At 42.0% G+C, this 121,896-nt stretch overlaps 1 protein-coding gene across 1 annotated transcript; it reads left to right on the forward strand.

Annotated features, from left to right (window-relative positions):
- The first annotated feature begins 37,778 nt into the window (after positions 1 to 37,778).
- Positions 37,779 to 104,217, forward strand: HCRTR2 (hypocretin receptor 2). Its single transcript, XM_006262422.4, has 8 exons — positions 37,779 to 38,077; positions 68,130 to 68,308; positions 71,339 to 71,582; positions 82,027 to 82,142; positions 90,452 to 90,672; positions 95,707 to 95,828; positions 98,843 to 99,043; positions 102,410 to 104,217. Exons 1-8 carry the CDS (start codon positions 37,849 to 37,851, stop codon positions 102,601 to 102,603), a joined length of 1,506 nt encoding a protein of 501 aa, XP_006262484.2. The 5' UTR covers positions 37,779 to 37,848; the 3' UTR covers positions 102,604 to 104,217.
- Positions 104,218 to 121,896: the final 17,679 nt, after the last annotated feature.

The following is a 121,896-nucleotide window of genomic DNA, read 5'->3' on the forward strand; positions in this document are numbered from 1 at the left end:
CAGATAAAGGAGGAGCCATAGTCATCCTAAACCATGAGGATTACATAAAGGAAGCCAACAGACAGCTCTCTGACACCACCTACTACAAAGAACTACAAGAAGATCCTACTCCCCTTTTCACCAAAAAACTCAACAATACCATCAAATCATTTCCACCGAGATTACAAGAAAAACTACAGACCTTGATCCCCCCGCTACCTAACCCAGGGACTTTTTACATGCTCCCTAAAATCCACAAACAAGGGAACCCTGGCAGACCTATCATATCCAACCATGGGACCCTAACTGAAGAAATATCAGGTTTTGTTGAATCCATCCTAAAACCGCTTGTCACCCACAGAGCAAGTTTTGTCCAAGACACCACAGACTTGTTACAGAAACTTAAAAACATAGACCACCTTCCCAGCAACACACTCCTAGCCACCATGGACGTTACCAGCCTATACACCAACATCCCACACCAGGATGGCATCCATGCCTGCCTTACATATCCACAGGAACAAGATTACAACCCAGAATACAGACCCAAAGATATCACTGAGCTTATACACTTCACCCTCACACACAACAATTTCACTTTTAATAATCAACACTTGCTCCAGACGATGGGAACAGCTATGGGCACTAAAATGGCCCCACAGTATGCCAACCTTTTTATGAGCCACCTGAAAGAAGAGTTCCTCAAGAACTGCACCATCAAACCCTTGCTGTACTTACGATATATCGATGACATCTTCATCATTTGGAGTGAGAACCAGGAATCTCTAATTGAGTTCCACCAGAAATTCAACAGTCACCATCCCTCCACCCGACTTTCTTTAGAATACTCCAGCACCAACATCCCCTTTTTAGACACAATGATCAGTATCCAGAAGGGTAAAATACAGACCACAGTATACAAGAAACCCACGGACCAACACACATATCTGCACAAAACCAGCAACCACCCGAAACACACCAAAAAAGCTGATATACAGCCAAGCCCTCAGATACCACCGCATCTGTACTGAACAGAACACCCGGGATTGCCACCTCACCAATCTTAAAAAGGCTTTCACCCAGCAAGGACACTCCTCCAGAGAGGTAGATTGCACGTTTGAAAGAGCCACCTGGATACCACGTGAAGAACTGCTGCAGTACAGAAGAAAAACACCCACAAATCGCACACCGCTGGTTATGACCTATCACCCATCCCTTGAACCTGTAAGGAAATTCCTCAAAAAATTGCAACCCATATTAGAAAAAGACCCTATTCTTAAAAAAATCTTCCCAGAGCCACCCATCCTAGCCTTCAGACAAGCACCGAACCTCGCCAACCTCATCACAAGAAGCAAACTTCCTCAGCCCCAGAACACACCAAAAGGATCCAGACCGTGCCATGACAAGAAATGCAAAACCTGCCCCAACATCTCCACCACCCCCACTATTACTACACCCCACAACAGAGCCATCAGCATCCCAGGATCTTACAGCTGCACCTCCAGGAATGTAGTATACCTCATCCAATGCACCAAATGCCCTGATGGAAGATATGTAGGAGAGACCAGACAACAACTGCGCACCAGAATGAACGCACACCGGAAATCCATCAAAGACAGAAACACCCAATTACCGGTGGGGGCACATTTCTCACAGGAGGGCCACTCTCTCTCCAATCTCTCTGTCCTGATCCTCAAGGGAAATTTACACAACACATCCCAGAGATGAGCCTATGAGCTCCATTTCATCAACCTGCTGAATACTAGAGATCAGGGACTAAACACAGACATTGGATTTTTGATACATTACAATCTGCCTGGCAACTGACTCCCCAGCCCAGCCCAGCCCAGCCCCTGGCTTGTTTACTTTTCATTCCATCCAGGAAGAGCACGCAGCAACTGCTGCAGCATCCTTAGCCTGACGAAGGATTTTTGAACCCGAAAGCTTGCTTAATAACTATTCTCCAACCATTTGCGTTGGTCTAATAAAAGATATCAAATTCACCCAAGGAACCTTGTCTGTCTATTATATTTATATACTTCTTACATTAAAAATTGTATATTATCTAATGCATAAGCACTTTTTTGTTAATTAAGTAGTGTTCAACCCCATAAGCCAGATGAGTGGGCATTGGGCTGCTCTGAGAGCCAGCAGCCTGGTACTGACCCATGTGAGCTGGAATTCAGCCCCAAAGCCCTTGTGCTACTCTCTCCTGCTGACCACATGCTGGAATTGGGTCATGGGGGTGTTAGCAGTATACCCTACTACCCTCCATTAGCCAGTATTGGGTCCCAGGGGCCCCGTGCTGCCTCCTCTCATCCCTTATGCATCAATATTGGGCTATGGGGCCTGGTGCTACCCCCTCTCTCTCCCCATACATTGGGATTGGACTCTGGGGTCTGGTGCTGCCCCCTTCTGCCCCACATGTGTCAGGATTGGGTCCTAGGGCCTGGCATCACCCACACTGAGTACTTGATCCAGTATGCAGGGCCCAGGGCTCTCCATGGGTTTGGAAGTTTGGTCATAGCAGCGCAGTACTTCCACTCCCCTGCCACCAAATTTCTGGCCCCATAGATTGTCCTGCAGGCTGGCATCTTGGCATCTTACAGCCTGCAGGCAGGCTCCACCCCCCCCTCCCAGCCATTGTTGTGAGCTGGAATTGGCCCTTGGCTGGAAGGTTGATATATTAGTATTAGTTGGTTCAATTATATGTTATTTTATCAACAAAAATGTGACTGAGCCATATTTTAAAATATTTATTAAAACAAAGCTGGCCTTAACTTACTAGATGCATGGATTATGTTGTGACATGCCTCTTGATGATAACAACCCACAGGAAATTGTTTCTTTCCCCTTCTATCCCCATGCAAAAGTGGAAATAGAAGCTGGACTACTAGATGGAGAATTAATAGGAAAGCAAGGATCCTGAAAATACATCCCATGTTATCACTTACTTTAGATTTAAAGGTCAGTGAAGTCCTCTAATCAATATGCAGATGCAATCTAAAAAGCAAATGAGATGGGATGACTTATATGCAAAAAGAAAATATAGTTTCATTTTATAAAGCAATGATGTTGCCTAATCTGAAAAATTGTTTGCAGTACTAGTGACCCCATATCAAAAATAACATTGCAGAATTACAAGATCTTGAGAGAAGGTTGATAAGAATGATTAAGGACAATGCAAAACGGTCATCTGAAGAGAGATTGAAAGGATGAGGATTGTTTACCTTAGAAAAGAGACAAGTAAGAGGGAACATGATAAAAGGCATAAATTACTGAATGGCAAAGAAGAGGCAGATTGCATATTTCTGTTGTCCCAGATTTGTAATACAAGGGGAAAAAATTAAAAAGAGTACATTCTCTGATATTGAACATCATAAATTCAAAACAGATCCAATAGAATACTTTTCTCCACAACTGAAAATTAAACTATGGGACTCAATGGAGCCAAGAATTTAATAAAATTAAAACAAAAAAATAATGTTCATTCATATTCAGAGTTGACACTGTTGACATGCACCAGATCAACACTCAGTATCTCAATATTGCTCTGTTAGACAGGAGAGCATGATAAAAAATTATATACACATGCACAAACTACACAAACACCATTATGAGTTCACACACACATGTACACTTACACAAACACACACTTTCATGGCTGTGTGTTAACACTAGGAGGCATTGAGGTTACTTAAGGTCAAGTGGCCCTGGGGTTACTCAAGGTCACTGGGGCTTGGGGTTACTCAAGGCCAAGTGGCCCCTAGGGTTACTTGGGGTCAATATACCCTTGGGTTACTCAGGGTCACTTAGGGTTGGGGTTACTTAAGGTTACTGTGGCCCTTGGGGTTACTTAAGGTTACTAGGGCTTGAGGTTACTTAAGGTAAATTAGTGTTAATTTATCAAAGGAAAAAGTTGAGAGCCCGCAGAGCAGAGGAGCAATGCCAGGGAGAAACTGGCAGAGAGGCTGTGGCCAGAGCTGGAGCCAGAGTAGAGAGACCGCCGGGGAGCCAAAATGTATGGGGAGAGGGAAACTGGGACTGTGGGGAGCCAGAGAACTGGAGAGGGGCTTCAGGGAAACCAAGGGAGGCTGTGGGGAGCCAGGAGCTGAGGTGGGGAGCAGCAGGGGAACCTTGGGTGCTGTGGGTGTCAGGGAAAAGCTGTTGGGGTGCTGGGAGAGACTGCAGGTGCTGAAGAGGGGCTGCAGGGGAGCCAGAGAGGAGCTCTGGGTGCTGGGAGCTGGATCAGGAGTCCAGATGCTGGGGAAAGGCTGTGGGTGCCAGAGAGGGGCTGAGGGGGAGTGGCTCTGGGTGCTGGGAACCAGATCAGGACTTTGGGTACTGGGGAAAGGCTGTGGGTGCTGGGAGCTGGAGAACAGAGAGGGGCTGTGGGAGAGAGGCTGCGGGGGAGCTAGAGAGGGGCTCCGGGTGCCAGGGAAAGGCTGCAGGGAAGCAGCTGTGGGTGCTGGGAGCTGGAGAGGGGCTCCAGGTACCAGAGAAAGGCTGTGGAGGAGTGGCTGTGGGTGCCAGGAGCCAGATCAGGACTCCAGGTACCAGGGAAAGGCCGTGGGGGAGTGGCTGCAGGTGCCAGGAGCCAGATCAGGGCTCTGAGTGCCAGGGAAAGGCTGTGGGGGAGTGGTTGAGGGTACCAGGAGCTGAAGAATGGGGCGAGGCTGCAGGGAAGAGTCTGTGGATCCCAGGAAAAGCCAGATCAGGGAGCTGGGGAAGGCCAGAGCTGGATAAGAGGGGAGCAGGAGAGGCTCCAGGTGCTGGGAGCCGGAGAAAGGAGAGGGGCTGTGGGTCCCAGGAAAAGCCAGATCTGGGAGCTGGAGAAGGCTCTGGGTGCTGGAGCCAGATCAGGGGGGCAGTGGGAGAGGCTCCGGGTGCTGGAGCCAGATTGGGGAGCCACAGGAGCTGGGAAATGAAGCTAGGAGCTGCTGAAGGCGGCAGAGGCAAGCCAGGAGGTTGGGGGATGCTGTGGGAGGTACCAGGGAGTTTGGGGAGAAGGCAGAGGTGGCAAGGTACACCAGGGAAATGGAGAGAGGGAGATTAGAGGAAAGGTAAAGGCTGTGGGACACAAACAGAGAGGGACCAGGGTCCAGGGAGGATGCAGAGACCAAGAGAGACAGCGATTGGGGAGAAGACAGAGGTGGCGAGACACAAGTGGAATGGAGAGGGAGAGATCAGGGAGAAGGCAAAGGTGGTGGGACACAAGCAGGAACAGAGAGAGAGATCAGGGAGAAGGCAAAGGGGGCAGGACCCAAGTGGAGAGAAATTGGGGAGAGAAGGCAGAGAGAGAGACAGGGATTGGGAAGAAGGCAGAAGTGGAGGACAGAGTGGGGGTGAGAGCTGGGAAGCCAAAGAATGGTGCCAGGAGGTCAGCAGAGAGGGAGAGAAAGCTGGAGCCAGGGGAGATAGAGCTGGCAGAGAGGAATGAAGTCCAGAGGGAGGTCAGGGAGACCAGGATTTAGTTGGGAGCCTGCAGCAAGACAGAGACCAAATCAGGGTCAAAAATATCAGTTTTATTAGGCAGGCAATGTACTATACAGCTCACAAGGTTATTGGTTCCTATATACACACACATCCAAGCACTCACACACGCACCCATACAATGGTAGCAGGAGAGAAAAAGGCTTGGTGGAGAGATTGAAGTTAAAGTGTGTGAGGACAGAGTCCAGGTCCTTTGCTTGGGGAAGGAAGGTGGGTGATAGCTACCTATCCTGGGCTGTGAGTTGATCCTTGATGGCCAGTCAGAGTCTTCCCAAGCAAGGTGTTGTCCAAAGGGGGTTGCCAGCAAGGCATCTGGGTGGATAGGTGGCATGGTTCAGTGCTGGTCCAGATGGAGAGGGCGTCCCAAGGAGGTCACACTCCACCACCCCTTTTATAGGGGTGGGCTACCTGTATCTCCTATGAGAGGGACCTGTCCAGGCAAGGACAGTCCTGCTCAGATGCCTACATGCAGATCCAGGTGTCCCCATTGTCTGGTAGAATACAATGGTGGGGTTGCTGGTTTCTGTAGGGTCTTTGTCTTCCAAATGTTGGGTTCCTGTAGGTTCTTTGTCTTTCAAATGCTGGGTTTCTGTTCTGTTCCGGGATGAGGTCCATGGTTCTTGGGTGAGTTAATGCAAGGCAATGGTCTGGTCATTGAGCTGATGGTCCAGTTGTTGAGTTGATCATTCAGTAGAGGCCGGCTACTATTGTACCTCAAGCACCCTCATTCATTCTCATTCATTCAGGAACTAATTTACATGAGACTAGTTAGACATGAGTCACAGTTACAACATAGCTTACACCTGGGCAGAGGACACAAAATGGAGGCTTGATTTTCAAAATGGAAACTTGACATTACTTTACAGACATAGGCCTAAATGTAAATTCAATATAAAACAGTAAAAATCAATGCAAACATAATAGAACACTATTTACTATATAAAAAGGGGCTTATTACTATAAGGGAGTATAAGAACTTAGCTTACCTAATACTAGGTAAATGTCTTTCAAAATCATAGGCCTCTGGAGAAATCCCAGAGGGCTGGAAGAGGGCCAATGTTGTGCCCATCTTCAAGAAGGGGAAGCATGAAGACCCAGGAAACTACAGGCCAATTCACTTAACTTCTATTCCAGAGAAAATCCTAGAAACATTCATCAAAGAGGCTATATGTGACAAACTTGAAGAAGGCATGATACTGAATGACAGCCAGCATGGCTTCATCATGGGGAGGTCTTGTCTGACAAACCTCATTTCTTTCTATGATGAGGAGACTCATCACCTGGATGAAAGAAAAGCGATTGACATCACATACCTTGACTTCCAGAAAGCCTTTGACCTAGTATTCTACGAGGTACTGATTAGAAAACTGGAAGATATCGGCCTCAACTGTGTGACCATCAAGCGGGTGCAAAACTGGTTGCAGGGTAGGACACAGAGTCCAAATTAATGGTTCGGTGTTGTCCTGGTGAGATGTGGGCAGCAACATACCCCACTTGGCCCAGTGGTGTTCAATATCTTCATCAATGACCTGGATGAAGGAATGAAAAGCCCATTGGTCAAGTTCGTGGATGACACCAACATTTGAGGTTGTGCAGACACACCTGCAGATAGGAAGCAGATACAAGCAGACCTAGACAGGCTGGCATGTTGGGCAGAACAAAACCAGATGAGGTTCAACATAGAGAAATGCAAAATGCTGCATCTGGGAAGGAAGAACCCCTAGCACACCTACAGGGTGGGCATCACTAACCTGACCAGCACTACAGATGATCTGTAGGTAACAATAGACCCCAGCATGACTATGAGCTGCCAATGCAACACAGTAGCCTCTAGGTCCAGTAAAACACTGGCATGCATCAATCGATGCATCTCCAGTAAGTCCAAAAAAGTGATTCTCCTGCTTTACTCAACATTGGTGCAGCTGCAGCTCAAGTATTGAATACAGTTCTGGGCACCACTCTTCAACAAGGACATGCTAAAGCTTGAGAGGGTCCATATAACATGGTAGGGGACCTCCAGATCGGTAGCCATTTGGGAGACAGTGATCACCTAATAATAGAATTCAACATAAGACATCGAGTGGGTAAGGTAACTAGTAGGGTGAAAGTGCTAGACTTTAGGAAAGCTGATCTCAATGAACTCAGGCGATTAGGCAAAGAAGCACTGCAGAGTAGGAGTTTTGAAGGGATGGGAGCCCAAGAAGGGTGGCTGTGCCTAAAGGAAATGATCCTTCGGGCACAAAGCAAGACGATCCCCGAGCGAGGCAAAAAAGGGAAAGGGGCCAGGAGGCTTCCATGGCTGACCAGAGAAATCCAGGGCAGCCTAAGTGCCAAAAGGGGAGCACATAAAAAGTGGAAACAGGGTGAGATCACTAAAGATGAATATACCTCCTCTGCTCGTGCTTGTAGGGAGGCAGTTAGGCGGGCCAAAGCTACCATGGAGCTGAGGATGGCAACCCAAGTAAAAGACAACAAGAAATTGTTTTTTAGATATATTGGGAGTAAAAGGAAGGCCCAGGGAGGAATAGGACCACTGCTAAATGGGCAGAAACAATTGGTGACAGATAGGGGGGACAAGGCTGAACTCCTCAATGAGTTCTTTGCCTCAGTGTTCCTAAGTGAGGGGCACGACAAGTCTCTCACTGGGGTTGTAGAGAGGCAGCAGCAAGGCGCCAGACTTCCATACATAAATCCTGAGGTGGTGCAGAGTCATTTGGATGAACTGGATGCCTTTAAGTCGGCAGGCCCAGATGAGCTCCATCCAAGGGTGTTGAAGGCACTGGCCGACATCATTGCAGAGCCACTGGCGGGAATATTCGAACGCTCATGGCGCACGGGCCAAGTCCCGGAGGACTGGAAAAGGGCTAATGTGGTCCCCATTTTCAAACAGGGGAGGAAGGAGGACCCCCGCAACTATAGACCGGTCAGTCTCACCTCCATCCTTGGTAAAGTCTTTGAAAAAATTATCAAGGCTCACATTTGTGAGAGCCCGGCAGGGCAAATTATGCTGAGGGGAAACCAGCACGGGTTTGTGGCGGGCAGATCGTGCCTGACCAATCTAGTCTTTTTCTATGACCAGGTTACGAAACGCCTGGACACAGGAGGAGGGGTGGATGTCGTATACTTAGACTTCAGGAAGGCCTTCGATACGGTATCCCACCCCATACTGGTGAACAAGCTAAGAGGCTGTGATGTGGATGACTACACAGTCCGGTGGGTGGCGAATTGGCTAGAGGGTCGCACCCAAAGAGTCGTGGTAGATGGGTCGGTCTCGACCTGGAAGGGTGTGGGCAGTGGGGTCCCGCAGGGCTCGGTCCTTGGACCGATACTCTTTAATGTCTTCATCAGTGACTTGGACGAGGGAGTGAAATGTACTCTGTCCAAGTTTGCAGATGACACAAAGCTATGGGGAGAAGTGGACACACCGGAGGGCAGGGAACAGCTGCAGGCAGACCTGGATAGGTTGGACAAGTGGGCAGAAAACAACAGGATGCAGTTCAACAAGGAGAAATGCAAAGTGCTGCACTTAGGGAGGAAAAATGTCCAGCACACCTACAGCCTAGGGAGTGACCTGCTGGGTGGCACAGAGGTGGAAAGGGATCTTGGAGTCCTAGTGGACTCCAAGATGAACATGAGCCGGCAGTGTGACGAAGCCATCAGAAAAGCCAATGGCACTTTATCGTGCATCAGCAGATGCATGACGAATAGGTCCAGGGAGGTGATACTTCCCCTCTATCGGGCGCTGGTCAGACCGCAGTTGGAGTACTGCGTGCAATTCTGGGCGCCACACTTCAAGAAGGATGCGGATAACCTGGAGAGGGTCCAGAGAAGGGCAGCTCGTATGGTCAAGGGCCTGCAGACCAAGCCCTACGAGGAGAGACTAGAGAAACTGGATCTTTTCAGCCTCCACAAGAAAAGGTTGAGAGGCGACTTTGTGGCTTCCTATAAGTTCATCACGGGGGCACAGAAGGGAATTGGTGAGTATTTATTCACCAAGGCGCCCCCGGGGGTTACAAGAAATAATGGCCACAAGCTAGCAGAGAGCAGATTTAGATTGGACATTAGGAAGAACTTCTTCACAGTTCGAGTGGCCAAGGTCTGGAACGGGCTCCCAAGGGAGGTGGTGCTCTCCCCTACCCTGGGGGTCTTCAAGAGGAGGTTAGATGAGTATCTAGCTGGGGTCATCTAGACCCAGCACTCTTTCCTGCTTATGCAGGGGGTCGGACTCAATGATCTATTGAGGTCCCTTCCGACCCTAACATCTATGAATCTATGAATATAAGTGCCACCTGCATGATCAGGGACTTGCATGGCAAGCCATATAAGGAGAGGCTGAGGGATCTCAGACTCTTCAGCCTAAAGACAAGAAGGCTGAGAGAGGACCTATTTGCAGCTTATCTCTATATTAGAGGCATACATCAGGGGCTCGGCGAACAACTGTTCACCAGGGCACCCTGGGGGAAAATTAGAAACAACAGCCACAAACTCCTGGAAGATAGTTTCAGGCTGAACATTAGGCAAAACTTCTTTATAACTAGGGTGCCCAGACTATGCAACAAGCTCCCCACAGAGGTGATACAATCATCTAAGAGAATACTGGACTGGATGGTCACCTTGCTGTGGTTCTCTGATCCCCGATTCTCCTTAGAATCATAGGGCTGGAAGGGACCCCCATCATTCTACTTGTAATCACTTATAAGGGATAGAGAGGGCAGAGAGAAAGTCAGAATGGGTTGGGGAAGGGGAGGGACTGTATTTTTAAATAATTAAAAAAAAACTGAGGGTTTTGCTGCAACATAAATAAGATAAAAGTGTTGGAAGGAACATTACGTCTCAGATGTATCTTAAAAGTTTAACTTTAACTTCAGATCCTAAACCTCTGAGACATTGGGTGCATCTACATGAGATTCTTAAGTGCTCATTAACATAGTTTACTGTGAAGTAAGTATGTGCATCTACACATGCACATGCTTACCAGGCAGCAAACCTCCCTAATCCCAAGAAAAATTGCTACCTGAAAATGCAAGCAGCAAATATACTCAAAATAGTAACTGCACAGTAACGCTCATGTAGATGCTTGTTTTAGCTGTCCACCAGGGGGTGGGAGATATCTTACTGCCCTTGGGAGCTGCCTGCTACCAGGGTGGGTCCTGCTACAGGAGCCTGGGTAGGGACTGTGTCCCCCTGCCCTGTCAGCAAGGAGTTCCAAGCCCCTTGGTCTGAGATTGTGGTTGGGGAGTGGGGGCTGGGAGACCCTTATCTCTGGGAGATCCTTATCTCCCAGTGTGAGCTCCACAACCACAGGGCCAGTGCTGGGAGACCCTTATCTTCCAGTGCCAACTCTGTGACCATCCCTGCAATCACGGTGTCAGAGCTGGGAGATAAGGGTCTCTCAGCACTGGCCTCATGGTCACGGAGCTGCTGCTGGGAGCTCCCTGCTAGCAGGGAAAGGGGAGCCTGTTCCCTGACCAGCTCTGTGAGCATGGAGCTGGGGGAGGGGGGCAGGTTGGGGAACTTGTTCCCCACTCAGCTACACATTCATGGAGTTGGCCAGGGAACAAGCTCCCCAGCCTGTTCCTTCCCCAGCTATGCACTCACAGAGCTCGATGGGGAACAAGCCCCCCAGCCTGTTTCCCTGAAACTCCATGCTTGTGGAGCTGAGTGGAGAACAATCTGCCTGACGTACAGAGCAGGGGCTGGGAATTGTCTTGGTCAGGGTCAGGTCCCATCCCTCTACCCTGATCAGGTAATTGAGGCATGGGGCTTGGAAAGAGCTGCAGGGGTGGGGTAGGTCACAGCACCCTGGTCTGATCCACCAGTGGTCCACTGGTGGATCAGGGTAAGGGGCTGGGCCCCTCCTGTGCAGCTCTTTCCAAGTTCCCTGCCCCTGACAAGGGAGATAGGGCCATGAGCTCCCTGCTGCCCCAGCAGGGGTACATTGTCCCTACCCCAGCAGCAGGCAGCTCCCCAGGGCCAGGAAATAGTTGTTTCTTGGTCCAGTGCTCCCTGCCAGCCCCTGGGCTAGCACCCAAGGGGAGCCTAGAGCTCCCCCAGTAGTGGCAGGGGCCCATTGCTGCGGTACAGGAAACTTGGTGTAAAGAGCAGCAAATCTTCTCCCTAATCCCCACGTGTGTAGATACCTGCTCAAAAGCACTTACTCCAGGGTATTTTACACCAGAAAAAACTTAGGCTGGATAAATGCATGTGTAGATGCGCCCATTAAGATGCAAGTCAGTAATGGAAGCAAAATTCCCATAGGACTACTGGGAGATAGTGAGGTCCCCTGCTGTCTTAGATGTAATCATATCATATAACCTCTATCATAAATTTAACCAGCTCCATTTTATAATCAGATTTCTTGTCCCCATGACACTTACTGAAAAGGTGTTTCAATCTGTGTTTCAGTGATGGGTGTTTCTACCACGTTCCTAGGTTCTGAGCTCTATTCCTTGAAACCTGTGAACAACTGTATGGCCCCTTTTTGTGCTAGAAAAGCCCCTTTTCTCCTGGCACAAATATAATGCCTGTCCATTGCCAGTATGTACTTAGGTTAGAGATAGCAGGATGAAGTTGAATCAAGCATTTTCTCAAAAACTATTTAGATCACACTGGGCGTGTCTACACATGCACTTTATTGCACTTTAAACTAATCTAATGCACAGTAAAGCATCACAGTCTACAAATGCATGGCAATACTACATATTAGATTACTCTAATGTACCATTTGCTAGTACCAACAGAAGTACTAGAAAACAACTCATTAAACTAATTTGCCTAAGTGCATGTATAGCCAGTGATATCAGGTGTAGTTTGTGCCCAGTTAGCCTCCTGCTTGGTGCTGAGCCATGTGGCTGGCAGTTTCTGCAGCCACAAGGCAAGAGCAGCTCTTTGGCTGGCTTCTGGACCCCTGCCCTGACCCCCAGGGCCCCTGCCAGCAGCTATCTGTCCTGTGGGCTGTATGACTCACCAGTGTGGACATGTGCTGGGTGCTCCAGCCCTGTGGAACCCAACTCTGTGGCCTGGGACTCCAGCAGGGCAGACAGTTCAGTCCCTAGCATAGACCCCCTTAGAAAAGTCAAAACTAACCACCTGTACTTAAGAAAACATATGTGAAAGGATTAAAAGAAACTTAGGTAGACTTCACTGCTCAGTGCACAGAACTTGGGAGAATGCCATCTTTGAACATAGCAACAATTGCTCTTTGGTGACAGGTATCTCCTCTTCTAAGTATGGTACAAAGGTAATCTTGGTGTCTAGCCCAATGTTTTCAAGGTCAAACAATCCAATAAAGATGCTTCCAATTTCAGAGTGATAAAAGAAAGTAGGTTCTCAAGATCCATACCCATGTAATTGAAAAAAAATTGGTATCATATATTGCCCTACCAAAATAATTATTGAGTTTGTCATATCTGTGAGTTTGCTACTGTCTTTTTTTAATAAATAAATATAGAAATAAATAAATACAAGTTATTGAACTTCTCAGTTCATTGTGTACTCTTTTATTTGCTGTGTATTATTTTAATGACTGGTTACTGTTGCTGTATTAGCTGTAGCTTAATGTGTTTAATGTTTTTTGTTGAATCATCATGTTTGCAGCCAAAGTCACAAGTAACTGTTTTTGTTTTCTGTTTTTTCAGACTAAAGTCTGATTAAAATAAAGTGAGACCATGGCAGATTATGTGGAGAGAAGAATTGCAATTCCTGGGAAGTAATGAGAAGAACATCATGTTGATTTAAGCAAGTGCCTTATCTGTCAGTCTGAAAATAGTCAAAAACCTACTACTATTTTAAATGGAAGAAAATGAATCATGGAAGCAACAGATATTAGGAATGATCTTGTCATGAAAAGGTGGAGAGAAGTGTCAACTGATACTGAATTTGTGTACCATGTAAATAACCAGTGTTATAAGCAGCTATCCTGGTTTTCTCTGATTTAAAAAAATCCCCAATTTTCAGTTAAAAAAAGTAACGCCAAATTCACATTTTTCCATGATTAAAATGAAACATCACTATATCTATATATCTATATATAAGTGGTGTTTCATTTAAATCATGGAAAAAAATTGGATTTGGGGTTACTTTTTTTTAACCAAAAATTGGGGACTTTTTAAATCAGAGAAAACCAGGATCCCTGATTATAAGCAATGTACATTGAAAAAAAAGACTACAGAAGGCTACCTTGTGCTTGGGAGAAGAAGGTGACTGTCAACCTACCAGTAGCTGTTCTTCTGAAGAGGAGATGCAACAAAGAACCCATTCTTACCTGAAACCAAGAGCACCTCCATCCTCATATAAATCATCAACAAATCTTCCTTTGGTTATATGCTGCCAGGAAAGCCATAACAAAATAAAACATAAGTTCCATATCTGTGAAACACAAAGGGCTTCACATTTTTGGCAGATGCTCTTCATCTCTGGGATGATTTTTTCTCTTGAGTTGAAGACCTGGAATCAGAATCCCAAGTGTTTGAAGCAGATGTACTTTATCACAAAGTATGCCTGGAAACATACCTGAAGAAATATGAGAACACTCTTAAGCAGACTGTTACCCAGAAAACACCCTCTCTTAAGGATACAGCTTTGAAGAAAGCAAATGAAATTGTGGGGCCTATATTTAAAGATAGTTATAGTTTCACACTTTCTGAAATAAGAGATCTCGTAAATGATTTGGTGGGTGGTGACATAATAATGAATAATGAAGTGAAGATGCATTTACAAAAGTGCGATGAATATGGGAAATGTTTCTGTTATTTGGACTGAAAAAAATGAGCCTAAAATTGTGTTTTCTGCTGATCTAACACCAGATAAAATCTGGGAGTGATGAAAATGATGGGGAAGAGTGTGAGAAATGGACATCTAAAAAAACTTTCATATCAACACTAAATGCTAGAGTATTGTTTCAGATTCCATATTACTCATTTCATACTGGTTGGAAGAAAACCCTGCTTCATATCATGACTGGCCATGCAAAATAAGACAAGTGCAAAAGCAAAGAATCGATTACTGCTATGAACAAGTCATTAGTGTCTATAAGCTACAACGAAGCACAGCATTTCAGACGAAAACTGGCAGCATACACCGTTTACAACAGTGCTCACGGGGAAACTCCTTTACCTGCTCACTTCAGAAAAGAAAACTTTACACTCAGTGCTATAGATAATTTAGACAGCGAAAACCGTTCAACAATCAGGGGCATACACAGTTCCCATGACACAGTGAGTGTTCTGTTTCAGGTGAAGCTTGGCCCCAGTGAAGTTCCAGTAAAGCCAAAAAATTCTGAAACTGACATGACTAGAAGTGGAACCTATTTAATGAGTGAGCTGCAGTGCCAGAAAATTCGAGATTACAGATACACACCTACTAAACCTTGCCTACCTGCAGATTTCCGAGCTATGTAAGGTCATTCTCAGTTTGGCAGAAGTCATACAAAAACTGAAATGGGATGCCTTCTGGAAAATCATTCCTGCTGACAAGTATTCTGCAATACTTGAAAATGCACAAAAAATGAAGACATCTCTCACAGATAAGGATACAAAGACATCTCAGAACATCTATGAAAATCTTTTACTGCTGATTAATGATCTTTATGAAAATTACAAGGTTTTCAGCACTTCCCATCAGGTGAAATCTGAAATGTGCAAGTATGGAGATCGTTTAATTGAGCTAGCTCAGATGCTCAAACATCTGGTAGCCACTGATAGAGAAGGTGATTGGGAATCAAATCTTCAAGCTGTGCAGGACCTCCTCCCTATGTTTAGAGTATTTGACAGCATTAATTACTTGTGCTGTGCATTTTGGTACCTTGAAAACATAATAAATCTCCAGGCCAGACATGCAAATGTATGCCAACAATTTTTTGATGATCATTTTGTTGTCCGACAACAGAACAGGTCATTCTGTGCAGTTTATCCTGATATGAAGCTGGAACAAACCATTCAGACATCTTTAAAAAGTCCTGGTAGAAATATAATTGGACAGACTAGGCAACAAAAATCATTTTAATGAATGGGAACTTATTTATCATTAAATTCTTGCAATAAGCAATACGTCCTGAGATTTAACAGGATCTGACAGAACTAGATATTGTAAGCATCCACTCACCATAAGCTGCTTGGGAGTTCAGCCTCAAATATTGCATCATGTGTTTCCTGTGTGATCCAGTTCATGGAGGGTAGGGGGAAACCATATATCACATCCAGTCAGATGTAACTTCACAATTTTGTAAGTAGTGTATCCCAGGAGAGGCAGCTGAAAGACTACTTTCATTCAAAGGAGGCTTATATGCAGTTTGGAGATGAACGTTTCATTAAAAAAACAAAGAAGCTTTTGGATACCATAAGGTGGTAAAATGTTTGTTTCAGATGGAGATAAACAGAATGGATGGAGATAAACAGGATGAAAAAAAATCCTACTCTGAAGCTGAGAAAATCCTACACGTAGCAAAAGGTCAAGGAGAGTCTGTTAAGAACACACTGAAGTATGATCTACTGCCATCTAACATGTTATTTAATTAATGTGGCCTTCTTACTAAACCAACCAAGTCAGTTATTTTAGGGGAGCTTGAGAAGAAACTGCATCCATCTGGTTACAATTTCCATCAGAACAGCAACAAAAAAACTGTGGTAATTGTAGACTTTGTCTCAAGTACACCAAGTCTGAAGCAAAAAAAATGAAAACTTTTCAAGAACTTGTTGATACCATATGGAGGAAAGCTATCCAATTCCAACTGGTTCAGAGGGTAGATATCATGTTTGACAGTTACATGGAGAAGTCATTGAAAGAAGGTGAATGAGAGAGAAGAAAGACTATTACACCAATAGAGTTTGTAAAACTGGATCCTGACACTCCTTTACGCATGTCCACATGAGCACGCACGTGCCTCTTGCCCCCTCCCGGATATCCAGGGGTCTAAAAAAAGTGAAGTTCAGAAAAGCGGCACAGGGCATGGTCCCCGACCGTACCCTGAGGCAACCAGAGGCTGGGTTCTCCATAGGCTGCAAGAGCATCTCTATGGTTCCCCCTCACCCTGGTGCTGAAACATGCAGCCCGCCAAGCTGGGTGTTTCAGCACCAGGGCTCCGGTGCTGGTGAGTAAGGGGTCTGGGGGCTGAAGGAGGGGGGGGAAGGGACTGTGGGACATGACCCCCAATGGCCCCACCCACTCCCCCAGCTCTCCCAACCCCCTGAGCCCCCTGAGCCCCCCAAGCCCTGCCGGGGCTGGCCCCTCCCCTTGCCAGCCCCTCCGAGGCCCCTCTTGCTGGGGACAGCCCCTCCCCCCACAAGTCCCCCCCGGCCCTCTGACCCCTGCCCTTGTCGGCCCTAAACCCCCCCATCCCTGCTCCCCCACCCCATACTTTAAAAAAAAAAAAAAAGACCCAGCATTTACTGGCACATACCAGCTGCGGTGCGGCTGCCTGAGGCCCCGCCCGCACGGTGCAGGGCAGGGTGACAGCCCTAGTGGCCCCAGCCCAGGCCCTCCTGCTGCCTGAGGGGCTCTGCCAGGAGGCCCTGGAGCTCCCCCCCCCCTGCTTCTCAGGTAAGCAGAGGCTTTTTGGGGGAGGGGGGTTCTGTTCTTTTTCTGGGGTTTTTTTCAAGTGATGGTTCCTGGGGTTGTGGGGGTAGCCATGGGGGCTGGAGGTGCAAGTTGGGGGCATGAGGATGCGTGGGGCACCTATTGCGGGGTCTGGGAGAGTGGGGAGGTGGGACTGAGTGGGGAAGCCATTGGGGGGCTGCAGCAGCTGGTGGGGAATGGGGCCAGGTGGGGCAGCAATTGGGGGGCTGGGATGGGGCATGTGCGCTTTGCAGGGGGGGTGGTAGCTCCTGTGGGGGTCATTTGGCCCCCTTTGGGGGCCATACCCCTTGTGAGAGTGCCGAACCCTCTGTGTCTGAACTTCTTGTTGTATAGCCCTTGGGTGGGGGCTGAATCCTCTGTTGGGGGGCTGAACCCCTTGTTTAGGTGCTGAATCTCCTGTTAGAGACCGTAGCCTTTGTATGGGGGTCCAACCCCTTGGGTGGGGGCCATTGCCCTGTGGGAGGGCAGCAAAATATGTATTCATGAATTCATGAAACCTGTATTTAGAGTTCACTTTATTATTATGATAAGAGACTTGCTTTAACACTGTAGATATATCAATAAAACATTGTCCAACTGGTCGCTGTCTCCGTCTCTCTCTCTCTCTCTTTATAGTGGCCTTTTGTTTTACTTGTGGAAGACCATGGATGTGAAGGTATTTTAGAGAGTGAATTTGGGATTTTTTTTTATCAGGGAATTTTCAGTTTTCTAATAGGGAACACCAGAATTCCTGCTAGGGAGGCCAGGGGCAGGACCCTGCCTGCTCAGAGCTGGCACCTTGGACCCATCTGGCTGTGGCTGACCTCCTGGCCAAATGGGACCAGGAGGACATGCTTTGACAGTTTGAAGCAGGCCAGCATACCCAGAACATCTTCCAGGTGATAGCTGCCCAAATGGCCAGGCAGGGGGCACAAACGGCAGTAGTGCTGCACAAAGGCCAACCCTGCAACCGCAGTCCACTGGCAGCTGGCCCAAGGGACAGATGCCTCTACTGGCTGTGTAGTCCCCATCCAAGTCTGGCAGGTGCACAGCAGGTCACAGCCAGGCAGCAGCCCCCACTGCCAGACTGCTGCAGTGAGTAAAGGGTGCAGAAACTCTCAGGGCTGCTTCAGCACTCCAGCTGGCACAAGAGGTAGTGTCCAAAGGTACCAATTGGCTGGACCCCAGAAGATCCTGCGAGCTAGTAGCCCTGAGCTACTTGCTAGGGAGGCTTTTTATACTGCTGGAGCCAGGACAAAGCAGCTTTTTATACTGCTGGGGACAGCACAGGTGCTGGCGCTGGGCTCTAGCTCCCCCCTGGCTGAAGATCCGGGAGGAGCCAGGCAGAGTTATTTTGCCCCAAGTGGCACAATTTGCTTCACAACAAAGTGGATGTCCGAGCACGTGCACTGAGGCAAAAAGCCCCAGCTCAAATTTGCACCGCTTCTATTTGAGCTGCTGCAAGCACACATGCTTGCATGTGTGGACATGCCCTACCTGTTCAGATAGAACAGTTTTGGCCTTCTTCAGCAAACAAAGAGTTATTACAACTGTCAGTCAAACAATGCTTTTGTGAAAAAGGAATAGAGATTAGCATACATACTACAGTGTTAAGGAGAACTATGACTGGAGAAAGTGACAGAAGGGAGGCAGTAATGATCATAGATGATGGAATTCAGGTATACAGTAATCTGTCTGCTGCTCTAGAAAAAGCAGATACTCAGCTGGTTATCCATTTATTTGGTGCAGCTTCATCTGGTTTCACACATGTCATAGTATTATCTAATGATACAGATGTTTTTGTCCTTCATCTTCAATATCTGTTCCAACTGTTTGAAAAATAACTTTTGAAACTTTGGATTAAAGTAGGTTTGGGTGATAAAGTAAGATTTCTTCCTCTTCACACACTTGGACAAAAACTAGGACCAGTTTTGTGCAGTGTTTTTATAAAGGTTTACGTTGTCACAGGATGTGATATCACCAGCAAAGTGGGAAGAAAACTGTCAGTATTGAACATTAGGGCTGTGCAAAGCTTCGGCTTGCGATTCGGATTCTGAGATGATTCAGCAGATTTGGATACATAAACTACAAATCTGCATCAAATCGCTAGAAGCTTTAGTTTTTCTGAATCAATTCAGAGCTTCTGAATTGATTCAGAAAAAAATTGGCAATTTGGAGAGTCGGCCATAGGTTATAATGGGGAAATCAATGAAATATCTATAACTTTATTGTTTTTTGGCTTATTTAGTTTAAACTTGCAAGTTTGGTAGCCTCTATGCAGGGCATTAAGCCTGCCAAGTTTCAAGGTGATGGGTGTAGGGGTTTCTGGGAAACTTCACCTCAAATTCCTGAAAGCAATACTCATGTCACACGTGTGTGTGTTAACCCACAGTAGGGTAAAAACCGTAGGGATGGTAGCTCTTGCTGAGGCTACAAAGTTGCCAAGTTCCAAGGAGATAGGTGCAGGGGTTTCTGGGAAACTGCATCTCAAGCTGCTGACAAGCAAAACTCGTGTTAGACACCAAGATTACCTTTGTACTATACTTAGGAGATATCAGTCATCAAAGAGCGATTGTTACCATGTTCAAAAATGGCATCTTCCCACATTCCATGCACTGAATGGTGAAGTCTACCCAAGATTCTTTTTATCTTTTCACATGTGTTTTCTTAAGTATATATGGTTACCTTAGTCAGTTTTGACTTTTCTATGCGGGACTATGCCTGGGACAGGACTAAGAGCCTGCCTCTTAGGCACTGTGCCCCATGTCATCAGGCATGTGCCAGCAGCCCTTAAACACTGACCTGCTCCCCTGAGGCCCTGGGAAGCTTCTGAGATGTCAGGTTCTCCAACAACAGAGACATTGGCCCAGGGGCCAAATTAGACCAAAGAGGAGCCAGTGGACCTGAGACTGTTCAACCTGGGGAAGAGAAGACTGAGGGGGGACTTGGTGGCCATCTATAAGTATTTAAGGGGTGAATATCAGGAGCTGGGAGAAACACTGTTCACTAGGGCACCCCAGGGGAGAACAAGGAACAATGGCCATAAACTGTTAGAGGATGGTTTCAGATTGGATGTAAGGAAAAACATCTTTATGGTAAGGGTGACCAGAATCTGAAATAGACTTTCCAAGGAGATGGTGAAGTCTCTAATCTTGGAAGCCTTCAAGAGGAGACTGGACAGACACCTTAACAATTTGGATGTATGATATACTAGATAGTGATACCATTCTGAAGCAATGGAGCTTTTAATTGTTTAGCTATGCACTATTTACTCTACTGAATAATCATTAATTAAAATCAGAGAAGTATAGCTGAATAAGGAGGTTTTAGGTGTACAATGCCTGACTTGATCAATGCATTTAAAGCATATTAAAAAGTTCATGCCTGTTCATCAAAGAACTTAAGCATATGTTTAAGTACTGTTGAATACAATAGGATTTAAGCATGCATTTAATGTGCTTTACAGGAAAAGACAGCTGAGTCCCTGAAAGGGAAGAAGTTGCAAGCATAGGAGAAGAATGGAAGGAGGAAGGAAACCAGGACAGGCATTTTAATTATACAAATGCAATTCATGAGGCACTGAGTTTCATCCTGTGTGCACCATGCTTTCACCAGCCAATCTAGGAGTTTCAAGAAACCTGGCAGAGACTCAACTCCCCACTGATCTGTAGGGCAAGTGGGAAGCATGACTGCCTAAGGCTTCCTGGTGAATCTGGAAATACAAGGTGAGCATTAAGCAACCTGTCAACCTCTCTTGTGGATTCCAGCTGTGTATCTGTCAGAATATAGCACAGTTTGCAGTGTTTAATGTTTGAAAACTCTTTATTCTATTTACTCAGTGCAGATATATTTTTTTGTTAAGAAGACAAGTGTCTTTTATAATTTTCGGTGAAATTATTATTATACATTATACAGCTTGAGTTTTTAGTTAAATGAAATCAGACAGTGCGGGTAATAAATCACAGCAGTTCTAAATCAATAGAAGGCTAAGTACAGATGTTCAAAAAGCCCGAGGCAAAAGCACTCTTAGTATTGCACTTTACTTAAAACTCTTTAGGTTAGGTCGAGAGTGAACAGAGCAGACATTTGCCATTCAGTAGAGAGGAAGAGTCTCAGAGCCTGCCCACACTGGCTGAAGTCAGTAGGTAGGGGGCATTCTCACATACCTCCCAGAATGCACTGCAGGCTCCTTGGTCTGTCAAAGGCTCTCAAGCAGAGCCAAACAGCCTAGTCACCCATGGTTGGCTGCTGGGCATGGACTGTCACTCCCACAACCCTCTGCCACATCACTACAGACCCTCCGCACATCCAGTCCGAGGCTTCAAGAAGAGCCCCATGGTGAGTGCAAGTGCCTGGTATCATGACTTGCAAATTCCTCCATGCCCTGGCCTCCCCACAACCCCCCATGGCATCCCACCATCGGCATCCAAGCAAGGAGACCCAGGAGTTGTGGTGGGTCCTTCTGGTCACGCTGCATGACTGTCACAGAAAGCTGTGGGAAATCATGATTTCCCCACCTGGACCTTATGTGGCAGCAGCTCACCATGGCATGTACCCTCATACCCACAAGCCACCAGCTAGCTGTCCTGCACATGCCCATCCACTGCACCCCACCCCTTTCAAACTTCCTGGATAAGGCCACTGATTTTCATGTGGCCAATGAGTATGAGGACATCTAGGAAGCAATGGATGCTGGGGTGCTCTGGCACCACATCCAGACTTTGAGCACTGTTTTTGAGCCCATGCCCCCAGCGCTGACTGGTATGAGTGGATTGTCCTGGGCATCTGGGAGGATGCACCAGAAGGTTGGCATGAAGCCTCCCCTCACTCTGGAGAAGTGGGGGGCCATCACCATCATGAAGCTGGCTATGCCCAGCAGCAGACTTGGGACACTGGGAGTGTAGTGCCTATGATGCCCATGTCTTTTGCAACTCCTCACTCCCTGGGCTAATAAAGATCAGGTGTTACACTCCCAGAGTCCCTGATTTCATCATGGGCCCTCCTCCTCACTTGGGACTCAGCCTAGCCCCTCCTGCCCTGGCTGACGAAGCCCTATGGGGGACAGCTGGACTACTAGAAGGAGTACTTCACCTACTGCCTGAGCAGGTGCTGCATGACAGTGGAGTGCATCTTCAGTTGCCTCAAGGTGTGTGTAATCCAGATGTAACCTGAGCGGTACTCCAAAAGGTACCCCCTCTCCAATTGAAGGGATCAAAGCAGGTGCACAAGCACTGTGGGAGGTGTAGGGACTCTCCTCCCCCTATAGAGCAGAGCCAGACCACCAATGGGGACTTAACCATATACCTTTTAACATAGAACAGTACTGGGAACATAACCAGTATATACTGGGGTGTATAGGGGCTACTACGACGCCCCAAGGGGGCAGGATTCAACAAAGATTAGACACTTACAACCATAAACATATTCATCCAGTTGACAAAAGACGGGGTTAAAAAAATATAAAACACAAACAGCAGAACAAACAATACTGGTTGGTGAAATATAAAAGGCACAAAATACAAAATGTCAAATAACAAGGAATATTGGGGCTAGATACCTGGAGGGGGAGAAAACACAATGACCTCTTTCCACTGCAACAAGAGTTTCTCCCTGTTACTTCATTCATCTAAGTCACTTGAACTTGACTCTCCCACATGGTAGGCAGAAAGTCTACCACACAGCTACCAGCACTGGCACTATGCCAAGCTACTAGGGGTCTTGGCCTTCCAGTAGCCCCAGCCTCACATCAAGCTGCCTGGCCTCTTATTGGAGGAGCTGGAAACAGGGCTGGGAACCTCTCAGGTTGCTGCTCAGATCCTTGCTGGAGCTGGGGAGCCTCTTCTGCTGGCCACAGCCTCTTGTAGGGGATCCTGGAGCCCAGCAGGGAGCCTCTCCTGCTGGCCGCACACCGCGCTTCTGAAGGTCCAACTGCTGCCTGCAGGTCCCACTCCTTCAGGTGCTTCTGGGACAACTGCAACTGCTCCTGCCCCGCTAGCCCAGCTCTTGCCAGCTCTTTGAAGCTCCTTCCTTGTGGTCCCTCACTGGTCTCTCTTGAGTCAGCTGCGCTGCCCCTTTTATCCCCCTCCAGGTGACCCAAAGGGCCAATCAGGGGACATGGAGAGTAAATCTCTGGGACCTGATTGGTGAGGAAAGGGAATCCCAAGTCCTCCAATCATCTTTTATCCCTTCAAAGCCCCTGGGCCAAATCATTACCAGATTGGTGAGGAAAGGGAATCCCAAGTCCTCCAATCATCCTTTGCCCTTTCAAAACCCCTGGGCTAAGTCATGCCAGCTAGCCCGTCACATGTGTTTACAGAATCTCAGCCCATGCCTCAAATGCTTGTGCACTTACCTCTTTAGTAGAAGCATCCATGCTGCCCTCTGCCATCCCAGTGTGTATTCAACTTTCCCTCTTCCCTCCTGAGAGATTTTCTGTGATTTAGCTGGACTCCACTGCTTTGGCTGAGCATAGAACAAAACTTTCCCCATATCAGATTCAGTGCTTGGAAAGCTCAGCCCTTCTCCACAGACTTGTGCACCTGACAGCCCAGGGGATGTGTCCTCAATCTAGACCCAGTAGGAGAAACTGCCTACCAGCATCAGATCCCTGACCCCCATGGGCCTGGCCTAGCCTGTCTCCCCCACTCCTGAAGTCCTCCTCCCCTCCCCTCTGCCCCCCTAGACACAGACTTAGACCTTCTTAGACATAGACCCTATCTGAAAGGTAGGAAGCCATTAGCAGCACAGGCTATCTGCAGAGCACTCAGGTAGACCATGTAATGCTTGTACAGTGCTCTCTAGTAGGATTTCCAGCCACTCAAACTAAACTGCTAAACTTCATTTGAACTCTTGCTTGCACCATATAACAAACTAAATGACACATTGCAACTTCCTGGATGTTGTAAGAAAGGTAAATCTGAGCCACTAGGACATGCTCCATAATTCCTGATGCCAACTATATTTACTCATATTAAGGCTATTAAAATAGTTCTAATATGATTGATTTTTTTTCCAAAAAATAACCCAAGAAGTACTAAACAAGATGTGTACATAACTAGTTTGTTTAATAATATTTAATGAGATTATCTTTAATAGTAAGTGGTATTACCATTATGCCTATAATGCATAATCATGGTGGAGGACCCCATATTTCTAGCTTTATTGTTCTTCTACATATTATCCATTAGACCCATAAATTATGACTCCATAAATTATGGGCTAATTTATTAGACCATAAGTTTTCCAGGCAAGCTGTGACATTTTATTGATCTCTAAAGTACCACACACATCTATGGCGTTGTGAAAATAGCAATCAATAGCAATATGGTATTTTTAAAAATAGCAAATACTTTGAAAACTGAGATTTTATCTGGACAGCATTTTCTTCCTCTAAATTCCAAATTTAACATTTTCTTTTCGTATGGTTCAAGCTATCAACGCATAACAATGCACTTTGGAAGATGAAGTACTGTTTATACATAAGCCTTTAAGGTACCAACTGTGTTCCACTTTGTTAGCTTCAGAGGGTTGCAACTAAGGGAATGACTAATACCAACTGTCTGAAACTAAGACTTAGTTAGGAAAAAAAGAAGTAACATCTTACAATACGATATCACTTTAGACATGCCTGTATCGTATTCCATATTTAGTTAGATCTTTTCTCATGTCCTTGTTTTCATTATGAGCAACAGACAAAGCTGAACAATTTCAATCATAAATAAAAGCAAACAAACAAAAAAAAATTATTTCCTGAAAGTCTCTTCTAGTGATTCAGAATTGAACAAGTTCCATTTCTTTTTCATTTTATTTTAAACACTAATTCATTAATGAGTAATGTCAGAAGATCAGGCAAGATTTTCTTCTTGTGAAGAAAAAAAAAAAAATTGTACCTTCATTTTTTCTGCACAGATTCTCAGCAAGTAGTTCCCTATTTGTTCAGCTTATGTACCCAAGTAACATGATTTCTGTGGTGTATTTCTGATTCAGTGAATATTACACAATGAGGAAAAATGCTAAGTTTCACATAGGGATAATCAAAAGAAGAAATTTTACCATGTTTACATGGATACCATGTGCACCTTTTTCTCCTTCCCCCCAATCAGCCTTCTAAAATTGGTTTGGTTGGCTTAAATGGAGAAGGTGAATTTTCTTTGATGGACTAGAAATATGCAGATACTATGCTCTGATGGCTGCTAAAATGGCTGCCACTTCTCTGTGGCCCAGCTGGCAGAAGGGACAGAGTCCAATATTAACCCTCTCACAGCCACTAAGGAATTTGCACTAGCAATTGGCTGAATACTGTAGCTTATGCCTAAAGCAGCAGTTGTGTAGGCCCAGGGCAGGTGAACTGCTCCACACAGTCTGCATGAGGTTTGTGGTGTGGAAACAACACTTAATTATTTATAGCAACCGATATAAAGAACTACTTACAGTAAAAAAAAAAAAAGTCTTAGCTGCTTACTTTGCAGAGGTCCTGAGCCTAGCCTTATTGTTGTCCTGGCCCACGAGTAAGTTCCTGATGTTTCACCCAGACTGTATCCCAAGATGCCACACTTCCTGGACACTCTTTATTTCCAGAAGGACTTACTTTCAGTCTTATAGTCAGTCATTATTCTGGAAAAAAAAAATCTTTAGAGTCTGCCTTCCAAAACCAACATGCATGTCTTATTCAGCAGGGGAGTGGGGATAAGGGGGGAGTGTGCTATGCAAGAAATTACTGTAAAATGTGTCCTTTTCTCTGCTGGTGTCCCAAAATGCAATAACGGTATAGGAGAAGTATCTGTACATTTTTCTACATTCTTTGTAAGCATGAAGAAAAAAGCCAGATCCTGTTTTGAATAATCCCCAATTTTATCTGTCTGCAGTGGCATACCCTGACCTGATGCAGTGTCTTACTGATTTCATTGTGGTTCTTCATAGCACAGGTATCAGTTTATCAGTTTGTGCATATCTTGTTGCAGGATTGGTGGCTATGGTCCTGATTCATCACCAATGGTTTCAGTGGGATTAGAGCTTGTCCTGAAATACCTTTCTCCAGGCTAATAGAATTACATACAGCTGACAAGATTTGTCTTACAAGGTTCCTGGGAAACCTCTGATTATCATTTTGCATGCCATTTTATTTTAAAACATTGATACAAGGAGATTTTAAAAGTAGGCTGAAATTGAATTATCTAGGGCTCAAAGGCTCTCTAGTGAGAAAGCAGAAGAAAAATCTGTCCCTAATGATAAGGAATGGTATTTGGGCATGAAAATAGTAGCTAGATTTGACTTATAAAATGCAAGGTGACTTGAATGAGAGAGAGCAATATAGGTTTAATTCACTAAATTTAATTAAAGACTTGTCTGATATTGAAGTTAGGCTAATTTCTAAGCATAGTTTTGCTCAGTATTCAGACTCTTTATTTTTCTTCTCCTACATCTAGTTATTGTGTCTGTTTGTTTGCTTTTGTGATGGTTTCTTTTGTTTTCTCATACTTTCCTTTTTCTTTTTTTTTTTTTGAGCTTGTATTCTTGGATTATGCTGTTAGCAGAATAAATATCTGAGCCAGCAGATGTCTAATTGGGATCCAAAAATGAATAGCAATGACACCATTTTGTGATGCTCAACCAAGCAAGTTTAAGGATTATTGAGGTGTGTTAATAATAGTAACACAGGAATACAAAATACAATATTCAACATTTGTGAAGCTGGAAGAGATTTAAATGAACTCTAGATTTGGAGATTCTATGGCAGCATCCTCATTTTGGTCCTACCATCACCTTGCATTTTATAAGTCAAATCTAGCTGCTATTCTTAACCTCTAAACTTCCAACCAATTATATAACACCAGTTTTATCACCAGATATACCCTTTAGGGAACATCTAGATGCACAATGAACCTTCCAAGATTCTGCTCATGCAATTCACTGGAAGGCAAAGAAGTCAACGGAGTCTGTCCCCTTACATGCTCTTAGTTGTAGGAATAGAATCTAGGATATTAGGTCTGCAACCAAATGCTGCCAAAAGCACGTATCTCTGTTTTTCCTTGGGAATTACATATGAGTATGTCTTCAAATTGTAATTTATATCGCAGAACTCTCTTACATTACAAGGAGCATAAGAGCAATTATGCAAATTGTTTTCCTGTACATTACAGGAAAAAGTGGCATATAGAAATTTAAAAGCTCATCATCCATATTTCATGGAATGATGATATGACTTTTAATCTGTGAATAATATGCATTCAATGGTATATTAAAATCAGGAGGGAAGCAAGATCCGACATTCTTGTGCAACAACTGACAATTGTTTTTAAAGGGCAGGAAAAGATGTAAAAAAAATGAGGTATAAGCTATGTTGGCAATATGTTTCCAAGTGTCATCTGAAGAAGAATATGAAATCATATGTTACAAAGTAAAATAGTAGTGCATTAAATCATGGAGGCAGAAGACTGAGGTGCTCATTTTGGGTGCTACTTGACAAAATTACTTCATATATTATTTTCCTATAAAAAATGTTGTATTACCAAAAGTGGATATCTCAAATGGGCTACCAGCAAGAAAATGTATGTAGGAAGTATTAGGATATATAGCCTATTAACATTTCACTATAAAAACAGAAAAGTCTGTAACGTGTAGGAAAATCTAGTGGTTTTAGTCTGACCTTATGTCAGTAAGACTGACTGGAAAGGACACTGGACTGGAAATTCTGAGGTATGCAGTCTTGATCATGCCAATATGACCTTTTTATGACCTTGGGTATGTCGCCTCAGTTTTTCTGTTCCTGTGATTCTCTGTAAGGGTCTCTTGGCATTTCTGTAATATAGATAATTACTTTTAGAGTAGTAGACATTGTACAAACTTATCTTATAAGAAATGTATCCTTTTTAAACAACACAAAATTTTAACCAAAAAATTAAACACACCTTTTTACTAGTTATTCTTCAATGTAACTGCAGAGGTACTTTTGGGAAAAGAGCATTTAAATTTATTTCTTCTTCACTAACCTAAGGCTTGCCACCAAACAGGTTAGCAATTGTCTGGGGAATTGCAGAGGCAGAGAATTACAAGTGGAGTATCTATGGCTTCCTCCCAAACTAATTTTCTCATATGAGGGTAACAAAATGGAGGGTTTATGAAAAGGACTGGACACAGGGTTTTTCTGGTTTCCTCAAGCATTGGGTGTGGATGGGGGTTTTACCTGGAGTAAGGCATTGCTTCTGCTGGGAATAAAGCCTGGAAGTTCCTGGTTAGAGAGTCTTGCCCCTTCATTAGGGTCAGCACATTTTGGAACCAGGAACAAATTTTACTGCATAGTCAGGCTCATGCAAACTGTAAAAGGTTTTCCCGCCTTCTTTCATGATGGTTATGGTCCCTTTCCTTGGATGTCTTGGCCATGTCCCCACAAGCAGAAACATGCATTCTCCAGGGACAACTAGCAGTGGCACATATTTGTGCCACTGCTAGTTGTCCCTGGGGAACATCCCTGCACACACACCATGGTGTGCAGCAAGTGGAAGCTGCATGGTGAGCAGCAAGTGCATGGGGAAACTGAGGCCAGCACTGGGACTGGCCCCAGCAGCCTTATCTGGGGTCCTGGAGCCCTCCCAGGGTTCCAGCAGTGATAATCCAGGCATACAGAAATTGTTCAGCAGCCAGAGTGTGGCTCTGGCCAGCCAGGCTCCAGTTTTGGGTGGCACACACTATAGCCACATGTGCTGCCCCACTTCTTTCTGGTGTGGGGTTTTTTTATACTGGGATCTCCCTGTGTCAAAAAACAACAACCCCTCAGTGCAAATTAGCAGCACAGGGAACATCTGCATATGTGGCATGTGCAGTTTACAGTGCTATAGATGGGTCTGTGGAACCACAAATCACACGTGCATGCTCATTTGGATGTACCCCTTGAGTACATTTTAAGAACCGTTGCAGCAGCAAGACACTAACAGTCCTTGTTCCCCTTCTTTAGTTGTCTTTTATTGAGCAAATTAGGGTGATTTTAGTGTCTTCGAGTGATATGATTTGTAGTTGTACAATTGGACTGATTGTGTAGTATTAAAAATAATTTAGATAAGACTTGTATAGGATAGTTTAGATAGAGATGATCCTGCTCTGGCAGGGGGTTGGACTGGGTGACCTCTGGAGGTCCCTTCCAGCCTGACTTTTCTATGACTCTAAATATATTTGCCTTGATTTCTGTAACACAGTTACAGCCACATGACAATTATGCTGGTAATGCACCAGTGCTGGAGTGGTAAGAAGGTATATGCTATGGATATTATGGTAGATCTTTTTCCTCAGAACCAAAATTCTAACCTATCTTTTAGCTGATCTTGATTCACGTGGCATTAAAGTTTACTGTTAAAGAGCATAGTATTATAAAATAATTGTAATACAATACAATTGTAACTCCACTGATTTCAGTACAGTTACTCCTAATACACAGCAGCACATATGATAATGTAGTCAGATCCTTTAGTGTTAAGTTTGTTACGAATTATTTTACTATTAATAATGCTGATGATTTAATCAACTTGTGGTCTTTTCTCATGTGATCATTCCTGACATTTCAGTAGTTCATCATGGCTGTGCCTCTATTTGATAATGCATAGAACTATTGTTAGAGCATGGCTGAAATCCTTATTTGTGTAAAGGGATCTCGGTAAGTTCCTTAGCTTATGTAAAAGTCACTTTATTATTCAGAACATGATCCTGCTTTTTTGTACTCAAAAAGAAAAATGCCTTAGATTAGGTAGAAGGGGTTAACTGCTGATACTACTTATACCATCAGCAGCTCCAAAGTTCTGACAGCTTTTCAGAATAACTCCTATTATAAAACTGTTTTCATCTTAAAATCATGTGAATTAATGTTGGAGCAAATAAGAGGCTAAAGCAAATGAACACCTGTAGAATGCAATGCTTGAGAATGCATTATCCTTAGATCCATTTCAAGGTTTATAAGTTGTTTCATTTTTTTCACTAAAAATAAGTGTTTTGTCTTTTGTTGTAGTGCCCCAGACTCTAATATTACCATTATAACTCTATTTAATTTAACAGCATTAAACATTTTTTAGATCTGCCTCTTCTACTGGTCTGTCTCCCCTGCATTCCCTGTTTTCCTCCTCATTCATTTATCTTTGTCCCTTTCCACACTCCACCTCTTCAACAATACATTTTAATTGAGGGCATCCCAGCTGTTTCTCAGGAGTGGTTTAGTGCTACTGCCAAGGAAGCTGTGATATCTGTTTGAAATGCCACCATATGAGGAGTGTTACCAGGGTTGCTTCAAAGACAAAGGGTCCTTTTAGCTTGGTCATAGTATTGAACAGCATCTTCAGAGCAAAGCTTGGCTGTTTTTTAGTTGAGCTGTCCTGTAGTAAGACATAGAAAGGGGATAGGGACAAGGCTTGAAATTAGAACAGAGGAAGCAAAGTAAAGAGAAGAATGGCAGGTTTGTGACTGCTTTCACTCTGTTCCCAGTGAATCTCCTTCAGCAGCATGTGCTTTATCATTTTGCTGAGTATCAATGGAACTAAGCACATGATTAAGTAACTGTGACCACCTGAAACCTGAGACCCTGCTCCTGCCTTTGTTTCAAGGTAATTTGCATCATCACAGATCCTCACAGGAGATGAGAGGATTCATACCAGCTACTGACTTCTCTGTGAAATCCTATGAAATATGAACTTTCATTTCTACCCAGAAGAACTTTTACAATCTTTTCTCCAATGCCTGATGAAGGGGTTTTGTGCCCAAAAGCTTGCAATTAAAGCCTTTTTTTTGCAAAAATCTTGTTGGTCTAAAAAAAGATATAATCTTTACTATAAGTCCTGATTGCTTCTTGCTGAACTGCTATACTTGAGCCCCAATTGCCCTCTAGCAGCATTTTGTGGACTTCTGACAACCTTAAAAACTCTGTTTCTGTTGTTTAAACAAACAGGCTCCTAATTTAATATGCCATCAATTTAGCAAGGATCTAAATCTTTAAATTCTTTGTCAAAATGAATTGGCCAATCTGTAACATAAGGAAGAATATTGGTTATTTATGTGATTAAGTATATAGTGTTGAGGGGAAATGCATTTGAAAAAGCAATAAAATCTGGACTCTGTGTTTTTTCTCAGTGAATAATGGCAAACCCATCAAGGAGCAAACTACAAAATAGAAAATTGAGTTTGATTCATATTTGTATGGTATAATATCATATACTATATATGCAAGTTTGTAAATTGAAAACTGTAAGGCATCATATCTACTAGGAAGGACAGAGTAATTTCAATATCAGTGGAAATGTAAATTGACAGTTATGATCATAGGTTAGAAAGGAGGCTGATCTATGCAAATCATTCAGCTAAATGAAATACCAGACATTAACCTCCCAAAAGGAAAAGGTTAATTAATATAAACTGTTATTTAAGCTTCTTTTAAAGCCAAGCAGATATATTCTCTTTGGTTTATAAATTTGTATGAATGTTTGTTAAATAAACTTTCCCAAAATAAATTCAAAGCTGTGTAAAGTGTTAAATACAGTAAAGTATTTACTATTAACCATAATCTACAAGAAAAACAGGGTTTTAATATCTTTAGTTTTGATAGATATTGTATAATTAAAAATGAAAAGTCAACATTAAAATTCAGCAGATCAAGCTTTTGTGCTAAGTGCTAATATGTTTTCATAGCTGGTAAAGCTAGAAGGGACCTTTGTGATTATCTAGTCTGACCTCTTGTATAACTCAGGCCATAGGACTTCCCTGAATTAATTCCCATTTGAGCTAGAATGTGGCTTTTGGAAAAGTATCACACTGTCATTTAAAAAAACCAACTAGCTATGGATAAACCATGGCCAACTACTTTCCAAAGCTCTTGTAATAGTTAAATACCCTGCATTATATATCTGCACCTTATTTTTAATTTCAGTTTGTTTATCCTCAGCTTTCAGCTATTGGACCATGTTGTGCCTTTGTCTATAAGACTGAAGAGCCTTCTGTTACAAGATTACTGTTCCTTTATAGGTTATTCTAGACCATGATCCAATCACATCTTAACCATCCTTTTTCTAAACTGAATGAAAAAGTGAAGAATCCAATTTATTTTCCAACCATTTGGTCATTTTCAGAGTTCTTCATGAATCATCTTCAGTTTTCCAACTTTCTTCTTAAAATGAGGAAATTGGGTGAAATTAGTCCAGTGTCAAATACCAACTTAATATAACCTTCCTCTTCCTAGTCCATAGTTCCTAATTTATGTATTCAAGTAACATGTTAGGCCTTTCCATTCCCAGATCATAATAGGAGTACAAATTTAGCTGATTATCCTCCATGAGCCTTAGCATTTTTGCAGAATCACTGTTTCCCAGGTTGGAATCCATCTGCTTTACTGTAAGTATGACATATAGTGACCATATACATCTACATGTGGCCAGCAACTACTTGACCATAGCAGCACCCTCCCTTGTTATAGCATGTCGCTACTGCAAAGTAGTGGCTAAAAATAACCATGTGCTCAGCATACAATGCAGTATGGGCTAGTACTTCTAATAGGAAGTAGTACTAAAGCAAGGCGCAGTAGTAACAATGCCGTATCAGCACATGTAGATGCACCCCAAATTATTTATTCCTGTTGTATTACTTTACTTGGCTGCATTAAGTAAAAATGAAAACTGTTTGAGTGTAACCAGTTCACAAAGCAATCCAGCTTACACTGTACCAGTGCTCATCATTTACTACTCCCCTGATCTTTGTATCTTCTAGAAATATACCAATGATTATTCTATTTTCTTTAAGCATATAAGTAAAAATATTAAGTAGCATAGTCCTCTGTAAGAACCATGTAGGAAAATGTTTATTCAGTGATGATTTTTCATTTCAAATTACATTTTGAAGCTAGTCAGTTTTCAGTCATTTCAATCCATGCTAATTTTGTCTCATTCTAAATTCTTAATTGAAATGTTGTACAGCACCAGTTTTTGCCCTGACATTAATCTAAGAAAATGTCTGTGAAGTTACCTTCATCAACCAACTTTGTAACTTTACCAAAAAAGGATACCAAGTCAATTTGAAAGATCTATTTTTCATATAACTCATACATGTTGACTCACATCAATTATATTTACTTCCCATGTTATTAATGGCAAAAACAGAAGGGAGTGGCAGTCAGTGTCAAAAGGACATAATCTGTTTCTAAGTTGTTGATGACTTAGAAACAAATTATCCTAAATTTTTACAGATCAATGTTCTAGTAAATAAAGCACAAATCACTCTGGAGAATAGGATGACCAACTTGCTTAAACATTTATCTATAATGAATAGGGGAAATTTTTTCACTATTTATTTCTTCTAAACATAATTGCAGATGTTTTCACAATATTTAGAAATGTCTGATCATTTTGGGAGTCCTAACTGCTGGCCTATCTCTCTAACCAACTAAAGAACTTGTTTGGTGTCCTGTATCATACTGAAGCACTTTACAGCCTTTCATATAGTTATCCTTTTCAATGCCCAAAACACCACTGTGAGGTAGGAACAGGAAACCAAGACACAGAGACTTAGCCAGTATTCCACAAAGGTATTAAGGTGCCTAGAACCAGATCCCTGGAAGCTGTCTAATGTGCAGCTTAACTAGTGCTTAACTGAAAGCTCTTAATCCAAGCAAAATGATCCACAAAAACCCTGCCTAAACATAAGCATTTAAGTAAGTTTTCTGACAAACTCTTGGGCACCTTAATTTCTGCTATAGAACATGTCCAGAAATGATGCCATTTTGGTTGAGCTGAGTGTCTTTGGGCCTCCCTCTCACCAAAAGCCATCCATAAAATAGGGGGATTTGTAACATAGGAGTCCCTGTGCCTAAGTCCTTTAAAGGGGCTAATCCAGTAGGCATGCTGAGCCACAGCTAAATCACACATTAAATTCAATACCAAGCTTAGCCCAGCACCCACTTTTATTTAAAAACTTAGCCAGTGAGTGTCCAAAAACACTTTGGTGTTTCTGACACTCCATTAGTGTCTGCCCTTGTCTTTCAGATTCAAGAATCTTTCTTTGAATGAAGCCTCCAATTTGACCTTCATATACAGAAAGTCCCTTCAGACTTCAAACTGGAAAGAAAACAAGGCAAATGCATTGCAGGTCATAACCACAATTCCATCATTGATAATTGCAATGTTGTGCTTAGAACTACAGCTAGAAAGAGAGACTTATGCTCCCTCTCCAAACTCTCCATGAAGCCCTCCCATTTCTTCATTTGCATCTGAGAATGTTCCTCAGAGCACAATCTAAAACATGTGGGAAAAGCTTTGTCCTAATAGAAAAGTAAACTAAAAACTGTTTTGGGTTTTTTATGACACTTTTACTTTGTCATAGAAGCAAAAATGTTGAGTCTAAAATAAAAATGTTTCTTTTTCAAATCCTGTCTCTATATCTTGTGAAAGATGCATTTAATTTATACTAAGACCCCTTTCTCCTATCTAACAGGCAACTTCAAGCACCCTAGGAATCCCTAGGCATGAAGCATCTGGAGGAACACCTGAGCACATAAAATAAAATGAATTATGAAGTAGCCAACCTACTCTTTACACACAGCACCGTGTTCATATATTCCAAATAGAATATTTAAAATTTTAGATTTTTAAAAACAATGTTTGACTTTCCATTCCTATTTCTCTATGATTCTACCAGCCTAAGTCAACCATCTACCATAGAGCCTTGCTTCTTGGCCAAGTAGTTCAGTACAGACACTTGTTACCATGTCAGATTATCATCAGCAGGTGTTTAAAGTAAGCACATAGGATTGATTTATTCTGGGATAAATCAGGAAGTAAATTGAACAGGTTTTCCATGAGTTTTATGTTGGAAGTCCCAAGAAAGTGAACTCCATGAGACTGCCAAGGGGAGTGTTTAACTCTGAACCTGTCACAGCCTAAATGGATGTACTCTCATTCTAAACAGCCACCCAAATCCTTCACTCTTTCTAGTCTCTGTGGTCATTGCTGCAATGAAAACATTTCTTAGATGGATAAGCAAGTTGCCATGTTTTTTTATTTTTCCTAGATAATTGCTTCAGGTAAAAAAAGACAACAGAAAAATGCTCTGTCTATGAGTTTGTGTGAAAGAATATTGCATGAAGCTTGGCACAATTGTTTGCATAATATTAACTGGTGATTTCCTCTGTTTATCCTAGTTCTTGCTTCTCAATGATAAATCTGGGGTTTAAGAGGCCTAAGGAAATTGGGGTCACCTGACAGTTGGGAAGCAATAAAGAAACATTTGGGGAAAGTATTGGGCAAGGGATTATAAAAGAGGAAATACAAATTAGGTAGTTAGCTGGCCATGATAGGGAAAACTGAATTATGGTTAGAGAAGGTATGTGTGGATTGACACAAATAGTATAACAGTGGGGAGGAAGGTGTGGTAAATGGTGCTCAAATATTTTTGTTTATGGGATTCATCTTCATAGTTACAAAGTTGTTAGAATGCAGAGAAGGTGGAGAATAGTGGGGCTTAAGGAAAATCAGATGAAGAGACAAAAATCTGAATAAATTAGTGAATTACCCATAGAGGCATAAAGTAGGAGAGTACAGTAGGTGGATTGAAGGAAAAATGAGAGGCACTTCTAAGACCTTTCTTAAAAGGGAAGTATTTTGTGTTCAGGAGTTTCCCATTTCCAATATCTAAAGATTTTATACACAGAAAAAACACTATTTATGTGCTAGAGTAGTTACAACATCTTGCTGTGCTAGAGTAATCCAGCCCATGTTTGGTTGGGGTTACAGGGAAAGTGCACAAATTAGAGATAAGGTTTCCTATCCATGCTTTTATTTTCCAAAAAAATGATGAGAAAATGGGGTCCTTGAAAAACTGTGGAGGGAGAGGTTTGAGAAACTGGTGATCAGGTGCTATCTAGAAACCTAGACTTTATATTCTCTTCCTTCCTTTGCAGTCTTGAGTCTCTAAAGAGAGAGCCACATCATGTTCCCAGCACACTCAGGAAGGGATTGCTTGAGTGTGTGCCACCCCTGCTTCTGCTTATACACATTAAGCCTGGAAATGTTGTGATGAAGCTACTATGCGAGCATCCCACAAACAATCTGAAGCATACTGGAAACAGAGGTCTTGAGAATAGCTTAGGAGGACACACACATTTTGGAGGGGAGGGGAAGAGAGGCAAGTGTAAACAAGAGCAAATGGGTATGACTGGCCCTCAAAACACTTGGGAAGTGATATAAATATTCCTTTAATCTCTTTCAGTGTTTTAGATGTGGACAGATTATTATAGAGGGAGCTAGTGGCAACTCCTGTACTTAAGATGTCTAATACTTTAATTATAAAGGATTCTTGCTAAACTCTCACGGAGAAGCTGTCACATGTCCATTCTTAATTTGGTCTTTAATAAGAATGTGTACAGGTTCAAGAAATGCCTTTTCTTTGTCACATGAACTTCCATTCACATGTGGCTTAGTTCCAATCACCATTTCCATTCTGTCACTTGCATTCCTCTGGAAAATTTTGGTAGATTGCCAGATTAGTAACTAATCACATAGACATTCTGAGGCTGGGCTAGTGCCATTGCTGGAGCAGGCACTGTTCTGGGAATGCCTGGGAGCTGCTAGAGCATCTGTACTCTTTGTGTTATGATATTGTCTTTAATTACACAATGACCTTTCTCTTCTCCCTCTCCCCCTACAATCCATGTAACTCTTGAAGTGTTTGGGATGGACACAGAAGGGGGCAGAGTCATGACTGTACAGAAATGTCAATCAGGTACTTCTTAACTGTAAATGGTTGGACCTTGTGACCTCATTTTATAAACCTGTTTTATATCTTCTATGTTATTAGTATCCTCTATAGGACTTCTTGCACTTACCTCTGAAAAAGCTGGGGTCTGTATGTGTATATGCACACACACACATTATTGTTCTATGACAATCCCTGTTTCATCAGAGCTTTGGTGCAAAGGAAAGATCTGAGAGCTGTGTTCCTCCAGAACTCCAAGGTAGCTAACTGCTCTCCTCTGCCCTAGAAAGGGAGCAGAGGAAAGGGTGCTGCACACCTGCTTTGGCCACTTATGGGGCATGGGGAGCTATAGATAAGCAACTTCCTTAGCCACTAATTTCAAAAGCTTCCTTCCTGCTATATCCGCTCTGCACGTGCCATTCATTCCTGCCCTTCTTTCTTCTCCAAACAGGGTTGGAAAGGGACTGGAGGCACACGAGGGGTGGGAGGACAGACTATAAGGGACACTGAGGCTGTGGGGAGCGGGCAAGGGAAGAGGCTGCAAAAGGCAGCAGCTGGGGGGCGGGATCTATTGAGCGCAGCAGCTGAGGAAGGTCGTGTTGGATTGTCAAGGGTAGGTGTGAGCTCTCGTCTAGGTCTCCAGATGTAAATCAAACATTGCATAAGCCCCAGCGCATGCACGCAGGCAGGGACAGGTACACTCTGGCTGGCGGATTAGATCCCAAATGGCCCCTCCCTTGTTAAGCAAACTGCCCACACCTCCTCCTCCCCCCCAGCCCCCAAAGCTTTGCTGTATATTGCAGACTCTGTGCCAAAATGAGGCATTTGTAAGCATGTGCCGTGCCTGCTTCTGTGTCACTGCAGCCTCTGATGCCGAGTCCTCACTCCCTCTCGCAGCGCTGCTGTGCGTGTACCTTTGCTGGGAAATGCTGCAAAGGTAGTGCGAGAAGTGGCCGAGTGGGAGCCTCGGTCGGTATTGGCTCTATAACTTTCCGCGTCATTTTCCCCTTTTCTCCCCACACCCTGTTTTACACGGGAAGTCACACGTCTAAATGGATGAGCCTGAGAAAGGCTTGAGGCACTGAAAGGTTTTGATTCAGACCCTGATCGCAACCAGGGATGTCCGGGACCCAACTGGGTGATGATTCCCCTTCTTGTAGGAACTGGTCATCTATTCCAGAGCTGAATGAAAGTCAGGAGGCTTTTTTAAGTCCCTCTACTGACTACGATGATGAGGAATTTCTGCGATACCTTTGGAAGGAATATTTGCACCCCAGAGAATATGAATGGGTCCTGATCGCTGGGTATATAATTGTGTTCATTGTGGCTCTCATCGGGAACGTCCTGGGTGAGTATCAGCCCCCCGCGCTCTGCTCCCAGGAGTTAGCATCTAAACCCATTAGCAATTTGCTTAAGCTGCGGCTCCAGCGCACGGTTGCCAGAGGGGCATCATTTAAGAGCAGCGGTGAAGTGTAAAAGTTGGAGGGAGACAAAGACTTACGATCGTTGTGTATGTGTTTGGGACGCTTGGATGGCCTTTTTTTAATTATTATTAATTTAGGCAAGGCTAAATACACATCTGAGCTGAGAAGTGCTCCCTCTTGGTGCTATTTTTATCAATAGTCCGCGGGGCTCCATCAGGTCCTATCGCATTTCATGAGTGTTTTGCTTTGAAGAGCAACCTTTAGGCTACCCCGGGTTTTGTTTATGGTCGGGGGGAGGGGTGTTGTTTTTTCTTTTCTTTTATTCCTTTAGCTGTTTGCTACCCACAATTAGCTGGCATTTGCATGCACAAGCAATGAGCTCATGCGGGAGGCTCCCGGCGGGGAAGGGCCGGGCGCCTCGCCTCTGTCCACCGGGTCGAGGTGCTGAAACCCCCCGGCCCATTCATCCCCGTCCTTTCCGGAGGGCCAGTCTCGTGCGGGCGGGCAGCTCCGTGTCTCGGCGCCTGGCGGTGATGGTGGCTTTTCATTGAGAGATTCATTCAGGCTTTGGCTCTGACATTTGGAAAATAGCAGCAGTGTCACGCCTCACCTGAGGGCACTGCAATATGCGACCCCCTCCCCCCCACATTCCCCCACCCGCTCTTTTTGGGGTGCCTGCAGGTTGAAACCCAGCCCTTTCCTTGTCTCTGCTTGCTTGATTTTTTTTCTCTATATAATATAATATAATATAATATAATATAATATAATATAATATAATATAATATAATATAATATAATATAATATATTTTTTTTCCCTCGGCATAGGATGAATGGTAGGCTCCGTGGGTGGAACTGTGGAGAGGAGGGCGGAGGGACCTGTCTCACTCCCAACTTTCATTGAGGGAAGGAGAGGAGGCGAGGCAGCCTCTTTGTGCCAGTCTCTCCGCCCCCCTCCCCACTTTCATTCATGGTGAAGGAGGAGGAGGGGGCAGACGCCTATCAGCGCCGGGGAGGCGGGGCGGGCTCCAGTGGGAGCCGGGCTGGAGGCGGGAAGCGGGGTCTCGGGGGAAAGGCAATGGGGAGGGAGCGGGGCAGGGGAGGGGGGAAAGCGGTGCCGTGAGGGAAGCCCGGGGCAGGGTGGAAGGGGAGGGGGCATGAGGAGAGAGGGGGAGAAGGGAAGAGGGATGGGGTGGCACAGAGGCGAGGCTGGAGACGATGGAAGCGGGGGCAGCTCAGGGGAGAGGCTGCTCGGCGCGGGGGAGGCCGCGGGCAGCAAAGGAGGGAGGGAGGCGGCTCTGGACGGAGGCAGCGGCGCGGGCAGGGGCAGGGCAAGCCGGAGACACCGGTCCGCCAGGACCCGCTGAGACCTTGGCGATCACAAGATTGGGGGTGGGGAGGCAGCTTCGGAGAGACTTGAAACGGTTTTCTTTGACATTTCCCAGTGCAGCGCTGTGACTGTTGCTTTTCCAGAGACAATGTAGCGACATGTGATTTATTTTTTTTATTTTTTAAGGGCAAAATAAAACATGGGGGAGCTCAAATCAAGGTTGACCCACACCTGAGTCCCCCCCCCTTTTAATAATAATATTATTATATTATTACTATATTATATATTACTACTACTCGGAGCAGCCACAAAATCAGCCATTCACAGAAGGATGCGAAGGGAAGGAATGCATGCAGGGGTTTATAATAAGCCAGAGTCCTTGGGAAGGGTAGCTCTCAAGAGAAATGATTGGATAAACATAAGGGAAATAAATGGCTAGTTCTAGAATTCCAGGTAAATGGGATGATGATGATGATGATAAAGAAGTGTATAAAGAAACACCCAGCAACTGTACCCAGGTCCTATGAAGATGTTCAACAAACCATGCCAAACTGCTGCAAGACCATTAATGATATGTTAATAGTGCATTTCTCAAGGAAATTGAAGTGACAGGATACTGGACTCATGGGGCACTTCACTAACCAGATACTTTCTAGCTATTCATTAGAGCCAAACATTCATCCCAAGTTAAATCAAAGATCCAGAGTTAAAGGAAAGCTTGAGTTATAAAATGCAACCACAAGAACTGTCATCTTGAACCTGCTTACTACTGAGCAGGAGGCAATGACTGAGAATCTGAGACTAAGCAGGGGTGGGGGAGAGGTCCTTGAATTCAACGAACTAACGCTGGGATTGAATTTAGGAGGGGGAAAGCCAATAATAATAGTAATAATAATAAACTACTGGGAAGAGGAAAATGCAAGTTGGTGTTTGAAGAAGGCTGTTACCACAATACAATAAATATATTTCAGATTGGGGAGGAGCAGGGAGGGAAACGCCAGCAACCAGTAGTGGCTCACTTAGTGGGAATGGATAGGGGAGGGACCCAGCTAAACACGGATGTATAGTTTAAAAGCTATAGGGGAAAATAGAGATAATGGTATCAGTTAAGAACAATTTAAACAGGTTTAAATTATTACAAATATACTGAGAAGAGTGTTCCAGGAGAAAATATTCCAGAGTGAATTTAATCTTAATTTCTACTCATAGTTCTAGCTTACTGTAGGTATCTTGGGTATAACCTCCCTATAAAAATCATATACCACAGTAATTTTAAATAAGTTGATATTTGTATTTTGGTTATCAGGAGTAATTAACTTTTATTTGTAGATCATTCCCAGATCCTTCGCCAACAGCCAAATTCCTCCTTTTGGTATTTGACATATTTTGGTATGTCAGTTCTGTAAACCTCTGTTGATGTATAGACAGTTTAAGACTTGTAATATCTTTATTAAAAAGCCCAGCCCTGCTTTAAATCAGCATTGCAGTGCTGATTTAGCATTACTTTTTGTCCTAATGTACCCTGTGCATCTTCTGCCTTTTGAAAGTAAAGTTGTTTTCCCTCACCTTCCCATGACTGTCTCCTGACCTATTTCAGAAAAATAACATATATAATTGACAGCAGATGTCCAGACAGATTATTTATATGGTGTTTAATAATAGGGTTGAGAGAATTGTAATGACAACTGAAGTTACTGGATCTCCTGAGAGTGCTATGAAGGGATGTTCCAAGGTTGAGTTGGACCCAACTTAGTAACTGGGAAGTGTCAGAAAATTTGTCCAGTATTAAGCAGATTTAAAGGATGCTAAGGGCCCAATGCTTCCATATAAGTAAAAATTACCAGTCAGGCCTGAGATTTTTGTGAGCTCTGTTTTATTTTTAATTTCTATTTCAAGCAAAACAAGTTTGCAAAATATTTTTTTTCTTGTAAATTAAACCACTTATTTTATTGGCTATTTTTTTAGGTTTTTATCTGAAAAGGGGAGTCTGTGCTTTATATCAGGGATGGAAAAAAAAGGGAGGAGGGGGACACCTTTCCATAAAAAATTAGGTTACACATGGCCTGTAGATCATATAATTGGTTCTACCCTCAGCTGGTAGCTGTCCTTATGGTTCTTTTTATTTTAGTAGAGCTACATCAGATTATATCAGCTGAGGGTCTGGCAGTATTGCATTTATTTTAGTATTATATTTTGTTTCTTTTTTGTCTCTTTCTTCCCAACCATCATCCTAATTGAACTAGGAACCCAACATCAAATAAGCTAAACTTTTGAACCTACAGTGTTTGAGTGGACCATAACTAAACTTATAAATGTTACCATGTGAAAATAGGAATGGGGAACACAAGAGAGATGTAGTATTCCAAGTTTTAACTCTACCTGCTTTCCCTTTATTCCAAATTTTAACTCTTTGGTCCCAGTGGAGTTACTTGGTATATATCAAGCCCATGATCTTGGGAAAACTGGAAGTATTTAGTCATAGCTGAAGCCACAGTGAGTGAGTGACCATGTGAATATGAAGGATGTAATAAAGCCAAGCATTTTTTGGACAGCTCTGTAACAGTTATTTATATTTGGGATGTGGGGGAGAGAGGGGGATTTGATAGCAGCATTTAACTACCTGAATGGTGGTTGCAAAGTGGATGGAGCTAGACTTTTCTCAGTGGTGGCAGATGACAGAACAAAGAGCAATGGTCTCAAGTTGGAGCAAAGGAAGTTTAGGTTGGATATCAAGAGGAACTTTCTCACTAGGAGGATGATTAAGCACTAAAATGGGTTACCTAGAAAGGTGGCGGACTCTCCATCCTTGGAGGTTTATAAGGCCTTACTCAACAAAGCCCTGGCTGGAAAGATCTAGTTGGGAATGATACTGCTTTGAGTAGGGGGTTAAACTAAATGATCTCCCAAGATCCCTTCCAAGCCTAGTTTTCTATGATTTATGCCATGCCCTGTACATACAGAACAATGGTTTTGGTGCCTATCCAAAACCATATTCTGTTCCATGGCAACAAGTAACAGGAAAAGAGAGTGGGGCAGCTATGCTACCTAACATATAATTTGTATATAGAATAAATTTTTTAAAAATGTATCTGATGTTTTCTTTTGCCCCACAAGCTAGCCAACGTTAATAATTTTTTTCAATGCTGTAGTGTAAGGTAAGTCTTGCAAGGTATTTAAGAAAATATAGTAGGTTTATATTAATGTATGTCTATTATTTCTTCTTCAGTTGAATTTTCTATTGTATTAGCCATTGCTACATATAGTCTGATTCTTTACTGTCATTTAAATTGAGAGGTTTGGCTTCTGTATGACATATTTCAATTGACAGACCAACTGTTTTGGGCATTGTGGTAACACTATTGTGCTATCTGAAAGTCAATTTACCAACTTGCATTTCAAATCATTTAACACTGACTTGGTGATTTTCCCATATATTTTTCCCCTTTCTTCTCAGGAGTTGGACTTTGAATTCTTCTGTCATTGACTGATACTATAATAATTATTTTGTATCCCCTGCAGTTGTTCAAATCAGAACTGTAATTTAATTTCTGTTTTGCAGTCTCTATCAATTTTTTTTTTCTCAAGGATTGTAATAATTAATACATAGTCCCTTTGGCATCTGTATCTTGAGTGATTTGTTTTTCATTAGTTTAGACTACATTTCCCTTTCACCGATTGTTGGATCTGTTCATAATATTAGTTTTAATAAATTATACATTTGTAAATGAGAACGAAAGCAACATGAATCTCAGACCTTATTAAGTCATGAAGATCAGTTTATTTTGAGGAATGCCCATCTATATTTTCATTAACTTCAGCAGCTATATTGTCAGAGTGGAGCAGTTTATCATTTGATTGCCCTTACATGTTATATATGGATCCTTTATATCTTTATAAAGATTTGTGTATGCCACCATTGTTTGGTATAAAGTTAATACCAAATATTGTTTAGGTATTTCTTTAACTAGGCTGTAATGAAGGCCACACAGATGCACTGAGGCAGAACTTGATCACTTTTGATTGATGGATATTTATTTTTAATTGGTTTCTATTACTTTTCTGTTTGTTTATCATACACTAAGTGTTGATGGACATTCAGTAGTCATATTAATACAAGCAATGCTATTTTTAGTCAAAAAGATTTACTTTATACCTAGGGATCTACACTATGAATGATGTTACATTTTTCATAGAAACCATGAAAAAGGTGAAAAATGCAATTCCCTTGATTTTGGCACAGAATCGCTTGGGTGGGGGGAACCCTTACTAAAAATAAAGTGCTGCTTTCCCAATGGGAGACAGAAGTCATCAGGGGTGCTGCAGCCCAACCTCACAGAATGGGAAGCCGCCCACATGAAGGGGAGTAGCAAAGATGGCAGCCACTCTCCACCCCTCATTACTGGTTGGCTGAGAGGACTGTCTGCTGTGCAGCCCTGCTCCTTTCCATCAATCTGTGGTAAGGGGTGGGGCCACATGATGCACAATCAGAGATGAGGGGCAGGGCTTCCCAGGCCCCTCAGACAATCAGCAGTAGGGGAGGGGCTATTGTAAAAAGACTGCACAAATGGTGCCAGACACTATAAGCGGTCTGCGATTTTTTTCTTTCACCCTGGCATGATTTAGGTAGATGCCTAATTATGCCTACATATGGCCAAGTTTAGACCACAGTACCATGCCAGGGAGCAGAGTGGTAAGGAATACTGTATCCACTCTGTGTGCACTACTTTCTGAAATAAAAGTAACATAATGACTTAGTGCAGCACTGGGCATGTATCAATCAACTCTTCCAAAAAGAGAGAGTGTATATGCCTTTCCCACCTACATTATTTGTCTTTCAGGAGGTAGTGAATGAAAACTATATCACTATGAAACTCCCTTGAATGGTAGTGAAGGGATGTATCAAGTTGAGAGACGTGTTAATGATTGTATGTTTTGTTTTATCAGTGAGTTTGTATGTCGTAAATCCAACAGAAAAGTATCTTTTACTCCAGTTTTGAGTAAGATAGTATTTGAGGCTGTTGTATAACTTACACCTCACTTTGATATGTTGTGTAGATAAAGTGTCCTTTTCTTCCTAAAGAAGACCTAGTCAAAAGCTGTATCTTTGGATCTAGAACCTATCATATGATCTGTATGTTTTTTCTCTATAAGCAGTATGAAAAAGTAGCTTTGTCCTTAAGAAGATAGCCAATACTGGTGGCAGTCCGGGGTCACTTCTTTTTACTGTTTAATGGGCCATCTTTTATAATGGTGTGCAAGAAGGATTTTTCACTAGGGGTGTGTGAAATTATAATAATTAGCAGTTCACTAGAGGTAATTATAATAACTATATACACTTCATATCTAGGGCATATTCGATTAGGCTTCAACCCAAATCAGGGACAGTGATTCAATTCATTGATTCAAATCCAAATCTGAAGATTCGATGACAATTCAGAGAATCAGCAATTTGGCCATAGACACAGCTTTAAAAGTTCTTTTGTTTTTGTTTTTTGTTTTTTCTACATTCCTTGGGGTACTAGGCACAGCTCGAGAATGCTGCTGGGGTGGATGGAGAGTCCCACAGGAGTGGGGGGAGGGGCTTCCAGTCAACTTCCAGGTCTGCCAGATGGAGCATCCCACAGGAGCACTGGGGGCTCCCCAGCCCGCTCAGCAGCAGACACAGAAGTGAATCAGAAGTACTTCTGGTCAACTTCTGGGTCTGCCACTGAGCGCTCAGAGAGCCTCCCCGCTGCACCTCCCCCCCCAGCTTGGTGATCAACTGAGGGGGGACCCTGGGTGCCACCCCAGACCCAGGAGGCACCAGTTGCCAAGCTGTGGAGGCACAGGGGGGGGAGCCCCCAGCGCACTTCCCAGGGGATCCAGAAGTGGACTGGAAGTGCTTCTGGTTCACTTCTGGGTCTGCTGCCAAGTGTGCTGGGGAGCCCCTCGTGCTCCTGTGGGATACTCCATCTGCCCCACCATAGCAGCATTCACGAGCCGCCTGGTACCTTGAGGTATGTAGAAAAAATATTTAAAGCTGTGTCTCTGTCCAAATCATTGAATCTTTCCAAATCTCTCCAAATTGATTTAGAGGGTTCTAATTCAATTCAGAAAGATTAAAGGGTCTCCTGATTTGATTCAGATTTGGAGATTCAGCCACTGAATTGGGCTGAATCTCTGCTGAATTGAATCGGGGACCGAAGCTTCGCACAGCCCTATTTTTCACTATAATCTACACTTGTACCTCAGTGCTGTAGCTGCTGCTGCTTTACACTACCTCTGTAGTTTGTATAATAGAGGTCTCACATAGTTGATGGCTGTGTTATAGGTAATAAAATGTTAGTGTGATCTGCATACGTAGATACTAATTATGTGAATGCTTCTTCATCCTTAGATGTAAGAAACTATATTTACTGCTTGCATACTCCCATGCTCAGGATGCAATATGTTCACTTCGCTAAAGAAATTTTTGGAGGATCCTTTTCTTGTTTACTGAATAAATGAGAAAATCTGGAACAAATTGGTTGTGTTCTGAAATCTTTAAATGGGTTAATTTTATAATGTCAATGTGTTACTGTTAAACTTTCACAGCTTGAAAAACCACTTTTGGGGCCAGCCCACATATTTTAAACATGGGTCTACTTTGTAGGTAGAACAAGAAGAATCTCACTCAGAAAAGGAGCTCTACTAGTATTATTGTAACTGACTAGTGTTAATGGCTAGTGTGTCATGAAAAAAATCAAGTTTTTGGTCACATCTCCACTTTATTCCATTTGAAGCAGGAAGACCTCTTCCTTTCTTTTGTGTCAAGGAATTATAATAACTATGTCCACTTCAACAACACTTATAGAAGTGGAAGGCATAACAATTCTCTCATACATTAGTATTTGACTAAATTGAAAAATCCTGATGATAATTAAGAACTAAATGTAAAATAAGAGATCTGTGCTGTGCTTAACATCTGCTGAGCTCCATGTTCACTTGTAGCATAGTTTCTGGATTTCTCTTATATAACAGAATAAAATAATTTCTACATAACCATGTTATCTAAAGAGTGTATTTGCCAACTTGTTAGCACAGCTGTAGACAGGAGTTTTGGCATCCAGTTCAGGTCATGTGCAGAGGGCTGCCTCCCTCTTTCCCCCCCACATGCACTATTATGTAACGTTACCTTTTATTGTGATTTTACATAACATTGCCTTTTTGAGCAAGGGTGCCTGGTGCCAATATACTGCTGGTACTGCTTCTGCTATGGTATTCCTTTTTAGCTCAAGAAATGTATCTGTGAATTTTTTATTTACCTTGATGTCAATGATGAACGCCTCTGAAATAAACCACATATCACATTCCACATTTGTAAATATCATCAGGTTGGTATATGTCCATGTATGCTCCCAAACATACCAGTGTATGCCTTTGACAATGCTTACTGAGGTTATTTAACTGAAAGTGAAATATTGAAATGAAGACAGGATGCCTTTTAACTATTATAGTGAAAACTTCCTTTAACTGAAAATGACAAAATCACAGTGAGGGATACTAGGACAAATGCCTTTTCTTTTCTTTTCTTTTCTGTAGGAGTAGGATGATAAATAATTTTGGTTCTTGATCCTCTGACATCATTCTGAAAGACATTAGTTCTACTGGAATTGTGGTTAGTGAGAAAAGAAGAGAAGAGAAACTGGAAAAAATGAAAAGGGTCATACCTAAACCTGACAAATATGGGCTATACCAGATATTTTGGTTCTTTTTCCACTTGAAGCTACAAGTGTGTTGTCATTCTTTTTTATTGATTTTTTTTCTTTTCTTTTTTAAGTGCAGTACAAAATTGTGTGTGTGTCTGGCATTGCTCTGACCCCTCTCTAGCCTGGACCACAGAGCACATGGTTGGTACAGGCCTAGCCCAGGCATGCAGCAAATTTATAATTTTTCCATGTACAGAATCTAATTATTGGGGGTTCATCTTAAATTCAGTCATTTTGGATTTGGGTAAACAGAGTAAAGTTTTAATTCCCAAAATATTCTTAGAACTCCTTCCAAGCTACACTAAACTTTTCAAAGTAGTTAAAGGTGCTAAATATGACTCTCTCCATAGATGCCAGCTGTGCCATCTCATCATACCAGATAAAGACCTTTGGAGATGTCCTGGTCTTCCAATGCTATAATATAATCCTGCATGTCTCTAATAAAGCCTGCTGTAAGAATGCAATCTGGGAAGTAATCTGTTTGAATTCTGGAGAGATATATCCAAGAACACACACATTTGCCAGAGGTATCAGTGTGTGCAAGATCACATTAATTCTACTTACAATTTCTTTCCAAAACAAACTGATAATAGGGCATGATCAAAACATGCAACTATACCTGCAATGCATCACATCTCCAACATGTATCTACTGACAGTATATTTAACTCTTTAAGTTTAGAGAGCCTAGTGTATACAAAAATGATCTTTTGTTGTATTGGAAAAAGTCTAAGATCAATTGTCAGTGTTCAAATATTGTGAATTACTGATTCCCACTGGGATTCTGTCATTTGGATAACTAGGTCTTTATTCCACTTCAGTTGCAAATACTCTGTTATATGACATTATGTATTCATAGAATGATGACACAGAATGGGGAAGAGCAGTGGATTTCAAGGCAAAAAAATGTATCTAGAGTATTTTCTATACCTAAAGTCTTGGGTCTGAACTGTTACTCTAATACTTGATGCAACCACATATATTGCCAGTCAACTGTTTTCAGAAGGTCAAATTCAGCATATAACTTGGGAAAGGATTTTTTGTATGCAATTTCCTACTAGAAGCTATTCTACATGCACAATCAACCATACATTTCCTCCATATCAGTTTGTGGGACCCATACTGCAAAAAGGAATTGCCTCAATTAGAGGCCTTTTTCCAAGCTATTCTAGCCACAGAAAATGTAGGAAGAGAGAGAGAGAGAGATGGTCAGAAATGGAGTTAATGATGATTTATAATGGAAGGGGAAACATAAATGCCTCTTCAGTTCTTATTCATATAGGAGAGCCATCAGTTATATCAGACAGCCAGTGCATAGTCTAACATTCTAAGGCAGCAGTGTGATATTGTCAAAAGTCTGAAAGACAAAAACCATCTATTTCAATTGTAGTTCCATCTTTTTTAATGAAAGTCAAGCCCTATAGTCCTCTCCCAACAGAAACCTGTTGAATGTTTGGTTGATTATTTTTTTTAACAAAGTAGGACTGAGGGATTACAACAAATAGGTTTATATGACAGGTAACTTAGGAAAGGTAAGAAATTCCTTTTTTTAAGGTATTAACACGCCTCCACAAGGATATTGCCAAACTTCTCCATTTGTTTAGATCCTGTAATATAACATCATGAATCTTCTGAAAGTTTTGGCAGAAAATGATCCTAATATTCTTTGATATTTTAATACCTAAAATAAGTTGTGTGTTCAGATAACAGGATCTTGTGTTTATCGTCTTCTATCTTAATGCCTTTTATACCATCCTTAGTTCTTATAGCTGTATCCAATGAGTCCAATTCTATATCAAATAGAAGGAAAGAAAATGGTCAACCTTGTTCAGTTCTCCTTTGCAAGGGAAATAGATCAGATAACATATTATTGGCCACAACTCTTGAAGTGGGATTTGTATATAGCAACTGTATCTACCTTATGAATTATTTACCAAAGCCTATCATTTGTAATGCACAAAACGGTGCTTCCAACAAACACAATCAGAGGCATTCTCTGCATCAAGAGCTAAAAGACTTTGGAATTTTGTACTACTGCTACTATATTAATAACCTGCTGTATATTATCTGAACCATGACTTTTTTGATAAGTTCTGTTTGAATTTTGTGTATTAATTTAGGGACTTACAAATGATGAGATCCAGTTTTAGCTAGGATTTTGGTGTCTATATTCTTTAAAGAAATTAAAACAATTCATGGAAGCTCAGCTTGGTTTAGGAATACAGAAACAATAGCTTCATATAAAGTGACTGGTGGTATACCTTGATTTTTACTAGCAATAGGAATAGTTTATTTGCAACTTTTGTTAAAACAGTAGAGTAAAATTGGCAATAGAATTGTAGTGTTATTTAGAATTATTATGTATAATAAAATTATATAATGTATGGCTATTATGTAGTTATATAACATATGATGATGCAATAAGATTACACATTCTGCCAACTTAAACCAAATTAAAACAACCGTATATATGACGACACAAAAAATAAATAAAATGAACCAATATGCAATAATAAAATAAAACTATGGCGGTATACAGATAAAAGTTGTACATTTGATTTAAGGAAATGGAAAGATTGACACCTATACAGAATGTTGAGCAAAGAAAATAACATAATTGAGAATGGCCTGCCCTACACTGCAATTCACTCAAATAGATTGGGATTTTTGCTTAGGTTTGGCTATTATTCTTTGCACAAGTAGCACAAATACACCCATAGAATATAGGACAGGCTGTAACAGCACCTATACACATGCCCAACACCTGCTGTAACATGTTCTAATTAAAATTCATCAGCACAGATTTGATTGATCTAATTAGAATGCTCCAGCAGCCTAGGTGTCATGTGTGTTTAGCATCCCTGTGTTTCAAAGTGGTGGCAGGAATGCTTTAACTGAAGCTCATTGCAGCTTTAGTTAAAGTGTCCCTGCCACTATTTTGAAGCACAGGACACTGAATACAGGAGATGCTGCAGGTGTTTTAACTAAAACATCCCCTCTGTTCCTCCCCAACCACCCCCACCCTGAGCACATGTAAAGATGCCATAAGTTATTAGAAAGGAGTCGATTTTTTTTCCCCATTATTTTAGCATTTTTTAATTTAATTTAATGGAAAGATCCTACAAAGGATGAACAAGACTACAAATAATAATTTTAAAGCATCCATCTCATTCTTCTTGCAAAAGCATATGCTGTCTGCGTAATGAGTCCAACACCACTGCATATCTCATTTGAGTGAATTGCAGTCTAGTAATGGCCTTTTGTGGTTTCCTGGGCAAAAGAGTGTTTGATTAACTGTGGGCTCCACAATTCAAGAAGGATGTGGAGAAGCTCCAGAGAGTCCAGAGGAGAGCCACGTGCATGATCAGAGGGCAGGAGAATAGGCCTTATGAAGAGAGGCTGAGAGCCATGGGACTCTTCAGCCTGGAAAAGCTCAGGCTCAGGGGGGATCTGGTGGCAGCCTGTAAATACATCAGGGGTATGCATCAGAATCTGGGGGAACTTCTGTTCATCAGACCACCTCAAGGGATGAAAAGGTGCAATGGTCACAAACTCCTCCAAGACTGTTTTAGATTGAACATGAGGAAAAACTTCTTTACTTTACAAAATCCCAAGGCCTGGAATAGGCTCCCTCCAGAGGTGGTGAAAACACCTACTCTGGATTCCTTTAAGAAGCATTTGGATGCTTATCTTGCTGGGATCCCTTGACAGTAGCTGACTTTCTGCCTTTGGGGCAGGGGACTGGACTCAAAGATCTCCTGAGGTCCCTTCCAGGCCTAATGTCTATGGAGTCTTAATAAAGGAGAAGTTTGAGAAGCTCTCATTGCCTGCATATCTGTTGGCATACTGGTATCTTTAATTCTAAAATTTAAATCTTATTTTAAACATAGGGGGAATATTGAGTCAGTGACTGTCAGCACATTTTACAGGTTATTTGTCTGGAGAACGATATGAATGTTTTCAACCATCCAAATAAGGGTTAATTCAGAAAATAGATTTCTATTTCACTTCTTAGAGTATTTGATAAGGATACAGGTTCTAATTTTTATTCAATAATTTAGAGTTCTTAACTGAACTAAAGTGCTCACATTAAAGTGCCCCATTTCAGATTGCATAGTCTCTCTATCATAGAATTTGGTAGAGATAAAAGCTGACTTAGGAGTAATTAGAATTTTTTTTTCTAGTTTTAAATGAACCATATGTTCAACACACCATAGTGGTTTTTACTATCATTATATTCATTCAGAAGTTGAGGTAACAGTATCTTTTAACTTTTTAAAATAAAATTCCACAGGAAATCCATCACTGCCCAGAGATTTACTATTGTTCATCTCCTTCAAGGCCAAAGTTATTTTGTCTAATGGTAAAAGAGCCTCTAAAATGTCCTTCTCTATCTCTAAAACTTGTAGTATAGCTATGAAGTCCAAGAATATGTCTTTTTCCCCATCAGTAACATTTAAGGTTCTTGATATACAAATTGAAATAAAATTGACTGGACTTCAAATAAAAAACCCTCAATAAAAAATAAAAAATTGACTGGTCTTCAAATAAAAAAGCCTCCAGCAAGGCAGCAGCCCTTGACTTCAGAAGGGCAGACTTTAACAAGGTGAGAAAACTAGTGGGGGAAGCACTGAGGTCCCAGAGCTGGAGGGAGTTGAGTGTCCAGGAGGAGTAGTCGCTCCTTAAGGAGACGATCCTCCAAGCTCAAAGGGAAGTAATCCCTACACAAATCAAAGTGGGCAAGAGGGTGCAAAGGCCCCCATGGCTCACCAAAAGCATCCAGGAACATCTCCAAACAAAAAAGGAGGCATACACCCGTTGGAAGGGAGGGGCCGTTACAAGAGAGGGCTATACCTCGGTAGCTCAGGAATGTAGGGGGGCAGTCAGGAAGGCCAAGGCAGAAACGGAGCTCGGACTAGCAACCCAGATCAAGGACAACAAGAAGTTCTTTTACAAATACATAGGGGGGCAAAAGAAGGTGCCAAGTAACGTGGGGCCTCTGCAGGACACGCTAGGAAATCTGGTCATCTCACCTGAAAGCTGACATATTCAACAATTTCTTTGCCTCCATATATCTGAGGAGGGACCTGGATATCTCCCCCACTAGCCCCCCTGATGTCCCTGTGGGTGGCACACCCAGGTCTAGGGTTAATGGGGAACTTGTCAGGGAACTTCTGGAGGGACTAGATGTATTTAAATCCACAGGTCCTGATGATCTCCACCCCAGAGTGCTGAAGGAACTAGCAAGGGTCATTGAGGGACCTCTGGCACAGCTCTACGAGCACTCATGGCACTTGGGCAATGTGCTGGAGGACTGGAAAAGGGCCAGTGTGGTCCCTATCTTCAAGAAAGGGAGGAAGGAGGACCCAGTAAACTATAGGCCCACAAGTTTTACCTCGGTTCTGGTGAAGCTTTTCAAAAGAATTATCCTGGCACATGTCCAGGAAGGGCCAGCAGGGGAGGTTATGCTCAGGGGCAACCAGCATGGGGCAGGTCTTGTCAAACCAACCTGGTAGCTTTCTATGACCAGGTCACCAAGTCCTTGGATGCAGGTGTCACAGTGGATATAGTCTTTCTGGACTTCAGGAAGGCCTTTGATACGGTCTCTCACCCCATTCTCAGTAAGAAACTAGGAGACAGTGATGTTGATGCCTACATGGTCAGATGGGTCACTAAGTGGCTGGAGGGCCGCACCCAGAGGGTGGTGGTGGATGGGTCTTGTTCGACCTGGAGGAATGTGTGCAGTGGGGTTCCCCAGGGCTCGGTCCTTGGGCCCGCACTATTCAACATCTTCATCAGTGACTTGGATGAGGGGGTAGAAAGCACCCTGTTCAAGTTTGCAGATGACACTAAGATGTGGGGTGAAGTGGGTATGCTAGTAGGAAGGAACAGGCTGCAAGTGGATCTAGACAGGTTACAGGGGTAGGCTGAAGAGAACAGGATGGGGTTCAATACTGACAAGTACAGGGTAATGCACCTGGGGAGGAAGAACCAGCGGCACACCTACAGGCTGGGGAACTCCCTTCTCGCTAGTGTTGAGACAGAAAAGGATCTTGGAGTCATCATTGATGCCACAATGAACATGGGCCGACAGTGTGGGGACGCGGTCAGGAAGGCCAACCGCACCTTGTCATGCATCCACAGATACATCTCAAGCAGGTCCAAGGAGGTGATCCTCCCCCTCTACACGACACTGGTCAGGCCACAGCTGGAGTACTGCATCCAGTTCTGGGTGTCGCACTTCAGGAGGGATGTGGCCAATATGGAGAGGGTCCAAAGCAGGGACACCCACGTGATCAGGGGTCAGCAGGGCAGGCCCTACGAAGAGAGGCTGAGGGACCTGAAACTGTTCAGTCTCCAAAAGAGAAGGCTGAGAGGGGATCTAGTGGAAGTCTACAAACAAGTCAAGGGGGACCAGCAGGCATTGGGAGAGTCCCTGTTCCCCCGAGCAATCCTGGGGTTTACAAGAAACAATGGACACAAGCTAACAGAGGGTAGTTTCAGGCTAGACATTAGGAAGTGCTATTTCACTGTCAGGGCGGCTAGGACCTGGAACCAACTTCCAAAAGAAGTTGTGCTGGCTCCTACCCTGGGGGTCTTTAAAAAAAGGCTGGATGAACATCTGGCTGGGGTCGTTTGACCCCAGTACTCTTTCCTGCCATGGCACGGGGTCGGACTAGATGATCTCCTCAGGTCCCTTCCGACCCTACCAACTTGCTTTCAAGAACAAACTAGATGCTTATCTTGCTGGGATCCTATGTCCCCAGCTGACTTCCTGCCCTTTGGGCACGGGGCTGGACTTGATGATCTTCCAAGGTCCCTTCCAGCCCTAAAGTCTATGAAATCTATGAAACTATGAAACTATGACTTTTGGTTGATTTGTCTCTGTCATGCATGTTCCTCAGAGAGTCTCTTATAGCTGATATTTTTGTCTTTATGCTAGTAACCTTCCTGTTTGTTCCCTCTGATTCCCTATAATCTTGATGTAACCTATATAGAGCATATTCTGCCTTCTGGACAGAAATTAATTCAATTCATATCTCATATTGGTAAGAATGTGTAATTAATCAGTCAAAGGAATTGTGACACAATTCTCCTGTAAATACTTAATTTTTCTTATTAAAGTATCCATTTTTGTATCCTGTTTTTTTTCTTTTTTGCAGAAGCATATAATGTTGTACACTCTCATAAGAATAGTAGTTTTCCATAATACTGAAGCAGAGGAAGCAGTAAGATGATTAAGCTCCATAAAATTTTTGAGCTCCTCTAGAATGAATGCTTTAAATTATTATCATTCAATGGGGAGATGTTGAGTCTCCAGTAATTATTTGCAGCTGATCTGTCTACTAGGAGGTGATGAAGCTCCACCTCAGCATGGTCTGAAGCTTTAGAGTCAATGGAGGCATTAACCATGGTGTCCATTATGCTTTGATAAATTAAAAACTAGTCAATTCTAGAATATACGCAATAAGGCATTTGAAAAAAATATATAATCCCTCATTGTTGGATTCACTATTTCCAAATATCTACTAAGCCCAGGTCTGACACATAAATTTTAAAGATTTCCTTAGACATAGATTTCATGGACAGAGGAGCATGAGATCTACCAATGATAGGATCTAAACATTCATTCCAGCTTCTCCCCAAATTTCCCCAAATTTCAGAGCTTTACAAAAGAAAGAGTGATAAAATGTTGTATTGTCTGCGTTGGGACCATAGAAACATCTCAAAGTAAAAATGGAATCTATAATATCTGCAAGACCAAATCTACCCTCTCAGTCACCAGATATGTCATTTAAATGGCAGCACAGTTTTTAATGCACTAAAAAATAAACTCTGTGTGAATTTGTGTTATACACCCTAGAGATTGCTCTAATTTTTAGGTTCCTCTACTGACAGATATGTTTCTTAGCTCACAATAATATCAGCTGTCTGTTTTTAAAAAACAACAACATTTTTTTCTTTTTAATTGGGGTGTTAAGGCACTTAACATTCCAAGATACACAGTTAATAGACTGGCCAATTTCTATTACCTTACTTTCTAAGCTCAACTTTGTGTACAGATGTCAATTTATCTGTTTCCTTAAATCAAATGTACAACTTTTATCTATATACTGCTGTAGTTAGTAATATCAATATTCTCCCATTTATTTAGAACTTGTAACAACATACATTTCCCAAGAACACTCTTGAAAAGATCATGAGGGGGCAGAGGAGTTCCACTGGAATGCCTGAACTTCAAAAGAGAGGTCCTGTGACAAGGGAAAACATCGACTGTATGTTTGGACTCATGTATTTGATAGGGTACTCAAAAGGGAAATAACTGATTATCAGCTGTGTTTCTTTCTTTGCTTCTTTTTCCAGCTGGCTCATGTCTAACTAGGCCCCAAAGGCTTTGATATATTTCTGATAAACATCTGAAATCTAATGTGAGTTGAGTTAGTACTTTTAAAAGGCATTAGTGACTTTTTCAAAAACCAGATTCTCCATGTAACCTCAAAACATGAATAGCATTTACAGTAGCTGCACAAGTGTCCTTGTAAGTTTTATGCTGGCATTGCCAGTAGTCAGAAGGTGAAAGGTTCTGTATTTAATAGTCAGTTTCCAAAAACATGCATCCATTCCACTTCCAAAGTTTGTTCATCACACCTGTGCAGACTCACCAACTTTCCAAAATGCAACTTGGTTTTAGTTCTATACTCCAGTTCTTAGTATTTAGACCATCTACCACAGCTATGGAAATAAAATACAGCAGCCCTCTGGGTCTCATGGAGGAGCATGATTTCAGAGCCTTAAGCATATTTTGGGAATATGTTTTTGGTTTGCTTGGAAGTGTGTTGTATGGTTTGTTTAATCTTAATTATCAAAGCAGCAGTCATGAATATGTAATGTGCTTTGTGATTCATAACCCCAAAAGTACTATGTATCTGTGGTGTGCTTATGCTTTTAACCTATGGAGAAGTGAGCCTTTTCTTTTTGTGGTCAAAAGAAATGAATTCCTTAGATGTGCACTGGAAATAAACGTTTAAGTTTAACAGTATTAACCCCCCATCTTATGGTTTCTCATAGATGTATTCTGAAGGGTACACTTTCACCGTTACACAGCTTTTCAGCAGTGAACCGTCCCTTCATTTTAATGAATCATACCAACTTTAACATGAGCCATTTTAAGATTGAAGGGGTTGGATCTCCTTGTTATACTGCACTGTGTATTGTGACATTTATATATAAAAATCCTTGCATCTCTAATGTAAAGCATGTGTCAAGGACTACAGCTCTTGAATAGACATGTTTTTGTTTTTATTGTCTACAATAAAACAAAAAGATATCAAATAGATTTTATAATTGCATGCTAATCCTGTGTTGTCAGCTCTGTAAAGATGGCCATTAATGGTGTTAGTGATAGTTATGATTTCTTGTGGGTGTGAGGTGGCCATTCATTTCCTGAGTGCACCAACTCATTTCACAGATGTCTCAGGAATAAAATAGTAACAGCTTTCATTTTCTACAGACTTGACCATAAGCTGAATCTTTGAGAGTCTGCATATCACATAACTAATCCTCTGAAGACATCTAGCTGCCTCCTCCTCCAACATTTTGTTAATTGCTGAAAAATTTCTAGTTCAGGGTGGCCAACCTGTGATATGCATGTGACAAGTGACACTGGCAGCCTGTGTATGTGGCATACAGCAGACTGGGGATAGGACAGGCAGCACAGTGCAGATAGGACAAGAAGCAAAAAGCAAAGCAGCAGATTGGGCAGGGGAGCTAAATTCAGAACAGTAGATCAAGCAGATAGCACAGGGGAAATATCCGAAAGTAAAGCAACAGATCAGGCAGGGGAAGCAGATTAGAGCGCCACTTGGGAAGGATGCAAAGCTAATTTGTGGCACCTACCAAAATGTTGGTCTCCACTGATCTAGTTCACCAGTTTTAACAAATGAGCCCAGGATGATCGCTGTGCCGTTACTCCCATTCGTAGTTATAAAAAGAACATTTTCAGATGTAGTATCCTGTCTTGTCTCAAATACTTTAGTAATGGGCCACCAAAGAAGAAGAGAAGTAAAGGTAAATAGGAAAACATATGAGTAAACAACTTCTTAAAGCATAGTTTTCTTTGATAATCATAGAATCTTGAAATCAGTTGATAGAAACCATACTGATTTTCACTGGACAAATTTGGTATTATTTGCACATGTACTTTTTAATATGGATGGGAAGTCCAACATCTTACATGAATACAGCATATTTATCTGTAGGAATTTGCTGAATTCTTAGAATCCAAATAGCTGCTTCTCTCTATCTCTGTGGTTTTTATTACCCAAATTGAATCTGGATTTATTTTACATTCCTGTTTTTATATAAAATTTAGTTGAATGCGTTTACTGCTTAACTGTCATGAATAGTATCAGATTGACAACCTAAGGAATTAAAGGTCTTTTGCCTTTACTGCTATTTTCAAAACCAAATTTAGTGTCCTCTACAAATTTAATTAATGTGCTCTTTGCTCCTTTTCCAGATAATCAGTAAAAATGTTGAAAAATTAATGGACAGCTTTCCTAAAATAAATTGTTCTTCACTGATCTCATCATGGCACTGGTATTTTAACCCATTTTTAATTCTCTAATTTCATTTTCTTAAGTTTGTGAATAATTTTCCTCCCTACGGTATGATATCTATAAAAATGCCTACACTAATAATAGCCTCACTAATGTAGCTTGAAATTAATGTATTACAGAGATACTCCTTCAGCTGTCATGACACACAAAGATACCCACTTTTTATGTTTATGAATATTCAAGGGAAAGTTATTTTATTACAAGATATACAAATCTGTAATTAATATTAAGAAATACAGAATAGATCTATTAAGTCTATTTCCTTACTAATGCAGAAGATGACACCAAGCTTCACAATGAAATTCTTAAGGTCTGCTTTAGTAGTGTTTTAAAAGATGTTGTGTTAATAAACATTTCTGTATTATGCCAAAAGCATTAAAACTCAAAATATACAGGTCTACTATCTGGCCCTGCCACATTTGCACTGCAGTCTTGCAGAGGGCATGTATACACCCTCATCAGACAACATTAAGGAGGATGAGCAGTAGAAAACCAGGAGCAATGGTCATAAATTCCTAGAAGAAGGTTTCAGACTAGATATAAGGAAAAACTTCTTCACGATTCATTTGAGCAGACTCTGGAATAGACTCCCAGTGGGAATGGTGCAGGCACCTACCCTGAAGATCTTCAAAAGAAGACTGGAAGCACACATTCCTGGAGTTACTTGACCCCAGCAGTCGTTCCTGCCCAAAGCAGGGGGGCTGGACCCAATGATCTCACAAGGTCCTTTCCAGCCCTAAACTCCTGTGAATCTGGGAAAGCACAGCATGCCTACTGGGTACGTCTAGTGAGCCTGATTGTGTAGTTGTTACTGCACAGTCATTTAGTACTTGCTTTAACAAGTGCTGCTCTTCCCACTGCTGTTGCAGCTGCCTAAGTACTGCTTGCCTCCCCTCACCTACAGCAGCTCCTCTTCCTCCTGCCCCTTCCATGCTGTTCCAGGCAGCAGGTAGCACATGGAAGCAGCGGCAGCTGTGGGGACACTCAACAAACATCACATGCCCAACCTGGATGGGGGAGAAGGGGTGCTGCAGCCAAATAGCTTCTACCCCAGCACTCTGGGCTCTAGCTCCCAGCTGCCTTCCACCCCCTCAGGCACCTGGTATGATCAGCAGCCACCTCCAAGTGGCCAAGTGGGTGGAAGGCAGCCAGAAGCTGAAGCTGGAACCCTGTGTGCTAGGGCAGAAGCCACTCAGCAGCGGGGTGGGGGGTGGGTGGGAGCAAGGCACGGGCTGCCCCAGGCAAAGCGGGTGGGGCTCGGCCCTATGCAAAGTGCTGCAGGGACAGCCATGGGCTAGATGGGGAGGGAAGACTGCACCTGCACCACACTGCCTGGATGAGCTCTGCTGCATACACTGCCTGACCTTCCCTGCTTTGCTCCCTCCTTCCCTACCCCGACCACTAGCTTGCTTCTCGGACCTAACGCCGGCATCCCCTTACACACACATACATCCTACCCCTCACACCCCACATATAACTTACCCCCCACATCCCACACTTCCCCATACACCTGCACTACCCTCACACATGGTACACCTTCCCACATACACCTACCCCCCACACAGACACCCCCCACACACACACAATATACAAGAGTGAGACATTATTTTGAGCTATTATGCGGTCACTTCTATATACACTACTCAAAAAAACATAAATCAGAAGAAGAGTTTAAAATAATTAAAATACATTATAGTAGATGTTTGGTTTTTAGGATATAATTTGGGGTATTTTTTATCTCTAATTTGTTAAAAAGAAGTCTTTTGAAAGATTTTGTGTGTGTGGCCCGGGACAGCTTACCATAACTCAATGAGTGGCCGACTAGCTAAAATAAAATTGCCCACCCCTGTTGTACACATTGTCATGTTCCATGGCATATTATCTCACACTACTTTTATTGTACTTTATAATGCTTAGCTTCTTAATGAATATTTCATGTTTTGTTTTGCTTCTAGAATGAAAATCCATTTACATTATTTTTAGAAGTCAATACAAGAAAAGCCTATAAAGAAAAGAAATGAGGAGGTCTCCTTCCTTCCTTTATTTCTTTGTATAATCAGTACAGGGAAATAAGTATTATTTATATGATATTTCTTTCTATATACTGATCATTTCATTGAAAAATAAAGATATCTTGCAAAGCTGAGCTTACTTATTATGAGACCTGAGAAACATGCTATGAGACTGGCTCAAAGTTTAGATAGTCATTTTGGCCCAGAATAGAAAACTCATGGGCATAGTCAAAGATATTCTATTCGGAAATCTCAATTAAGCTGAGTTTTGTGAAATTTCTAGCTCTTCCTGATTTATCTTGCTTTGAAAATCTGTGGGAAGTGGTATTCCATTTAATACTGCAATTACTATCCTACCATCACTAGGAAATGTAAAATCTTAAAATTATTATAAAGCTTAAGGTCCACCAAATATTTCTGAATAAAAATGGCTTGTTTTTTTTCTGAATTCCAGGCTAAAGTTCTGAAGAGAATACAACTATTTCTGTTTTTAATTCTTTTTCAGAAAGGAAAACTTAACATTTACCATTCCTATAAGGGTTTGTTTTTATAATCACCAACTAATCGCTCGAATCACAGATAACATACTTTTTGTAGGCAGCTGTAATGTGGACATAATGGATTAAACTCTTCCAAGGATCTCAACTCAGCATCTCATTTTGTTCTTTTATTCCATTATAGGAACTAAATCAATTTCAAGCACACTTAGTAGCTCTTAAACATCTAGCTACCCAACATGTGCTGTCTAAAAGCCATTTGCACCTACTATTAATCATGCCCACAATGTATAGTGGAAACAAAATTACAGACTATTTTTAAGATGCAGCCCAAGTTTATGCTCTGTTATTCTTTGCAAACTTCTAATTAGTTTTCTCTAATATTATGAAAGTAATAATATAGTTATCAAAATACTGTAAAATAGATGGTGATAACAACTTTGCTATTAATCTTTATTAGGTAAGTACCTTAGTATTTAAAATCTTCTCTATACATGACAAGAGATATTCTGAAAATATTGATATAGCACAAGATCTATATTGTTCCCTTACACTTCAAACACCTACAAAATTAGGGGGTAATTCAGAGACCACAGATCCTGAGAAGGGAAGCTTCCAACAGCTTGTCTACAAGAAACACCAAGTGTAGGATATGTCTGAACTCTTTCCCTCTGCCCCGAAACTCTCCTCAAACTTGAATATCTGAATCAATGACACACATTAGGCATCTATGTCAATTTAGTGCTTCTAAATAGGTTACTATATAAATGTGGGTAGTCCTACCACCATCTTCATTATTCCTCCACCATCTGTTTTTGAATGAAAATGGCTGTGGCTGTTGCTCTTTATGCAGAACTTAGTGTTGTCATTGTGTATTAGGTATGTTCTAAGTATGCCTAATAGATTGGGTTCCTCCAGGGTTATAAATGGAGTTGAGCCACTACCTGACTTCTTTTCTGGATTGCAATGAAACTTGAGCAGAGTTAGGTACCTCACTCTTAGGAATAGGGCACTTCCATAGATGTAAGTAGCTTAGACACTTAGGAATCTTTGAAATCCAAAATGTAATGGATTTGGAGGCTATTGTCTGGATGTATTCTGGATCACTTTTTTTGTGATTTGGGTGCATAAATACTTTTAGTATTTTGTATTTTTATGCCAAGATTACCAATCTTGATCAATCCCTGTTATTTAGTTACTTAAGTGAGTGTACTGGCTCTTTAATGTATGTGTGTATATTTATATCTGAATATGTAAATGTATGCTTTTAAAATCATGCATTTATCTTTTCTGCAGCTATTAGATCTTGATAGATGCTTCAGGAAATGGTGTAAACATGTTGTTCCTGCTAGCAGAATGCCCAAGCATGGAAATAGAGCACAGGTTGCTACTGCAAAGAGTGAACACAAAGTCCATATCGTTTGTGATTGCAAGATGCCAGTGATAGCTGGTGTGTCTACACGTGATGTTACATCACCATAGCAATGCACTATAGCGACATAGCAACTGCAGACAAAACCCATGATGCCACAGCTATGTTGCTTTAGTGATGTGCTCCCCTATTATATTGTGTCACTATGGTGACACAGTATCCAAAAATAACCATGCTCAGCAGCCAAGCCGCAGCATCAGCAGTTACTATGCCATCTTTTAGTGCTTCCAAGAGGAAGTACTAAATGATGGCTCAGTAACAACGGTGCCATAGTGACACGTGTAGACGTGCCCATTGTATCTTAATTCCAACCTAGGTTATTTTACCCTACATTTTTCAAATAATGGTTTTCCCATGTTGTTCAGAACTGCTTGTAATATTCCTTCTCTATATTCAAATGAAGTAACAATTAACCTGCAACAAAAAGTTGGTAAAGAACATGTAACTGTTTTTAGCAGGTTGTGACCTGCTAACTAGCACATATAGGTTATAAAACACTCACTGTTGTTATGTTTCAGTGACTCTTCACTGTTTCTGAATTCCCGTGTATTGTTCCTCTCTTTGTCATTTCTCTCAGCATCATAATCTAACTTTGTATGCACCATCGTTGATACCTTGGTCACTAAGGTTTGTCTTATGAAAAGGTTTCAGCAGCTAATCCATAGGAAAAAAATACATATAAATCTTATAAATGCTTATAAAAAATGTCCATCACTGTTGATTATCAAAATATGCATGTACAAAATAGAAACTTTTTTCCTATTCAGTCTGTTTCACTTGAGGATGCCACCAACCAGCTTATAACTTCAGAATAAATTCCATATGAGATAATTGTTTGGTTCTGATGTTGCAATAATGATATAAAGTTATAAAGCAGAAAGGAGGAAGTAAATCAGCTTCTTATAAAACAAAAGAAAGTAATAAGGCTTTGTTTATATCTAGCTGGAAGTGTAAACCATTTCAGTCAGCAAAGTATCTCAGAACCTGTTACTAAGTTTCATCTATATAAATAAATATTTGGGAAGTTTCAGGTATTTTTAAAGGACAAAATTATGTTTTATTTGGGTTTAGAAGTAGAATTGGAAGGTTATTGAATGAGCAGTGGGTAGGACCCTTCTAGAGTGCTAGAGAAATGATTTAGCATTGGAATCTAGACAAAAAATTGGCAATAGAAATAAATTAATACTGAAAGAAAGGCTATAGCACATATGTTTAATATGCTCAGGACAGTCTAAACCTCAAAGGAGCCAGCAGCTGCATTTTCTACAACCAGCTGGAGCCTTTGTATTTTTTTTCATATTCAATTCCAGATACAATGAACTATGCTAATTCAATATATAGCTTTATACTCTATAATTAAAATATCCCAAGGCATTAAAATAACTGGAAGCACATTTATTCATGAACAGCACTGATCTTTTCTGTCACATCTGAGTTTTTTTTAATAGAACATAATGAGATATCTGAAACTTTCTTTACTTAAACAAGTCAGTCAGCAATGTGACGCAATTGCAAGAAAAAAAGTAAATGCAATTTTGGGCTGCATCAACAGTATTATTAGGTGTTAGGCACAGGAGATAAGTGTCTAACTCTACTAGGCACTGATTGGCCTCATCTAGAGTATCCTGTGGAGTTCTGAGTTTCACATTTTAAGAAGGGTACGGAGAAGGTAGAGAGGGTCCAGAGGTGGGCAGCAAAATGATAAGGAAGGCTGAAGAAGGGTGACTGCCCAAAAGCTTGCAAACAACTTTTTTCCAACTACTCAGTTAGTCTAATAAAAGCGATCACATCTACCCAAAAAAGCCAATGTCTTTAGACCAACGCAGCTACGACCAAAACCCAGCAAGTAACAAAACTAGGCATTTTCATCTTGGAGCAAAGGCAATTAGGTTGGACACAATAGAAGGCCAAATATCTGAAGGTTGCAATAGAGAAAACAACTAGTCTTGATACAAAAGATACCAAACATGGCTTTAAACATCAACAAAGTACATTTAGATTAGATATAAGGAAATTTCCTCTCTGTGAGGCAATAAGACAGTGGAATAAACTGCCTGGGGAACTTATGGAATCTCCTTCATTGGAGGTTCTCAAAAGGAGGCTGGATAAGTGTGGGACAGGGATGATTTAGGAGTAGCATTCCTTCCTTCATGCAAGAGATTCCACAAGATGACCCTTAAGATCTCTTCCAACCATATGATTCTGTAATGAGGACTTCATGCAGTATTGTCTTAATATGTAATCTTTGGTGTGAATTCACTGTGCTCTTGTCAATACAAGTCAAATCCCTCATGAGAGTTCCATGTAAACTTTTTTCTGTGTTGAAAAATGTTTTCTGGGAAACTTGCATACTTCCTCCCCACAAGTCATACTTCCCCGTCCATTGTGCTCCCCTAGAATAAAATTCAAATTTTGCATTCTATGTAAATTAATAACTGTGTTACCCAATATAATCATTAAACTCTATGATAAACTTTGTAGAAATAAGTCTCATATGAGCCATTTGATAATACTACAATGCAGCCTTCTAAACACACACAGCATAACTCATTTTAATTTTTGAGCTTTCACTGACACTATGTGGCAAAAGTAAGAATAGCAGCCACTTTTAGTCAAGTTCTTTTTATCTCCTCTGTTTGCTAATTGTAAGATCAAGATTTCATGTTTAGCAATTTCTTTATATTAGCAGAAGGCATATGTTGTCTGATTACGATATTTAATTATGAATGAGAAAATAGATGGTGTAAAAACAAAGAGGTTTCTCACAATGCATATTTGCATTTACCATTAAGGAGTTCAAGTGCAATTTTTTTTTTGTAAACTCAAAACTAAAATTTCATCGAGGATTACAGAAGTCATGGATGAACCATGAGATATGAGTTGAGGCTTGTAACAGCAAAAATAATTCTCCTTTTTCTCCCTTTTCTTTTTGCCTTCTCTCACATATTTTTTTTTTACTCTGTCATTAAAAATCTCTCTTCTCCTTCCCTCTTTTATATTGGGGCATGTCTAGGCCTTTTTTATAAAATTTAATCACATTCAAGAATTGTCAGCCAAGAATCAAAGAAGTTTGTTAAACTTGGACTGGTGTATGTTGCCTAGCAGGTGTTCATAACATGCAACTTTCCATGTTTCATAAGTTCCATATATCTTTTACCTTCATACTATAGGAGTTTTGGTCTTCTAAATCTCTTCCCGTTTGACCTAGAACCCAGAGGTCCCTCTTCCTCTAGGTCTCTAGGGATGCTGCATAGTTGGGGTGTGGGAAGAGGGCCCTATTCAATTCAGATTTGGCCTGAATCAGGGACAGCGATTCAATTAATTGATTGAACGATTCCAGTTCTGAAGATTCGATGCTGGACATAGACACAACTTTAAAAGTTTTTTCTACATGCCTTGAGGTAGCAGGCATGGCTCATGAATGCTGCAATGCTGGGGCACATGGGCGTCCCACAGGAGTGCGGGGGGGGGCCCTTCACATGCTTGGCGGCGAACCTGGAAGTGGACCGGAAGTACTTCTGGGTCTGCCGGGGAGCACACAGGGCCCACCCCCATCGTCCCCTCAGCTCAGGAATGACATGTCAACAAGGATAGGGCCCTACTTGGAAGCAAAGATGAGCCAACTTTGTGTACAGCCTTTTTTCCAGAGGCATTTCATAACAGCTTCCTGTGTCCCATAATTGTTTCCCTAATTTAGAAAGACATGTCGGTAGGAACCTCATTAATTATTAAGGTAGTGCCTGAAACCATTAGTAGAAATCTTATTATGCTAGACAACATTCAAACATAGGATAGAAAGTTATTCCCCAAGAATTAGTGTTTAAAATTTTGGACAAAATAAATGAGAATAAATAATTTGGCAAAAGGTTTGAACTTTTAAATGATAATTTCCCCCATTTCCTGGCTGTTTCATGCCCCTATAATGTGATTGTAAGGGAATTCTTAGTTATTCACTCAGGGCATGAACAAGGGCAGAGCAATTATTGTGGTTCATATTGTATGCTTCCAGAGAGTTTTTCTTTTTCCTAATAAGTCAGTGTAGTTTGGAAGCATTAGTTGAGAACCAAGGTAATCCAACTCCCTTCATTGTCTTGATATGCTATATTGCCTTGGGCAACTTATGTTCTATGCTTCACTTGCCTCACACACAAAATGAAGATGATAATATTTACTTACCTCCCAGGGATGTTATGAGGATTAATTTGTTCATGTTGACATAAAGGTCTGAATATAGCATATGAAATGCAATGCATTCACTTGTGTTACTGTTGTAACCATCAAGCTTGATCCTGTTTGTGTTGTTCTGTAGAAGTTCTCCTGATTTGGTAATGCATTACCAAAAGCAATGATTGCAGCCAAGTACCTTTCTCCTTGACATAACAGGATTAAGGGCATGTGTACACAACACAGGGATTTAATTCTCCCTAAACTGAAGCAGTGGTTTTTTTAAAAACACCACTTAAATTTACAGCGAAGTAAACCCCTGTGTCATGTATACCCGTGTTGAAGCCCTATCCTTATCTGCCTCTCCAGTGGCAGGGAGGGGAGAGCAAGCTGCTGGTGGTCAGAGTGAGCAGCAGGGGTGGGGAGTGGTGCTTCCCTCCACAGCAGCGGTGGCCCCCCTCAGGCAGCATCCACCCACAGGCACCCAGCTTGGGCAATCCCAGGGGGCATCACAGCCATGGAGGGAAGTACCAGACCCCTACACAGCTCAGCCAGGCAGGCTCTGGGGGAAAGAAAAAAGATCAGGCTTGCCCCTTTTTCCCCGCCCCCCTTCTGTGGAGCCTGCCTTCCTGGGCTGTTGCTGGTCTGCCTGCATGGCTTGCCTGCATAGCCCCTGAGTTGCACAGAGCCTGGCGCTTCCCTCCTCAGCTGTAGGGTAGGAAACTAAAGCTCCTTGGAGGTGTTTTATTTTGCAGCACCCCAAAGTCACTTGCTGTGTCCCAAAGTCATTTAAGATGGATTATGCTGCCAAATGTGCTACGGCGGCTGGAATTAATGCACAATACACTGCCAAACGTGCAAACAGCAATGCCATTAAAGCAATGCCAAATGCAAAAGGCATTTAATCCGCTTTAAACCCACTAAAAAGTGTCATCTAGAAATGAACTAAGATCCCTTTTTTCCAAAAAGCATAAACATGGTTGAATACAGGCGGATTTAAGCATAATCACTTAATTGAAGAATGTGGAATTATTAGAAATCTCCTAACAAGAACAGTGTAACTAAACTCTTCATTTTACCACATTATTTTTATTTTACATTTATTTTCTGCTAACAAATAACAAGTAGTGAAAAAATTGCCTCCGTTGAATATTCCACCTTTGTCAACAGACAAGAGGCAACTGTATACTTCCTAGCTGGATTGCTTTTAAGGCAAAGAACAAAATAAAGTAACAAACTCACAGCCTTTTATACAAACTTCCAGTGTTAAACAGTAAAATTGAAATGGTCAGCAATGGTGGTTTATTTTTATAACATTTCTTTTATGTCAACAAAGCTCATGTTAGAAGTGTCACAGAGAGCTCTTTGGTTTTTTTCCCCTTCAGATTTTTTTTTTATGATGTTAGTTTCTTTTACAGTATTCAGACATACTTGAGGAGTGATTTTCCTTGTTTCTGAAACCTTTCAAGTTGGGGTCAGGGTAGGCAAGGGGGAAAAAAGAATTTTTGAATCCTCATTCTTTTCTTGTATACTTATATGCTTTCTCCAAATGGATGATCATCAGAAACATACCATGGTGATAATGGGTTGTGCTTAATAATGCAAAGAAAAATACAAAGAAAACTGCGTATATGTTTTGCTGGCATACCTATTTCAGATGTTTTGTATAGTACTGGAGTAAAACCACCATGTATTCTGAAACACAGTTAAAATTGTCCATTTTGTAGTGGAACAATTGTTGGTTGGTCCAAAACTTTTTTTCCAGTAGCAATTTTAATTCAACACCAAGATACTGGATGTAAATATGAAACAAACCTTTAATAATTTGTCTATTTTTCTGGAATTCTTGTAGAATAAAGAAATGTTTTTAAAATGGACACATGGGAAAATATTTTAAATATGTAATAAAAATAGTAACATCCGATAAGTAGACTTATTTACATTTCAACCAACATTTCTCAAATCTTAGTTCTTAGAGGACTGATGTAGGTATTGGTTCCACATTGGTTTTAGATGCTTCTACAGGTAACTATGTTATTCATTATAAATGAAAATTAACAACTTCTACATTATATTGCATGTAGGTTTAAAAAAGGATTCCTATACCTACTATTAATAATCACCCCTGCAAAGTATACTCCCATTGGAGTATTCCTTCTATTTATTTCAAATGAATTAACTTTTCTTTACAAATTCAGTTTGTGTTGCAGTGTGGAAGAACCATCACATGCGGACAGTTACCAACTATTTCATAGTCAACCTCTCGCTGGCTGATGTTCTTGTCACAATCACTTGTCTTCCAGCCACTTTAGTGGTGGACATTACAGAAACGTGGTTCTTTGGGCAGACTCTCTGCAAGGTGATCCCTTATTTACAGGTATTGTTCTCTACATTTTGTATGTACTTGATTGTTGCTAAAAGGAACATTGCAGTAGAATCTGCTTAACTAGTATGCCCTGATAAAAGGGCTGCTATCAGGTAATAACTGAATGTTCCACTTGTAAGTGTCTAAATAGGTATTAAATAAATCCAATAAAATATTTTGCTGAATTTGCAATGCAGTTTAATTCCCACCTTTATTTAGCAATATACCTACAGAGCAAATTCTCTGATGATCTTCATAGGACACTCATTTTTCCAGTGCAAAGTGGTTTATTATGCATCCACTTTGTACTACAATTAATGAATTCTCAAGGCCTTTTGTAGTTAGAGTGGACTCAGAATTTCATATGATTTTAATACTTACTAAGCACTATTAGAAAGAGTTAAAACTGTCCTTCTACTGTAGAAGTTATTCATACTGTCCCAACTAAACAGCAGTTATTACCATTAGGTTACATAAATTATGAAAAAAAATTGAAGTAAAACTATGTTAAACTAGTAAATATTAATAAATATGTATTACCTAACTTATCAGACTACATTGATTTATGCAGATTCCACAATAATAAATCTTTTAGTCCCTTCATGGGTATAGATCCAAATGAATCACTTTCAAATTGTACCTTTGCTGCTTTAACTGAGGTCAATACAGGTCTTATGTACACAAAACACATGTAAGGAAACTGCATTGTTAAAGTTGCAGAGCCATGGTCAAGTAGAATAATCAGCAGGTGGCAATGAAAGTTGTGCACTACAGCCCTTTATTGTATGGATTCAGAACTGCCCAACTTGTTCCAGAGCCCCCATTCTGTTACAGTGGGGTTTTTTTTTTATACTTTCACCATCTGCATACCCTTGGACCTCACTGAATGTGAAAAGTTCGTGAAACTATCAAGCATTGTTTTGAATACAAGAAAATAAGTCAGTGGTAGTTTATTTTCTGTAGCAGGTAGAAAAATAAACTTATATAATTAACTTCTACATGTTGGGTGCATCTACATGTGTTGCTATGGCAACATTGTTACTGCACTGTGATTTAGTACTACCTTTTGGAAGAACTAAATCACAGCGCAGTAACAGCCCACACTAAACCGGACGCATGCTGCATGGTTATTTTTAGCAGCTACTTTGGTGAGCGTATCACTATGGTGAAGTAGCTGCCGGTCATGTGTAGACACCTGTGGATGCTATGTTGCCATAGCATGTTGCTATGGCTATGTAGCATCACATGTAGACATGCCCATTGAATGTCTGTGGAACAGTGATTTTTTTTCTTTAACAGAAAAAACAAAATAATGATGCAGGTTGCTGGCACATCAAAGAAACAAACAAACAAACAAAAACATATCCAATGTCTTTTCTTCAGTGTCTGCTGAGGCCAAAAACAGAAGCAATACTTTGAGCAAGGACCAGAACTTACTCACTATTGAGTGAGTACCCAGACTAAGGGGCTACAGAGTCAAGTTTCATTTTGTTCTCTATCTCTGTCATCATCCCTCTTGGATTCTTTCCTGCACAAGCCCTTCAATATGAGGGATGCAGTGTGTTCCATTCACTCACCCTAGCATAGTGACTAAGATCTCCTCCTATGTGGAAAATGGGCGTTAAACCCTGGATTTGAACTAGATCTTCCACTTTGTGGGTGAGTGCTGTACAGACACTTCGCAATTATATGAAAGATGTAGCAACAACACCATCACAACCACTCTAAAAGAAAAAAAGACCCTATCCCATTCTTTAAAAATCCTATTGGATTACTTATCCTTGGAGAGTATTCTGAACTGTGGATACTGAGTCAATGGAAGCCTACTTTCAGTTCTGAGTCAGGTGCGCAAAGTTCATAAAAACAGTTAACACATCCACTTTTGTAACATGCCTTCATCTTAGCCTTAATGACTAAGTCACAAAAAGCAGCAAGCAAGAGAGGCTCATCCACTTTGTGTTAAATGATATCCCTTTGTGTTCAGGGACTTTAAGTAGGTAGAATCAAATCGTATGATGATCACTCAGACATCACTTTGATGATCATTTAGCACAGTGCTTTTCAACCTTTTTGGGTTAGTGTTTCCCAGCGGCCGGACATGGAGCAGTCTACCCCTGGTGGCCCAACGCAGAGCATGGGGAGGGGGCGGAAGGGAAGGGTGCGTGGCTGGACATGGAGCGGGGGGGGGGGGGGGGGGCGGTGAATGGTCGAATGTGAACTGGGGGGTGAGGGGGTGGGGCACAGCCAAATATGGAGTAGCAGTAGCTGCTGTGTGCAGGCTTCCCTCACCCCCCCACATCTGGCTGGGCAGGTGGTGCCTGCGCAGCAGCACAACATCGTGCATGGTGGCACTCCATCCCTGCCTGTCTACACATACCTGCTACAGCCTTCTCACGTACCCCCTGACAGCCCCTGACTGAGCACATATGATCACTTAGACATCTAATAGGCAGAATAGCATCTGGCACACTATTTCCTATTTTATTTTCTCACAGTAGTGTAGGCTTTTTTCTCCCTGTTCTGAGATGCCTAACTCACTCCAGGCACAGTATACCTCCATCCCTAATGGAGGATTTTGGATTATATTCTATGTGCCTAAAAGTTAGGTGGTAGCACCTAGCTCTTAGGGGTTCAAGCTCTTTATTAGATATAGCCATTCATGTAATATCTCAAACAGTGTACCCTTGCAAGCACTATTTTGCAAAATGTAAGATAGCTGCTTTTACTGTTTTACAGGACCTGAATCATCTACACTTACTTAAGTATATTGAATTATCCTGTGACAATTTTGAATTATTCTATCAAGTCAGGTGGAACTATACATAACTTAAAGTATTATTCAGAATGAGAAAGGCAGATAGAGACAGGATTATATTTTTTTTGTAAGTGATATAAAAGGGTATTTAATTTTTCATTAAATACTATTTAATATCACTAGTCCACAATATATCACTGTAAATAGATTTCTGACTGTGTTAAAATATAAATCATGTCGAAAGTTAAATATCTGGAATGTCTACATAATATTTTTCTTTTTCTTAGACTGTTTCAGTATCTGTGTCTGTACTCACTCTAAGCTGCATTGCTTTGGATCGATGGTATGCGATTTGTCATCCTTTGATGTTTAAAAGTACAGCCAAACGGGCAAGGAACAGCATTATAATTATCTGGATTGTGTCCTGCATTATAATGATTCCTCAGGCTATTGTTATGGAGTGCAGCAGTGTTTTCCCAGGACTTGCCAACAAAACCACCTTATTCACAGTTTGTGATGAGCACTGGGGAGGTAAGTGTAATATTGTCCATTAGTATTGAACTTCTACTGATGTACTATAATCAAAATAGTGATTCACATTAGTATGCAGTCAGGTTTTATAAGTATATCACAATATTCTTTCATAATTATATCATTCTGTTCGAAACTACTGATTTTCAGGCCCTGTTAAACTACATTTCCCTTTTCTCTTACTAATTTTTAAAGTAAATTTGGAGCCAATTTTAGATGGATGTACAATATGAGACAATATATTAGTATGTGTATTATGTTAATATTCTCTGTGGGAACAAATGCTCCCAACCTGCAAAGCTTCTTCTAGCAAAACTCCTATTGATCAATGGAATCTGCAGGTGTACAGGGACTGCAGAGTTAGGCCCATATGATTTAGTATATGAGAATAGACATTTGACCCATCTATCTGCTTTTAGTATATATCTATTTTAAGTCTAGGAGAAATTAGGAATTCCAATGACAATTGAATATAACTACAACATTTACAGACATGAGGCCAGAAGTGCTTGAGCTGAAATAGTCTCAATATCAATTACAGCAAATTGTCTCCAAGGTGTTTTCCATAAAGGACCTCTGAATTATCCACGTTAGTCCTCCATTATCCTGAAACTGTTGACCATTGGGGTATGTTGCAAATCAATACCCAGGCTTTTGAGAATATGGGAAGATGCATGACAAAGATGGAGAGGTTTTGTTCATGTCTGATATAATTTCTGGTCATTTATTTTCTCTTATAGGAAACAAGGGAATTTATCTCCTCTTACTTCCATGTGATTGCACTGTTAATTATATAAAAGATACCTGTAGTGCAAAATATATTTTCTGTATACTTAGATATTATTTAAAATTGAATATGAATTTAAATGAATGAGATAAGCAAAGGGCCCAAAAGTTTCCTGAAAGCAAAATGCTTTTTTTCCTTCCATATAAACATAACAAACCTATTTTTAGACTTCTGCCTTTGCATAAAATTGTTCTTGTAACCATAGTGAAATCATGACACAAGGAAATCTGATAATACAGTGCTCTTGAAAATTATTCCACTGGTGAACTTCAGCTATCTCTAAAAATAATAATAATAATAATCCTTGCATTATTCTGTTTTAAACAACATTTAACTGTAGTGATTTGATGTGACATATTAGGGGAGCTTGTCAACATACAGCCTATGAACTCTGCTTGATATTATGACTTTGCTCTACCATTTAATGATGTGGCAAGTGTGGAGGCAGCCATATATTTTTGGGGATGGTTTTACTTCCAGACAAGGAATAATGGTGAACCATGAACACAAGTGACCTCTATTCAAATGGAAATACTTGAGGACAATGGGTTGACTGAAGCCTTAGAAAAATCAAGGTTTTTTAAATTCATTTCTACATGTGGATGGAGGTTGAAATAGAAATCCAGAAACAGAAAAACAAAGACTAAAGAAGTTTGAAGCATGAAGGAAGGACATATGATCAATGATCATAGTTTTATAAGAGTTCTCTTTTTCTTGAGTTCATCTAAATTCAAATCTGATTGGAGTGGAGAGTATAAAAGAAATTTGGCTTCTGAGGACCCCATGATTCAGAAGAGAATTTATATACCTGGGATGGTGGATCTCTGACCAAATTCTAAAAAACACTTGAGTGTTGAGGCTATTTAGGCAAAAATGACATAAAGGTGTTTTGTTGTTCTGTATTGACTTTGTGCTGTGTAAAGTAGAGACCTTACTTTATGATGTAAACTTCATCTACCAGTGCCACTGGAGAGGTGAACTGTAAACCATAGTGCCACAATGGGAAATTGTGTGATTAAGCAGAGGATGTTTTAGGGAGCCCAAAATGGTCACGGGGCTATGAACAACTGAACCATAAGTTTTCATGAAAATATAATGGGTAGAGATTTTAAGTGTGCCTGAGAAATGCCAAAGAAAGACAGTTTTGCAGCCTATCCAGACTAAGTGAAGCTGAAGAGTAGATAGGTCCTGCTTGTGAACACAGAATCCTGTTAAAAGTCTTCAAATCGATTATTTCAATCAGAGGTACAACACATGGGCTCTTTCACATTGACAAAATGGTGGAAATCCCTACTAAATAAACAGACTTCACTGAGTGCTGCCTGTGGCTGAAAATGGTGCAGGAGTTCTACACCTAGTTAAATAAAAGGAAAGCTCTTGTCTCTGGTCTATTTCTCTCATCATAAATTATTAATTACATTTAGCAAGGTATTCTAGAAAGTGTCATGTTATTCCTACTCACTAGGTGGCACAATTATATATAGGGTTTTCTGAAAGTTTAGCCATTAGCTCTTAGTGTTTAGTGGAAGCACTGCGTGTATCCAGTAAATCTTGTTTCTGTCCTGAACCTCCTTAAAATAACTTTATTTAGGTGTAGCTGTTGCACAAGTACAACAGTTTTCATAGTTTGATAGTTTGTAGGGTCGGAAGGGACCTGAGCAGATCTTCAAATCCAACCCCCTGCCATGGCAGGAAAGAGTACTGGGGTCAAACAACACCAGCAAGGTGTTCGTCTAACCTCCTCTTAAAGACCCCCAGGGTAGGAGCCAGCACCACTTCGCTTGAAAGTTGGTTCCAGATCCTAGTTGCCCTGACTGTGAAGTAGCGCCTCCTGATGTCTAGTCTGAATCTACCCTCTGCCAGCTTGTGACTGTTATTTCTTGTCACTCCTGGGAGTGCTCGGGGGAACAGGGACTCCCCCAATGCCTGCTGGTCCTCTCTGACTAGTTTGCAAACGGCCACTAGATCCCCCCTCAGCCTTCTCTTGTGGAGGCTGAACAGGTTCAGGTCCCTTAGCCTCTCCTCGCAGGGCCTGCCCTGCTGTCCCCTGATCATGCAGGTGGCCCTCCTCTGGACCCTCTCAATGCTGTCCACATCCCTCCTGAAGTGTGGCACCGAGAACTGGACGCAGTACTCCAATTGCGGCCTGACCAATGCCTCATAGAGAAGGAGGATCAGCTCCTTGGACCTGCTTGAGATGCATCTGTGGATACATGACAAGGTGTGGTTGGCCTTCCTGACCATGTCCCCACACTGTCAGACCATGTTCATTTTGGCATCGATAATGATTCCAAGATCCTTTTCTGCCTCTGCACTGATGAGAAGGGAGTTCCACAGCCTGTAGGTATGCTGCTGGTTCTTCCTCCCCAGGTGCAGCACCTTGCACTTGTCAGTGTTGAAACCCATCCTGTTCTCATCTGCCCACCCCGTAACCTGTCCAGGTCCAATTGCAGCCCATTCCTCCCTTCTAGTGTGCCCACATCCTCCCACATCTTAGTGTCATCAGCAAATTTGAATAGGGTGCTTTTTACCCCTTTGTCCAAGTCACTGATGAAGATGTTGAACAGCACGGGTCCGAGGACCGAGCCCTGGGGGGCCCCACTGCCCACATCCCTCCAGGTCAAAAATGACCCATCCACCTCCACTCTCTGGATGCAGCCCTCCAGCCAGTTAGTGACCCATTTACAGTGTAGATGTCAACACCACCGTCCCCTAGTTTTTTCATGAGAATGGGGTGGGAGACAGTGTCGAAGGCCTTCCTGAAGTCTAGAAAGACTACGTCTACTGCTACCCCTGTGTCTAAGGCTTTTGTGACCTGGTCATAGAAGGCCACCAGGTTGGTCTGACAGGACCTGCCTCTAATGAACCCACGCTGGTTGCCCCTAAGCATAACCTCCCCTGCTGGCCCCTCATGGATATGTGCCAGGATAATTCTCTCAAAAAGCTTACCCAGGTTCGAGGTAACACTAACTAGCCTATAGTTCCCTGGGTCCTCCTTCCTCCCTTTTTTGAAAATGGGAACCACATTGGCCCTTTTCCAGTCCTCTGGCACCACACCAGAGCACCACGAGTAAATATATTTACCATGATAAACTATTTTCTAAAGATACTTTAGTAGGGCTTCTCTGCAACTCTTCTAGTTTGAGTTCAAATTTCCAGAGCAGGGGTCACCAGAATCCACACAGAATCTTGCATGAGGTCTTAACACTCATTGTTGGGAATCCCTTTATTTGAAAATGGTCTCTACTGTGGGTTGTTAATAGGTCTTAAGATGACTTAAGAGTCCAATCCTTGAGCCACAGATCCATCTGCAGAAATTGCAGGTTTTCTCCCAGGGGAGAGTAGGCCATAGGCTGGAATTTATCTCCTTTTCCTTCTTCTGCTCTCTCTTTTTCTACTTCAAGTGTAAGACAATTTACTTTGACATGGGCTGTTGCTTGGTTGAAGTTGTGGCACCATTGGAGTTGGTTAGCAGACAGCTCCTCCCAATTATTGATGTTAGCACCCATTTTCCTGATGTATGCTTTTAATGTGTCCTTGTAGCATTTCCTCTGGCCACCATGAGATCTCAGTGTACAACTATGCTGGGAATAGAGCATGTGTTTGGCGAGTTGTGAGTCAGGCATTCCTACACAATGACCAGTCCAGCAAAATTGATGCTTGAAGATCACAGACTTAATGCTGATAACACTGGCTTCAGCAAGGATTCTGGCATTTGTGTGGTAATCTTCCCATTTGATGTGGAGGATTTTCTGAAGGCATCATTGCTGATACATCTCCAGACTCTTGAGATGATGATAGTAGCTCACCCACATTTCATATCTGTAGAGGGGATGAGGACTGTATTGTAGTCCTGGATCTTGATGTCTTTCAATAAAAACACAGCAATTTCCCAAAAGAAGTGTTTGTGTGCTGGATCCTGTTCTGGACCTCCTCATCAATGTTCTCTTTCTTACAGAAATGGTTACCAAGATATGGGAAGTTCTCAACTACCTCTAGGGTCTTTTGCTCAATGATATGTTAAGGAGGAGAGGTCATGTCCCTGGCCTGGAGCAGATGGATAGAACACTTTAGTCTTCTCAATGTTGAGAGAAAGGCCCAAAGTTTGGCAGGATTCTGCAAAGAGATTCAGCATGGTCTGGAGGTTTCCCTCACTGTATGAAAGTTGGTGCAGTTGTCAGCATATTAAAGCTCAAGGATGGTTATTTTGAATACTTTGGTCTTTGAGCAAAAAAGTCCCAGATTGAAAAGCCTTCCATTCTTTCAGTATTCAGTGTCAAATCCAGAAGGGAGGTGGTCCTTAAAAACAAACAGGATGATGGTAAAGAAGTGGATAACAGAATTGGGGTGATGATACATATTTGCTTGAACTTAGTTTGGATGTTAAATGGATTTGTCTCTGGTCTGCTACAAAGAAAGGTTGCAGTCATCTGGTCATGAAGAAGCTTCAGGACCTTGATGTATTTTTCAGGACATCCAAACCCAGTCAGTACTTTCCACAAGGCTTTATGATTCATAGAGTCAAAGGCCACAGTAAGGTCAATGAAGGACTTATACAGGTCCTGATGTTGTTCCCAACAATTTTCTTGTACCTGGTGGGCAACAAAGATCATGTCAATTGCCCTGTGGCATGGTCTGAAACCACACAGGTTCTGAAAAGACTTCATCAGCAAGAAGTAGATGACAATTCAGAAGGGTATGTATAAGGATTTTCCCTTCTGTCAAAAGGAGGGTGATACCTCAATAGTTCTCGCACACAGACTTATCCCCTTTTGTGAAGATAGTTATGAAGTTAACATTCCTCAGGTCCCGAGGGATCTCCTTGTTGTTCCAAATTCAAAGAACAAATCTGTAGTCAGCCTTAAAGATTTCAGCAGGTATACCATCAGGCCCAGTAGCCTTGTTTTTCTTGATTTCCTTGATGGCATGACAGATTTCTTCTAGAACATGAGGGCTGATGAGAGATCTCCTTTTGCGGTACTGGGAGAAAAATTCACATCCAACACAGTTGACTCGCAGTTCAGGAGTGCCTCAAAATGCTCAAACTGCTATTTCCATCTAGCTTGGAAAGATTCATTGTCTTTGACTGTTGAGCCATCCTGCAATCACTGTGGAAAGTTGGATCACAGATGGCTTTTGTTGCCTGGAAAAACTATGAATGTTATGTTTGTTGGTATATTGCTAAATCTCCTTGGCTTTATCTTACTACCATTGATTTTTTATTTCCTGGATCCTCCTTTGAGCTTCAGCTTTGAGGAGCTTTTGAGATGAGGTGCTTCATCTTATCAGTACCTTGTATGATGACATTTATACCTTCCTGTCTCTACTTTCCAGATATGTTGTAGGGGAAAAAAAATGATATCCATTGATAGTATGAAGTCATGCTTACTTTCTGCCTATGTCCTAGGATCACATTTGCCTTTTTCTAGTCACCGGCCTTTTCACAGTTACTAACCATCTCATTTGTAATTTCTAGTTGATGATCTCCCAGCTTATAAAGAAATTCTTGATGTTAGTACTGTAACTAGTCCTGCCCACACTGTCAGATCAGTGTGCGACGTCTCTAGTATTTGGACAGGCCTGCCTAAAAGCTTCCTCAGTCTCTATTGTGTCTCCAAATTTCTGCCTGTCACAACTCGATCTTAATTTAGAATCCTTAAATTTGGAGGCTGCAGGCAGAAAAGGTAGCCTCTTTCAGGTACCCCAGGCAGCCTCTTCCAGGTACCAGTTTGCAGTTCTCCAAACTTCTGCCCTGATCTTCCCAGAGGGAATTGTCCCTCTCAGGACACTCTCCCAACTGAAATCTTAAAAGCAATAATCATGACTTCCTGCCTCCCCCATAGTCATTCCCATGCCTCGCAGGTGTTATTGAACACCTGTGTTTTGCCCCTCTATACTGTCTGGTCTGTCACAGCCTCCAAACACTTGTCGGGGTTTCAGCCATCCCCTGGCTTACATCCTCTTGCTCTATCTGGGCTCTTTTCACCACTGCACCCAAGCCCAGCTTTATGGGCTGTAGTCCTAGTCAGTCTACGGCCTTTCTCTGGCCAGAAATTTCACTAGTACACTTCTGGTTTTTGTGCCACAGTTAATGATGAAAAGCTATTTTTTTTCAGTGCAGCATGATATAAAACACTTTATTTAAGTGAGGAAAAATAAGACTTACTTTATCTTGAAATGTAGTTATCTTACCCAAAAAACACATTCCGTTGCTCTAGCATGATATAGAGTTAATCTACCTTTGTTACTCCCATACTCTATTTATTTTGTTTTCTTTCTACTGCCGTTTCTTGAATTATTCTTTCTTTCAATATTTGTTCTAAAGCCTTCTATGAGCTTCCTAACTGAAGCCAATAGGAATAGGCAGTCTCAATAAAAATATCTGTAGTTGTTCAGATAACTTTTCCCTATTCATAAATAATACATTCACTATCTATTCACACCACTAACTTGACCAATTTATTTAAAAGTTTATAATTTGATGTGTTACTTCTTTTAGAGTTCTGAAGTTATCCCTACCCACTGACATGAAAGCATGAAGTTTTTCTCTTTCTCCTTTTTGCCTTCCTGTCTTTGCCCTCATTTGTTCAAAACTGAGGCAAAACACTCAGTAATTGGGACATATCTAAATTTTCTTGAACTTCCCATATTCTTGCTGATTAGCATCTCTGCTATTTCTTTTGTTCTTGTTCTTTTTCATTTGTATGACTGAAGGACCTTTACTATTTTTAAAAATATTTTCATTAGGACTTTGGAAGGCCTAACTTAACTCCTCTTTTGGAAATTCTTACTTTATCCCTATACCTCCAGAATATACTCTCAGCCATAGCTTTCTTTGCTGGTAAGTGCTCTAATAATGATAAGAGACTTTCAGTGTATTCTTACTGTCAATTTTTAATTGGTTATTTAACAATGCAAGTCTAGAACCCTTCCTGCAAGTTATTCTATTTGCATGCAATGCAAGTAATTTTTTACTTAAAGTCCAAGCATTCTCAATGTTTAGGTGTCTCAGCTCTTCAGTCCAGTTTATCTCACTAGCTAGTTTCCTTACAGACTTACTTCTGTTTATCCTTCCATTTAATTTAAACTAAATTCATAATAGTTTAAACCAAGTACACAATAACATTACCCCTTGATAGTTCCATGACTATTTGGTGAGTACCATGTGCAAGTGAAACTATACCCTGCTTTCTACAGTATTACTTATCACAGAGATAAAGTTGTTATGATCTTCACAGACACCAAGATTATAATTTACTTCCATTAGCAGAGACCACCACAAATGACCATGATTCTTTTCTGTTCTGAAGCCGATTGAATGGCCTGTCTAAGCTGAGAACTTTTTCTCCTCTGCTTCACATATGTAGAAAGAAGGATAGCTGTTGTGGTCAGGTAATTCAAACGTCACCATAAATGTACAAAAGCACTGATTGATGTTACCCCTCAGCACCAATCTGACCATGGAGCCTGGGATTAATTCACTTGAAAAATGAACAGCATCCTTGACCAGTCACTCCTCCTGTCTACTGAAATGATTACTAAGCCACTTGAAAGCTTTACTTTATCTTAAAAAACTAAACAGATTCAACTTCTTAAGTAAAAGTTCTGCAAAGTACACTGCCCTGGGTGAAGGAAGGACTAAAGTTTCTTTTGATGTTTAGCTAGCTGCACTTTTCAGGTGGCAAAACTTCAAAGAAGAAAGCTGGCTTCTTCCCTTAGCCTGGCCCATCGGCTCTTTGTAGATAGCTGGGCTGCAGTCATGTTTCCATTGGACTCAGAGTGCTAAATTGGAAGCCATAAACTCCAGGTGGCTCTTTGAATGTGTACTGCCTTTATACCTGAAAGGGGCCCTGCTGCCCGCAGAGCAGTAATGAGGCAGGAGACAACTTCTTATGAGCAAGAGGAATCTGTTCTCATCTCTATCACTGACCTCTTGTGATCTTGGTAAGTCACATAACTTTCTTTTCAACAGCTGAAGAATGTGAAAAACAGTGCTTCCCTAGTTTAGAACATAAGAATTGCCATTAACTGGTTAAGACCATGGGTCTTGCCCGGTCTCCTGTGTCACACAGTGGCAAAAGTATTGGGAAGATCCATTCACTGAAGTGTACAAAACACTTTGGGATCAGAAATTTCCTGACTTCAGAGTATTTAATTTAACAAATTCAGGTTATTGCATGAATTACACCAGCTCATTTTAATGATTTCATTATATATGTCTGTGGTTACCAGCATTTGCAGTACAGCCCCCCTGTGTGTGTGTGTGTGTGTGTGTGTGTGTGTGTGTGTCTCTCTCTCTCTCTCTCTCTCTCTATATATATATATATACGTGTGCATATATACATACACATACATACACACACACACATATGTATATATGTATATATATGTGTGTGTATGTATGTATGTGTATGTATATATGCACATGTATATATATATAGATATATGTGTGTGTGTATGTATGTGTGTGTATATATGCACACTATATATAGAGAGAGAGAGAGAAAAAGAGAAACACACATACATACACATATATGCACACACTCATCTAAACATCCATATATATGGATGTGTGTATATATGGATGTATAGATGAGTGTGTGTATATTTGTATATGTGTTTGCATATATATACATATAAGCGTGCCTGTCTCTACCTACTAGCCATCCATCTTATGTGTCATTAGCTTAACATTGCCATAATATTTGAACATCTCATATCTTTATTTATCTTTGCATCAGCCCTTGAGATAGATCAATTCTATTTTCCCTATTTACAGATGGATAAGTGAAACAAAGGTACACTAGAATGCCATGCTAATGTAGCATTTCTGCTTCCAATATCTAAATTAGCTGAGGTATCTCTAAACAGATTGCACATATTCTGGGCTGGAATGGTGTTGCAGCCATCATAATTCAGGGAATATGTAAAAAACAAGATTCTGAGGCTACTTCTAATGACTTCTCTTTGAATGGGCTGTCTTCATTTTCATAGTGCGTTAAATGCAAGCCATTGTTTTGTCTGGTATTTGACTTGGTTTATACTTAAGTCTGTCTTTCTCAGACCCGAGGAGGGGCACTTTGTGCCTAAAAGCTTGTCTTTCTCCCAACTGTGCACTTAGTCCAATAAAAGATATTACAAAGGGGGAAAAAAAAACATTCTGCTTCTTTGCCATGTTGACATGCACAAACGAGACAAGCTCAGGGTCACAGAGCAGTAACTAAGAACAGGTCTCTCACAGGGTAACATTGTAACCATGGAACTTTTCTTTCTCTTTAGGGAGTGTGTTACATTACAACATAAAATGTAGATAGGATTTGAAAAATCAGTTGTCAGCTACTAAAAGAAGGTACTATCGTCTTCCTAATGGAACTCTTCACTAATTAAAAAAATATAGTAAAGAATGTGCTCTCAGCCCAGGAGGGCAATATGCTGCCTTGAAGTGTAGAAGCAAGTCAAAATACTTTACAAAATGTGTCTCATTCTTATTCAAGGACCAGCTTCAACCATCAGATTTATGTGTCTTTATCCATTTTAACTAATGAGTATTGCATATATGTGTACCTGCAACTACCATTTGGCTCAAAATAATGTTTTAACAGGATACATAGATAAATAGATATATGCATAATTTTTCTATTTTATTTTTTCTTCCAGCTGAGGTCTACCCAAAAATGTACCACACATGTTTCTTTCTGGTGACATACATGGCACCACTCTGTCTTATGGTGTTGGCCTATTTGCAAATATTTCGAAAACTATGGTGCCGCCAAGTAAGTTATCTATATTGGTTCACGTTTAGGTTTATTGGTTATGTTTATGTGTATTTAGGAATAAAAGATTTTCTCCAAAAATTCCATAACAACATTTAAGTCCTGGGGAGTGCACCCAGAATTATGATTAGCCTTACTGGCAGTCTAGAAGATTTGGATGCCAACTATTTCAGAAAGGAAGGCAATTACAGTGAATGATGAAATATTTTTGTGCATGTCTAGGAAAGTCTTCAAAAGAAGAAATAAAAGCAGTGAGAAAAGGATCACTCATTGTCCTAAATGGCACTTCCTTACATAATGGTGGTTGATTTTTATGTAGATTTTCACAGAGGTTTAGGGCTGAAAGGGACCTGGTGAGATCATCGGATCCAGCCCCCCTGCTCTGGGCAGGAAAGACTGCTGGGTCAAATAACCCCAGCAAGGTGTGGATCCAGTCTCCTTTAGAAGAACTCCAGGGTAGGTGCTTGCTCCACTCCCACTAGCAGTTTATTCCAGAGTTTGGTCACGTGGACTGTGAAGAAGTTTTTCCTTATATCTAGTCTGAAACTTTCTTCTAGGAGATTATGACCATTTATCCTGGTTTTCCACTGGGGTGCTTTGGTGAATAGTTGTTCACCTAGCCCCTGATGCTCTCCCCTGATATATTTGTCAGCTGCCACAAAATACCCCCAAAGTCTTCTCTTTTCTAGGCTGAACAGTGCCATGGCTGTCAGCCTTTCCTTGTAGCTTGCTCTTCAGGCCTCTAATCATACAAGTGGCTCTTCTCTGGACTCTCTCAAGCTTTTCCACATCCTTCTTGAGGTGTGGCACCTAGAACTGGATGCAGTACTCCAGCTATGGCCTCACCAATGCCAAGTAGAGTGGAAGAATAACTTCCTTAGTTTTGTTTGAGATGCATCAGTTGATTCATGCCAGTGTATTGTTTGTTCTGCTAAATGTAGCATCACACTGGTTGCTCATATTCATTTTATGGTCAATTATGACCCCCAGGCCCCTTTTGAATATGAGGCTAGCTAATGTAGCACCACTGAGCCTATAAGTTTGTTGAGGATTTTTCAACCCCAGATGAAGCACTTCTCAGTGTTGAACAGCATCTGGTTCTGGTCTGCCCATCTAATTAATCTGTCTAGGACGACCTGAACCATCAGCCTACCTTGATACATGGCTACACTCTGGGGGCACCCCACTGGCTACCTTCTACAAGGTCAACACAGATCCATCTATTAGAACTGTCTGGGTCCAGCCCCACATCCAGTTTGCCACCCATCTGACTGTTGAATTGTTGATTCCATAGTCCCCTAGTTTTACCCTGAGAGTTTCTTGGGACACCAAGTAAAAGGCCAAGATAAAATCCAAGTAAATGGCATTGACCTCATCTCCCTTATCCAGGTGGTGAGTAATCTGGTCATAGAAGGAGATGAGGTTAGTCAGACATGACCTACCTGTGACAAAACCATGCTGGCTGTCATTCAGAATTTTGCCTCCTACTAGCTAATCGCATATGGGCTCCTTGAGAAATTTTTCAAGGATTTTGCCTGGGATTGAGGCCAGGCTGATCAGCCTGTAGTTCCCTGGGTCCTCTCTCATCCTCTTCCTGAAGATGGGCACAACAATGGCCCTCTTCCAGTCTTCTGGGACCTCTCTTCAGTGTCATGAATTCTCAAAGAGGTTCACCAGTGGTCCTGTGATGACTTCAGCTAATCCGTTCAGCACTCTCAGATGGAGTTCATCCAGTCCTGATGAATTATAGACATCCAACCTCTCTAGCTGTTCTTTCACCAGCTCTACATTGACTGTTGGTAGGTGGTCATCCCTGCTGTGACTATTCTGTGTCATATTTGCATTTGGCAGGCTATCACTTTTGGACTGGTGGAATACAGATGTGAAGTACTCATTCAGGAGTTCAGTTTCCTCCTTGGTGTCAGTGATCAGATGTGTAGATGCAATGAGCAGTGGTCTCACATTTCCACTAGTTTTCCTTCTGTTACCTAACCTGAATTTGGTCACCACCTTTGCTTTTCTAATCTGCCTCCTACAGGTGTGGACTAATCTTATGTAGTTCTCCTTGGGATCTATTCCTAGCTTCCAACATTGGTAAGCCTCTCTTTTCTTTTCAGAAGATCTAAACCTTCCCTATTGAGCCAAGATAGGCTCCCAGCCCCAGTGCCAATTTTTCTGTGTACAGGTATGGACAACTTCTGTGCACCGAGGATTGTGTCCTTCTTCATCCACTCTTCATTCACACTCTTTCCCTGAGGTCCATGATCCTGTAGGGCATTAGTCACTAAAGCTCTTAGCTTATTGAAGTCAGCTTTTTTTAAAGTCAAGAATTTGTACCTGACTGACAGATTTCCCAGCCCTGTGACAGACAGTGAAAGTGATAGTTGTCGTGGTCACTGTTGCCTAGGTTACCCTCTGTCATCAGATCACTCTCCAGGTCACTTCCCTTGGCAAAAACTAAATCTAGATGTGCATTTCCTCTGGTCAGCCCATATACTTCCCGAGACAAGTAGAGCTCATCAATACAGGTAAGGAGTCTATGCAACCGGTCAGATCTGGCTGAGGGGTCTTCCCAGGAGATGTCTGGGTAGTTAAGGTCTCCCATGATGACCATATCCCATGCTCTCACAGCCTCTTCCAGTTCTCTGGAGAAGTCTAGATCTAGCACCTCATCTTGATTTGCAGGTCTATAATAATAATCCTACAGTTAGGTCCCTTTCACCGTGTCCCCCCCCCCCCCCATATCTTGACCCAGAGGTTCTCAAGTTGCCCTTCCTCAATTTCAGCTTCCAAGGAGGTGTACTATTCCTTTACATGTAGAGCTAGACCTCCACCCTTTTCCCCTATGCAATCCCTCCTATGCAGAATGTAGCCCTCTATAGCTACAATCCAATCATAAGTAGAGTCCCACCAGGTCTCTGTTATTCCTATGATATCATAGCCCCTGCTGGAAAGGAGGAGGGCCAGTTCCTCTTGTTTGCTACCCATGTTCCTGGCATTTGTGTACAGGCATTTGAGCCCTCTGCTGGAGGCCCTCCATTTCCTGTCACATTGAGGGATCTCCATTCCCTCAGCTCATGCTGTAGTGTCCTTCCTGTTGTCTCCTGTTGTAATGCTTGTTTGTTAGACCCTGGGCTTGCTCCGCTTGTTGTCCCCTCCATCCCCTGGTGATCTCATTTTAAAGCCGTGTCCAGGAGGTCTGCCATCCTGGCCAAGAAAAGAACCTTTCCCTTCAGCATGAGGTAGATACCATCCCTTCCCAGAAGACATCTGTCTGTGAGGTGCATGCTGTGGTCAAGGAAGCCAAAACCCTCTCAGTAGCACCATCACCAGAGCCTTCACTTCACCTCTTCAATACATTTTTCACAGCTGCTGGAGTATAGATGTGTGGAAAATAGTTTTTTTCCTCCTTTTTACAAACTCAAAAATGAACCCATTCAACTTAAATATCTGTCAAATGCCTGTTTGACTTTTTTTGTAACATTCTTCTGTGATAATGGGCACCTGTGTGACCAAAGGCTGCTCTAGAAATCAACAATTCAAAATTCAGAAATTTAAAATCAGATTTTTCATACACATGGCCATTTTGTCAAACTTTTTATTGAAATGATAAGCAAAATGAAGAACAGAGAAACAACCAGGCAGACATAAATCTGAAATGAAGTGAGCAAAAATGGTATACAGTGTTTCAAATATATTTTTGCCATTTTCATGCTGCACAAATTAGCAGGCTGCTTGATCATCACTTCAGTGCCTGAGCAGGTTGAACAGATTAGCATTTGCTTCTGCATTGCTGTGCTTTGGACCTAGTCAACCCATATGTGGCACTTCCTTGCTACCCACTAAAAGAGCAGTAAAGTGGTAACAAGGAATCATACTCAATATAGCCTTGAGTAATTTCTATCCTGTCATTACTTCTGACGACATCTGAAATTGAATGTCCTACTTTATGTGATATGTGCTATATACAGTTCTATCTAATATTTTATAGATTTCATTCATAGACTTAAAATATCCAAATACATGCAGAACAAAACAAAAAATCACGAAAATCTTTTTGCCAGGATATGTATCTCCTGTAAAATTCACTGACCTACAAAACCAAAATATACTGTAAGTCATCAGTCCAGTAATCAAAGCAATATTATCCTAGATTTAAGTGTTACATGATTAAAACAAATGTAAACCTGTCCTAGTTGCTTTAAAACTGTATTAGTTGCAGTTTTAGATCTTTGCATTATATAATATTACTCATTCAAGATTTTAAGTTCAAGTGTTTTGGTATGAACATTTAAAACCAGAGTGAATCATATGGACTGCACCTAAGCCATAAAAAATGATGTTAGCTGGCTGGGGTTTTTTTTTTTAATTATGTCAGTCTAAAACAGTTTTGAGATCTTTTGCATTATCCACACTGACAACTAATGTTAAGATGATACTAATATGAAAACCCTAGAAATTAGCTTCTACAATAAAAAAATAAGAATTACTAATGCTTGATTATCACCAGTAAAGAATTACACATGCCTCTTTTCCTAGCATAGATTCAGACAAGGCACATAAAGTGTGAGACTAAGGAAAATTAGTAACATGTTTTATTAAGAAACATGAGTTGATTTGCAGAAAACATTAAGCATCTTTCAAAATGAAGTAGGTGTTATACTCTATTATTTAGTGTAAATTAAATGCATGTTTTTTTTAATTTATTCTTTGATAATAACCACAATTAAAGAACTATGCTGTTTGTCAGAATGTCAGTCAATACACTAATACTACTTCAATGTACAAATGATCTTTCCAGATGCATACAAAAATACAATGTGCTAACAATAAAGACAGTTGCAAGCCTTGACAAGAAACTGATTGAAACTATTTATGTTTTAAAATGAGGGTATCAACAAAGTGAATCTTCAAAAATTACCCTGTGTAAAAGTCATGGACCACCTTTACTCTCAAGCAGCTCTGGAAGTTTTCAATCATCTCTTTCAATCAGGCATTTTTGGTATGGATTTAGAAATTCAGAATTAAAGTCTTTATGAAAAAAGGGCAATAATGTCAAAGTAATTTATTTGGATTACAATTGAGGGGGGAGATATCCAATTCATAAGAATATTTTCCCCATAAAATTTAAAAAGGAGATTAAAGAGTGTCTAAGCAGTTTCTGTAGAAGTGACTTACCTTATGATGAACATGGTGACACACATTCCACTTACCAGAAAGTTGGATAGACTTATATTGATTAAACCATATGTTCTTTTACACTAAGATACATTTCTTTCCATTAGTTTAGTTTAATTAGAATTTGATCCATCATTTTTTGTTTCTAAAATGTTTTCAATTTTTTAAACAAATATTATTATACTTTGAAGGATTTCCTGCTGTTATAGAGGCATCTTAAAAAAAAAGCTTAAAGTTGGGGGTTAAAATATAGGTAGTCTATAATTTCAGTACCAATTATGATCATTCTAAATGTTACTGTGAAACTACTGAAGATTTTTAGTTAGCTTGTTAGCATTCTATAAATCATGCCTATTAAACTTATGACTATAATACATTTTTATTATAACATCTAGAAAATTGATTTGTTCTTTGTGTATGCATGTGGTTATTAATGCACTAACTAGTAATTAATGCATACGTAAATCAAGTTATATGCCCCTCAAGTTCTAGAACATTTAACAGCCCTGTAGGATTTATGTATTTTTGATTTTTGCCTATTTTATTATATTATTTGCTTATTGGCTTAAAATGGAAAATGCTTCTTATTCTTTGAGTGTCCCCAAAGTATAGATAAAACAGGAATGGGGTTCTATAGATAAATTCCATGGGAGTTTCTGTTGAGTATGTAAAGATTCAATAGGTAGTTTAAGGCAACTGCACATTGTGTACATTTTGCCGCAATCTATATCTGTGATCCCAGCCAGAGGCTGTTTGAATGGTAGATAAAACTTCTCTAATCACAGCTTCATCAGTCATATCTCAAGTTTCATTAGAAATGAGCTGTTCCAAGTCTTGAAGTAAGATCTACTTCTTTCAATCTAAATGGGAGTAGCTACAAAAAAAGGGTGAGAAAATTGTGTTGAAAAATGAAATGTTGACACCATAAAGAGGAAAAAACAATTTCTAGCGTGTGTGTTCGGGTTCCACCTCCACCCTCTCCATTTTCATACATCTCAGATATGAAAATTATGCTACTGTTGATTTTAGCCCCAAATCTGAGAGTAATGTTAGAGCTCAAATTTGATTTGCTTTGTTTTTATAAAAACATCAATAATAGAGTAAATCTTAAACTATACCTTTGTTATATGCACCCCCAGTATAGTGATATATTGTTTGCTGGGAGGTTATAGTCACTAATATTAAGGGCAGTGGAGGAAAAATGAAAAAGTACAGTGCCTACCTAGAGAAGTGAAGGACGGGGAGGGTGGGGAAGAAGACAGCATTAGAACTCCAACAAGAGGAAAAAGTTAGAATAAAAATGGAGTTCCCACTGGACAGTCAGAAGGAGGTACATGTGCTTCAGGTTGGATATTCAACTCAGAAGGATCACATGCAACCTAGACATTGGAAGCTCTGTAAGAACCCACTGAAATGAGAAGGTAAACAAATGTTTCTGTTGCTATTGTCGTTTTCTTCATTTTTAATTTCATGCTTATTTTGAGTCCGTCTCATTGATTTTAAAATGCCTGATAGTGGCAATATTGGAGGGGGTTGCAACATATGTAGAGAAATTCCAGATGTCCAACTTTCGTTAATTTTAAGCAATGAGAAAGATTCAAGAAAATTAATTTATTTCCAACCCTAACCACTCTCAGAAAGGAAGAGACATCTTCTCTCATTTGGCCTCTGATGTGTTGCTTACATGTGAGGGCAGATAAGGGTAACCCCCAAAAGGATCTTCTGAGGAGACACAAATGAGCACCTCTTTCCCTAGTGGTTCTTTTTCCATCTATTGTAACATCTTTAACTATATAACCTATTCCTTCATTCTGTGCCTTACTCCTTAATTAAAATATTGTCTTTTCACCATATCCTTCCCTTTAGCTGCGTTCTCTAGCACTAATCTGATTTTCTTCATGAGAAAATAGTTCACAGGCACTTCTTTAGAGATGGCTGTGTTTAATAAGTTTCAAAGAGCATAGCGGACCAGCATTAACCCATTTAGCCATGACTATCTTTACGTAAATGTTTTGAATTCACTTCCCTGCATTCTGAAGCACAGGCATAGGCCAGAAATAGACATTCAGTTTCTCCTGGGAGAGCTGCTGCTCTTCCAGGAGAAATCACACACATACAGGTGTTCAGGATTTTTCTCCAAGAATAAAAATGGTTTCTCCAGGAGAGAAACAACCTGGAAACAATCAGGATTGAATCATTTCCTGGAAAGTTTCTTCTGAGAGAATGAATGTCTGTACTTGTTCTCCTCTGAGCAAAACTATAGCACAGTCTTCCAGCATTCCAGGGTGCTTTGCTTCCTACCCTCCTATGGGAAATTGTCACTCATTGGACTCCACTGCTTTAGCTGAGCAAGGAGCAGAATATGGCTTCTTCAGAATGCCCCATGTTGAGCTGCAAGGAGAGACGGGCTGACCCTGAGCTATCTGGGTCAGTCAATCAGGGCTGCCCTGTACACTTCTACTAGTCTGTCTCCAGGAAGATGGAGGGAGCCTGCAGAGCATGCTGAGATATGTACCCAAGGGCTATGCAGCATCAGCACTGAAAACTCTCCCTTTTTCAGGGACTCAGCAGTTAAATGTCTGTTCAGGCATCTAGGGATACATTTTTCTACCAGGAGCATTCTCCCACATCACTGGAATGTGTTTATGCAGCCGTAGTTTGAAAATCACTCATCCTTCAACCCCTTGGCCAGAATCACAATGCAGGAAAAAATGACTATTTTCCCATTGCCTGCCCCCTCTCCGCCCTGCCTTCCCCCTCCTCTCCCCCCCCCCCCCCGCCCCAACACTTTTCAAAAATAGAGTGTTCAGATCCCTACTGGGCAGTTAGGTAACATGTTGAAAATATTATGCGTATTTGAAAAGCTATATAACCTGGTTTGTATGCATATTTCAGTATTTATGTGCATACCAAAATAACCCTATTGATTATTAACAGCTTCTAAAATTTATTTATTCTCCTAAATGAGCAGTGTTTGATGACTGCAATCTATGGGAAAAATTGGTAGTGTAGAACTTTATGTCAGCATACCCCCCTTTTCTTTTAACTACTCCCTACAGAGTTTGTTTTTCACTGCAACAAATACAGCAAATATCCATAATGAGATTTCCACTTACTCTCTGTTCTTTCAGATCCCAGGAACTTCTTCAATAGTTCAGAGAAAATGGAAGCCACTACAGTTTTCAGCACAGCCCCAGGGGTTGGGACAATCAACAAAGTCAAGGATTAGTGCTGTGACAGCTGAAATAAAACAGATACGAGCAAGGAGAAAAACAGCACGTATGCTGATGGTTGTTCTCTTGGTTTTTGCACTTTGCTATCTACCAATTAGTATCCTCAATGTCTTAAAAAGGTAAACTTATCCAGAAATAGTTAATACCTTAGGAAAGCTTTTTGTCCAAAAGAAGTTTTCTGTGATACAATTTGATTCATTCAAGCTGACAGACACCCACATAATGCAAGAAAGAATCTGAATTAACCAATCAGCTGGCAGAACTTGAGCGAAAAATGCAGAACCATTATTCATACTGGCCTTTATTTATGCAAATTACCTCATTTATCTCCACTTCCATACCCATTTCTTTTTGTGAATCACTCAGGGGCTGTGTCCAGATGAGCGTGGATGTGCAGTATGTGGCATTGCAGACACATCTGCGGTGCCACACACTGCACCTTCAGGCATTCCCTGAACTGTTACTTTTCAGTGCAGGGCGGGGGCAGAGAGGGGGGAGGAAGGGAGGGATCCCTGGGAGATCCGAAGGGTAAAAAAATCCCACACCCTAAAAAAGTGACACAGCCCATGGTTGTGTCCCAGCTCTGCCACTGATTTGCTGTGGGATCTTTGGTGAATCATTACTAGGTGCCTGTATACAAATGCATGGAGCCTGGGAAACAAGCAGGAAGAATTGGACAGCCATGGAACTATTACATGATTGGAATAACAGAGACTTGGTTGGATAGCTTGCATGACTGGAAACTAGTTGCACAGCCATGGAACTATTACATGATTGGAATAACAGAGACTTGGTTGGATAACTTGCATGACTGGAAAACTGTCACAGATTGGTACAAACTATACAGGAAGGACAGGCAGGGGGAAAGAGGAGGAGGAGTCACACTTTATGGAAAAAAAGCCACATTACTGCTCAGAGCTCCAGTATGAAACTGGAATAGGCCTTTTGAGAGTCTCTGGGTTAAGGTCAGAGGGAAAAAAACAAGGGTGATGTCATGGTGGGGGTCTGCTATAGACCACCAGGCCAGGAGGAACTGGTGGATGAGGCTTTCTTCAAGCAGCTAGTGAAAGTCACAAGCCCTGGTTCTCTTGCAGGACTTCCATCACCCTGACATCCACTGGGAGGGCAATACAGCAGTGTGCAGGCAATCCAGGAAGTTTTTACAGTGTCAGAGACAACTTCCTGGTGCAAGTGCTGGAGCAGCCAGCTAGGGGCCATGCTCTTGACCTGCTACTCAGAAACAGGGAAGAATTGGTGGGGAATGAAGTAGTGGACGGCAACTTGGGAAGCAGTGACCACAAGATGATTTAGTTCAGGACCCTGAGGAAAGGAAGGATGGAGAGCAGCAAAGTAAGGACCCTAGACTTTAGAAAAGTGGACTATGACTTGCTCAGGGAACTCATGGCCAGGACCCCTGAAAAGCCAGTCTTAGGCGAAGAGGAGCCCAGTAGAGCTGGCTGTACTTGAAAGAAGTCTTACTGAGAGTGCAGGAACAAACCATCCTGATGCACAGAGAAACTGGCAAAAGACCAGCTTGGCTTAGCAGGGAACTCTTTAGTAAACTAAATCACAAAAAGGAAGATTATAAGAACTGGAAATTTGGACAAATAACTAGGGAAGAATATAAGATCATTGCTCCAGTATACAGGGGTGAAGTCAGGAAGGCCAAAGTACAATTGGAGTTGCAGCTAGCAAGGGATGTGAAGAGTAACAAAAAGGGTTTCTACAAGTATGTCAGTAGCAAGAGGAGGATCAGGGGAAGTGTAGGTTCCTTACTGAATGGGGGAGGCAACCTAGTGACAGAGGATGCAGAGAATGCTGAAGCACTCAATGTCTATTTCACCTCAGTCTTCATAGGCAAAGTCAGCTCTCAAGCTACTGTATCTGGCAGCACAGTTTGGAGAGGAGGTGAGTAGCCCCCAGTGGTGAAGCAACAGGTTAGGGGCTATTTAGAAAAGCTGGACATGTACAAATCCATGGGGCCAGATAGGATGCACCAGAGGCTGCTGAGGAAGTTAGCATGATGTGACCGCAGAGCCACTGGCCATCATCTTTGAAAACTCATGGTGATCAGGAGAGGTCACAGATGATTGGAAAAGGGCAAACATAGTGCACATATTTAAGAAAGGGAAAAAGGAGGATCCAGGGAACTACAGACCAGTCAGCCTCACCTCAGCCCCTGAAAAAATCATGAAGCATATCCTCAAGGAATCCATCTCAAAGCACTTGGAGAAGATGGTGATTAGGAACAGTCAGCATGGATTCACCAGGGGCAAGTCATGTCTGACCAACCTGATTGCCTTCTATGTTGAGATGACTGTCTCTGTGGATGCAGGGAGACCAGTGGATGTGGTGTACCTTGATTTTAGCAAGGCTTTTGACATGGTCTCCCACAACATTCTCACAGGCAAGCTAAAGAAGTACAGATTGGATGAATGGTAGATAGAAACTGTCTGGATCATCAGGCTCAGTGAGTAATAATCAATGGCTCGATGCCTGATTGGCAACCAGTATCAAGTGGAGTGGCACAGGAGTCAGTCCTGGGGCAAGTTTTGTTCAACATCTTCATCAACAACCTGGAAGTTGGCACAGCGTGCACCTTCAGGAAGTTTGCAGATGACACCAAACTGTGGGGAGTGGTAGATACACTGGAGGGTAGGACTAAGATTAGAGTGACCTAGACAAATTGGAGGACTGGGCCAAAAGAAATCCCATGAAGTTCAACAAGGACAAGTGCAAAGTCCTACACTTAGGTTAGAACAATCCCATGCACCAGTGCAGACTGGGGGCTTACTGACTGATTGACTGGCTGGGCAGCAGCTCTGCAAAAAAGACATAGGTTTTACAGTGGACAATAAACTGAATGTGAGCCAGCAGTGTGCCCTTGTTGCCAAGAAGGCTAATGGTATCCTGGACTGCATTGTTAGGTGTCTTGCCAGTAGGTCCAGGGAAGTGATTATTCCCCTCTACTTAGCACTGGTGAGGACCCATCTGGAGTATTGTGTTCAGTTTTGGGCCTCCCCACTACAGAAAGGATGTGGACAAATTGGAGAGAGTCCAGTGGAGGGTAACAAATATGGTTCGGAGGCTGGGAGACATGACTTATGAAGAAAGGCTGAGGGAACTGGGTTTATTCAGTCTAGGGAAGAGAAGACTGAGAAGGAATTTAATAAAAACCTGAAGAGGAATTCAAAAGAAGATGGAGCTAGACTGTTCTGAGTAATGGCAGATGACAGAACAAGGAGCAATGGTCTCAAGCTGCAGCAAGGGAAGTTTAGGTTAGACATTAGGAAGAATTTTCTCACTAGGAGGGTAGTGAAACACTGGAACAGGTTACCTAGAGAGGTGGTGGAATCTCCATCCTTGGAGATTTTTAAGACACAGCTGGACAAGGCTTTGGCTGGGATGATCTAGTTGGGGATGGCTCTGCTTTGAGCAGAAGGTTGGACTAGATGACCTCCTGAGGTCCCTTCCAATCCTAACTTTCTATAATTCTATGATTATCAGATCTCAGTTTTCCCTCCAACACCTTGACCATTTAGATTGTGAACTTTTGGGACAAAAACACACTTTTGCACTCTGTGGCCACATCCAGATGAACAGGGGTGTGCACTTATAGGGGCACAAATAATAGCTGCACAAATCTGTGTCACTACTTTGTGCTGCAGTGCACACCTGTGCACATGCACTTTGCTGTGGGACATATTGTCTCACTGTGGGCACACTACCCATATCCAGGTCCTCCTGGGTCCTTGTGTGCTGCTGGGAGTTGGCCAGGGCACAGGGTGCTTCAGTGTGAAGCTAGCCAGCAACCAGCCCCTGCACTAAGGCACCCTGCACCCCAGCCAGCTGTGGAGCAGCATGTGGAGATGGGGGAGCAGGCAGTCCAGGGTTGTTTGCTCCCCTGTCTCCACATACCTTGGCATGAGGGCTCTGCAGTGGGATCTTAAAATTTAATTTTGGAAAAAGTATCCTAAAATAAAACCCCCCTTTTAAATTATATTTTTGCTTCCTGCAAACAAATGGCTCGAATATTTAGGTTTTTATTAAGGAACAATTTAGAACTGGAGACAAAGTGTGTGTGTTAAGGGGGGGATTGCTACTTTTTATCACACTGGATACCATTTGCTATATGTATGAGAAGCAGAAATAGGCCCCAAAATTTTGGTCTGGTGTTTCACATATTAAACAACTCGTTTATTTGCAAGGCTATAGATTTTCGCAAAAACAGGTAGCACACAAACCTTTATTGTTAATCAGAAGCAAAACGTATACAGATTTTCAATGCCTCCAATATTGAAAAGGATGCCCAGAATGAATTTAACAGTCAATGAATCAGGTCTTTTTATGCTTTTTTAATTAAAATAAGAGTAATCAGTGAGCCAGTAAAGTAATAGGCAACTCAAGGAACAATATAAAGAATCAAGAGTTTTGTCATGTTTATCAACCAGAATAGCCATAAAACATGGACGTGTTCTAGCCATACACATAATTTTGTGTTTACATTTATGTGTATACACAACTCCCAATAGAAACAAAAGGAAGAAATTGGGGAAACTGAGGAGGGATGGCATTGTTCACTATCCTATAGTGACTCTGATTAAGAAGGACATGACCATAATTTTGTCATTGCTTGGGAGGTTTATATTAAAACAGACTGAATTATCTGGAACACATATAGTTTTCTGTTAAATGTTGAATGCCAGGTACCATTTCTAAATTTATAATTGTTCATATTGTCAGGGTGCAGTGTTTGGGAGGAAAGTATCACCCACAATCAGCATGAACATTTTTTGCATAATCCACAATGATTAAATGTGGTGCCCTTCTACAAAAGGGCAGGCTGTGGAGAAGAAATGGGATATTTTCCAGAGTCACTCAAGTCTGGCTATTCTGAGCTGACAGAGCTATTCAGCTGGCATAATTCTAACAAACTTCCTTGACCAGAAGCTGGACAAAGATCCTATAACCTACAGACTCTGGTTTTGGGTAGAGTTTTTGCATTTTCTAGAGAAAGCTGGCTGTGTCGATCCAGGGATTTCTGGCAAATGAGTCTTTGAAATGGCATTCAAATAAAGTTTGAAATGATTTATATTCAGAAACTTATGCCTCACCTCTCAGATTTTTTCTTTTTTTTCTCCTTTATTCTGCAGGGTTTTCGGCATGTTTAACCATGCTGATGACAGAGAGACGGTGTATGCCTGGTTTACATTCTCACACTGGCTCGTTTATGCAAACAGTGCAGCAAACCCTATTATTTATAATTTTCTCAGTGGTAAGTTTCTAGCTGATGCTAGGTTTTAAGGTTAAGGTTTAGTTTAAGTATAGCAAGTGGTAAAAATATGGTAGAAATCTAACCTGGTAATTAAGAACAGCACAACTTACCATAGGGCCTTAGGTCTAAATCATGATTTCAGTACCACTTTCAAGCATTCTGTGGGCTTTAAGTATCCTCATTCACTTTAGGGGAACAAATATTTGAGTGGGAGTGGCAGAATCTGACCATAAGGAAGGGTCAGAAGTATTGGGAAGCCCTGAGTACATGGAGAAAATTTCTGTTTAATTCAGTTATTCCTTCTTAGGCCTCAACTGGCAGGAATCTCAGTGCAAAATATGGCTTTTTAGAAGGGATAGAAAACAATAAATATTTTTTTAAAGGTTTTGAAAAAATAAGGAATTTCAATGAGCATTCCTAAATGCCATATTTACCAGTTTCTCTTTTATTACCTGACTTTATTATTAATATGAGATTGTTGCTAATAACAAATATGTATGCTATGGATCAAGGGTACTTGTACACGTGAGGGGGGCTTAGTTCCCCTAAACTTAAATGGTGGATTTTTAATTTGTGGGTTGTTAATTGTGACCCACCATTTCAATTTAGGGGCTTCCATCACTGTGTCAGAGCAGTGACGGCCTGCTGTAAGCTCTCGCTGCCCCCTCCCCGCCTCCATCATGGGCAGCTCTACCCAGGAGACAAAAAAGCAGTGAGGGGCCTGATTCTTTTTTTTCTTTACAGTCTGCCTGCCTCTTGCGCAGCCGGGGTGGAGGCAGCTGCCAGCAGCCCCTGGGCTCAGGGGCCCCCGGTCCTTCCCGTCACAGTGATGGCACCCCCCAGGTGGCATCCACCCACTAGCAGCCTGCCTGGGCAGCCCTGGGGGTCACCGGTGCCATGGAGGGAAGGTCCAGGGGCCCACCACTTCTTTCCCCCCCCCCCTGATGGAGCCTGCCTGCACATGAGCTGCTGATGGGTCGTGCAACCCTGGGTCTGTGGAGGGGCCTGGTGCTTCCCTCTATGGTTGTGGTGTCCCCCAGGGCCACCTGGGCAAGGTGCTAGCTGGGTGGGTGCTGCCCCAGCTCACAGGCAGCACCCAGCCCAATCCAATGGTGCAAGGGGCACTGGAATTCCAGGTGTGCTTGGGGAAGCTCAGGTTTGGCGGGCTTTCAGTGCCCTGTTCACTGGCCCCACCATCTTCCCGCTGCCTGGAACCACCCAGGAATGGACTGTCTTGCTCCTGGGGCAGTGCAGGAAAGTGGTAGGAGGGTGGCTGGGTATGCTGGCGACTGGAGAAGGTGCCAAGATTGGTGCATGGGACACTGGAAGCCTGCTAACCCAAGCTTCCAAGAGCCTGCCTGGGTTTCTAGTGCCCTGTGTACCATCCCTGCCACCTTCTCTGGCCACTACACATGTACATGTGCACAATTTTTTTTTTAATCCACAATAGGACAATTAGCCCTGATGAAACTAAAATACATCTGAGGTGACCTAAGTTGCCATACTCAAATTTTAACATGAAAAAGTGGACATATGCACACTGTGGTGTCATTATGTTAGATAGATGATGATTTCTCATTACTTTTTATCATGTGTACATGGCCCCACCATCACATATGCAAGTGCCCCAAGTGAACAAAATTCAGAAGTGTGGTTCAGATAGACCTTAAGTAAACTTTTGGGTGTTCATCAACATGTCAATGTCTGCAAAACTGGCTTAGAAACTTTTTTTATGTTATGAAGTAAAGAGAATTTAGAAGTGGGCAAACTCTTATTTACAAACATTTGTTTCTTCTTTCAGCTGAAATGTATTAGTTTGGAAGCCATATTAAAAAAGGCGAAACTGTATCTAAAAATATTAAAAGAAAAAGTTAACCATATTATTTTGAATGCATTCTGAAGTTAAATTAAGACCTTACGTTAAATCTAGGGCTTCCTTACTTTATCTGAATGGGTTCACCAGATTCTAATCATCACCATAAGAAGTGGCTCAGATCTCTTTATCTAGGCATTTAGTTATATTGTAACATCACTTTGGTTTCTGGGTTCCCCATATATTCATTATGCAACCTGTTTGGGAAGTACATTTTAGGTATCCTCTTTTTACTGATGATGAAACTGAGAGATGAATAAATTGAGGGTATGATCACATAAATATAATGATTCCCTTCATAAAATGATAAAGCTCCAAATTTACTAGTGTGTAATTTTAGCTTATGACAGTTATGTAGTTTTAGTTTTGGTTTATTTAACATGGTTGTCTGCTTTAGTAAGGGACTGGACTTCATAATCATGAGCTCCATATAGTTCTGTGTTTTTGTTTCAGTTTCATCACTGTAAATCAAGTCTCAACTGAAATGTAGGAATTTATATTGCCATGAAACTAGTGTGAGATCAAAATCTGGCCCTGAATAACTTGTCCAAATGCCAGATATACTGATTTTTCTCCCCCACCCTGCTCCTTTATTTCTATATCTTTCCTTCTATAAAGCATTGCTGCAGCAATTTTAATAGGATAGAAGATTTTTAAGGAACATAAAAAAAAATTTTAGAACATTTGATTTAATATATTGAAGTTCATGTGCTTCTGATATTTTAAATTCCCATTTTCTTTATAAATTGTTCAGGATAAAATATAAGTTACTTATGTTCTCCCATTTCACATGTCAGATAATAATACAAACATTTCAAGACATAAAATTTCACTTAAATAAATTAATTGTTTGTCATTTATCCAACAAACCACCTAGGAGAGAGTGACAGGAACTGTTCTACTCTGCAGCATAAAAATAATAGGATTTGCGCTTAGTATAAAACCTGATAAAAAGTGTAATTTTGCAGCTGTTTCCTAAACTTCTTAAACTGCTTTTTTTCCCCATGATATAAAAAGAGTACTTGACTGTTTTGGATATGTTTTTGCACTAATTAACCACTCATCTTCCATGTTCATGGAAGATAGATAAAAGCACAATGTATTTGGATAATGTTTTCATGCCTGCTTTTTTAATCAACAGGGAAATTTAGAGAAGAATTTAAAGCAGCATTTTCTTGTTGCTTCTGTGGCATTCATCATCACCAGGATGAGCGTCTCACCAGAGGGCGTGCAAGCACAGAAAGCCGAAAATCCTTGACCACACAGATTAGCAATTTTGATAACGTTTCAAAACTTTCAGAACACGTTGTACTGACTAATATAAACACAATTCCAGCAAATGGTACTGGACCTATTCACCACTGGTAGTATACTTATCCTGATGTCTTTTAATGCCTTTGTAAATTAAAATTGAGTCATGCCTCCAATAGTCTTTTTACCAGTGTCCAGAAGGCTACAGGGCAAAAAGGAGTTTAAGATTGCAAACTAGCAGTAAGCAAAATTGTTACATAAGCTGTTTTATAAATTAAATTACAACTTAAAAAAAAACCCAAAAAACCTTTAGAAACATAATTTACTTTGCTTTCAACATGTCTCAGATATGTGGGGAGAGAGTATTAATTTTTTGCCTTACTATGTATATTGGGTCCCTACTTGCTTTGGTTTCCAAATAAACAGCAGGTATCATGAAATGTGTAAAATTGGAATTGGAATGTTTTTTCAATAAGCATATATTCAACTTGTATCTGATTCTCTAAATATGCCAAGATAGAGATGATTTTTTCAGAAGAGATATGTTAACTAAGCTCTTTTTTTAAAAAATGGAAAGTAAAAAATAATTTCTATTTCCCAACTCTGGAGATTATCAGAATGGCAGATGTTGGATTGGTATTGCATTCCCCCCAATTCCTTCAGTTAGTGGAAACAACTGTATAATTTACTGTTTGATGTTCCTCTTCCCTTTATATCCCATTAGAGCTCTCCTAGGGTAACAGAGTCCAGAGTCTGTGTGGTGGGATTTTTGCTTCACAAACATCATAATCCTATTAGCAAACATTACACTTTCTTGATAGTGTTGGAGCACTATAGTATAAATTTAATAGCAAAGGCCATATCTAGGCCTCATGTGACTTTGGTTTAGTTCACTAAAGGGCCTTTTCACTGCAGAAAAACAGCGTTCCAGTTGGGAATCACACATACAGATTAATAGGGGTGTGCAAAGTGGACAGTATTTGATCCGGAATGGGATTCAGCCCAATTCGGGGGACAGTGATTCAATTCGCTGATTTGGATCACTGTCCTGATTCAATTCATCTGAATCTGAAGATTCAATTCTGATTTGGAGAATCAGTAATTCGGCCATAGACACAGCTTTATATGTTTTTTCTACGTACCTCGAGGTACCAGGCATGGCTCGTGAACACTGAGATGGTGGGGAGAATAGAGCATCCCACAGAAGCATGGGGAGGGTCTGCTGCCCAGTGCATGGGGGGACCCCCCTGTGCCCCTCTGGCTCAGTGATCAGCCATGGGGGGACCCCAGGTGCATCCCCAGACCTAGGAGGCACCAATCACTGAGCTGGGGGGGGGGGGGGGGAGGCTCCCCTGTGCACTCAGCAGCAGACACAGAAGTGGACCTGAAGTTCTTCTGGTCCACTTCTAGGTCCACCACCAAGCGCATGGAGGAACCTCCCATGCTTCCGTGGGATGCCCCATCTGCCCCACCATCTATGTTCACAAGCCATGCCTGTTACCTCGAGGTATGTAGAAAAACCTTATAAAGCTGTGTCTATGGCTGAATCATCAAATCTTACCAAATTGATTTGGAGGCTTCTGATTCAATTTAGAGAGATTAATTGGTCTCCTGATTCTATTCAGATTTGAAGATTCGGACACTGAATCTCCTCTGAATCGAATCAGCAACCGAAGCTTCACACACCCCTAGATTAATATCTGCTTCTTGTACCTACCCACACATATATGCCTCTAAGCTATTAGAGCTAGTATCTAAAATTCTTCTAGAAGGCTGGACCCATACATTAGCTTAATTCCATTTTGTGTTATTTACTATAGCAGATATCCTCCAGGAATGGAGGAGTAAAGATGATCCCATATTTAACAATAAAACTAAGCAGCAGCAGCATTGAAAATGGGTATAGTTGCAGGCACAGGTCAGGGTGAGCTATGTATAGTTTGCTCTGTTTAACTGAATAATCTTGGGACCATAAAGAGGCTATGTGCTTACCCAGAGTATCCACTTATCCAAGCCAAATATAAGCAAGTAATACTTGTTAAGTACACAACATTGTTGTTGTTGTGGCTCCACTTGTGCTTCATTTTTACGGTTTCTAACAGTTAATTTGGGGGCACTAATAGAGGCCATGAAAATGAAGGAGCTAGTCTGTTTCTGTCATTCCTGTAATATTATCAGCCCTGAAACTGACTAGATCCCTTCATTTTCAGAGCCTGTATTAGTCACTGTAGGGGCAGCTATTAGAAGCCTTGATAGCAAAATCAATCATGAAACTGACTAGCTGTTGTCATTCTCAAAGTTTCTAAAAGCAACCCTTGGATGTCTGCTTTCCTTTCAACATTTCTGGTACAGTTAAGAGTGTGATTGGTAACCAAGTGGACAATTACTGTTACAGTTAGTATGCAGTTAATAATTAAGTTTCAAAGTAAACAGGGAAGCTGAGAGATGCTATGTACTGAAGTAGTTTATGCACTTAACTGATAAGCAGATAATCAGAGTCTGTTGCAATGTAAGTGATAGGCAACAAATTGGGATTGGCAACAGTTTATGTAGTTAAATTAATTATGTACCTATGCAGTATGCCTATCAGCATTAGCCATCTCCCAACCACTATGTAACATAGACAGTCATGATAAAGCCTTTGTATATCTGTCTACCTTACATTTTCCACGCCTAAGTAGGACTAATCAACAAAAAGGGTGGTAATGATTCAGAACTGGTCTTCTAGATAGAAAAATATTTTATTCTATTTGAACATTTTGTTCAATGTTGATATAGAATAATGTATTCGTTTCACTTGACAAAGTTTGTTTAATTTGTTTTTCTCATCTTCTCACACAAAAAATTCTCTGTTCAGAGGTTGACTTCAATGAGAAGGTATCCTGGCTGGGGACCAGGCTAGTAAGCCAGTCAACCTCCATTGCTGGAAACACTGCTCCTGACTACATTCATTATTTTCATTATTCTCACCTCCTTTGCCTATCCCTGATCTGCATGCAATTCCTAAGAATTAGTAGTGTTTTGAGCACATTATCAAATCTTGTTAAGGAACAAGCCAACTTTTCAGTTGAATATTAAATAAGCAGGATTTGGCACTTAGACCTGAGAGAGTAGCTGGCTTGAGAAATTCTGTTTTATCCTTGTTTAATCAAGACATCTGAGCATCATATGTTCCCAGACAGAATATGATACTTTTAAAGATGAATTTAGGATTCCCAATCAATAGCCAATACCTGTAATATTTATCATTAATGCAAGAACATTTTATGAATCAGACTTTCCCATAGACTTTGGGAAGAGGTTGCCTAAAACATTGATAGAAGCAGTTTTTGGCAGTCATGTTACTAAAGTTTTCATTAGCTGTGTTCTGTCCAAATATGACCCCAGCCTCTTGGTGAACCAATGGCAACTTTCACGAGCCATAAAATAACCTTAAAATATATATTATATTTTACAGGTGCCATGGCCATATACAACCCATTGAAGTCAGTGGAACTGCACCTGCACATACCAGGGATGAACATAACTACAAGTTTAGATGAATCAGAGAAAGTTTCTGTGGAAGATACTGGGACAACTGAGAATACAGAGTGGTCCAGATATACCCCTGTGGCTACTAAGCTGACATCCATGGAGTTACATCAAGGATGAATTTGGGCCCATACATTAAAGGCTACTTGAGAATACCAATGTCCTTATACACCATGTGATAGATCACAACAATTAGACAAAGGGATTCCTCCAAAATGACTGCCTCTTCTATTTCCTCTCAATCTTATGGAAACCTACTTACCTCATAATGTGCTAAGAACATGCATCTTTGCAAGTCTTTTTAAAAGAAAGCATTGTATCATGCTTTGTAAATACTGTAGATATTTATTTTTATATATATTTCAGATGCCATGTAACATTCTAAAATGTATCACATAAAGAGCTATGAGTATTTGAAGGCAGAGTTAGAAAACCATTTAGTTTACATCCTGAAGCTATTCATGATGGATTTAATTGTGAGACACAGTTGCTCTTCTTACGCACCAATGAAATTTTACACTTCAACAACTATAGTATACTTTTTACCACATTTTCTGCAGTTTCTCTTGAGATTGTTATTGTGGTATTCACAGCTACTCATTCCAACATAACCACATCCTTAGTCATGGAATATTTGTTTTCTCTATGTAATTCTAAACTGAGAATTTAGAGCCATTTTCCCTTAAACTTGGGTGCCTAAAGTTAAGCATCTAAAAAAAACCAATCTGATGATAAAAGGTGCTGAGAATCTGAAAATAGTGCTCAAATCAATAGGAACTGTAAGGGATTGGCCACTGAAATTTAGACTGCTTTAAGGCTGGTGCCTAACTTTAGCAATCAGTGTCTAAAAATGTTAGTCTCAATCAGGTCCCCTGTGGTCTTTCTGTGAAGTTGAAAACACCAATTTGTCTCGTTTGTTTTTAAGGTTTGGTATTTCAGCTACTGGTTAGGACTTAGATCTTAGTAGTTAATAGATTTTACTGGAAAATTCTTTTTTATCCATGGAAAAAATTGAGTTTTCAGCAAATATAAAAAAATCAAAATATCTCTATTGAGAAACATTGATGAGGTAACTCACATGAGCTACAGCTTACGTGGCTCAAACTCCCCTTACCTCTCCTTGAAGCAGTCTGGTCAGAGGTGTCCCATGTTGCACTGTGTTCCTCCTTCCTGATAAGGACAGGTGATGCATTTTAGGAGGCTTAGCACAGCTGGACCATAGATAAGACATGACATAGGGAGCACCCAAACTGCACCTTGTGTAAGATACTGTGACAGGATATTAGAATCAAAATACATGAAGAGCAACATTTTGGGGAAAATTAGATCTTTATGTTTTAATAAAAAATGAGTATGTGACAAACAAAACAGATATTTTTCACACACAGAATATTTGTTGAAGACCCAATTTTCCATAAAAATGTATTTGATGGAAATTTTTTATCAGTCCTGGTAATTATTTTTTCTAGGTTTTACTGTGACCAGAGACACTTATAAACTGTTTTTCCTCCCTCCGTTTATCTCTCTCTGTATATCTAAGTATTTTTAAAGTGCCTAATTACTCCTCTCATTTAACTCAGTGTTATACTTGTATAACTATAGAGACTTTGTTGAAATTACTCCTGATTTACACTGCTGTGAAGTGAGAGGAAAATCACTCCTCATCCTGTTTGTATATAAAGTTTTTTTAAAGTAAAAGAAAAATAAATATATGCGAAAATAGTTAAAATAAAAGCATAAAAACCTTTAAGTTCTCAACATGTGTAAGTTTAAATTCCCAAACTCAGTTGAAATACAGTTTTTTTTCAGCCAATGATTTTATTGCTGCCCCCTTCAAGAAGAAAAGTCCTGACTGTGGGATGTGCAAATCTGAGAGGGGAGAAGAGGTCTGGGTTTTTTGCACAAGAAATGTTGCAGCTGAATTTCTAGTCTAATACCCACCAAAAAATTGTTGGTCATTATACAGAACCATGTAAGTGGAAAAGAAGAGAAGTGTGGGTGATACATCAAGCATTTACTAACCCATAAGAAAGTTGTGGATAGTCTAAGAACATATACCAGCCTTGTGAAGGAACTGCTGTGGCTCCTAAAAGTATAATTAAAAAAACAAAAAAGGGGGTAGAAAATATTGTTATCTTGAGTTTACTACCCTAAGTTGACAGCAACTCACATTAAAGATTGTGGGAGGGGCAGGACTGAACCTTAGTTGCCAAACCAAATTAAAACTTGAGTTGTCTTGTTTCCTCTGGTCTTCTAAGGATTTAGCCAAGATGTATAAGGAATACATCTTAATGTTCTCACCCAGTCAGGCAAAAGGTTGCATGTTCTGAAATCACTGACATTTCCTCAGTGCTTTAACCTTAAAAATAGATTTCTGTGTGAAAATCAGAAGTAAAAGATGAGGCCTGTTCAGTGATCTGATAAATATAACTTCATTCTAGCAGGAATTTCCACTTAAATATTGCATCTCTGGGAGAGGTATTAAAAGACAGAATTTCTTAAATAAATAAAGCACTGGAACAAGCTATGCAGAGAGGTTGTGGAATCTCCATCCATAGAAATTTTTAAGACTGGGGTAGACAAAGCCTTGGCTGGAATGAGACAGTTAGTCATGGTCCTGCTTTGTGCAAGGGGTTGGATTTGATGACCTCCTCAGGTCTCTTTCAACCCTCATTTTCTATGATTCTATGACAGGGGAGGCAAAGTCTAGCCCACAGAACAGATCAGGCCCATGGTAGACTCTATTTCTCAGCAGCCCCTGTGGCAGCAGTGCCTTCTGGCTGCCACTGCTGGATCCAGTGCCCAGGCACCCCAGCCCATCCACCCCGTATCCACTGCTGGGGGTGGTACTCATGTGGGCAGGACATGTGGCCAGGCAGCAAGGATGGGGCTGCAGCTGGGAACAAGATGGGCCCCTCCCCCCTCCTCCAGCCCCCCCTGACCCCTTACTTACCAGCACCAGAGCCCTGGTGCTGAAACACGCAGCCTGGCCAGCAGCGTGTTTCAGCACCAGGGCGAGTGGCCAACCATAGAGATGCTCTGGCAGCCAAAGCATCTCCATGGAAGACCCAGCCTCTGGTTGCCTCAGGGACTGCTTCACTTTTTTAAACTTCCATTTTCTTAGACCCCTGGGCAGGGGTCTAATTTTCTCCCCAAGTAGCAATTTTGCAGTGCGGGGAACATTTTTTTGTTCCTGCATGTGCCTGTTGCCCCGCCTCAACCTCCTTTGAGGCAGGGCAAAAGGCACGTATGTGCTTATGTGGATGCGCCCATAGAGTGCAGCTGGGTAGCAGTACCTCATCCTCTCTCCACTGTTGCTTCAGGTGGGATCCAGCAGCACTTGAAGAGAAAGAGAGAGAGAGATCCAAAGGTGATCTGCACCTTTATTCCCCATTTTTACCAGAACCTTTAAATTGTGACCCCTCACTATCAAAACTTTCAAATCACCTAAGCTCTGGAGCCTGCTGCTCTTTGTTCTTCCCCTCTTCTGCATCCCGTCTCCTGAATTCAGTAGCAGGGAAAAGGAAGGGTCAAGTGGCAATGGCCCCTGGGCTCTGTGAAAGCAAGGGCTGAGCAACCCTGATGCTGCCATTCATCACATCCATTTGACTACTGTTGATTTCAGGAGAGGTGGATGGGGGAGGTGAAGAGCAAACAGCAGCAAGCTCCAGAGCTGCTTGAAAGCAGGGACTTGGGGTAGACCAGTGTTGAGTTCATAGAATTCACAGCACAGACAGAGCTCCCAGCAGGAGATCCAGTGACATGCTGGTAAGCTCTGAGAGCTCGCTGCACAAGCATCACAGAGCCAAAACCCTACTGGAATTCATTCCTGTGTCCAGCCAGTGTCTTCTACCAGAAGAGTGTGTAAGATAAGAAGAGGGCAGGTGAAATAAATAATGATTCTTTTATTTTGGGTGTCACCCTATGTTTGGGAAATAACAAATAAAGTACCTATATTTATTAAAGGAATATTTAATTCTATTCTATTCTTCTTTTTTAAATTGTATATAGATAGCTAGATAGATATAGTTTCACATTTTCATAGTAGTTTGGGGTCAGAAGGGACCTGAACAGATCATCTAATCTGACTCCCCACCACTGGCAGGAGCACACGCTGGGATCACATGACCCCAGACAGGTGTTCGTCCAACTTCTTTTTAAATTTACCCAAGGTAGGAGTGAGGACCACTTCCCTAGGAAGTTGGTTCCAGATTCTAGCCTCCCTAACAGTGAAATAGTGCCTCCTAATCTTTAACCTGAACCTATTCACCAGCAGCTTCTGGGCATTGTTCCTCGTCACCCCAGGCGCTGCTGAGGGGAATAGGGCCCTTCCTATTTGCTGCTGATCTCCCCTAACAAGTTTGTAGGCAGCCACCAAATCCCCCCTCAGCCTCTGCTTGTTGAGGCTGTACAGGTTCAGGGCCCTCAGCCTCTCCTCATAGGGCCTGCTCTGTTGCCCTCCAACCAAGCGGGTAGCCTTCCTCTGAACCCTCTCAAGGCAGGCCACATCCTTCTTAAAGTGCGGTGCCTAGACCTGGATGCAGTACTCCAATTGTGGCCTAACCAATGTCACGTAGAGGGGGAGTATCACCTCTCTGGACTGGATTGAGATGTATCTTTGGATGCACGACAAAGTGCGGTTGGCTTTGCTGGCTGCCGTCTGGCATTGGTGGCTCATGTTCATCTTGGAATCAATAATGATTCCAAGATCCCTTCCCACCTCTGTGCTCACAAGGGGGGAGCTCCCCAGCTTGTATATATGCTGTGGATTCCTTCTCCCCAGGTGCAGCACCCTGCATTTATCTACATTGAACCCCATCCTATTACCATCCGCCTACTTCTGTAGTCTGTCTAAATCTAATTGCAGCCTCTCTTTCCCTTCGAGTGTGCCTACCTCTCCTCACATCTTGGTGTCATCAGCAAACTTGGACAATGTGTTTTCCATCCCCTCGTCCAAGTTGCTGATGAAGATGTTGAACAGTGAGGGCTCGAGGACTGAGCCCTGGTGGACCCCACTATTCACATCCCGCCAGGTCGAGTACGACCCGTCCACCACTACTCTCTGGGTGCACCCCATCAGCCAATTTTTGACCCATCCAACTGTTTAGGTATCAATGCCACAGTCGCTCAATTTATTAATGAGAATGGGGTGAGAGACAGTGTCAAAGGTCTTCTTAAAGTCCAGAAAGACTATGTCCACAGCAACACCATCATCCAGAAATTTAGTTACCTGTCCATAAAAGGCCATCAGGTTGGTCTGGCAGGACCTGCCTTTGATGAACCCATGTTGAATTCCCCTGTGCAAGATCTCCCTTGCTGCCCCTCACAGATGTGATCCTTGATAATTATTTCAAGGATTTTCCCCAAGACCAATGTGAGGCTTATGGGTCTATAGTTTCCTGGGTCCTCCTTTCTCCCTTTCTTATAAATGGGGACCACATTAGCTAGTTTCCAATCTCCGGGCACCTAGCCTGTGGACCACGATCACTCGAACAGCCGGGCCAAGGGCACATCAATGACCCCCACCAGCTCTCTTAACACCTGTGGGTGGAGGGCATCAGGGCCCTCAGGTTTAAAAACATCCAGCCGTTCCAGAAGATCCCTAACTACATCTGTGCAGACCCGAGGCCTGGCAGTGCTATCCCCAAGATTGTCCCTACCTGTGGCGGGAGAGCTGTCCTGATCCCTGTCCAAGAAGACAGAGGCAAAGAACTTGTTAAAAATGTTGGGTTCCTCATCTGGCGTAGCCACAAGATTACCATTTGAGTCTAGCAGGGGCCTTGCATTACCTGGTTCCCTCTTCTTACTCCCAGTGTATTTGAAGATGGACTTTTTGTTGTCCTTAATCCTGGTTGCTAGCCTGAGCTCCACCCCCACCTTGGCCTTCCTAATAGCCCTCCTACACTCACGGACCAAGAAGGACTATTCCTCCTTGGTGACAGACCCTCCCTTCCACCGGGTGTATGCCTCCCTTTTGGCCCTCAGGCATTCTCAAATGCCTTTGCTGAGCCATGGGGGTTTCAGAGCACTCTTATCTCCCTTCTTTCTCTCTGAGACTGTCACACTCTGAGCCTGGAGGATTGTCCACTTAAGGTACAACCATCCCTCATGGACTCCCATATCCTGTACCTTTTGGGACCTCAGTGCCTCCCCCACTAATCTCCTAAATTCATTGAAGTTGGCCCTTCTGAAGGCAGGGGCTTTAGTCTTGGTATAAGCCCTCAACACCCTGCACTAGATGGTGAATTCCAGCAGGCGATGATCACTGTCACCCAGGTGGTCAAGGACCTGCAGTCTCCTCACCAGGTCGTCCCCAGTGGCCAAGACCAGGTCCAGCAAGACATCTCCCCTAGTGGGGCTGTGCACCTCCTGGATAAGGTGGAGGTCCTGTATTTCAGCTAGGAACCTACATAAATGGTTAGACCTGGCTGACAGCTCCTCCCAGCAGATATCTGGGTAGTTTAGGTCCCCCATGATAATGACATCCTTAGACCTAATGGCCTCCATAAGGTGTACTGATAAATCCTGGTCCAGCTCAACCCCTTGACAGGGTGGTCTGTAATAGACATCCACCCACCGTAAGATCCCTTTCACTTTGCCCTCCTTGAAGTTTGATCCACAGTGCCTCTGCCTGACCTTCCTCTGCCCCAAAGCTAATTCTTGATGATGTGAGTTGCTCTTTGACATAGATGGTGACCCCCCTGCCTTTCCTCTCAGTCCTGTCCCTTCTATATAGTGCATATCCCTGAACGCCCACCGCCCAGTCATGGGTAGGATCCCACCAGGTTTCTGTGAGCCCCACTAAGTCTGGATTCTTCCCTGCTATCAAAAGGCAAAGTTCCTTCTGCTTTCCCCCCATACTACGTGCATTAGTGTACAGACATGTGAGGCCTCCTGAGAGTGCATGTATCTCCCCCCTGCTCCCAGGACTGCTGTGCCCATTGTTGCTTACCTGGGTTTCTCTTTCTCTTGTCACCTTGCTAGTTGGCAAAACATCCCTTCCTCTTTGGGCAGCCCCTTCCCCCGATGAAGCTAGTTTAAAGCCCGCCAAACGAGATCAGCCAACCTAGAGGAAAAAATGCATTTACCCTTGGGTGAGAGATGTAGTCCATCCCACCCCAGCATGCCCTCAGCCCTGAAATATGGGTCATTGTCCAGAAATCTGAAGCCTGCTTCGTAGCACCAGCTCCAAAGATGCCTGTTAACTACACCGATACAGGCTTCATGGCGTCTACTCCATCCACACACACCCGCACACGCATGCACACACACACACACACACCCACCCCTATATGTATTTAATAAAGGAAAAAATATTCATGCAACATCAGGCCCATTAGTCTGACCTCAGTACTGTAAAGGAAAGAATAATTAAACAGAAGGAAATAAACAGACAATGGGATAAAATGAAGCATTCTTAACCAAAAGTAGACTGTTCCAGACTAACTTGATGTATCTTTGGTAAGCTTAATTTTTTTCTCGGCAAGGAAATGCAGTAGATATTATTTATCTGGACTCCAGTGAAGCACTTTGATATAGTACCTTCTAAGAAATCATTTTTAGTTAATGAAAATGGAGATTAGTAGAAAAATTATAAGGTGGAAGTAAGAAAATGGCTTGAGGGAGGTTATTTTAAAAAATAATTTTCTCAAGGGTGAGTCTTGGAACTCATCTGTTATATATTTTTAATCGTGACCTTGACACAAAAAGTGAGAATATGGTGATTAAATTAAGAATTTCTGTAGGGGGAACTAGGTTTTTTCAAGTTAGGGTCTGGGAGCAGTGACCAGTACTGCAAATGTGGCTGTACCTGCCTGTTCCTAGCCCTGCCTTGCACTAAGGCAGGCAGACCATGCCACAGAAACAGCAGACAGAAATGTTTTTAAAGTCTCTCCTCCCTTTCCTTTCCTGTTCAACAGCACCTCCTCTCCTATTCCCCACTCTAACTCTCTACTTAAGCTTCTGGGTGCAGAAGGGGAGACCTGACTGCCATTGCTGCTATTCCAGTTGCTGGGATCAGTGGTGGTGGTGGTGGTAAATAGGTTCCTGTTTGTTGCACCTGCTCCTGGGCTGATGGGGAGTACCTGGGGTGACTGGGCAGGAATGGAAACTTGCTCATCACCACCAGCCCAGCTCTCTATGCAATTAATTTGGAGTGGGTATGGAGCAGCTCTAGAGCTCCCTCTGCTCCCAGGTTAGCCAGGGGAAGAAGCAGCAGGAAAGGGAGAATGAGAGAGGAAGGGAGGTGCCACTGAACACAGAGCAAGGGATGGGGTGCCAAGAGGTGCTTCTTACTAACGCTGTGTGAAATTTCAGCAGCTGTTTCATTTCAGAGCTTTTTTAGCCCATTTCAGTGCCTGAAATACCAAATCCAAAATGAAATGGAAGGCTCCAAAACATCTCTGAAACAAAATGAAACAATCCAAAACATTTCAGAAAATTTTAGTTTCGGAGCCAGGCTTGTAGGGGAACAGAAATGCAGAAGAGGGAAGGGGAAGAGAGAGTGGGGGAAGGACTGCTCTGATATTGACATCTGTATCTGGCCAGTGTCTGCGATCTGTCCCTGAGGTCCCTTGCAATCCCAGTGCTCTGGGAGAGGGATGGAGAAACAGCATATAAGGCTCTCTGTGAAGCCTTTCTGTCCCTTTTGTGAGCTGTCTCTCTGGAAGCAACAGCATGTAAAAAGTACTGTGGCTGGCTGCAGTGACGGGCTTCCTAGTCAGTCTCCTGCTAGTCTCTCTTTTTGGAAAGGATTGGATACACCTTTCCAATATATTATAGATACAAGGTATAGTAAGCAGATAGATAGAAGAAGATATAGTAAATAGAATATATAGTAAATTAAGCAGATAGAAGAAAAAGATATCGTAAACACATAGATACAGGTGACCCTCGCCATTCACAAGGGATATGTTCCCATAATCCCTGCAAATGGCAAAATTCGCAAATAGGGAACTGCATTCATGAACACAGTGCCCCCAGTGGCTGCAAGGGGTGGGCATGGCTCTGGTGGCAATGGTGGGAGTGCAGCAACGGGAATCCAACGGCAGAAGCCCGGCAACAGCAAGCATGGAGCTCCCAAGGAGCTCCAGCAAGTGTTTAAAGTGCATTTAAAATGCAGGTTCAGGATTCACGAATATTTGAAACTGTGAATCCTGAACCCGCAGATACCGAGGGTTTCCTATATAGCCAAATAAGCAGATAGAAGAAGATACAGTAAACACATAGATATAGTCAAATAAGCAGATAAAAGAAGAAGATATATAGTAAATACATAGAAGATATATTACACACACACACACTTTCCAGCACAACAAACATTATGAAGCATGCTAGAAAGGCAGGTGCCAGGTCTTCTGGCAAGGGAGTAAGAGGGGGCAGAGGGAGAGCTCTAAGTTCCCCACCCCCCAGACTTAGATGCACCCTCTTCCCTAGTATGCATGAGGCTTCTGCTGCTAGTGGCAGCAAGGAGGTGGGAGCAGTGTCTGCATCTGCCCCACCTCCATTAGCACCAGCAATAATAATAACCCCCAGCACCACCTGCATGACAAGCACCAACATGACAGTCTCCTCCACCCCAGTTTCAGTTCCCAGCATGAGCCTCCCAGTGCCAGAGGAGGAGCTGGATCTGGAACCAGGGGAGCTCAGTGCCATAGCCAGGGATACCCTCCTTAGCCAGGTGATCCCCATAGTGAGGGAGCTTCAGAACGAAATTAAGAAGTTCAAGGGGATAGATGTTCCTGCCTGGGGCAAACTGTTGTTACCAGAGGTGCAGGCACTTGTGATGTGGCTGAAGGAGGGCATCAAGAAATGGCTGAAACCATTCCAGTCCAGTATGGTCCACATGGTGGCAGGCAAGTGCAACTCAAGGGTGAAGGGGAGTGTCTACGGCAGCAAAATCCTGGATCACTGGATGGAGGTGCTCATGAACAGGGTCAGGGAGCCAGAAGGGCAAAGGCAGGGGGATGTGGAGGAGGGGGATCCACTTTCCTGTGCCAGCACTCCATCCATCAGCCAGTCTCCTCCTCCACCACAGGCACTGCCAATGTGGGCCAAGGGCATGGCTTCCATGTTAGCATCCAGAAGCACCAGACCACAGCATCAGGCAGGTAGTGCTACAGCCTTGGTGGCTACCTATCTTGATTAGGATGTGAAACCACTGCTCTGTGACCCCTTGGCTACTGGGCAAGCCACAGCCAGATGTGGCAGGATCTGCCACAATTGCCCTGGGAACACCTGTCCTGTCCACCAACCAGTGTTCTGAGTGACAGGGTGTTCAGCATTGCTGGGGATGTTGTGACATCCCACTGCACCTCCTTTGATCCTGGTTTGATGGAGCAGCTGGTGTTCCTCAAGGTGAGCCTCCCACTGCTGGGGTTCCCCAAGCTCCACATGCAGACAAAATGAGTGCCACCCTCCTCACTCCGGCCACACCTATTTCCTTTTTATTTATTTTTTAAACCATTTAACGCCCCATTCTCAGAGATGGAGGTGGCAGTCACTGTATCAGCAGCCAGCAGGGGAAGAACATGTCCCTGCTGAGCTCCTGTGCCAGGATGAACTTGGAGATATGGGCTGGGGCTTTGCCCCAGGTCCTCAGCATGTCCTAAAACTGCACCTTGCCAGTGTTGGGAGGCTTGGTGGGACTGCTGGTGGTGCAGCAGCTCCCAAGAAATACCAGAACTGCAAACCTCCCTTGTTAAAGGTGGGTAGGAGGTGCCTTATAACCTCCAGCCACCACACACACACACTGTCCTGGCTAGGGAAAGCCTAGACCTGTAAGATCTTTGAGAGGCCTGAGGCTTGCTGGTTACAGTGGAGTTGTGAGGCTTCAGGTGAGCTTAGCTGCCTGGGATGCCATCTGTGAGGCATGGGCCACAGTTTTAGGGGAGGTATGGAGCTGTGGAATGGATGCATGTCACCCCTAGACATCAGGAGCTTAAATGGGCAGCCTCCCACCTGGAAAATATCTGAATCAATTTTCCATCAAGGCATGGAAGGTGAAAGAGGGATGGGTGGTTGGCCCAGAAACAGCTAGGCAGGCTGAGATCTCATCTGCACGGGGAAAGCCCCCTGCTCTTCCTAGATGGAATGAATAGTGAAGAAGTCAGAGGCTGGCATGTAATGCAGGCAAGAAAGCCAGTCAATGAAAATGTAAATTATGGTTTGTAAATTCCCTTTGAGGATCAGGCCTGAGAGATTGGAAACAGAGTGGCTTACTTGTGAGAAATGTGACCCCACAGGTAGTTGGGTATTCTTGTCTGTAACAGATTGGAATAGTATAGTGGCAGGTTTTGTATTTCTTGTCATGGCATGGTCTGGATCCATTCAGTGTGTTTTGGGCTGTAAAAAGTTGGCTTTTGGTGATGAGATTAGAGAGGTTCAGTGCTTGTTTGAATTTACAAACCACTTTTCACAGATGAGCCTATGAACTTCACTTCATCAACTTCCTAGATACAAAAACTCATGGACTCAATATAGACATTGGATTTATGACACACTATAACCTACCTGACATCTGACTCCCCAGGTACCGGTCCACTTTTTCCTGTCCCTCACCCCCTGACACCTCAATTTACATTTTCAAATTTTCATTCGACTGGCTTTCTTGCCTTCACTGCATGCCAGCCTCTGGCTTCTTCACTATTCATTCCATACACACACACACACCAACTAGATGCTTCTTCAGCCAAACCAAGGGTTATTAAACCTGAAAGCTTGCTAAGATATAGTTCTCTAACTATTCAGTTGGTTTAATAAAATATATCAGAGGTACCCTCAACTGGTCCATGCTGGGGCCAGGGCCCAAAGCGGGGTCAAAGGGCCTGCCACGAGAAATGCCCAGTAGGGCTGTGCAAAGTTTCACTGGCTGTTTCATTTTGATGCTGTTTCTACTCATTTTGAGCTCAAAACAGTGAAATCAAAATGAAACAGAGGGCTTCAAAACAGCCTCAAAATGAAACAAGGGCAGCCAAAACATTTTGAAAGTTTCAAAACATTTTGAGTTTCAAAACTGAACCTGAAGCTGGGCTTGCCTGCAGAGAAACAGAAAGTAAAAAGAGGGAGGAGGAAGAGCGGGGAAGGACTGCTCTATATTGGATAGGATAACTATAGATTTTAATTTATAAAGGAAGACAAATATATTTATATATTATTTCTATACATTTATACTTTGCAGCATACATACATTATAGAATTTATATAGGAAGAAAGATATATTTATATTTGTATATACATTTCTACTTTGCACCACACACACATTGTTGAATTTATATAGCAGGAAAGATACATTATTCATTCATTCATATTTCTTTTTATACATTTCCACTTTGCACCACACTCACTCACATTATTGAATTTACATAGGGGAAAGACATTCTGTTCTTCATATTTGTTGTTATACATCATTTCCACTTTGCGCCACACACACTCACTTTACTGAATGTATATAGGGGAAAGACATATTCTATTCTTCATTCATATTTGTTGTTATACATTTCCACTTTGCACCACACACACATTATTGAATTTATAGAAAGACATGAAACACACCATGAAGTGTAGTGGAAAGACAGGTGGTGGCAAGCCTTCAGGGAGGGGTGGAAGAGGGGGTAGGGGGAGAGATGTAAGTTCTCCCCACCACCCCACCCCAAACTGAGATGCAGCCTACTTCCTCCATCTAGAAGGGATGAGGCTTCCACAAGCAGCAGTGAGAGGGGACCAGTGCCAGTGCCATTGCCTGTGCCTGAGACTGCATCCCCACACATGAGCACCAGCCATAACCCCCACCACCACCACCATGACAACAACAAGCAGCAGAACTAACACCAGCATGACAGCCTCCTCCACCCCATTTCACTTCCCATGCTGAGCTCTTCCAGAGGAAGAGCTGGAGCTGGATCTAGATTTCAGCACCCTAGCAAGGGAGATTCTGGGGGAGGAGGGGGAATCATCTGAGCTTGTGCTCCACAGCACTCAAGTTTCCCCTAGAGCCAGGTCTCCTTCCCCAGAAGCCCTCTGGAGGAGGTTGACAGAGGTGGAGGCACGTGGCTCAGCTGAGTCCCCTCCTCCTGTTGCCGTGCCTCTGCCTGCTGAGGAAGGGAAAGTGCAGCAGCATCCACACATGCACCTGCACCCCAGAAGCAAGCAGGTAGTGTGGTCTGGAATCATTTTGAGCTGGCATGATCCCATGTATGCTATCTGCCAGCATTGCCTAGCCAAAACCAGCCAGGGCATGGGAGTAAAACACCTGAGCACCACAGGGATGCTGATGCCTCTTTGCAGGCACCACCCTCTTGCACTTACTCCTCCTCAGCCTGGCAGCAGTGAGATTGTGCCCAAAGGGAAGTTCCCCTCTTGCTCCAAAGCCTCTGTCCCCCCAAAACAGAGGCAGGCCACCGTGGACCAGTGTGGGAAAGGCGGGCAAAAAGGGGGGGGGGTGCATTGCAAGGATGAACGAGATCACCCAGAGAATTGGGGAGATGCTTGCTGTGGATAGCCAGCCAGCCCTTCTCCTTAGTTGAGTGACCAGGGTTCAGGTGGCTCATAGCACTCATGGCCCCATCCTACCAAGTGCCCGCATGCACCACCTTCAGCAGGATGGTGGTGCCTCCCTGTATGAGGCATGCAGGGAGTTCTTGAGGGAGGAGCTGTGCAAGGCACGTCCACAGGTGGCCTTACACTTCACCTTGGACGTCTGGAGCAGCTGGGGTTGAGATCATGCCTACCTCTCCCTCACAGGGCACTGGTGCAAACAGTCAGGCCGTTGGTGGACTCTCCTTCAAGCCAAGGCAATGGATGAGTCCCACATGGCATGAGATTGTGGGAGCCATGAATCTCTAGGTGCAGGGGTGGCCCACTGGCCAGGGCAAGCTCACCTGCAGGTTCATGGTCACTGCCACTGGGGCCAATATCATCAAGGTGGATGTAGCATCATACGTAAAAGTGTAGAGGTACCTGGGGAGTCAGATATCCAGCAGGTTGTAGTGTCAGCAGCCTGAGGTACAGTTTCCCAGAACCCTCCATACCTATCTCCTTAAAAGCTGGCAGGCTTTATGGCCTCAGCAGGGGCTACCATCCCTGCAGTTTTCACCCTGCTGTGCCTTCCCATGTACAAGTGACATGAGTTTTGCTTTCAAGACTTTGAGGTGCAGTTTCTCAGAACCCCCTGCACCTATCTCCTTGAAACATGGCAGACTTAATGGCATCAGAAGGAGATACCATCTCTGTAAGCTTCATCCAAATCAGGGAATAAATTTCAAAGTTATAGGCAGTTTTGTGCTTCCTCATAATAGCCTATGGGCGAAACGTTGAAACAGCGTCAAAACTCTGAAACAGATTTGGCCAAATTGAAATGGAACAGTGATCCAAAACACCGACATAAATCATTGTCCTCTGAAATGGCAAAATCTGAAATCAAAATGAGATATAGCCATTTCGCACAGCCCTATTTCTTACCTGCTATTGGGACTTAGAAAGTTTCTGGCTGCTGCTCCTGTAGCATGGGCTGAAAAGAAGACTTGACCATGCCACTGCACCCCCCTCTAGCCCACCATTAGAAACATCAACAATCTAGATAGGGATCAGAATAAGACAGGAAGAATAGGATAACTGTAAAGACAGGATTAATAGAAATAGGATTCAATTTGATAAAATCGAATACAAGGACTTGCACTTACGGACTAATAGGAAGAAAGTCTGTGATAAGCCTGCAGCTCATTAGTTGGAAACAACTGATGGAGAAGGAACTACATGCACCAGCTGATCACAGGAATGAGATACCGATATTATACAGATATGTAAAAGACAAAAACCTAGCTATGAAGTCTCTCCTACCCTTGGCTAGCCTTTTCTATTTTCTCCTAGGATGAGACGGCATCCACCTTATGTGGAGAGGTAAGTCCCTGTTCTTAGCCAGGATGGCTAATCTATTGGACAGGGCTTTAAACTGACTTTGCTAGCGGATAGGGAAACTCCAAGTGGAGCATGTCTGGGGACAGGCACACAGGAAAGTTCCCATATCAAGGACACTAAAATAACTGTTTTTGAAAATGTTCATGGAACAGTTCTCCCACAGCACCTCAGGAAATTGAGAGTGTCAGTTGGGGGCCTCAGCTGCCTGTTCATCAATGCCAGGAGCACAGGGAACAAGCAGGAGGAGCTATCCCTCCTGCTCTTTAGTGGGCAATATGACCTGGTAGGGAATATGGAGACCTGGTGGGACTCCTCGCATGATTGGAGTGTAGCCGTAGAGGGCTACACTCTACACAGAAGGGACCAAGCAGGGAGAAAAGATGGAGGGGTAGCTCTCTATGTGAGGGAGCAGTAAACCTCTCTGGAGGCTGACATTGGCTCCAAAGATAATCAGCTTGAAACCAATATAGACATTGGGTCTATATTGCAGGGGGTGTGATGTGAAAGAAACCTAACTGTGGGCATTTACTACAGGCCACCAAACCAAGGGGAGGAGCTTGATCTGGAGTTCTCTCAAGAACTGACAGAGGCCACGCATGCAAGGGATTTGGTTGTCATGGGCGACTTCAATTACTGGGACATAGATTAGGAGGAACACTCAGCTAGGTTGGATCGGTCATGTAGCTTCTTAACTGTAATTAAGGAGCTCTTTCTGACCCAGGAAATGCAAGGGCCAACCAGAGGTACTGCTCTCCTAGACTTCAGCTCATCAGGTTCACTGTCTGCCACAAGACTGACAAATCAACTAGCAGGATTGAAGCCCTGGACTTCAAAAATGATGACTTCAACAGGCTCAGGGCATTAGTAGAGGAGGCAATACAGGACTAGGGATGGCAGGCAAATGGCGTGCATGAAGAGTGGTCATTCCTCAAGCACACAATCCTTGAAGCACAAAAGAAAACCATTTCCATGAAGAGGAAAGGTAGCAGAAGGGCTAGCAAGCCCTCCTGTCTCAATAGGGACATCACAGTCCTCTTGAAAAAGAAAAAAGAGGCATACACATAGTGGAAGCTAGCGATAGTCCTCAAGTAGGACTATACAACAGTGATTTGCACTTGTAGGGAAATCATTTGGAAAGCTAAGGCGGCAACTGAGTTTAAGTTAGCCAAGGGAGTGAAGGACAATAAGAAGTCCTTCTTTAGGTATGTAGTGAGAAGAAAAACAAATGGAAGCGTGGGGCACCTCCTTAACCTCGGGACAGCTGGTAATGGACACTCAGGACAAAACTGAACTCCTGCATGCCCATTTTGCTTTGGTTTTTCACCGGACCAAAGGAAAAGACAAGCGAGATAAGGATTACAGGAGGCATGGTGGGAATGATACCCTTCCCACTGTGGATGCAGAGTTGGTGCAAAACCAATTAGGAAATCTAGACATTTGCAAGTCAGCAGGACCAGATGGACTTCACCTGAGAGTGCTGATGGAGCTGGTCCAGGTCATTGCAGGACCCCTGGCAAAACTCTTTCAGAAATCATGGCACACAGGGAAGATCCCTGAGGATTGGAAGAGGGCCAACATTGTGCCCATCTTCAAGAAGGGGAAGGGGGCGGACCCAGGTAACTATAGGCCAGTCAACCTAACCTTCATCCCAGGGAAAATGCTGGAAAAACTCATTAAAGAATCTATGTGCGATACACTCATTGAGAGTAAGATTCTGAACAACAGCTAGCAGGTCTTCATCGTGGGTAGGTCTTGACCCCCACCAATTCCCTCAGCACCCTTGGGTGAAGAGCATCTGGATCTACTGATTTAAATATGTCCAGCCCCTCCAAGAATTCCCTAACTAGGTCACCCCTGACCCTTGGCATGGTGGTGCCTCCCCTGAGTCCATCTGTAATCCTAGTGGGGGAAATGTCCCAGTCCCTGTTCAGGAATATGGAGGCAAAGAATTCGTTTAAGTGGTCAGCTTTTTTGTTAGCTGCAATCACGAGATTGCCAAGCCTGTCCTGTACAGGCCTCACGTTCCCCGGTGCCTTCTTATTACTCCCTATGTATTTGAAAAAGGACTTTTTGTTATCCCTAATTCTGGTCACTAGCCCTAGCTCCATCTCTGCCTTGGCCTTCCTAACAGCCTGCCTGCAGTCCCAAGCAATGGAGGTGTAAACATCCTTGGTGATTGCCCCTTGTTTCCACTATTTATACACCTCCTTTTTTCCCCTCAGGCATCCCTGGATGCCTTTGCCGAGCCATGGGGGCTTCTTAGCACTCCTGCCCCCCTTGGTGCGCGTTGGGACTGACTCTCTTTGAGCTTGGAGGATCGTCTCCTTGAGGAACAACCACACATCTTGGACTCTCATCTCATTGAAGCTCTGAGACCCCAATGCCTCTCCTACTAATCTTCTTAGTTCATTGAAGTCTTGCAGTAAAAATTTTTCACAGGACAGTGAATTTAAGAGATTATTAAGGTGGCTTAATTTTAATCACTTAAGGCACCTAGACATGTGCCCAAGGCCTGCTCCAATGCATGCTAGTTAATTTAGTCTGCTGGAGCATGCTAATTAGCACATTCCAGCAGCCTCTGTGTCATACATATCCAGTGTCCCCATGCTTCAAAATGGCAGTGGGGTGCTTTATCTATAGTTAATTGTACAAGCTTTAGTTAAAGTCCCCCTGCTATCATTTTGAAGCATGGGACTCTGAATACATAAGACACTTCCAAGACCCGCTCTAATTAAAGCGCCACCCCTCTGCCCCACCCTGAGGCACATGTAAATACAGTCTTAAAGCCAGATATTTGGTTCTGCTTACATGCTTTGGAAAATGCCACAACATGCTTATCAGTATCTTTAGGCATGAAATAATGTTGAAATCCTAATTCTCAGAGCAGTGATTCTCAACCCGGATGGCTTTAGATCCTTTCAGGGGTGTCACAGGATGCCACCTAGTGTTAGTACTGTTAGGTGTTCAAATATGATTCACAAGATAAACCCAGAGATTCTGCTTGGTGATGGTAGTCTTTCTGAATTCTTGGAAACAGGAATTGCTCTACTAATCTGTAGCCAAAAAAGCAAATGAAACCTAAGAGCTGGACTTTTCCAAATAGTGCCTTGAGTCTCGAAAGGTTGATAACTGCTGTCTTAGAGCTAAATAATGATCCTAATTCAGTGTCTATTAAAGTTCTTTCTGTTTTATTTAATGGGCTTCAAATCAAGGCTAAGGTACATGTAACTCCTAATGAAATCAAAGAAAGTTGTGCAAGTCTGTTAATACAGAATTAGAATCAGTGTTTAAGCAAAACAAATACTAATGAAAAGTTCTAGATTTTTTCTTCAGTTAACTCTAGATAGAATTTTTTGTTAAATTTGAACAGCAAACTATTTGAAATATTGAAGAGTATTTTGAAAATCAGTTGTTTGTAAAGACTGTGTGAAACAAAAAAATAGAAATAAATTCCTATCTTCAACCATAAATTGTGTAAAGTTTTATTTTATTATGGTTTTATTAATATTTCTTATTATTTTATTTTATCTTCAAGTTATTTCAAATTTTTCATTGTGAACACTGAATCCATCAAAATACAGAATATTCTTGTACAAAATATGAAGTCTAACTTTCTTCAGCATTGTTTCATTTTTAAGTTAATACATCATTAAATAAAACACTAACCAGACAGGTACAATTTGAAATATTCTAATTGTCAGCTAAAAGCATTGAACAGAAGCATTATATAAACATTAAACAATTGCATATTTGTATTCAAATAAAATGTCCACGTGTATTTTGTACACCCTACTTGAACTCACCTGGAATAAATGAAAATATGACTGTAAGGATATAAGCAATGTGTGAATGAGTGATATAATATAAAAAAACCTAATCCTCCTCACAAAAAAAAATCAAAGGACTCATGTGACAGCTGGCTGGCTCCATATGGGCATACCTGCATGAAGCTTCATTGAATTTACACAGAGATATTCAGATGCAAGTTTGCAACCTAATGGGAGTTTAATCAGTTCCTTGCATGATAATTAGTGAAGATCCTAAATATAGTATAAATATTATAATATAAATTTATAATAATATAAATATTTTGAAAGAACTGCAACACTCAATATTTCTATATATGCTTTTTTGCCAAATTATACCAAGGTATCCAAAAAGAATAGATACTTGTGTTTGAATAAAAAATGAAACAGAGGGATTTTGAAACAGTAATTTATATATACAGAAAAGTATGATTTTTTTTGAGCTAGTCATTTTTTTCAACAAAAAGGGGTTGTTTGCACAAAAGGATATTTTTCCTCCTTCAATGCAGTTCTACAATGTGATTTCACAGGATAAAAACATGTTGCATTTGAATCTTTTCTGAGTGATTGAAGTCAAAACCTGGGAGTAGCATAGCCTTTACATATTATCCCAAGGTACACTGGTTTGATGTTGCTAACCTACATCTCTTCTATATTAGAGATAGGGGACTTTTTCCTTAGGATCCGAGCACCA

Source organism: Alligator mississippiensis, chromosome 1 (assembly GCF_030867095.1).
Source record: "Alligator mississippiensis isolate rAllMis1 chromosome 1, rAllMis1, whole genome shotgun sequence".
In the NCBI taxonomy this organism is placed as follows: domain Eukaryota; kingdom Metazoa; phylum Chordata; order Crocodylia; family Alligatoridae; genus Alligator; species Alligator mississippiensis.

What these genes read in the sequence shown, in the direction of transcription:
- HCRTR2 (XM_006262422.4), top strand. Translation starts at nt 37,849, where the DNA reads ATGTCCGGGACCCAACTGGGTGATGATTCCCCTTCTTGTAGGAACTGG. An exon ending in TCTCATCGGGAACGTCCTGG is followed by an intron (nt 38,078 to 68,129) that starts GTGAGTATCAGC and finishes TTACAAATTCAG; the next exon opens with TTTGTGTTGCAGTGTGGAAG. An exon ending in AAACACAATTCCAGCAAATG is followed by an intron (nt 99,044 to 102,409) that starts GTACTGGACCTA and finishes TATATTTTACAG; the next exon opens with GTGCCATGGCCATATACAAC.